The sequence below is a fragment of the Talpa occidentalis genome, unplaced genomic scaffold (genome assembly GCF_014898055.3).
Source record: "Talpa occidentalis isolate TD23 unplaced genomic scaffold, MPIMG_talOcc4v2.1 talOcc4.15, whole genome shotgun sequence".
In the NCBI taxonomy this organism is placed as follows: Eukaryota; Metazoa; Chordata; class Mammalia; order Eulipotyphla; family Talpidae; genus Talpa; species Talpa occidentalis.
The window spans coordinates 44,064,789-44,208,967 of record NW_023601543.1 but is presented as its reverse complement, the minus strand read 5'-3'; the positions used below and the strand labels follow the sequence as shown (position 1 = coordinate 44,208,967).

General features: G+C 40.3%; 1 protein-coding gene, 3 long non-coding RNA genes and 1 pseudogene across 10 annotated transcripts; 3 read left to right on the top strand and 2 right to left on the bottom strand.

The window, feature by feature from the left end:
* Window positions 1–29,954: 29,954 nt before the first annotated feature.
* LOC119246070 (uncharacterized) lies at window positions 29,955–42,815 on the bottom strand. 2 transcript variants are annotated; one of them, XR_008552004.1, is made up of 5 exons: window positions 42,669–42,815; window positions 39,227–39,281; window positions 36,417–36,529; window positions 34,202–34,241; window positions 29,955–31,646 (listed from the first exon to the last, which is right to left on the bottom strand). It is a non-coding gene; the product is annotated as an uncharacterized LOC119246070 (long non-coding RNA). The 2 variants fall into 2 exon arrangements; XR_005125458.2 differs by lacking the exon at window positions 39,227–39,281.
* A 317-nt stretch (window positions 42,816–43,132) lies between these two features.
* Window positions 43,133–86,493, top strand: LOC129145875 (uncharacterized). Of its 2 annotated transcripts, XR_008552003.1 has the most exons (5): window positions 43,133–43,223; window positions 47,135–47,271; window positions 54,177–54,268; window positions 80,516–80,794; window positions 82,933–86,493. It is a non-coding gene; the product is annotated as an uncharacterized LOC129145875 (long non-coding RNA). The 2 variants fall into 2 exon arrangements; XR_008552002.1 differs by lacking the exon at window positions 47,135–47,271.
* LOC119246874 (U4 spliceosomal RNA) lies at window positions 43,578–43,709 on the top strand (annotated as a pseudogene).
* Window positions 76,856–121,269, bottom strand: LOC119246067 (uncharacterized). Of its 5 annotated transcripts, none has more exons than XR_008552000.1 (6): window positions 121,092–121,269; window positions 109,223–109,363; window positions 107,792–107,908; window positions 99,455–100,010; window positions 82,989–83,097; window positions 76,856–82,336 (listed from the first exon to the last, which is right to left on the bottom strand). It is a non-coding gene; the product is annotated as an uncharacterized LOC119246067 (long non-coding RNA). The 5 variants fall into 5 exon arrangements; XR_008552001.1 differs by having other exon boundaries at window positions 76,856–83,097; window positions 99,455–99,486; window positions 99,875–100,010; XR_005125454.2 differs by having other exon boundaries at window positions 76,856–83,097.
* Window positions 121,270–129,954: 8,685 nt separating this feature from the next.
* Window positions 129,955–131,094, top strand: ZCCHC13 (zinc finger CCHC-type containing 13). Its single transcript, XM_037513024.2, has one exon. The coding sequence runs from the start codon at window positions 130,079–130,081 to the stop codon at window positions 130,589–130,591; it is 513 nt and encodes a 170-aa protein (XP_037368921.1). The 5' UTR covers window positions 129,955–130,078; the 3' UTR covers window positions 130,592–131,094.
* The last annotated feature ends 13,085 nt before the right edge of the window (window positions 131,095–144,179 follow it).

The following is a 144,179-nucleotide window of genomic DNA, read 5'->3' as shown; positions in this document are numbered from 1 at the left end:
GCAAAGAATGCAAATAGTGAAGCTAGTAGTGTATTAGTGAATAGTGTTAAGAGATTTATTATTTCTGGATTCTACTGAAATTGATTGGAAGTCAGTTGTACTATTTAGTACTAAAAGAATATGATTCTCATTAATAGATTGGTACATAAAAATAGTCAAACTAATCTAGGAAATGTCAGTGTAAACTTCTGCTTCAAATCCAAAGTAATGATTAGCTGTGAAATGAATTTTAATTGACATAGGAAGAACACAATAAGAAAAATAGATTCAATAATTACATGTAGTTTATGGAAACCTGTGATTATGAAGAATATTGAACCATAAACTTCATCTGAAATGGTGAATGATGTTTTGTGATATTCTTAGACTTGCAATAATATGAAGTAAATCTCTAGGGAAATTGTGATAAATGAGGCCTAAAGTATATGTTTGAGATTTGCTATTAGTTGAATAAATAGACTAATGTTTTTGATAATTACTAAGCTAGAAATAAGTAGGATGGGATGGATGTTCCTTGGGGCAGGGAGTGGACTAAATATTCTTTTATTTTAACACTGGGTTAACAACCTGGCCAGGGATGAATTCAGGTCATAGTGGTGATAGCACTGCGACTTAACCCCTACACCACCAAGGAGGCAGGCCCTCAGTAGCCTGCTTATCCATTAGCTTGATCATTCCTAGCTCCACCTCTGGCTCCTGGTCTTGTGAAATTTCCACCTTACAGTTTTTGATCTAAGCTTCCATCAGGAATACCCCCACACCCACCTCCATCCCAACATAACCAGCCTGAAATCATTTGGGGAGTTAATCTTCTGTAACTGCTTCAGGCTGGGATGGATTCGGAGCTGTCCCCTCCTAAGGGGCCTAGGATATGGTTTTTCTGACAGTTGGTTGTTCCTGTTGGTTCTGGAAGGAGGTGTAGGATCCCAGTCCAACGGGTGGGGTGTTTTGGCTGACAGTTTTCATTCTTGGAGAGGTAGTTGGCATTTAATAGTCTCCAGTTGAGAGGAGATAAATTTAACAATAAAATTGAGCATGCAATGTCCAATGAGGAGAATAAGAAATACAGCACCCGAGGGCTCCAGGAAAGGCAGCAGCCATTGCAGGGCCCCCTTGTAGCTCTCCTCCACTCCCAGGGCATGTCTCTCCAACTCTGGTGGCTCCTTCTTAAAGTTTTTTTATGTTGGACATTATCCACCCTGGTTAACATAATGACAACATTCCTCCTCTAGAAAGGCATGTTCCTTGGGTGGCAGTAAGTATATAACTATTAGGAATGGTCCTGTGGTAGAATTTTTCAGGGGATCTTTTGGAGGGGGAAAGAGTAGGTAGAAATGAAAGATAGAAGAACTGGTGTGGAAATACAGTTTAGGGTCGGGATTGCCCCTCATTTATTTTCTGGATGGCTGCCACTGGGCCACAACATTCCTGTTTGTCAGGTAAAATATGGGAAGTTTTTTTTTTCTTGTCGAGAAGTGGAGGGGAGCTTACTACACTATTGTTGGTAATGAAAGAAAAATATTCTTTCATTTTGTTGGTCAAGGAGTGCGATATTTTGATGTTTTGTTTGTTTTTATTTCTGAGTTTGAAGGCTAAATTTTGGGGAAATTTTTAATTGAAATGTAATAAATAGCACTATAATTATTGATATATTGGTGATATGTAATGCATCATGTTGCTCTATCTAGCTGGTGGCATACTTAGGGAAGGTTAAAATTCTTAGTCTTTAACTTAAAAGGGTAATGCTATTTGACTTAATGTTTTCATATTCTAGATGCAGATCATTTAAAAAATAATTTAGTTGAACTAATTTGAGAACTATAATTTGTGAGTGTTGTCTGTAGTATAAACCTGGTCATGTTGAGAATAGGGTTGTTTGATTAAGGCACCCTGGAATAGCATCTGTTTGTAGGCCTAGGGAGGGAACAACCCATGAATGTAGGATGTCTCCAGGCAAAATTAATATTTGAATTTTTTTTATAGGTAGAACTACTTGATTATTGACGTCCTAGGGCTCATAGTATGGCTGGTAGTCATTTAACATGGCTCCATGGAGGATTGCTAGTCAACTAAGTACTTTTATTCATGTTTGATGGCAATAATTGTAGTAGGTAATGTAAAATATGTTCATTGTCTGTAATTACTACTGTAATTATGTAGTGGACTCATACAATAAAGCTTAGGAAACCAAGAGATATCATGACAAGCTATTCCTATATACCTGACAAATACTTTTTTCCTAAATAATGTATAGTGATATGTGAAATTATCTTGAAGCCTGGTAGAATAAGGATATAAACTTCTGGATAACTGAAGGATCAGAATATGCGTTGATATAAAATTAGATCTCTTCCCTCAAGATCAGAGAAAGTTGTGCTTGCACATACAGAATTTTTTCTTGTCATGGATAGTCTGAATTTGAAGATTATTGTTGCAGACTTGGACCACACAGCCTAGAATCAATTGTCAGTTTCACCACTTTCTAGATGTGAGACTTTCAGTTATTTGACTCTTGTGCCTTAGTTTCCTTGTCTGTAGGATAAGCCCAGTCATAACTATATCTTAGGATTGTTTTGAGATATAAATATGTGTAATGAGCTTAGAAAAGCCTGCATATAAGAAGTGTTAGCAATCATTATTATTCTTAGTAAAGAATTGTTTGTACAGGGCCATCCTTGGAACAGGATATCAAAGTAGAAGAGTCAAGATTATGAAGAAAAAAATGTTTTCTTAAAGCTATAATTTGATTCTTGGTTTAATCAAGCAATGGTCACCTTCTTACATTTATTAATTTGTAGGAAAGAAGAGTCATGAATCAAACCATTCTCATAAAAAATGTGGTGTTTAGATTGTGGTCTGTTAATGATGCACTGACTGGCATCTGGTTGCTAAGATGGGGAGTGATTATATATGGCCATAATTAGGATGGATTAAATAAATAATGATGTTTAATATGGCTGAGGGGTTTATATTAATAACTTTAGTAATAGTAATCGCACCTCAAATTGAGGATACACCTTGCTAAATGAAGGGGGAAAATAATTAGGTCAATTAGGTCTGTGGAAGCTCCTGCAGGAGTTGGATTGTTAGGTGTACTGTTTTACAGTACCTGCTTTAACTATTGATGAGAGTAGAAGTAAGAGTGATGGTGGAAACTCACATTTATTTGTGGTGTTCCAATTATTAATGGAACTAATGATTTTCCAAATCTTACAATTATAATGGGCATAATCGTGAAGAAAATTATTACAAATACAGGGGCGGTTACAACTGCATTGTAGATTTGATTAGCAAAGCTCCAGGTTAACCTAGTTCGACCTGGATTAAAAGCCTTAAGGCAACTATTGTTCCAATTTAGGCATTGAATAGCAGATATAAAATACTGATATCTGTATAGTTTGTTGAGAGTCATCAGTGGTTTATGATCATAGTTAAGATGGCTAAGCAAGCATTAGGTGTTAAACCTAAAGGCAGAGGTTGAGCCCTCACTTTGCTAAGCTCTGGTGTGAATAACGTATTGAATTGCAAATTCAAAGTAACAGCTTCAGTTCTTTCTCTCCTAAATGCTGGAGAAAGGGACTGAAGCCAGTTAACGAGGATATTCAGATGTTAACTAAAATTTCCTGGGATGGAAGCCCACCGATTTAGTCTGTATTTAGCTCAAAAGTGTTTGATTTGCATTCAGTTATAGGATGGTCCTGGCAACGCTTAATTTCAGGAATTAAGTGAATAATATTTGTTCCGGGTTTTTTGGTCAGTGCTAACCTAAATTCCTAATTCAGTACTGATAATATTGGTGTTTAATGGAAGAAGTAATGTTGATATTATGATCAGTGATCATAAAAAGATTATTCAGGCCTAAATAAAACATCATAAGGATAGTTAGTGGTTATAGGAAAGGAAGGGGTAATGGAGGTGGGTGTAGGGTAAAGAAAATGTCAGGCTTTTCTGCCCTCCCGCCATTAGGATTAATGATGGATCTCTACAGTCCTGAATGCATGCCTGATGGCGGGCACCTGGAGTAGGGTGTGGGCATAGGTAGATGGGATTCACCTGGGCTAAGACTGTGCTTTTAAGGGCGGTGTCACGGGGACGCCAGCAGAAGCCGAGGAGAAGCAGCAGAAGCCAAGAGAAGCAGAGAAGGCCAGAGAGCCCAGATAGAGTGGAGACTTGCTGGGGGGCTGGGAGGCTGGCAAGCCTGCCAGCCTCCCAGCCCCCCAGCACCCCTGCCTGCTGTGTACCTGGTAACCCCAATAAAAGACCTGCAAAAAAACCACTGAGGACTGACTCCTCCTTTGGTTAGTAACATTGAGTGGGTTGTATGTAGAAATACAGATTAAGCAGTGCTATAATGGATATTAGGGTTGGTAAAATAATACTATGTTTTGTTATCTCCTAGATAATTATTCATTTAAGTAGAAATCCTTAGAGTAGTGGTGTAACAGGGTGGGCCCCAGGAAAAGGGGAAGAAACTGCGCTTGCTTCTTGGTCCTGGACTAGTTAAAACAGATGTGGGTGAGAGACCCATGGGGAGGTTAACAGTGGCAGCTTTTATCTTCGTTTTGATTTTGTTCTTTTCCTCCCAGATAGTCTGTTTCTGACCCTTTTCTATGTGTCCCCGCCGGAAGGTGCTTTAGACTTGTGGCAGGCTTTCGGGCCTTGCTTTGGATCAATCCTGTTTGGGTAAACTTCTACCCACGAGGGGATGGGTAACTTGATTTAAAAACTATATATATATTTTTTAACAGATTTATTACGCATACAAGAGCTGGGGTACAGGCCAGAGATGCGGGGGGTAGGGGAGGGTGGTGGTGGTGAGAGAATCCACCAGTGACAGAGTGGGGAACAGAACAGGCAGACTGAAATACACTGCTGAGGGGAGCAGCTGGTGAGACAGGAGAGGTCTGCCTCACCTGGCCGGCCAGGTATGGAACTTGTGCTGCAGAGGCTGTGGATTGCTTCATAGTGCGGTGCTTAACCCCTTGTGCCACCAGGGAGGCCCAAAACTATAACTATATTCTTTGTCATTAGTGTATATTAAACACTAATTGTATTAATGTTCCTTTCCATTAAAAGTCTATGTTTTGTCTTGATGTGGCAGATGGCAGAACCTATTTAGAGCAGGCAGGTTTGGGGGTTCTGGGGTGCCCCTTCCCTGTCCTGTAACAGTGGGAGGCTTCCCAGTGATAATATAATAGTGAGAATAAATATAATAATTACAGGTGTTTTATTTCATATAGATGAGAGTGTTGTGGTAGATGAATTATATATAAATAATATGAGTGTAGTGTTATGTGATGTAAATTAATAAATTAGAATTAATGTGGTTCGATACAGATTATAGCTGTTATTCAACCTGTGTGAGTAACTGACAAGGCAATGATTTTTCATAGTTGGGTTTGATTGAGTCCTTCTCATCACCCTTTTGTAATTGATAGAATAGTTATGATTAGTAACGTATTTAGGTTAATGGATGATGAAATTTGTAAAATTGACAGTGGTATGAGTTTCTGTCACATTAATAAAATTAGGCCTGATGTAGTGTGTAAATTTGGGTATTTACTCAAAAGTGAAATGGGGAGAGTCCAAGTGTTATGACAAGACCTATTTCAATTGATGCTGTCGTAGTCAATTTTTTTGTAATTGATCATTAGTCAGATTAATAATATGCTATTATAGGTATATTATATATTGTAAGTGTATTATAATATACTTGTTACTATATTATATTGTTATACTTGTTACTATATTATGTTACCATAGAGTGACTTATGTTAAAAAAAGGTTTGATGTTTTCTTCCATGATTCATGGGTTGAAATTTTTTAATTAAAGGGACTCCCCGGTGGCGCAGGGGTTGAGCGCTGGGTTGCGAAGCTGCCCGCAGCCTCTGCAGCACCGGTTCGATCCCCGGCTGCTCCCCGGCCACCGGAGGAGGGTCCCACATGGCGCGCAGACCTCTCCTGCCGCCCGCTGCTCCCCTCAGCAGTGTGTTTCGTCAGTCTGCCTGTTCTGCTTCCCGTTCTGGTGAATTCTCTCACCCTCCCATTCTTCTGACTGTACCTAGTGCTTGTATAAATAAATAAATAAATCTTTAAAAAAAAAAGAAATTTTTTAATTAAAACTGGAATGCTAGCTAGTATGTTTATTTTGAAGCCAATTTAGATTATTAATCATTGTGAGCTTATTATGATAACTATAGTTCCTGAAATGGTGGGATTTATAAATAAGGGTATTTGTTAGTATGGGAAGGATATAAACCAACATTTGGGGGGTATTGGTTTAATAATAAAGCAATAATTTAGTAATTATTGATTAAATAAATAATTATTTAATAATCTATTGATACTTTATTAATTATTGATGAATTATTTATTGGTTAAACCGATAATTTATTTCACTGATCTTACTATAGAATATGGTGCAATATTGTTACAGGGCCTTGACCCAAAAGAGTGGGTCCTTTGCCCTGTAGGGAAAGAATTCACCAGAGAGTTCTAGGTATAGTTGAACCAGGCAACTTTATTAGAGAGACTCATGCATGAAGGAGCCAGTTTGGGAAAGGAGAATATAGCCTGGCTCCCTGAAGAGAGTTAGGAGGAGCTATTTAAAAGGTAAGTCCAAGAAGTGGGGAGGAGGAGAGCAGCATCTAGCTTGTTCTCGCTTGGGTTATCCCAGCATGTGCAGACTGGTTACCTTCCAACCGGGCATGTGGGCTCTCAGCTTTCTCCTTCCAGGAAGTTTTGTGAAGTACTCATCAGTCAGAATCTAATGCTTTTTATCTATCATGGTGCCTTATAGTCAGTGTGGTAGGCCATATTGTTTGGACAGGACTAGCCAGTCCATGATTTACTCCATCTGTTCAAACAGGACTTAGGGCAGATCATCTTACTGGCTTGCAATTTCTTCTACCCAAGCTGCCTCATTATGGTAGCATAGAGATTTTTTAAAATTCTTGGAAATAGGTTCAGTAACTAGAATTCTAGAATGGAGGATTTAAATCTCTAATTTATTCTATCAAAGGAACTCTTGTCAGACATTTTTTTTTTTTTATTTTTTATTTTTTTTTTATAGAGGCATGTTTTTATTTATTTATTTGTTTGCTTGTTTATACATGCACTGGGTACAGTCAGAAGCGCGGGAGGGTGAGAGAATTCACCAGAGCCAGAGCGAGGAGCAGAGCAGGCAGAAGCGAAGTACACTGCTGAGGGGAGCAGCGGGCGGCAGGAGAGGTCTGCGCGCCATGTGGGACCCTCCTCTGGTGGCCGGGGAGCAGCCGGGGATTGAACCGGTGCTGCAGAGGCCGCGGGCAGCTTCGCAACCCAGCGCTCAACCGCTGCGCCACCGGGGAGGCCCAGACATTTTTTAATATATGTGATAGTATGCTTGATATGAGTATGTATCCTATACAGAGGGCTAGTGTTAGTGGTTAAAAATGTCTTATAGAAGATGTATGTATTACTTACATTGGAATTGGCAGGATGCTGAAATTCATAGGAAAAAGAATTTGGAAGGGTGTTTTGATTACAAGATTAACTGAATATATTTCTGTTATGTAGGGGTTGTAAAATGCTCCTAGGAATGGGATTGTTGTAAGAATATATATTATTATAATATTAGCATATTCTCCTAGGAAGATTAAGGTGAGTGAGCCTGCTGCATATTCAAAGTTGAAGCCAGAAACAAGTTCTGATTCTCTTCCTGTTAGGTCAAATGGAGGTTGGCTGCTTTCTGCTAGAGTTGAAATAAATTTTATTAAGGCTATTCGTTAAGAGAGGAAAATCCGTAAAATCAGTAATAGATATTCTGGGGTAATGATATTCCTGGATAATAATTAATATTGAAAATGTAAAATATCCATTTATTAATAGGACTGAATTGCTAGTGCTATTTCATATGAAATCAGCTGTGCTACTTATCACAGGGCTCCAGTTAATGCATATTTTCAGGGGCCTCCCTGGTAGCGCAAGGGGTTAAGCACAGCACTATGAGGCAATCCACAGCCTCTGCAGCATGAGTTCAATCCCCGGCTGGCCAAGGAACAACCCACATGGCGAGGCAGACCTCTCCTGTCTTGCCTGCTACTCCCCTCAGCAGTGTATTTCAGTCAGTCTGCCTGTTCTGTTCCCTGCTCTGTCTCTGATGAATCCTCTCACCGCCCCCCCCCCATCTCAGGCTTGTATCCCAGTTCTTGTATGCATAAATAAGTCTTTTAAAAAAATTTAAAAAATTAAAAAAATGCATATTTTCAGTTTGAAGCTCAGTATGGTTATAGAATAGAATATATAGCTAGGCTTGATATGGCTAATGTAAATAGTCTGCCTGTGTTTATGGTTTATGGTGATGATTGAATATGGTAGGGGTTATGGAGTTCATATTATTACAGCTAAAGAAGTGAGGGCTAGGATTGGTGCAGTGGTAAGTATAGGTACTGATGATGTTACTGGTGATAATTGTTCTTTAATGAATTAGTTTGATGTTATGGACTAAGTCTCCCCAAAAGAGTTAGATAGACTTTTCTCAGTAGGCCCAATGTAGGCCTCTCATCATCTTGATATGAGAACAAGGGATCAAGTAGGACCCTGTGAGCTCTGGGTGGGCTATTACCATTACTTAAAGAATGTAAATTGTTTTGAATAGATAGTAGTGAAGGCTAGGAGAAATTTCAGTTTTGCCTCATTCCTTAGCCTTTCCTCAATGTTAATGATCATCATGTCCTGCACTTTTCCTAAAGGAAGAAACAATCACTGCTCTCCTTTTTATGACCCAGAAGAAAGTAGTTTGGGTCTCATCCAGTTTTAGATTTGTCAGTAATCTTGTTCTCTTTACCTAAGAATCTCATCTTTACTCTTAGAATAAGTAAGATAAGGTTACCCTTTCCTTGTGTCATGTGAAGTCTCCCCTTCTTAGTCCTTGATGACCCAGGTCCTAAAACATAGGATAAATATTTGTACCCCTCCAGTATTCTTTAGAATTTGCAACCATATATTCCATACACTACATTATTTCATTGATTGTTTATCCTTTGCTAACCCATCTGATGCTATTTTGATTAGTCATCCAGCCCAAGAGGGATATGGGATGATTTATTTCTGCACCTCAGCAATGGCATGGGCAATAGGTTGGCATGTAGACCTTAAAGACCAAGTGTTTGGCCCTTTATGTAGTTATATGTAGCCTAATACTTTTTGTTCAATTAGTGTAAGGAATGTGATGGTGAGTAGATTGGGAATAATTAATAAAAGATTGTCAACATGGAGGAGGAGTCAAACCTGTTTATCAAATACTTCATTTTAGACAGTTATGGGCAGTTCTTGGGCAGGGTTTGATCCTCGGCCAGGGAGCTAACCCACATGGAGCAGCAGACATCTCCTGTCTCACCCACTGCTCCCCTCAGCAGTGTATTTCAGTACATCTGCCTGTTCTGTTCCCCACTGTGTCTCTGGTGAATCCTCTCACCCCCAAACCTCTGGTCTGTACCCCAGTCCTTGTATGCATAAATAAATCTTTAAAAAAAAACAAAGTTACTGAGGCCAATAATGTCCTTTACTTGCAGCTTTGAAGGTAAAATGAAGACATTTGTCAGATGGTGAAAAAACTAAGAATATATAGCATATTCTCTTTAAAAATTTGCTAACATAACTTTCTCATGCAGAAAGAAACTATCAGAAAGAAAACCTGAATCATTAGACTGAAGAAACAGTAACTAATATTTATTTGTGTAAATACAATAGGTTATCAATCTTGAAATCTTTATGAATCTAACATTCTTGATATCAAAAGCACACAAGGAAATGACAAAATAACAAAAATAATATAGACCAGTATCTCTGATAAATACTGGTTAGGATGCAGAGAATCTTGATTACTCGTATTTGGCTGATGGGAATGTATTATACAATGGTTCTGCCATTCTGGAAGTTTGGCCGTTTTGCAGTTTCTTAATCACACCAAGCATTCAATCACCATATGGCTCAGCACTTACACTCAAGTTAAAAAATAAATCCTATAGGAAGGAAATCTGTTTTTCAACAGAATAGGTGAATATTTTTTTTAAGATTTATTTATATGCATACAAGAGCTGGGGTACAGGCCAGAGATGCAGGAGGGTGAGAGGATTCACCAGAGACAGAGTGGGAAACAGAACAGGCAGACTGACTGAAATACTGTTGAGGGGAGCAGCGGGCAAGACAGAAGGGGTCCCCTTCGCCAGGTGGGATTCTCCCTGGCTAGCCAGGTTCGTGCTGCAGAGGCTGTGGATTGCTTCATAGTGAGGTGCTTAACCCTTTGAGCCACCAGGGAGTCCCAGAATAAGTGAATGTTTAAAAGCATCTTATTCATTATAGTAACAATGTGGAAATGCTAAAATGTCTTTTAATGGGTAAATGGCTAAACAAATAGTATCTTTGTTTGTTAAATTAACATTTAATTAGTGTCTCAGCTTGTTGAATGGTGAGTCTTGGTTCAACTGGAAACCACAAGAGAAATTGAAATAGAGTTTTATTATTCACAGGTGCTGTCAGGAAGCCCTGAGGGGTTCTCTGGGGGAGGTCCAGGCAGGGTAAATGTCCAGAGAGTAGTAGTCCCTAGGCACAAGTCTTCATTAAGGTCAGTGGGTGGAGAGTTTCTTGAATTCCGGGCTAAGGCCACTTTTTGCCTCAATTTTGATGCTCTCTTACAAGGTGCACACATGATAAAGGTTGTTATGTTTTCTTTGAGAATCGATTCCTTTATCATTATGTAGTGCCCATTGTTATCTGTTACAGTAAGTCTGTTTTGTCTGAAATTAATGTAGTTATTCCAGTTTTTTTTTTTTTAAAAGATTTATTGGGCCTCCCCGGTGGCGCAGCGGTTGAGCGCTGGGTTGCGAAGCTGCCCGCAGCCTCTGCAGCGCCAGTTCAATCCCCGGCTGCTCCCCGGCCACCGGAGGAGGGTCCTGCATGGCGCGCAGACCTCTCCTGCCGCCCGCTGCTCCCCTCAGCAGTGTACTTCGGTCCTTCTGCCTGCTCTGCTCCCTGCTCTGACTCTGGTGAATTCTCTCACCCTCCCGCACTTCTGACTGTATCCAGTGCTTGTATAAATAAATAAAGAAATCTTAAAAAAAAAATAAAAAAAATAAAAAAAGATTTATTTATGGGCCTCTCCTGGTGGCGTAGCGGTTGAGCACTGGGCTGCAAGGCTGCCCGCAGCCTCTGCAGCACCAGTTTGTTCCCCGGCCACCAGCGAGGGTCCCACCAAAAAAAAAAAAAAAGATTTATTTATGCATACAAGAGCTGGGGTACAGGCCACAGATGCAGCTGGTGAGAGGATTCACCAGAGACAGAGTGGGGAACAAAACAGGCAGATTGACCAAAGTACACTGCTGAGGGGAGCAGCAAGCGAGTCTGGAGAGGTCTGCTGCACCATGTGGGTTCGATCCCTGGCCAGCCAGGGATCAAACTCATGCTGCAGAGGCTGCAGATTGCTTCATAGTGCGGTGCTTAATTCCTTGTGCCACCAGGGAGGCCCTTCCAGCTTTCTTTTGATGATTAGTGTTAGCATGGTTTTCTTCATCCGTCTCTTTTCATACAGCTGTGTCTTTGTATTTAAAGTGGTTTTGTGCCTTGTTTTTTCCCATCCAATTTGACAATGGTTGTGCTTTGATTGCTATTTAAATCACTGACTTTTAAAGTGATTATTGATATAATTGGATCTGGCATATTTGTTACTGTTTTTCTATTTGTTGCCCTTGTTATTCCTATTTCTGTGTTTCACTCTTACTCTGCCTTTTGTGGTTTTTTAATAAAATGCTTTATGTGTATATTGCATCATTTCATTTTCTTTGTTAGCATTTCAATTATGATTTTAAAAAAAAACACTTTAGGGTTTGTAGTATGCATTTACAACTAATACGATTTCACTTTCAAATAGCACTCTCTTGCTTCATGACTATTTGAAGTACCTTATAATTTAAAATAATTCTTTATTCCTTCCTCCTGTCTCTTGTAACCTATATATATTACACTTATATCCAATAATCATTAAATACATTGTTACCATTATCAGAAGAAACATAACTAATAGATTAAAAATAAGTAAAACAGGGCCTCCCCTGGTGGCGCAGCAGTTGAGCGCTGGGCTGCGAGGCTGCGTAGTGCCGGTTCGTTCCCTGGCCGCTGGCGAGGGTCCCATAAAAAAAAAAAAAAACAAAAAAAAAACCCAATTTTCATTTTATCTTTGTTTATTCTTTAGCATTTTATGTAATTCCAGATTTCTTACCAATGTCATTTTTATTTTCTCTAATGAAATTTCTCTGAACACTTGAAGTATTTCACTTATCTTTCTTGCTTTTGTGGTTTCTGAGGGCCGAATGCAGTTGTTAACATCTTCTCCTCTGTGGGTAAGCTGTTTTTTCTTATGGCTGCTTTCCAGATTTATTGTCTTTGATTTTCTTTTGTTTGAAGATGATATGGATAGTTATAGCATGTTTTAGTGTTTATCCTGCTTGGTGGTCTCCGAGCTTCCTGGACATGTGGTTTGGTATGTTACAGTCAAGTCATTACTCCTTGAAATACTGCCTCTGCTTCTTTCTTATATTCTTGTCTTATGAACTTTTATACTATTTGTGATTTACCCACAGTTATTGAATATTCTGTTTTAAGTTTTTCATTCTTTTCTTTGGTCTTTTCAGTTTGGCACTTTCTATTCACATATTCTCTCAATACCATAGATTATTTTTACAGCTGTGTGCTGTTCCTTAATAAACCAGGGACATTCTTTGTTTCTGTCATGGTGTTTTTGATTTCTAGTGTTTCTTTTTTATTATTTTCTAGAATTTCCCCCTCTCTGCTTATATTGCTCATGTCCTTGCATGCTATCTATTATTTATTTTTTGTATAATGGCAACAATGTATTTAATGATTGTATCTTATAAATGTAATATGTATAGGTCACAAGAGATACCAGGAAGGATTAAGAATTATTTTAAATTATAAGATACTTACAATAGCCATGAAGCAAGAGAGTGTTATTTGAAAGTGAAATTGCATTAATTGTAATTACAGTTGTTTTAAATTCCTAGTCTGATAACTCCAACATCTGTGCCATATATTAGTAAGGTACTAATGCCTGCTTTATCTCTTCACACTGTTAAGCTGCCTGTCTTTGTCATGGTTACACATAACTAGCAGTGTGCAGTAACTGCATGCCTATTAGGCTATTGTTGTTTACCATACCCTGGAGCATAGTGTGCTCCACAGTGTGATTTATATAAATTTGGGTGCTCTTGCAGAAGTATTATTTAAATATTGTCTTTCAGGTTTGTTCAGACCCTGGGATTCTTACCTGTCTCTTTCCTTGGTTCTCTGGTAAACTTTTTTTTTTTTTTTTAATTAATTTTTTTTTTTTTTTTTTAATAGAGGCATGTTTTCTTTCTTTCTTTCTTTCTTTCTTTCTTTGTTTATACATGCACTGGGTACAGTCAGAAGCGCGGGAGGGCGAGAGAATTCACCAGAGCCAGAGTGGGGAGCAGAGCAGGCAGAAGGACCGAAGTACACTGCTGAGGGGAGCAGCGGGCGGCAGGAGAGGTCTGCGCACCATGCGGGACCCTCCTCCGGTGGCCGGGAAGCAGCCGGGGATCGAACCGGCGCCGCAGAGGCCGCGGGCAGCTTCGCAACCCAGCGCTCAACCGCTGCGCCACCGGGGAGGCCCTCTCTGGTAAACTTTTAATCTGTATTTTTTTAGCTTGTTGCTCCCTTGTTGTTTTACCATTCTTTTAATACTAACTGTGAAAATTTCTACTGTTTTGGTGAGTGCTTTTAGGATTGGAACCCTCCACCCCCTTGTATTCCAAATAAGTTGATTTCATTGGAGATACCCTTTGAGTTGCCTCTGCCACTTGGCACAACCTCTGCAATGCTACCCTGGAGCAGAGGGTAAGGGAAGTAACTTGCTTTTCTCAGAGTGACACCTTATGTAACAAGCAGACTTGTTTGGTTAGGAAATTAGCCTCTGGTTTTCCTAAATGACTATGTTACTCTCCAGTTAAGTCTTCCCTTTGTGCTGTGTCTCAGAGAAAGTCTCTTTCCGTATCATCGTCCCTCTTATCTACAAAAATTTCTTTCAAAAATCTTGAAAAAGTGGTTGCTAAAGTTTTGATTGGGATGAATTTGAATCTGTATATGAAATTTGGGATATTTGCTATGTTGCTGAGTCTTCTGATTCCTGGGCATGGTATTTCTTCCTATTTATCTAGTTCTTTTTCAATTTGTTTAATATTTTGATGTTTTTAGCATGTAAGTCCTGCACATATTTTGTTATTTTATACATAAGCACTTTTTTGGGGGGTGCTGTCATAAATTAGGAATATGATTAGCTTTTGTTTATTAATCTTACGTAGTGCAATAATGTTTTCTGTAAATAAAGGATTTTTAAATTTCTTCCTTTCCAAGAGGAGCCTAATCGTTTTTCTTGCTTAGTTGAACTGAATGCCTTCCAATATAATGTTGACTAGTGTAGAGAGGGAGGCCCATAGTTTTTGCCAAACTTCATTGGCTATATGTCTTTCACAAATATCCTTTATTAGGTTTAGTGCTTTCCATTCTATTTTCAGAATAAAATAAAAATAAAACCAAGTTTCTGAGTTTTAATGAAAAGTATGTTGAATTTTCCACATGCATCTTAATCTATTGGAGTAAAGTTTTTGAGAATTTTTGCATCAATGTTCAGAGATACCTGTTTGTAGTTTTATTGTTTTGTGCTATCTTTGTTTGATCTTGATATTAGGGTAACATTGGCATTGTGAATGTGTTAGGAAGTATTCTCTCTTTTTGGATTTTTGGAATAATTTGAGTGAAGTGGGCTTCAGTTATTTAAAGGTTTGATTAAAATTCACTTGTAAAGCCATCTTGTTCTGGGCTTTTGCTTTTGGGGAAATTTTTAATTAGTTTCAATTTCCATAATTGTGATTGGTCTATTAATTTCTATTTCTTCCTGGTATAGTCTTGGTAAACTTTATTGTTCTAGACATTTGTCCATTTCCTCAAGGTTATTGAATTTGTTATATAGTTAATTGTAAACTCTTATTTCACTTTGATTCTAATTCTATTAAAGTTTTCTCTGTGTTTATTTTTGAAGTCATGTTGATTTGCGTTGCTTGTATTGTGAAAGTATAAGGTCTCCCCTCCTCCCCTTTCCAGTGATGTTACTATAGAGCTCCCATCTACAAAGCACCCATATCTTCCTTATTAGTGAAGCTAAAGGTTTATTGATTTATCTTTTTGAAGAACCAACTCTTACTTTCATTGATATTTTTACAGTCTTTTTTTGCTTTCTGTTTTATTTATTTTTACTCTTATTTTCCTTCTACTAACTTGTGGTTTGTTTTTAAAATTGCTTTTGATATAATATTAAGTTGTTAAATTGGATTTTGGGGGCTTATTTTGGGCCTGTATTGTAATTATATTCCTTCTTAAAGTCCTTTTGCCACATCCCATGATTTCTGATAGTGTGTGTACTATTTTTAATTAAATTACAGGTTTTTTTTTAAAGATTTATTTATTTATACAAGCACTGGGTACAGTCAGAAGCGCAGGAGGGTGAGAGAATTCACCAGAGCCAGAGTGGGGAACAGAACAGGCAGACTGACGAAGTACACTGCTGAGGGGAGCAGCGGGCGGCAGGAGAAGTTTGTGCGCCATGTGGGACCCTTGCCTGGTGGCCGGAGATCCCCGGCGCTGCAGAGGCTGCGAGCAGCTTCGCAACCCAGTGCTCAACCGCTGCGCCATCAGGGAGGCCCCTACAGTTTTCTTTTTTTAAATTTCTTCATTAATTTCTTCCTTGGCTGTTACTGGGTGACCAAGGGATACCTAAGAACTGCAAACCATTGAGGGGTACATGCTCAAAACGGGATGCCATCTGTATTCATAAAGACAAAGGAAACAGACTTTTAGTGCAACAATAGAATTTTAGTAGAATTGGTGTATATAAAGGGAGAGTAGAAAGGATTTAATGTAACAGATTCCCATTAAAACTCAGAAAATTGGACCTCCTTGGTGACGCAGGGGTTAAAGTCTCAGCAATCTCATGCTATCACCAGCTAGTGGGACATGAGTTCAATCCCCAGCCAGGGAGCTGACCTACATGGCACAGGCCCCCTGCTCCCCTCAGCAGGGTATTTCAGTAGACCTGCCTGTTCTACTCCCCACTCTGTCTCTGGTGAATACTCTCAACCCCCCTCCCCCAGCTCTGCCCTACCTAATTCTTTTGTATGCATAAATAAAAATAAATCTTAAAGAAAAAAAAAACCCTCCCCAAATTACCTGCTTCCTTGTCTGCAAATGCCCAGCCAAACAGGCTTGCCCTGAAGTGGGACTCCTGAAGCCTGAAAATTTGCCACAGGTTTTAAGGTATCTTCTGGAGGGGAACCATCAGAAAGGGGATAGGCAGGTCCCAGAGAACTGGGATGGAAGGAGAGACTCAAAATATACCACAACAAGATAATGGCTGCCATTGTCTCTGCCAAGAACCAAGGAGGAGACACTCTTATTTCTTCCAAGTGTCTCTACATGTCTCTCTTCTACATATCTCCTCTTAGCAGTATGAGGGTGTAAGTCCAAGCCAGAAAAGCAAGAGAGCAAGAGCATTAATGTGTTCAATTATAAGTCAAGAATTACTGCTTAGCTCTGTCCCTAGTTCCCAGTGGTCCCCCTCTTCAGGTAGCCAGGTTCATGGTGTGCAGGGAGTTGTAATCCTTGGCTCCTGATATCTCTTTGGCATGGAGACATGGGGGTGGGGAGGGTGGTGTTGAGGTCTGTAACATCAGCAGGGGATAGAGTTCATTTAGGATGTCATTTGCTGTCTTAGTTGACTCTGAACTATTCCTCCAATAGAGCCAGTGGTTATTAAGTAGCATGTTATTTTATTTCCATGTATTTAAGTTTTTTTCTGGTTTTTCTTTAATAGTTGATTTCTAGCTTTATGGCATCAGAAGAGTGCTTTTTCTGATTTCAGTCTTCATTAATTATTGACTTGTGACCCAACATATGATCTAATCTTCCAACTATTCCATGTGTACTTGAGAAAATGTTTATGCTGCTATTTTTTTTTTTTTGGTGAGGGGGTGTGTGAAGTGTTCTATCAGATAAGACCATCTGATCTAGCTCATCATTTAAGGCTGTTGTTTCCTTATTTATTCTCAGTGTTGCTGACCTGTCCATTGTTATAAGTGGAACAATAATATTCTCTAATGTTATGGTGGTTTTGCCGAGATATTTCATTAGTTCTGTTTGTACAGGCTTCATCTATCTTGGTGCTCCATAGTTTGTTGATTTTTTAAAGATTATATTTATTTATGCATACAAGAGCTGAGGTATAGGCCATAGGTGTTTGTGTGGGGCATGGGGCTGAGAGGATTCACCAGAGACAGAGTGGGGAGCAGAACAGGTGGGTCTACTGAAATACACTGCTGAGGGGAGCAGCGCGCAAGACAGGAGAGGTCTGCTGCGCCATGTAGGCTAGCTCCCAGGCTGGGGATCAAACTTGTTCTGCAGTGGCTGCTGATGGCTTCATAGTGCCACCAGGCAGGCCACAAATATGTATATTTTTAAGTGTTACCTTTTGTTGTTTTACTAAGCACTTAATCACAATACTTTGTCCATCTCTATTTCATATTACACTTTATAAAATTTTAGGGCCTTCCTGGTGGCGTAAGGGGTTAAGTCTCAGCACTATGAAGTTATCTATAGCCACTGCAGTATGATTTCCATCCCCGGCCAGGGAACTACCCACATGGTACAGCAGACCTCTCCCCTCAGCAGAGACACCTGTTCTGCTCCCCCACTCTGTCTATGGTAGATCTTCTCTCTCACACACACACACACACAAACACACACACACCCCACACCTCTTGGCCTATACCCCAGCTCTTGTATGCATAAATGAATAAAATAAATCTTTAAAAAAAGAAATGCACATTTAAAAAATTCTATTATTTTTTAAAATTATTAATGTACTGCTGTTTTACATCCTATCACTACACTTTTTAACTGGAAATCTATTTCATTGGGTATAAGTATGGCTGTTCTTGATTTTTTTTTTACCATTTGATTGTTGATTGTTTTCCAGTTTTTTTGACTTTAAGCCAATGCTTGTCTTTATGAGTAAAATGAGTTCTTGTAAGCAGCTCAAGGTTGGATTTTGATTTGCAATCACATTAGCCACTCTGTTTATTTTATTTATTTTTTGTTTTTTATTTAAATTTTATTTTTTATATTCCCCATACAATTACACCTCCCTTATTTTGACCCCAAGCCCTCCTTTCCCCGACCCCCACCCCCCCATAGAGTGTCTCTGGTTCATAGTTGTTTGTTGATTTTGATATTTTCTTTCTTATAGTTATTCTTTTTCCTGTTCCCTTATTTAAGTTTTCTAGATTCCTGCTATGAGTGAGACCATCCGGTATTTTTCTTTTTCTTTCTGGCTTATTTCACTGAGCATGTTCCAGCGCCATCCATGTTGCTGCAAATTGCATGTGTTTATCTTTTTTGAATGCTGAGTAATATTCCATGGTGTATATGTACCACATCTTGATCCAGTCATCTATTTTTGGGCATTTGGGCTGTTTCCAAAGCTTAGCTCTTGTAAATAGTGCTGCTATAAACATAGGGGTTGCAGGTGCTCTTTGGAATTGATGTTTCCGTGTCCTTTGGGTAAATAACTAGGAGTGGAATTGCTGGATCATATGGAAGCTCTATGTTTAGTAGGTCCAGAAATCTCCACACAGCTCTCCATAGTGGTTGGACCAGTTTGCACTCCCACCAACAGTGCAGGAGAGTTCCTTTATCTCCACACCCTCGCCAACATTTGTTGTTGCTAGTTTTTTTTAATATGTGCCATTCTCACTGGTGTAAGATGGTATCTCATGGTAGTTTTGACTTGCATTTCCCTGATTACAAGTGGTGTTGAACATTTTTTCATATGTCTGTTGGCCATTTGCATTTCCTCTTCAGAGAAGTGTCTTTTTAGCTCTTCTGCCCATTTTTTGACTGGATTATTTTGTTTTTGTTGAGTCTCATCAGCTCTTTGTAGATTTTTGTGATCAGCCTTTATCATTAGTGTTGTGTGCAAAAATGTTCTCCCAAAACCCCACCCACTCTGTTTATTTTAACTGGTGAATTCAAGCCATTTACAATAACATGATTATTGAAGGTTGTATTTACTGCCAATTTGTATTATAGTTTCCATCTCTGTTCTGATATTACCTATGTGATATTGCCTGTTGTCTATGTTTTTAACATATACTAGTTACTTAAAATTCTCTGTTGCACAACTCCTATGTCTGCATCAAGTTTTGAAGAATGTAATTTTTACCCCCCTAGACATTTTGCCCTTTATTTTTGCAGATATCATAGTTTTTGTTGAAGGACAGACATGTTATATAAGGCAGTAGGTACTAAAGTAAATATTTTTTATTCTTTTTTTTTTTTTTTTTTTTTTTAAGAGGCATGTTTATTTATTTATTTATTTGTTTGTTCTGTTTACACATGCACTGGGTACAGTCAGAAGCGCGGGAGGGGGAGAGAATTCACCAGAGCCAGAGCGGGGAGCAGAGCAGGCAGAAGGACCGAAGTACACTGCTGAGGGGAGCAGCGGGCCGCAGGAGAGGTCTGCGCACCATGTGGGACCCTCCTCTGGTGGCCGGGGAGCAGCCGGGGATCGAACCGGCGCTGCAGAGGCCGCGGGCAGCTTCGCAACCCAGCGCTCAACCGCTGCGCCACCGGGGAGGCCCAATATTTTTTATTCTTTAAGAAAAATACACCTTTATATTTTGTCTAGGTTCTTAATATAGAATTTTGTGTTGAACTAGTCGGGATGGGATAGTTTCTAATCTCGTTCCTATGGTTTCCCTCAGTTAACATACTTCAAACCTAATGATACTTTGCTTTTGGACCCTGCTTAGCATTGGAATTCCGCCTTTGTGTTGCTCCCTAGAGAGGGTCTGTCTCCTTCAGCTTTCCCTGTGTGTTTTAATTTTACACAGTATCTGTTAATATGTCCTTTTCACCTTCAGATGTAATGCTATACCTAACATTTATTAGTGTTTCCTCCAGGGCTAAAGCATTATTTGTTCTCACTCCCCTGACCTACATGTGGTTTCTGCCTGTGGGTGACCCCAGGTTATATGTATGTAAGCTTTTATCTCTTGGGGCTATAGGCCTGGTATTAATTTTGGAATTATGAGCCATGCCTACATTTCTGTCATAAATTCTATTTTGTTGCTCTACATTACCTACTTATAGATTATGAGAACAGATTGACTAAAATTTAGTTAAGAATTTTTGCATTTACGTTTATGAGGGAAATTGATTTATAGTTTTTTTTAAATTGTAATTGTTCTGTTTTGTTCTTTTCATACTAACAATGTAGCCTTTTTAATAGAACAATAGTTAACTGGTCAAATGTGTGCTTAATTCATATTTGTCAAGAAAGGTTTCATAGGCTGCTATGCTAGTCAGCTATTAAAATTCTTTTATATTAAAACTATGTTCTTTTATATTAATATTCTTAAAAGTGTATTCTTTCATGTCATAAAAGTATGTACTTTTATATTAAAAGTTTGTTCTCAATACTACTCTTTAGTTACATCTCACTTATTTTCTTTCTTCTGACCTGTATAGACTTGTTTTAAATAGTTTAAACACTTGTAATAAACCATAAAGTTGGCTAAGGTTAGAGGCACTGTGGTTAATGTCAAAATAGTGTGGCCAGAGGAATGCAAGCCCTACATTAAATATGAATGTAAAACTTAACACAAATAGCCACCCAAAACAGTCTTATTTTATAAAGAGTTATTTCTAAATCACAGTGAAAGGAACATGAGCAATTTACTTAATTTTGTCTTTTACTATGTGCTTTGAGATACCTTACTTAAAAACTGGTATCTACCACAACAGAATGACTTTTGTAGAATGTAATATTGTAGCAACAGTACTGAGGTCTATTGTTACATATTAATTCTTTTAGTATTGAATTGTTATACTCTATTCATATAGGACATTGGTCTAATAACAAAAATAGAGAACAGTAGTTGGAACTTTATATCATTCACTGTTCAGAGGTAAAAAGATAAACCATATTTTCCATTTTTTTACATATAGTTTAAGTCCCCTTTTAGTATTAAAATCTGACGGCAATTACATTCTAGCATTTTGTCAAGCTAATGTATGAAGATGATGTTAACGGATATCACTATACAACTTACTGCTTCATCAGGACTTTTCTGTCACCAGTTCTGACACACTTTCAGAATATACCCAGCTAACCAGTTTTATTTCTATCCAGGAGGCTGGGTGCCAAAAAAACAGATGAAAGCACAGGTACATATAAATAGCAGGATTACACTCAACACATACTGGAAATTGAAAATGTCAAACGTAGTGTGAGGCCTGTGAAGTCCTGTTAGGGGGAAAAGGATGTCCCAGACTGCATCCCAACCTCCATATATTCGATCTTCATCACCATGGAAATGGTGGCAACAAGTGAAAGGGGGGAATTGTTAGGGGGAAAAGGATGTCCCAAAGCAAATTCCATATAGGCTTTGTGGACTCCACCCCCACCCCAGGTCAAAGCCAAAGACACTGGGAACTCCAAATCCCATCACCACCAAAGGGAAGGTGGCTGGGACCTGAGGGTGGGGTTAAGCAGCCAGGTGGATACAAAAGGCAGACACGTGGGCTTTGGGGCTCTCTCCATTTTTGGGCTCTTGGCCAGCAGCAGCGTCCGGTCAGCTCTGAGAGTGACTTTGGGGTTTCCAGGTCGTCGGATCGGGTAGGACGCATTAAAGACTTTATTTCCCTATTTTCTCCCTGAGTTGTACATTTTCCTTATTTCCTTTTCTCTTGTAAATAAACCTTTTATTAACCCTTTTGCATGTGTCTGTAGTAGAGTATTCATAAGTCCCTTTAAAGCGCGCGGGTGAGGACCCACAGCCAGGAACCCGTTTAATATCGGGGTTGCTCTATAACAGCTCCAGCCACATCCTAATTTGCAATTTTCTGTTATGTTTTTGTGACTTTTTAGAGTCAGGGTGATTGTGGACTATATAATTTAATAAAATGAGTTGGAAAGTTAACCCCTCTTGTTTTCTAGAATAATGTTTGTAGAATCCATTTTATTTCATCCTTATGTGTTTGTTAGAATTTACCAGTGACTCGATCCTGGCTTAATGTTTTCCTTTTGGAAAATTTATACCTTTAGTTTAATATCTTTAGTTGATCTAGAGGTATGCAGTTACTGTACATATATATGTATATCAGTGCACATTGACAGTTTGCATCTTTTAAGAAATTTGTCTTATTTAATTTTATTTTTTATTTTTTTTTGTGGGACCCTCGCCGGTGGCCGGGGAATGAACCTGTGCTGCAGAGGCCGCGGGCAGCCTCGCAGCCCAGCGCTCAACCACTGTGCCGCCAGGGGAGGCCCTCATTTTAGTTTATTGACAATAAAGGTCACAAAATACACTGATATGTTTTATATCTGTATAATCTCTGGTGACATCAACTTTCTCATTTGTGATGATGCTGTCTTGGTTTCTCTGTTTCTACCTCAGCTTAACTAGAGATTTATCAGTTTTTTACTGCCTTTCTCAAAGATCCATATTTTCGTTTCATTGATTTTGTTACATTTCATATTATCAATTTTATTGATTTTGGTGTGATGTTTATTTTCTTTTTCCTGTTTACTTTTTTTTTTTTTAAAGATTTATTTATTTGTTCAAGATTGATTGATTTATACAAGCACTGGGTACAGTCAGAAGCGCGGGAGGGTGAGAGAATTCACCAGAGCCAGAGCGGGGAGCAGAGCAGGCAGAAGGACCGAAGTACACTGCTGAGGGGAGCAGCGGGCGGCAGGAGAGGTCTGCGCGCCATGTGGGGCCCTCCTCTGGTGGCCGGGGAGCAGCCGGGGATCGAACCGGCACTACAGAGGCTTCGGGCAGCTTCGCAACCCAGCGCTCAACCGCTGCGCCACCGGGGAGGCCCTTTCCTGTTTACTTTTAATTTGCTTTTATTTTTAGTTTCTTAAGGCTATTCATTACATAGTGTCAATACTTTAAAGTTAACATGTGGTACAAAAATATCTAATGTTTTGCACTCTCGTTTATTTTTCATTAAAAACTGATTATAGTGTCCTTTTGGAGGTCAGATTTCTTATGTGCTAGCACCTAACTTCACTTTCTTTACCGTCATTTTTTTTAACCTTTAAATCAAGTAAAATAAAATAGAGCAATTAAAAATGAAAGCTAATATAAGCCTACCTTAGAATACATCTCCAGGGCCTCCCCGGTGGCGCAGCGGTTGAGCGCTGGGTTGCAAAGCTGCCCGCGGCCTCTGCGGCACCGGTTCGATCCCCGGCTGCTCCCCGGCCACCGAAGGAGGGTCCCACATGGTGCGCAGACCTCTCCTGCCGCCCGCTGCTCCCCTCAGCAGTGTACTTCGGTCCTTCTGCCTGCTCTGCTCCCCGCTCTGGCTCTGGTGAGTTCTCTCACCCTCCCGCGCTTCTGACTATACCCAGTGCTTGTATAAAAAAACAAACAAACAAACAAATAAATAAATAAAACATGCCTTAATAAAAAAAAATTAAAAAAAAAAGCTTAAAAAAAAAAAAAGAATACATCTCCATTACTTCCAAAGTTTCCTTTGTGCTCCTTTAGTCAGTTCCTTCTCCATAAAAGCAATTTATGATATAATCCTATTATTTGTTATTTTTAAATGTCTATATTTTTAAAAAGCATGTGCAGAGAAGTTTCCAAAAAATGTTCATTAGATGTTAAACCTGTTACTAAAAACATAATTTCTTGCTTTTCTAACAGCACTTTTCAGCATGATTTGATTTCAAAAAGTTAGCTTTCTTATGTTTTAAAAAATTCTTTCTTAAAAAAGGAATAAACAGGAAAATCTTATTAGCAAAATAGCTTTCATTTTAGAAAAGGTGTGAATTAAAAATAGAACAAGCTCATTTGGAATTGTTAAGATTTGTTATCATTTTGAGAAATGATGGTGTCAGTCACAAAAATTGAGTGGGGAAAATAGCAAATAAATTAAGGTTCTTTGCTGTTTTCACAGAATAAGTACTTTTCTGTTTTGTTTTATAATATATAAAATACTCTAAGTTTCTGGGCCTATAAGATGATCATAATATTTAAGTATCCTCCAAAACTGAATATAAATTATTCTATTTTTTCATGTTAATATGTATATTATTTTCTGTGTGTGTATGTTGAGTGATTTTGCCTTTTGATAAGTTTTTATTTACATTTTAGAATTATGTAGTTTTATTCATTTATTTCTTCTATATTTTTACTGAGTGCTACCTCAATATGAGTCTTAATACCGTGCAGGTACTGAAATTGTAATTTGAACAGAGTCCCTGCTTACATTGTTAGTGAGGAGGAAATCAAACATTAAGTATCTGAGTGGGCAAATAGACAACAATTAAACAGAAGATCTAAGCAATCATATCAATAATCCATAAAATGTTAGTGTACTAAACTTTAATGAAAAGGTGGAGATTATTAGAATGGATACATTCCAAATGGAAGCCAGAGAACTACAGAATACAATAGGTTAACTAAAAAATACATTAGAGGGGATTTAGTTCAGACTTCATGAAACTATGATACAGACAGACAAGCTAGATAATAAAAATACAGCATTCACATAAACAGAGCAGCAAATGGAAACCCAAATTTGAAAACCAAAATTGTCTCAAGGGGAAATATGGGATAACATCAAAAATGCAACTGAATTATGGCAATACCAGAATTAATAGAGAGAAAGGGGGCAGAAAATCTCTTTACAAATTTAGTATTGAGCCTCCCCAGTGGCACAAGGGGTTAAGATGCAGCAGTATGAAGTATTCGGCAGCCACTAGAGCATGAGTTTGATCCCCGTCCAGGGAGGTGACCCACATGGCGCAGTAGACCTCTCCTGCCTCGACCGCTGCTCCCCTCAGCAGTGTTTTTGGTCTGTGTGCCTGTTCTTCTCCCCGCTCTGCCTCTGGTGAATTCTCTCACCCTCCTGTGCCTCTGACTGTACCCCAGTTCTTGTATAAATAAATAAAATCTTAAAAAAAAAAAGAAAAGAAATCAATCCACATATATAGCAATACTTAATTTATGACAGAGAAGCCAGAACCATGTAATGGGTCAAAGAAGCCTCTCTTTAACAAGTGGTGCAAGGAAAACTGGATGACCACATGTACAAGAATAAAGTTGGATTGCTCTAACTCCTTGCACAAAAAGGAATCAAATGGTTTAAAGACTTAGATATAAGACCTGAAACAAAGTATATAAAGGAAACATTGTTGACGTGTTCCACAAGTGATGTCTTTGAAGATTTGATTCCTATGGAAAGGAAAATAAAAAGTAAATAGTTTGAACTTCCTCAATTTCAGAAGCTTTTACATAGTGAAAGAAAATATGTGTATATTGAAAAGGCATCCCATTGATTGCCAGAAAATATTTACACATTATACAACCACCTAAGGGTTAGTATTCAAATAAAATAAAAAATGTATACAATTTTAATAATGTAACAACCCAATTAATGAATGGGTAGTAAATTTGAAGAGACAGTTCACCAAAGAGGATATACAGAAGGCCAGTAGACAAAAGGAAGAATGTTCCTCGTTGCTTTTCACAAGGGAGCTGCAGGTCAAAACTACAGTGTCATATCTCACACTCAAGAGAATGGCACACATTAAAACAAACCCCAACAACAAGTCCTGGCGATAATGTAGAGAAAGAGGAACCCTGTCACACCATTGGTGGAACCTTAAGCTGGTATAGACCTTTCAGAAAGAAATCAAGATTTACCTTCAAAAACTAAAAAATGGAAATACTGTATGACCCAGTAATCCCACTCTTAGGTATCTCTCCAAAGAAAAACATCAACTCAAAAAATTATATGCTCTACAATGTTTACCACAGTATTATTACAATAGCCAGGGCCCATAGTTAATTGTGTCAGGATGAACTACATCCACACATATTCAGCCATTAGGCACCAAGTAATGTTTACATTTACAAGAGAATGGAAGGTGTTTAAAGGAACTCTGTAGTAAAACAAGTTAGAGTTACAAGGTAAATACATATTGGATAATTCAAGCAAAATACTGATAAAATTTATCAGACACTAATAAGCAAAGTGAGGCTCCTGAGGTTAAAAGGAAGGGGCTGGGAGAGAGGGTCAAAGTAGATGGTGGTGCAAAAAAAATCAATGTGTTAATGTAATTGAAAACATGATTGAGTTTTCTTAAGAAATGAACTATAGAATTACCAAATGGTTCAGCTATTATTTATCCAGAGAATACAAAAGCACTTATTTTTAGGAGGTATATGCCCCACTGTGCTTATTGCAGCATTATTTGTAATATACCACATTTGAAAAAATCCTCAGTACACATAGAAAAACATTATGGTATTTATATTCACAAAATAGCTATGAGAAATTTAGCTATGAGAAAGAATGGGATTTTGCCTTTTCCAGTAGCATCTTAAGGACCTTTAGTGCATCATGCTTAGTAAAATAAGGCAGACTCAGAAGGATAAATAACATTTGATACCACACATAAGTGGAAAAAAATAATCAAAGCCAACTTAAAAAATAAGATAAATCTCTAAGAATCAGAGAACAGTTTTAAGTTTACCAGAGGGGAAAGGTGTGGGTAAGGTTTTTTCATGAAATGGTTATATGGTTTCAGTTGTATGTTGATGGATGGACAATAGAATTTTGGCGGTGATCATGACATATATAAAAGTTAAGATTTAATGATCACACTCAAACTTAGATGAACTGTAAATCAGTATTATCTTAATAATTAATTTTAACAAAAATGTTGACTATGGATGAACAAATACAGATGTTGAGGAACAAGCCATAACAGCAAAATTCATGACTTTCAGTATGTCTGTGCAATCTTCTCCAGGCTTTAAAGCAAATGTCAAAATAGTTATTAAAACTTTGAATCATACACAGTATCTTCTGTAAAATCAAGCTCAAATCAATTACAGGATAAAAATTGAAAAATTAATATTTATGTGGAAATTTGAGTTAATGTCTTGATCTTAGAAACTGGTGGTGAGTGGAAATTAAATAAAAAGCCTATTTTTTTGGAATACAGTGCAAGAAATATCAGAGGACATATTGTCATGAAAATTTATATTAGTAACAACAAAATATTCCAAATCAATGACCTAATTTTATACCTATAAAATTTGAAATATAAGAGAATATTGAACCTAATGCTAAGAAAATAATGTAGATTGGGTCAATGAAATAGACAGTAGAATCAGCTAAACTGACATTATATATTGATAATAGGGCCTCCCTGGAGGTGCAAGGGGTTAACTCTCAGCACAATGATGGTATTTGCATCCACTGAAGCATGAGTTTGATGCCCCACCAGGGAGCTAACCCACATGGCAGGGCAGACCTCTCCTGTCTCACCGGCGGCTCCCCTCAGCAGTGTTTCAGTGGATCTGCCTGTTCTGCTCCCCACTCTGTCTCTGGTGAATCCTCTTACCCCATGCACCTCTGGCCTGCACCCCAGTCTACACAAAAATCACTAAATAAAATTAAAAAAAGAAGATAACCTACTGAATGAGAACTATATTTACAAATCATGCATAATACATAAACATTTGTAAAGCTTTAAGAAAACTTAATCCAGTGTAGTTTATAATTCAGAAAGATTCCTCCCTCTAATTCCTGGAAGGATGCCATGTCAGCCTCATGTCATTGGCCAGCTTTGTTTTGGATAATAAAATTACCGAAGTTACATTTTACAGGCAAAGGCAGAGCCTCTGCAGTCACTAGTGAATGTTCTAATACATGGATTAATGCCTTGGGCCTATTGTAAACATGATTGTTCATATATACTGAGAAAACCAGATATTCATATTTAAAGTAGGGATTCCTCAGCTGCAATGCCAATATAATACAGTGTGCAGAATCTACCTAGAGCACACTTCATTGCCCTCTTGGAATGAGGTGGGAACTTAATGATTAATGTGAATTCCTCATGAAATCATCAAGGAGATGCTCTTGCTGCCTACTGTGTCTTGATTAGTAAAAATCTTTTGTCACTGATGCATAATTCTCATTTCTTGCCAGAATTCATAAAACTGTTAAGCTTCTTATCCTGCATGTATGAGAAAATTACATATATTTCATGATTTGTGACTAAATCATGTTTCTAAAATGTGACCGTTAATGTGACCAAATGTTTCTAAAACTCATGTTTTATTTGAAGTAATAAGCTTTTTGTTAGGCAAAAAATTTCGATGCATGAATATTGTAATCCTTGTGGGAACTCAAAATTTTGATATATTTAAATTAAAATGGAATTCTGTAACATTCAAATGTTCTAAAATAAAACAAAAAAGTAAGAAATAAAGGAGAAACAAATAAGAGAATTGATATGTCACCAAATGTATGTTTTACATGATCTGATTCTTTTGCATTATTATTACTGAAGTAGGTGCAATTTGATTTTTGATTTAAACCCTGGACATTTGGACCTTCCTGGTGGCCTAGGGGGTAAAGTCTCAGTGCTGTCACTGCTGTAGCCTGAGTTCAATCCCCTGGTCAAGAAGCTAACCCACATACGGCACAGCAGACCTCTGCTGTCTCACCCGCTGCTCCTCATTGTGTGTCTGGTGAATCCTCTCACCCCTGTACCTCTGGTCTACACCCCAGTTCTTCTATGAAAAAAAAAATCTCAAAAAAATGAAAAATAGGGCCTCCCTGGTGGCGCAAGGGGTTAAGTCTCAGCACTATGAAGCTATCAGCAGCCACTGCAGCACCAGTTGGATTCCCAGACGGCCATCCCTGGGTGGCCTGGGAGCTGACCCACATGACGCAGCAGACCTCTCCTGTCTAACCCACTGCTCTCCTCAGCAGTGTATTTCAGTCAATCTTGTTCTGCTCCCCACTCTGTGGAGAATCCTCTCACACCCCCTACCCTGCACCTCTGGCCTGCACCCCAGCTCTTGTATGCATAAATAAATAAAATCTTTAAAAAAATAAAAAAGTATTCAAAAACAAATAAACAAACCCTGGACATTATATATAAAGAAAATATAAATTGAGAAACAGTGTTGAATGGAAATCACCAAAAGACTATGTTAAACAAAATCATTGAGTTGTCTGTGTCTTTGTGTGCATGTGTGTGTGTTCTTTAATATATCTCAGGCTATGTGCTAGAAATATAGAGAAAGTCCTATAGGCCAGCTTTAAAAACAAAACCAAGGAAAACTATAGGAAAAGGGTTCTCTACCCAATGCAACCCATCAAATAAGACAACTTTCAGACAATATTGCCCTCATCACACCAAATAGCTTGATAAAATCCAAACTTTATTCACTATCCCATCAGCAAATGTGGAGTGGAGATCATATATTTCTACCCTTCCCTCAAAACTAATATTAGGATGGAATCAGAGGAAGTTTTTAACAGCCAAGTCTTTATGGCACAGTGACATCACTAATCTACATCATGGCATAAGCAGAGACTTTGTATGCATCTTGGATTTATATCCACATCCAGCAGTAATGGATAGTTCTTCTCTCCCCATGGATAACTGCTGGTCTCCATGATGTTATTTTCAACCAATCATCCTGTTTAGTAAAAATATTTAAGACTCAGAAGATGGAGAAGGTCTCTACACAGCTCTTTAATTCATAAACACTATTAAATTGTGATATGTTATGCCTCTATACTATGTTGCCAGAGGTCTTAAATATCGTTAATGTGATATGCTCAAAAGCAAACACACACAAAAAAAGAAATGGTTATGTTGGAATACATTGAAATAAAAGTATCAAACCTTAGGATAGAGAAACGAATGAGTAATACATAAAACTAAAAGAATTTAAATTACAGATTTAATCTTACAAAATATAAAATGTATATAAATGGTCTATGTATAGTATTTTAATCATACAAAAATGTATACAAATGTTCTATATATACCAACATAAATAATGGCAGAGATAACATGATCATATGCTGTATATCAGCAGGTTACTTCAAATATGATGATGCATGTAGTATGGAAGTAGAAAAATGAAAATAACCATGTGGACATTAACAGAAACCAATGATTCCCACAAAGTGGATTTCACAGCAAAGAAAGTTACCCAGAGCAGATACAAAGCATAATACAATAATCAACTAAGAATATATAACCAACATAAATTTTATTGATCTATCAGCAAACCTTCAAAATACATAATGCAATAGAAATCATGAAATCAAATAGATTTGCTAAGTAACAATACTCTCGGGGCCTCCCTGGTGGTGCAAGGGGTTAAGACACAGCACTATGAAGCTATCCGCAGCCACTGCAGCACAAGTTTGATCCCCGGCCAGGGAGGTGACCCACATGGCGCAGCAGACCTCTCCTGCCTCGCCTGCTGCCTCCTCAGCAGTGTATTTCAATACATCTGCCTGTTCTGCTCTCCCCTCTGTCTCTGGTGAATCCTCTCACCCACAGCATCTCTGGCCTGCACCCCAGCTCTTGTATGCATAAATAAAGAAATCTTAAAAAAAAAAAAAAGTAACAATACTCTCAGTAGTTGATGGAATTAAATGAAAAAAAGTAGGATACAAACCTCATCAAAACTTCAAACTAAAAAAAACCCAAATCATAAAAACAACACTACGAATTACCCATACTTAGTTGGTATATATGCAAGTGTCCACCCAAGAACAATACAGTAGATGCTCTTTTTAATTACTTATAAGCCATGTAGAATATATACTTCAATCTACACAGCTAATGTCAACATGTCTTTTGGAGTTTTGATCATAAGTGACCAGAATGGTATCAAAGTAAAAACAGATAACTGAAAGTTAATGGGGAAATTTCCAAACAATTGGAGACAAAAGAGCACCTCTGGCCTATACCCCAGTTCTTGTATGCATAAATAAATCTTTAAAAAAAAAAGGTAAGTGTACTTGCATACCTCTATCAATATGGACAAAAAATGAAGCCAAAGATCAATAATACTAATGAAGCAAGATAAAATGATAAACCATGAAGACTTTAAAGGGACTATGATGGGAAACTAATTTGACATGCTGAATTTATACACTTATTAAAATGAGTCAGTTTCCCAAAAACCACAAATTACCATAAATCACTAAACACGGAAGCTAAAATGAGTATCCCAACACCAATGCAGTAAATTGCATTCATAACTTAAAATCTGAAAAAGAAATCTTCGAACACATATTTAATGGAAAGTTAAACCAAATATGTAAAGAATCTTTTTGCAAGATTTATGTGATCACTAGGAAATAAAAAGGAAATGTTATCCAACTCATTCTATAAAACCAGTATTACCATTTTTACAAGGACAGGAAAAAAGAACAGCTACAGGGCCTCCCCGGTGGCGCAGCGGTTGAGCGCTGGGTTGTGAAGCTGCCCGCGGCCTCTGCAGCGCCGGTTCGATCCCCGGCTGCTCCCCGGCCACGGGAGGAGGGTCCCGCATGGCACGCAGACCTCTCCTGCCGCCCGCTGCTCCCCTCAGCAGTGTACTTCGGTTCTTCTGCCTGCTCTGCTCCCCGCTCTGGCTCTGGTGAATTCACTCACCCTCTCGTGCTTCTGACTGTACCCAGTGCATGTATAAACAAAACAAACAAACAAATAAATAAGTAAAACATGCCTCTATTAAAAAAAAAAAAAAAAAAAAGAACAGCTACAGACTAATGTCACTTTAACATACAGATGTGAAAATCCTGAACAATGAGACAATATAAAAGTTACTATGGATTAATCAACTGTTTTATCATGAAAGAGCATATGCAATACAAGGTAAGTAAGACTGTGTCTTCACTAAGTGTTAATATAATTGGAATCACACATGTACGAAATGAACGCAGAATATACCCTCATGAAAATGAACACAAAATAGATACTGGATACCTAAATCTGAAACTGAGATTTCCTAAGTCGTAATATAGGAGAGAACCTATGTAATCTTGTTTTGGCAATTGCTTTTTCTTCTTTCTTTTTCTTTTTTTTTTTTTTTTGCAATTGCTTTTATAATATAAAACGAAAGACATTATCCATGACAGATCATTAAAAAGCTTATCCCATTACAGTTCAGAAATTATCGTCAAAGGAATGCGAGGGCAGTGGGAAGACAAGGTGCAGACTGGAAGGAAATGTTTGCAAAATAAACATTTGAAATATCCAAAATTCCTAAAATCTCTAAAACTCAATATCTGGTTTAAAAGTAAGCCAGATAATTTACATGTCACCAGACTATATGTAGAGGTTGGAAATATGAATATGAAAGATGCTCCAAATGTTTCATGAAGGAATTGCAAATTAAAAGGAGATACTACTGTATACATCAGAATAAAAATCCACAACACTTAAAAAATTAAATTCTTTTGAGAATCTGGAAGAACTAATTCTTACCCATTGCTGGTGGAACATGAACAGTATAACCAATCTGAGGTATATTTTAATAGATTTAAAACTCGACATACTATTATCTGATATAAGCCAATAATCCAGCAGAATAGCTACAGTGTGAAGATGCTGGACTCACCTACTTCATATATGTACAAATTACAGTAGAACAAATAATCCCAGGAAAATGAACTATAATATGTAACATGAGGTTCCGTGGAAGCAGTAAACATACCTTTCATTGAACTGCTTGCAGTGATACTGAGACAATATAACCCACAAGTGGTAGATGTGGATGCCATACAGAGCCATGTGCCTACATTGGGGTCTTTGGGGACCTGTTGCTGTGCATGAGAAGAACAGAGTTGGTGTTCAAGGAAGAGGGTGTGTTCTTGGGGAACCAAATGAGCAGTGTTGTAGAGTGATAATTGGCTTGACCTTAGGCTCGAAATATACAACAGCTATAGGTCAAACTGTCTTGAAGTACCAGGTTTGACTACCTATGTCTTCTTGAAGAGGTTATTACTCACATCTTCAGTCTGTGATATTTAAAAACTGCCTCCCGGGCCTCCCCGGTGGTGTGGCGGTTGAGCGCTGGGTTGCGAAGGTGCCCGCAGCCTCTGCAGCACCGGTTCGATCCCCGGCCACTGGGTGAGGATCCCACATGGCGCGCAGACCTCTCCTGCCGCCCGCTGCTCCCCTCAGCAGTGTACTTCGGTCCTTCTGCCTGCTCTGCTCCCCGCTCTGGCTCTGGTGAATTCTCTCACCCTCCCGTGCTTCTGACTGTACCCAGTGCTTGTATAAACAAATAAATCTTAAAAAAAAAAGATTTAGGGCCTCCCCGGTGGCGCAGCGGTTGAGCGCTGGGTTGCGAAGCTGCGCGCGGCCTCTGCGGCGCCGGTTCGATCCCCGGCTGCTCCCCGGCCACCGGAGGAGGGTCCCACATGGCGCGCAGACCTCTCCTGCCGCCCGCTGCTCCCCTCAGCAGTGTACCTCGGTCCTTCTGCCTGCTCTGCTCCCCGCTCTGGCTCTGGTGAATTCTCTCGCCCTCCCGCGCTTCTGACTGTACCCAGTGCATGTATAAACAAAACAAACAAAGAAACCAGCAAACAAATAAATAAAGCATGCCTCTATTAAAAAAAAAAAAAAAAAAAAAAAAAAAAAAGATTTACCATGACTTGGTAAAGTAAAATAAATAAATAAATAAATAAATAAATAAGTAAATAAATAAATAAATAAAATAAAAACTGCCTCCCTCCCGATGCAGGGCCAAAACTGACAAAATGCTTTTAGTAACCACAGTTTAAGCACCTAGATCTTAACAACAGGAACAAGCACGCTAGGATAATACTTTGCATTGTAAAAGCTAAGAAGAATGCCCAGTTTTTGTCCTTGTGATATATTTCCAACGATCCATCTAGTGCTCACACATAAACTAAAGGCTGAGCCTAGCATGAATTTATGTGAGATACACATGCTCAGGATTTAGCAACAGGAGGAGACCACTGTTCTGCACCACACAACTGTGGTTTGAGAGCATGGTATGAATTTGAATTCCTGATACTGTAAGCGACCTTCTGTTGCCCTACTGCCGCACTCCCTCTCTACCTATTACCCCCTTGTTGCTAACAGTTCTTTGGCTACCTGAGCAGGTACAACAGCAGTGATCTGAAAGTTTACTGCAAAATATAAGAACTAATAATGAAATGACAGAACATATCAGTAATGCTGGAGCAACGATACCTGGAGATAAGTCTCAATCCAATGAAACTGCAGAAGATACCTGCAGAGGAGTTCAAGAAAGTAGTTATAAGTCTTTTTTTTAACCAAAACAATGAATGGAATAAGAAAGGAACAGAATAAGTAGAAAATGAGAGACTTAAAATTAGAACTAGTGGATATAACAATATGCATCTAAAACAATATGAATCTAAAAATGCATTGCAGGGTCTGAACAGCAGATAAACACAAGCAATAGATTTTGTGGGCTTGAAAGCAAATGTCAGAACACAAATACATCAACAACAAAATAAAAATTAAAACATTCTTAAAGTGTTAACATTCTTTGTGTTAAGATAATACAAAGTGACAAAACACCTATATTGTAGAGATGCCAGAAGAGGAGGAAGTCACAGGCATAGAAAGTTTATTTAAATAAATGTTGAGCACTATCTCAACCTGGGAAATCGGATATCCTGATCCAAGAGGCAAAGAGTTCAAAAATAACACCAGACAAGACATACACCAAGATATTTTATAATAAAACTGAAAACAAATGACAAGTGCTGAATTTAAAAACATAAAAAAGGATAACCTATAAATGAACAATTACTAGATTGTCCAGTGTTTCACTGGAAACACTACAATCAAGAAGGGAATAGCAGGGCCTCCCCGGTGGCGCAGCGCTTGAGCGCTGGGTTGCGAAGCTGCCCGCGGCCTCTACGGCGCCGTTTCGATCCCCGGCTGCTCCCAGGCCACTGGAGGAGGGTCCCACATGGCGCGCAGACCTCTCCTGCAGCCCGCTGCTCCCCTCAGCAGTGTACTTCGGTCCTTCTGCCTGCTCTGCTCCCCGCTCTGGCTCTGGTGAATTCTCTCACCCTCCCGCGCTTCTGACTGTACCCAGTGCTTGTATAAACAAAACAAACAAACAAACAAACAAACAAATAACATGCCTCTATTAAAAAAAAAAAAAAAGGGAATGGCAGGTGATTTTTTTTTTTTTTAAAGTTTATTTATTTATTTTTGGGAGGCATGTTGGTTTTTTTTTAATTTATTTGTTTGTTTGTTTATACAAGCACTGGGTACAGTCAGAAGCGCGGGAGGGTGAGAGAATTCACCAGAGCCAGAGCGGGGAGCAGAGCAGGCAGAAGGACCGAAGTACACTGCTGAGGGGAGCAGCGGGCGGCAGGAGAGGTCTGCGCGCCACGTGGGACCCTCCTCCGGTGGCCAGGGAGCAGCCAGGGATCAAACCAGCGCCGTTAGAGGCTGCGGGCAGCTTCGCAACCCAGCGCTCAACCGCTGCGCCACCGGGGAGGCCCACAGGTGATTTTTTAATATACTCAACAGAAAAGATTTCCAGTCTAGAATCTTTTCACTTGTAAGATCAACATTTAAGAAATAAGAAATGGTAAGTAGATCCTCTGAAAAGTAAAAGAATTTCATCAATACCTAACCACAAATAAAAGAATGCTAAAGGATTATTGTACTGTAACAGAACAACAAATAGTGATGTAACTGTCACCAAAGTTAAACAGGATGGATATGGAGAGGAACAATATGGCCAATCAGAGTCAATTTTGGATTAGAATTCTAACAGTCTGCATAAGAAGCCTTCACACACTAACCTCAAAAGAAACTTCAAATAAAAATAAGTGGAACATTCAAGACAATGGGAATGGAACCTAAACAAATATAAACCAAATAAAACATTAAAATACAAACAAAATACAAAAATGGCAGTGGGCAATTATGTCTGAATAATCACCTTAAGTGGCCTGAATTCACCAGCAAAAATGCATAGAGTTACTGAATGTGCTATTTAACAATGTCCAACCTTAATGCTATTCTCACAAAATCTGTCATACTAACAAAGAGAAGCAAGAGACTTCAGGTTTAACGGCAGGAAGTCAATCCTATATGCAAATGGTTATCGAAATAAGGGACAGCCATGTATATATCAGATTATACAGATAACCAGTTTAAAGCCCAGTAAGAGATAGAGAAAATCCATTATTATTAAGGACATATACAATACAACTAAAGAAAAAAATAGCAATGCAATAATACCAGGGATTTCTGATACTCTACTTAAAAGAATAGATATATCAGGGATAGAAAATAAATAGGGAAATAGCTCCTTTAAATGAGATAGACCACAGACTTAATATTTACAGAATACTACTCTAAAACTGTTAAAATACACATTTTTATTTTACAAGTCCACTTGGAACATACTTACGGAGAGACTGTATGTTGGGACAGAAGTCAATGTTGAAAACTAAAGATTTAAATCATTCCATGTTCTCTTTCTGGCAGCAATCCCATAAAACTACAAATCACATGTAATAGAACCTGGAAATATTAAAAATACAAAGAAATAAAGCAATATCCTTCACAATAGCTATTGAATCAAAGAGGAAATTAAAGTAGAATTCAAAATACAGTTTGAGACCAATGAAAATGAGGTTACAAGCATTCAGAATTCATGGCATGCAGGAAAAGAATTCTTACAAAGGAAGATAATTGTAATGCAGGCCTACATTAACATGACAAATCCCAAAGAAGTAATTTAATACTACACCTAAAGCAGTTTGACAAGGAGGAACAAACATGATCCAAAGCTAATATATGGGAGGAAATTTTAAAAAGGCGAATTAGTGGGCCTCCCCGATGGCGCAGCGGTAGAGCGCTGGGTTGCGAAGCTGCCCGCGGCCTCTGCGGTGCCGGTTCAATCCCCGGCTGCTCCGTGGCCACCGGAGGAGGGTCCCACATGGCGCGCAGACCTCTCCTGCCGCCCGCTGCTCCCCTCAGCAGTGTACTTTGGTCCTTCTGCCTGCTCTGCCTCTCGCTCTGGCTCTGGTGAATTCTCTCACCCTCCCGTGCTTCTGACTGTACCCAGTGCATGTATAAACAAAACAAACAAGCAAACAAATAAAGAAAAACATGCCTCTATTAAAAAAAAAAAAAATCTTTAAAAAAGGCGAATTAGTGAAATGGAGATCAAAAGGACTTCAAAAGAGCAATGAAAGTAACAGGTGATTTTCAGGAAAGTAAACCAATATATCTCTAGCCAGAGTGCAAAAGAAAGATCTCTTTAATAAACCCAATCAGAAATGAAAAAGGAGAAATTACCACTTATGGCATCAAAATACAGAGAATCATAAAAGACTACTATGAACAAATACATGCCAATAAATTTGGTATTATTTCTTGATGAGTATAGTATTCTAAGCCTAATCCAGGAATTAACACAAGCATTGTTTCAACCCATCACAGGCACGGAAATTGAACAGTATAATTTACCCCAAAAGAAATGTCCATGGCCAAAGGGCTCTCTAGTGAATTACATCAATGCTTTAAAGAACTTGTTCCTATCTTTCTCAAGTTGTTTCTAAATATATAAGAACAAGTAACTTTCCCAAATACATTTTATGATAATATTTAGTACTAAATCTCAAAGACACACAAAATGAAAAATTACAGACCAGTGCCCCTAATGAATACTGTTACAAGTACTTGTAACAAAATATACACAAGTCAAATTCAACAATCCATCATACAGATTATACACCATGATCTAGGATTTATTGCTGGAATGCAAGGATTTTTTTATATACACATTTCAAGCAGTTTAATACATTATGTCAACAATTGTGCATGGAAACAATTTGATGAGATTCAGCATCCACTTATGATACAAAGTCAAAACAATATTGAAATGGAAGGAATCTAACCTAATATAATAAAAGCTATATTTCACAAGCCAACAGCCCATTTAAAATTTGAGAGTGAAACTCATTTAAATCTCCATAACAATGAGGATGCCCCTTTTCACAACTACTATTGAATTTTTTATATAGGAGATAGTTTGAATCCAAAGTTGAAAACAAGTAAATCTATTACTATTCACACTATCATTTACAGAAAACCCTTAAAACTATCATGTTATTTGAAACCGTAGATGAATTCAACAACATGGCATGTTTCAATATCAAGACAGAAAAATCTAGCATTTTAATTCACAAACAACAGATGTGAGTAAGAAGTTAAAGTACTTCTATTCACAATCAAATAATAGTTAAATACCTTGGAATTAACCAAGTAGGTTAAGGGCCTATTTCAAGATAGCTGCAAGATGTTACAAAAGTAGTTACTGAAGTGATGGAAAGACATCCTATGCCCATGGACTGGGTGAAATCAATGTAATCAAAATGACTGTGCTACCCAAAGTGATACATACAAATTCCCAACAAAACACCAACATTATTCTTTGACATTGAACAAAGAAGAATGAAATCATGAAAGTCCTACTATGACTAATGCAATTCTTGGACAAGAGAAATGAAGGCATCACTTTTCCTGACTTTGTACTATATTGTAAAACAAGTGTAAAAATAATACGTTGGCCTAAAAGTATACTCATGGGTCAATAGAAAAGAATCAAAAGCCCTGGGGGCCTCCTTGGTACAGAGGGGTTAAAGACTCAGCACTATCAAACTATTGCCAGCCACTGTGGCATGAGTTCAATCCCTGGCCAGGGAGTTGACCTACACAGTGCAAGCAGACCTCTCCTGTCTCACTGGCTGCTCCCCTCAGCAGTGTATTTTAGTAGATCTGCCTGTTCTGCTCCCTGTTTTGTCTCTTGTGGATCCTCTCACCTCCTGCACCTCTGGCCTACACCTCAGCACTTGTATGCAAAAATAAATAAATCTTAAAAAAATTTAAATTTGAGGCTTGCAACAATAAAATGTAAAGAAAATACTAGCTATATAGTGCATGATGTCAGTGATAAAAATTTCTTTGGAAAATTGACATGGTGAGTTAAATAAAGCGAAATCAAGCAATTGGAATTAGTTCAGATTAAATAGCTTTTACACAGTGAAAGTAAATATTAGGTTTAAAAGATCTTTCTGAAAGGGAGAAAGCATATATTAGTTTGTATTACATAATTGAGAGGTTAATATTCAAGGTATTTTTAAAAATACAATATTTAACAGTAGAAAACAACCCTTTTAATAAAGTATTAGCAGATTTGAATAGATAACTCACCAAGGAGGATATCCAGAAGTCTAATAGATACATGTAAAATTATTTATCATTAGTCCTGTAAAGATAGATTTATGTGAAAACCATAATGAGATAGTTATTCATACCAATGAGAATAGTATACAGTGAAAAGACTGCTAAGTATATCTGCTGGAGATGATGCAGGAAAAGGAATCCTATTACAATGTTGGTGGGAATGTAAAGTGGTTTCACCATTTGGGACACAAATCTGGATTTATACTATGAAACAAAATATTAATACCATATGACACTGGAGTTCTACTATTGGCCATCTATTCGTAAGTGAAACCAATCTAAATAACTATGCTCTACTATGTTTATTGCATTATTTATGTTAGCTAAGACATGGAAACAACCTAAGTGTCCACTGAGTGATTTGGATCAAGAAGATGGCATAGCCACGTTTTGGAATACTGGTCTGCCATAAGGAAAGATGAAGTGTTGCCTATTACAGTAAAAATGGAAGGAGTTAAAGTGAATTATGTAGTAACACAAGTCAGAATGACAGATATTTGTGAAGCAGAAAATTTGATGATGTAAAATGCAAACACTAGCGGACATTCATGAAGTTTCTCAGGTCACGGAGGGAGAGGGATTATAAGGGGTTATGGTGGGAGGACAATATCCTCACTTCAGGACTGGTTATCTTGCAAACTCATGAAATAGAAAACATATGTCTTTACCAAGTACAAAGAGTCAGACAAAGGATTGGCTACAAAGGGTCAATGGAGACAAATTTGGGATGATGAAACTCTTCTATATCTTGATTGTGGTGGTAGCTATTACATCATTATGCATCTGTCCAAACTCATGGAACTGTGCACCCAAAATGGTACATTTTATTATTGCATGTCAATTGTACCTCTGTGCGGTTCTCTTCAGAAAAATAATATGATCCAATAGTTGTGTTTCTTGATACTTATCCATAGGAATTGAAATTTTATATACACATGTATAATTGTATCAGTTTTATTCATCAAAATAAGGGACCAGGAAAAAGACTAATTATAATAAGGTAAAAATCAAAATCAACAAGCAACTATAAACCAGAGTACACACTACATGGGGGGAGGAGGGAGTAGGATCAAAACAAGGCGTGGGGGGGGGGGAGTGGAAATTGTATGGAGACCATAAGCCAAGATGAAAATACATACATTGTGCAAAAATGAAAAATGATGTAAAAAAATATATAAAATTAAAAAAAATAATAGTTAAAAAACTCATTTCTGGATGCAAGTTGAAATACAATTTAAATAGAATGGCTTAAAAATATTAAAATATTTATATAGTGAGTATTCCGCTCACTCGATTTTAAGGTATTAACCTGATACCATTATTAAGTCTGCATGGTTTTGATGGAACAAGAGAGTAATTAATCAAACTCAGAAAATGACCCACAGAGATTCATTCAATCTCACTTTAATAAGTTGCTATAATGGATTGGAAGTGCATCTTTAACAATAGGTTCTGTGTCTATTAAATATGCCTACATTTCAAAATAAACCTCATCCTAAGGGGAACATTACCTGCCTTAAGTTAATTTCCGAAAGAATCACAGGCAAATACAAAATGCGAAACTATAAAATGTTTGGTCCAAAAAAAAAAAAAATTTAGTGGCAAATATAGGTGAAAATGTGTTGCATGTAGGCTTTAGCAAAGTGTTATGACAAGTAAAGCAGAACTAATAAAAGAAAATGAACTAATAAATTGTCATTAAGCTTTATTGTTTTGCTCTGCCTAACTCCTTATGGAGAAAATGGAAATTCACCCTGTGTTCTCAAAACATTCACAAATCACATGCCATTGGACTGATTCCTAGAATATGTGAGAACTGTCAAACTCAACAAAAATTGCAAACTATATAATTAAAAATTGGACAAGAGGCATGTATGAATATTTGGCTGATGAGGCTACAGAAATGTCACTGAGGATGTGTAAATATGTTGAAAGTTACTAATTCAGAAATGCAAATTGCACCATAAGATAGCATTATACACTTTTTAATTGCTAAAATTTATAATTGACCATACAAAATTCAGAAGTGCAGAAACTGAAATTCTCATACATTCCTGTTTAGTTCTTTAATTTCTGTGGACAATCTTGAAAACTTAATAGTATTTTTTAAACTTAACACAATAAACTCAGTAATGACAGCCATATCTTAGAAAAAATGAAAACATTTGCACAAAAACTTGTATTTGAATATTATATTCGCCAACAGTATTATTTGGACTAACCACTGAAAGCAACCCATATGGCCTTCACAATTGAATGGTTCATACAGGGGCACGTCCACAGTATGGAATAGTACTGAGCAGTAAAAAGGAATCAACTGGAGATAGCCATTAATTTAAATCGCTCTCAAAGGTATTAGTTTTAACATTTTGCTTTTACTTCCAGAAAGCTTCTCTTTGAACTGTGCTATGATCGGCAGCAATGGCAAATCACATCTTTTTAAAATAAATATATATATATATATATTTAAGATTTATTTATTTATAGAAGAACTGGGGTACAGGCCAGAGGCACAGGAGGGTGGAGAATTCACCAGAGCCAGAGCAGGGAGCAGATCAGGCAGAGTGACGAAGTACACTGCTGAGGGGAGCAGCGGGCGGCAGGAGAGGTCTGCGCGCCATGTGGGACCCTCCTCCGGTGGCCGGGGAGCAGCCAGGGATCGAACTGGCGCCGCAGAGGCCGCGGGCAGCTTCGCAACCCAGCGCTCAACCGCTGCGCCACCGGGGAGGCCCCCAGGCTGTAATTTTTTAAGCTCATCTTTTGCATATTGCATTTCTGTACCAGTCTTCTCAAGAGTCCAGTGATTTTGGAAAAAAGTGTTTACTATTTTACTGAAATTTAAGTTTGAGCTTACCGAAATCTAGTTTTAAATGTACGGCCCTCGGGCCTCCCTGGTGGCGCAGGGGGTTGAGCGCAGCCCTGTGAAGCTGTCCGCGGCCTTTGCGGTGCGAGTTCCATCTGCGGCCGGGAGCAACCCACATGGCGCTGCAGACCTCTCGCCTGCTGCTCCCCTCAGCAGTGTGTTTCTGTACATCTGCCTGTTCTGTTCCCCACTCTCTCTGGTGAATCGTCTCACCCTCCGCGACTCTGGCTTGTACCCCATTTCTAAAAAAATAAATAAATGCTGCCATCAACTACCTATTTTGGTTGGAATTTTTAACAGTGCTCCCACGCAGTGACTAGGCGGCTTTGAAAGAACACCAGAAGGTGGATCGCTGAACTTTGCCCCTGCCTAATTTTCCTTTAGGCTCACTTCAGTTACAAATGCAGATTTTTTCAAATGCACTTTTTTAACATTCTCAGTTAAAACAGAATCAGTTGAAACAGAATCTGGCCAAAAGTTATTTTTGTTTCTTTTTGTAGAGGTTATCTTAGTTAATGGTTAAGTTATATTTGTTTTTCCGTTTACCTTTGGATGTTCAGACAAGTGTACACCACGAACAAGCTGGCCGTGGAGAGTGACAGTTTTCTGTTCACTGATTTTCAAACCGCTCTAGCGAGCGCAGGCGCCCCAGGAGCACGGGCCGGCTCGCTCGCTTGGCGCTGTGGCCGCCGATCCTGGGGCCCAGACTGGCTGCGCTCGGCTCCAGGGCTTGGCGTGTCCCCATCCCGGCCGGTGCTGCAGGTACTGGCCGCGGCGGCTCGGCGGCTCGGCGGCTCGGCAGCTCGGCAGCTGCCCCGGGGGCCGGCCCGCTCCTCTCGCCGCTGCTTGGCGCGCCCGAGGGGTGACCTCAACGCGGGCGAAGTTGCGGTGGAGGGGCTGGCACGCGCGTTTTGCGGGCTTAAGTAGGGACCGGCTCCCTCAAGGAAGTGACTCAGCAAGAATGCGGAGGGCGTGCCCGGGGGCGGGCGCTAATGGCGGCGGCGGGGCCGCGGGCGCTCTTGGGGGGTCCCGACGTAGCCGCGGGCGGAGAAGCGCTGCAGGACGGAGCTTAATCTTGCATTAAACATTTGCATTGAAACAGTAAGTGCGGAAATGGTTTCCTAACTTTGGCTCAGCAGGAACAGATGGAGAAAGCTAAGCCAGAGAGCCTGGCGCGTCGACGGCTGCTAGGAGAGCCCGGGAGTTGCGTAGACCCGGCTGGGGGCTGGGGGTTGGGGCGGTGGTGGCGCAGCGGGTTTTCACCTTGAACTATTTTCTTTCTATTCCTCAGACTGGAAATTACAGTTGAAATTAAACTGTTCTATTACATGTTGCTGAGCCTACTGCCTATCAAAGCTGTTGTTGATACCCTTTAGTTATTTTTTTTTCCTTTCGGTTATTAGGCTTCCCATCCGTAGAATTCACATTTTCTTCTCTTTCATAATTATATAAATAAGCTTTGCGCAGTGGCAGTATCGTAGCCAATGAGGTTTATCCGAGGCGCGATTATTGCTAATTGAAAACTTTTCCCATAATTATATAAATATACATTGTTTTAGTTATATAAATTTAAAATCTGTTGGTTGATAATCTCATTTTATTTAGACATTATTTTCCTGGTTTCCTTACTTGGTGGTTTCTTTTAACTATTTTAGCACATTTAAAATTTTTGATTTGGCTTTTGTTAAGTATCTGTGCTCTTTCAGGGACACTATTAACATAGTTTTCCTCTGAATGGACCAGCCATACTTTTCCTGCTGCTTTGTTACAAAGGAGACATTTGAATATCTAGTGAAAAATCTGTAAATCAGTGCTTTCCTTGATCATTGGGAATTTTGCAATTCTTGATTGTGGGGAGTCCTTAGTCATCTAATTATTTTGTGACTTTCCCAAGTTATTTTTCCAAAGGCTAACTTTCTTGTCACAGGTGGTTACTCTTTCTTTACCCTGTTGTTCAGTTAATTTTCACAGACATTTCCTTGAATACTAATAGTATAAGAAAAATAATACATCTCTCTCAAGTTTCTAAATAAAAATTGAATCTTCATCATTTCATTTAACTTTAAAAATATTGTTTATTGTGTGTAAGTAACCAAATGAGATTTGGGAAACTAATTAAATATACGAACACCATACATATTTATTATTAAAAACATCACCTAAATTCATTGAATGTCTAGATCATATCCAAGTAAAATGAAATATTGCCAGAGTAATGGTTAATTGAGTCTGTTTACCTACTTTTGAACTCTCATTAGGAAGATCAAATATATTTTCATCTCTTAGTAAACATCTTGTGACACATTAAAAATATACTAATATTAGAATGCCTGTTTCTAGAAATTATAAAATGTATTCATAAATTATGCTGATGTAACAATGTACAATCACTTTGTGGCTCTCACTAAAAATTAAGGTTTTTAATAAAAATTAATGGTAATTTTTATAGTTACCTATGTAGTTACTTTTACCCATGTTTTTAATTTTTTCATATATGTTTTTTCAAATAACTTATATTTAATGGAACAAAACATAGTGGCCAAAAAAGGAAACTTTCTAATAGTTGTATTAAGTATTATATTTCTCCATATACTTTTGACTTTTTGTCTATTGTCCTTCCATCTTAGTCTAAACAACTCCCTTTGGTAATTCTTATAGGGCAGTTTTTTTAGAAATGAAATCAGCTTTTGAAAAATCTGTGAATTTCTTAATTTTTCCTTTCTTTTCTCTTGGCATCTTGATGGAAATATAACGCATATACTACATAATTCACCCATTTCAAATTAAAGTATTTCAAGGTTAAGATATCTAACATATATAATTATATATTAGAACTACTAAAATAATGGAAATATTCTTTATATGAAGAAAGTAAGATGTAGCTTTCAATAGGATAACATGCAAATGGAGGCTTATTTTTGTTGAGGGAAAAGAAAGTTATTTTGTCCTAAAGTGAGCCTAATTATTTAAAGACATAAGATGTATTCTCAATGTAAAAATGAAGTTACAAAACATTGATGGGAAAGTAATCTTTTTAAAAAATTTTTTATACCATTGTTCATTTTTAAACGGGAAAGTAATCTTTAATCTTTTTCTTATGATTGATTTATTTATGCATACAGGAGCTGGGGTGCAGGCCAGAGATGTGGGGGGATGGGGGTGGGTGACAGGATCCACCAGAGACAGTGGGGAACAGAACAGGCAGATTGACTGAAATACACTGCTGAGGTGAGCAGCGGGCGAGACAGGAGAGGTCTGTCGTGTCACGTGGGTCTCTCCCTGGCCGGCCGGGGATCGAACTCGTGCTGCAGATGCTTCGATTGCTTCATAGTGCCGTGCTTAACCCCTTGCGCCACCAGGGAGGAGTAATCTCTAAAAAGTGACTTTACAAGGCCTCCCAGGTGGCACCAGGGATTAAGTATCAGCACTATGCAGCTATCCGCAGCCACCACAGCACGAGTTTGATCGTGGGGCGAGGGAGGTGACCCACCAGGCGCAGCAGACCTCTCCTGTCTTGCCCACTGCTGCACTCAGCAGTGTATTTGGTCAGTCCTCCTGTTCTGCTTCCCACTCTCTCTGGTGAAACCTCTTACCCCCTGCATCTCTGGCCTACGCCCCAGCTCTTATATGCATAAATAAATAAAATAAATCTTTTTTTAAAATTTTTTTTAATAGAGGCATGTTATTTATTTGTTTGTTTGGTTGGTTGGTTTTGTTTATACATGCACTGGGTACAGTCAGAAGCGCGGGAGGGTGAGAGAATTCACCAGAGCCAGAATAGGGAGCAGAGCAGGCAGAAGGACCGAAGTACACTGCTGAGGGGAGCAGCGGGCGGCAGGAGAGGTCTGCGTGCCATGTGGGACCCTCCTCCAGTGTCCGGGGAGCAGCCGGGGATCGAACCCGGGCCGCAGAGGCCGCGGGCAGCTTCGCAACCCAGCGCTCAACCGCTGCGCCATCGGGGAGGCCCTAAAATAAATCTTTTTTAAAAACAGTGATTTTACATACAGTCAAGCTGGCTATAAAAAACAAATTTTAATATTAAACATATGCTGGTGCAACATAAAAATGTGATTTTCTTCTGGTAAAAGATCAAACTTTCCTTGGATTATTGGTCTGCTCTTAATAAGTGATCATAAACTTTTTTTTCTTTTCAGTAATCTTCCAAAAATGCAAATCTTTATTTAAATGAACTTTTCTGTATGATGTAAAGTAGTGCTCAATTTTTCTTCTTTTGCACGTGGCTGTTGAATTTTCCCACTATTATTTATTGAAAAGAATTTTTTTTCGTTGCACTTGCTTTTTTGTTATCTACAAATTAGTTGGCCATATTTTGCCATATATGTGAGGTTTATTTCTTCTCTAAACTCTGTTGCATTAATCTGTGTCTGTTTTTAATCCAGTACATCAGGGAGTTTGATCCTTCCAGCTTTATCTTTTTTTCTCAGTATGTCCTTGGCTAGTCACAATCTTTTGTGGTTCCAACATATTTCACGATTTCTTTAAAATTTATTTTATGTGAAGAATGCTTTGGGATTCTAAATAGGTATTTCATTTAATCTGTTTATTGCTTTAGGAATAATGGCCACCGTAACAATGTTAATTCTTCCAATACATGAACACAGAATATCTTTGTATTTGTTCCTATATTCTTCATAGTCCAACAATAGGGACTTTAGGGTTCAGCATACAGGTTTTCACCTCCTTGGTTATTATTACTACTTATTACATTCTTTTTGGTGTTAATCTAAATCCTGTTTCTTTTAAATTTTTGTTTATTGAAGTAATATTGGCTTACAAATTATACGTTTTAGTAGTATAGGTTTACATCTTTGCACATGTATTTTAGCACACCATGCCTGCTACCACAGCCCCAGTCATCCACTCTGGTCCACTAAGTCCCTCCCCTTCTGGTTGCTTCAGTTCTTCAGTCAGACTTCAAGGTTTTTCTTTGGTTTGTTTCTTTATATTACATGTATGAATGAAGTCATCCAGTACTTGTCTTTCTCTTTCAGACTCTTTTTGCTTCCATTTCCTTCCACGTTGTCAAAAATGGCAAATTTTTTGGGCCTCCCTGGTGGTGAAGGTGTGAAAATCTCAGCGCTATCAAGCTATCGCCAGTCACTGCAGCACGAGTTTGATCCCCGGCCAGGTAGCCAACCCCCATGGCAGACCAGACCTCTCCTGTCTTGCTCCCTGCTCTCCTCAGCAGTGTATTTCAGCAGAACTGTCTGTTCTGCTCCCACTCTGTCTCTGGTGAATCCTCTTACCCTATCCCCCACACCTCTGGCCTACATCCCAGTTCTTGCATGCATAAATAAAAATCTTTTAAAAAATGGCAAAATTTCATCTTATAGGTGAGTAGTATTGGAAGGAATGTAGACTATTCCTACCTATGCAAAACAATATGGAGGGTTTTCTTTTTTTTTTTTTTTTAAAAAGTAGCCTTAGTTTTTTTTTTTTTTATAGAGGCATGCTTTATTTATTTATTTGTTTGTTTGTTTTGTTTATACATGCACTGGGTACAGTCAGAAGCGCGGGAGGGTGAGAGAATTCACCAGAGCCAGAGCGGGGAGCAGAGCAGGCAGAAGGACCGAAGTACACTGCTGAGGGGAGCAGCGGGCGGCAGGAGAGGTCTGCGCGCCATGTGGGACCCTCCTCCAGTGGCCGGGGAGCAGCCGGGGATCGAACCGGCGCCACAGAGGCTGCGGGCAGCTTCGCAACCCAGTGCTCAACCGCTGCGCCACCGGGGAGGCCCCAATATGGAGGGTTTTCAAACTATTAAAGATAGACCTATCACATGATCCACCAATTCCACACTAGGTATCTACCCAAAGAATGAATAAACACTAATATGAAGGGACATATGCACCCCTCTGTTCGTGGCAGCACTGTTTACAACTGCAAATGTATGGAAACAATCTAAGTCCACAATGACAGATGGAGGGGTAAAAATATGTGGTATACATACAAAATGAAATAATATTCAGCTATAAAAAAAACACGAAATCTCACCCTTCATGACAACATGGTTAGAACTGAAATAGATTCTGCTACATGTAATAATTTGTCAAAGGTGGGATACAAACACCTCATGATTTCACTCATGTGGTATATAAACAAGCAAAACCACAGATCAGATCAAAGTTAACCAAAGAAAATACTAGAAATTTGACTACAGAATTGAGGCTACTAGAGGGGAGGGTATATCTCTAAATCTTAGACATTGATGTAAACATTACCTAAATCCGAAATGATAAAATTTAAAAAATTAGAGTTAGTTAAATTCCTTCAAATGAGGGTCAGGCCCCTTTCAGAAGAGTATGGCTGTGCTGGGGCCCAGGGCAGGTGAATCTGAGTGCAGGCCCTTTAAAGGCAGATTTCCTACAGTTCTTTGATTCTCTTGCACTTCATTCCCTCAGGGCGCCAAGGTCATCTCTTTTCTTTGCAGCATTTAAGGGCCAAGAAGCCTGGTATAGGATACAAAGTTCATCCCAGTCCCCTTCCCTCCCCTCAAAAAAGTTCCTGATCAATTTTCTTTCCACTGCTCATCACCACACTCAGGGTGGGGTTTCTTTGGGAGAGAGCAAGCACAGCTCTGTCTCTTCTACCCATCTTAGTGCTACCCTTTGATTCTTTGTTGTATAAGCTCTGTTTGCCCTGTTCAGGCCTTTTACCAAGTAAATTATTCTGTATGTAGCTATATATTTTTTGTGTCCATGAGAGCAGCTAATTTCAGTTTCTTCTTGCCCTGCCTTCTTGAACCTGAACCCCAAGTATGTATTGTTTACTTTCCACAATTTGTAAATTTACTAGTTTTCTCTCTGTTGTTGATTTTTCGTTTTATTCCATTGTGGTTAGAGAAGAGACTTGTCTAATATTTACTCTATCCTGGAAAACGTTCCATACACACTTCAAAATAGTGTATATTCTGCTGTTGTGGTACAGTCTGCTGTGTGGGGTGGATTGTTCTGTGCATGCCTGCTGTGTCTAGTTGGTTCCCATGCTATTCAAGGATGGTGTTAATGCATTGTTCTGTCAGGTTGTTCTAGCCATTTGTGAAAGTAAGTTTGCAACAATTATTTAACTGTCTGTTTCTCCTTTGATCTGTTAGCTTTTTCTTTACTTATTTTGGCGCTCTTTTGTTATGTATGTATATGCTTAGGGATTTTGTATCCTCTTTAAAGATTTACTCTTATTAATATGTAAGAGTACATATACATCATATATAATATATGATATAATATACATTTTTTTTTACAGTTTTAAAATTTCAGTCATTATTCTCTCATATTCCTATAGCTACTCTGGGTCTTTTGGTGGTTATTTGCATGAAACATTTTTTTTCCTTATTTCACTTCCAACTTATTTATTTTTTTGTATATAAAGTATGTTTCTTATATGCAGCACATAGTATGATCATGCTTTTTTTTTTTTTTTTTTTTTTTTTTTTTTTTTTTTATAGAGGCATGCTTTATTTATTTGTTTGCTGGTTTGTTTGTTTGTTTTGTTTATACATGCACTGGGTACAGTCAGAAGCGCGGGAGGGTGAGAGAATTCACCAGAGCCAGAGCGGGGAGCAGAGCAGGCAGAAGGACCGAAGGACACTGCTGAGGGGAGCAGCGGGCGGCAGGAGAGGTCTGCGCGCCATGTGGGACCCTCCTCCGGTGGCCGGGGAGCAGCCGGGGATCGAACCGGCACCGCACCGCAGAGGCCGCGCGCAGCTTCACAACCCAGCGCTCAACCGCTGCGCCACCGGGGAGGCCCTGATCATGCTTTTTAATGCACTAATGTTCAATCTCTACCTTTTAAATGGGTTAGTTAAAATTTTACATTTAAAATAAGATCTATAAAAGAGTTCATACAATGCAACAAAAAGAGAACAACCCAATAAAAACTAGGCAGAATATGCATTATGGTGTCTTGTTTTAATTTGCATTTCCCTGGTAACACTTATTTTGGAATGTCTTTTCATATACTTTCATGTCTTTATGTTCTTTGGTGAGGTGTCTGTGTCCTCTCTCAAAATAAGTCTTTGGCCTGTTTTTATTTTTTATTATTATTATTTTTTTTTAAATAATAAATTTTATTTTTATATTCCCCATACAATTGCAAACCCCTCATTCTGACCCCAATCCCTCCCCTCCCGCCACCCACCCCCCATAGAGTGTCTCTGGTTCATAGTTTTTTGTTGATTTTGATTTTCACTTTCTTATAGTTATTCATTTTCCTGGTCCCTTATTTAAGTTTTCTAGATTCCTGCTATGAGTGAGACCATCCGGTATTTTCTTTTTCTTTTGGCCTGTTTTTAAATTGGGTTGTTTTCTTTTTGAGTTTTAAGAGTTCTTTATATATTTTAGATAGCACTTCTTTTGCCGTTGTGTCTTTTGTAAATATTTTCTTCTAGAGTGTGGCTTATCTTCTCATTATCTTGATTTAATAGGCTTTTAAAAGTCCAATGTGAAGTTCTTTATTACAACTTCCAAGAAAGTAAATTTAAGAAAACCTAAACTGTAAGTTATAATTATATCTATACCTATACAAATAATCTGGCCAAATAGAAGGAGAGTCTTATTTTGTGAATGAGAATAACCTTTCTTTGACATTTTTTAACTAGAGGGTGACTCAAGAAAAAAACTGTGTTTCAGTGGAAAAGTAGGCATCCTCTATAAACTTCAGATTTATTAGATTCTGACCTTGATAATTGTCTCTGATCAAATTTTACCTTTCAATTGATGTATTTGCGAACTCTCTCTCATGTGATAGTTTTAGTTGACTTCTCTGCATGCAGTAAAGCTACATTTAGTAACTACATGCATGTGGAATGCATTTTGCTACCATTCCAAATGATCTATTTTTTTTTATTTAAAAGTAAATTTAGGGCCTCCCTGGTGGCGCAGCGGTTGAGCGCTGGGTTGCGAAGCTGCCCGCAGCCTCTGCAGCGCCGGTTCGATCCCTGGCTGCTCCCCGGCCACCAGGGGAGGGTCCCACATGGCGCGCAGACCTCTCCTGCCGCCCGCTGCTCCCCTCAGCGGTGTACTTCGGTCCTTCTGCCTGCTCTGCTCCCCGCTCTGGCTCTGGTGAATTCTGTCACCCTCCCGCGCTTCTGACTGTACCCAGTGCATGTATAAACAAAACAAACAAACAAATAAATAAATAAATAAACATGCCTCTATAAAATTAAAAAAAAAAAAGTAAATTTAATTGAGTAAATATATACCATTTTGTTTTTAATTTTATTTTTCTTTTTTCCTAGTGGTTTTTATATTTACTTTTGAAGAAAAACCTTTATTGAAGTATGACTTGCAATAAATATGCTTAGATTTTTCTCCCCAAATGATCTATTCTTTACTCAAAATTTAATTTCTCCAATTTCCTTAAATATCTGGGTAATTTGACCTCTAAATTAATTGTCTAATGTATTTTTGTCTTTGAAATGTCCTAATAAAAAGGCCAAGGAGAATATCAGCCCTCTCTGGATATAGATATTTTTATTTTTTAATTAATTGATTTGTATATATTTTACATCATTGTTCATTTTGTACAGTGCATGTTTTCTCCTCTCAGGTGCAGTTCCCATAAAATTCCCGCCACCAATTCAGCCGTGTTCCATCACCATAGTCCCCTGTGCTCTCCCCACCCGTTTTAAGACATGTCAGTTTTTTTTTTTTTTAATAGAGGCATGTTTTATTTATTTATTTGTTTGTTTGTTCTGTTTATACATGCACTGGGTACAGTCAGAAGCGCGGGAGGGTGAGAGAATTCACCAGAGCCAGAGCGGGAGCAGAGCAGGCAGAAGGACCGAAGTACACTGCTGAGGGGAGCAGCGGGCGGCAGGAGAGGTCTGCGCGCCATGTGGGACCCTCCTCCGGTGGCCGGGGAGCAGCCGGGGATCGAACCGGCGCCGCAGAGGCCGCAGGCAGCTTCGCAACCCAGCGCTCAACCGCTGCGCCACCGGGGAGGCCCTCCCCACCCGTTTTAATCCCTCTTCCTCCCCTGCAGAATGTCCCTGATTTATAGTTGCCGTTTTGTTATTGTTATTTTTTCCTGCTCCCTTATGGGTATAGTTTTTTTTTTTTTTTTTTTTTTTTTTTTGTTTTTGTTTTTCCTCTTCCATTTTATTTTTTTTTTCCTTTTTTTTTTTTTTTAAATATTAAATTTTATTTTTATATTCCCCCATACAATTGCAAAAGCCCCATTCTGACCCCAATCCTTCCCCTCCCGCCCCCCCCCACCCCCCAAAAAGTGTCTCTGGTTCATAGTTTTTGTTGATTTTGATTTTCACTTTCTTATATTCATTTTCCTGGTCCCTTATTTAAGTTTTCTAAATTCCTGCTATGAGTGAGACCATCCGGTATTTTTCTTTTTCTTTTTGGCTTATTTCGCTGAGCATGATCCCTTCCAGTGCCATGTTGCTGCAAATTGCATGTGTTTATCTTTTTTGAATGCTGAGTAATATTCCATGGTGTATATGTACCACATCTTCTTGATCCAGTCATCTATTTTTGGGCATTTGGGTTGTTTCCAAAGCTTAGCTATTGTAAACAGTGCTGCTATAAACATAGGAGTGCAGGTGCTCTTTGGAATTGATGTTTCTGTGTCCTTTGGGTAAATACCTAGGAGTGGAATTGCTGGATCATATGGAAGCTCTATGTTTAGTAGGTCCAGAAATCTCCACACAGCTCTCCATAGTGGTTGGACCAGTTTGCACTCCCACCAACAGTGCACAAGAGTTCCTTTTTCTCCACATCCTCGCCAACATTTGTTGTTGCTAGTTTTTTTAATATGTGCCATTCTCACTGGTGTGAGATGGTATCTCATGGTAGTTTTGATTTGCATTTCCCTGATTACAAGTGATGTTGAACATTTTTTCATATGTCTGTTGGCCATTTGCATTTCCTCTTCAGAGAAGTTTCTTTTTAGCTCTTCTGCCCATTTTTTGACTGGATTATTTTCTTTGTTGTTGCTGAGTCTCATCAGCTCTTTGCAGATTTTTGTGATCATCAGACTGCTGTAGGTGTACCAGGAAAAATGTGAGAAGACTCTAGAAAGTTCAGAAGGCTAAACACAATGACAGTTGGAGTGAGAAATGCAAGGGAGGGGATTAAAAGTCTGATTTGGTTCTGTCCAGAGCCAAGGAAGTCTACGCCTCTGGTCATTTGGTCCTCTTCCAACTTACAGATTTAGGCAGGAATAGCAAGCCAGGAATGTGTCTGGCTTCTGCAAAGAAAAATACAGAATCTGGCTCAGTCAACAGAATTTTCAACAGAGAACAGCCCTTTTGGTGGGCATTTGTGACCAGGCAGGTCGTTCCGCTTCTCCAGTGTTCTCAAGGCACTACAGAAGGGTGTTTTTTTTTTTTTTTTTTTTTTTTTTTTTTTTTTTTTTTTTTGTGGGACCCTCGCCTGTGGCCAGGGAACTAACCAGCGCAGCAGAGGCTGCGGGCAGCCTCGTAGCCCAGCGCTCAACCGCTGTGCCACCAGGGGAGGCCCAGAAGGGTGTTTTTAAAACAGATTCAGAGTCTGTTTTGCTCACTAAACAGGGTGATTGTGCCTGTCTTCAGCTTTCCAAAGCTGAAAATCATGGCCACCAGCCTTGCATGCGCCAGGATGGTGCAATTAAGGGACACCTTTGGCATATCTAGGATCCAGAATAGGCCAGTGGATTTTCCTTATTTCAGGTATCGCAGGGCAGAGCCGCCTCTTTCTCGTATGGGCAAGCAGAACCTTTATTATAAGAGTTGTTTTGTTTTGTTTTTTAAAGATTTTATTTATTTTTGTGTAGGAGAACTGGGGTGTAGGCCAGAGGTGGGGGTGGTGGTGGTGAGAGGATTCACCAGAGACAGAGTGGGGAACAGAACAGGCAGACTGAAATACACTGCTGAGGGGAGCAGCGGGGGAGACAGGAGAGGTCTGCTGAGCCTTGTGGGTCAGCTCCCTGGCTGGAGATCAAACTCAGGCCTGGCCATTGCAGTGATAGTGCTGAGACTTAACCCCTAGGACACAAGGGAGGTCTTATTACAAGGGTTTTAAAAAAGTCTCTTTTACTTTTTCATAGAGTTGACCCACCCAAGAAAATGGACACAACTGATTTCCACAAAAACACCCTCACATCTGTTGGAATGGATCTTATCTAAAAGACAAGAAATAGTAAGTGTTGGTGAGCATATGGAGAAAGTTTACTGTTGGTGAACATGTAAGTTGGAAACTAGTAGGGAGGTTCCTCCAAAAATTAAAAAAAAACTGCCATATGATCCAGCAATTCCACTTGTGGTTATTTATTTAGTAGAAACAGAAACACTAACTTGAAAAGATCTGTACCATCGTATTCATCGTAGCATCATTTACCATAGCTGAGATATAGAAACACTCTCCCTTGACAGTACTCTAGGCCTGCCATACTTTGGGCAGAATCTCCATCCCATCAGCAACTAAGTGAAGTAATGACTTAGACTCTTGGCTGCACTCACCAGGAATTTAGTCTTTTTGTTATAGGACAGGGAAAGGGGCAGCCCAAAACCCCGCAAACCTGCCTATTCTAAATGGGTTCTGCCATCCGCCGCATCAACACAAAACATATGAGACTTTAATGGGAAGGAGCTTTAATTAGGAAACAATACAGGAAAGGCAAAGAATCTAGTTTCTAAATGAAGCACCCAAAGTTACCCATCCCCTCGTGGGTAAAAGTCCATCCAAATGGGATTGGCCCAGAGCAAGGCCCCAAAGCCTGCCACAAGTCTAAAGCATCTTCCAGTGGGGACCCACAGCAAAGGGTCAGAAACAACCAGGCAAGCCCGGAAGGAAAAGAGCAAAATCAACATCAAGATAAAAGCTGCCATGGTCACCTCCCCACGGGTCTCACCCACATCTGTGTCACCCAGTCCACGACCAAAAGACAAGCTCAGTTTCTTCACGTGTCTCTAGGCTCCATGCGCCTCCTCCAGGTCTCCTGGCTCCATCCTGCTTCCTTCCTCAGTCCCTTCTGCAGCTTCTCCTCTTCCTGCTCAGCTCCACCCTCGCTTGGGTGGGGCAGGGAACCTCCCCCTTTCCTGGGGACCACCCTGTTACAATCCCCCCTTTTAATTTTTATTCCACCATATCTATGGTGGCACAGATCTCATGGTGTAATCTTAGAGACAGTCTTTTTTCAGGGTTACAATGTGTGCAAGAGAAGCAACAATTAGTCAGCAGCATTGTCCGTGAATGTCCAGTATGACAGTTTCATTACTTAAAAATAGTCCATTATCCAAGCCAAAAGAAAAAAATTTGGAGCATTGGCTAAAACAAGATAGCAAATATATCAAAATCACAGGGGAAAAATGTTAAAATGGTTCAACTTATGCAAAAACGAATTCTCTCAACCTTGATCCCAAACTTTAACAGCATAGCAAAAGTTTGCAAATTAAATCCACTTTTAAACCATTTTTCCTATTTTTGCATAAAATCACAGGGCAGAAATAACTAACAGCAATTTTTAGCTGGCTTTGTTGAAATACTCCATATAGGATCAGAGCGAACCATTGGCATCCGGTCGATGTAGGCTTCAGGTACAAAGTTGGTCTCATCAGACTCTATCTGGGCTTCCTCTTCTCGAGGGTTCCAGAGACCTCCAAGGAAGGTGAGGAAGCTTGCCTCCATTGGCAGGACTGGACAGCCCAGCCAACGAAAAGTCCCTAGTACCCTCGAGAAGAGGAAAGCCCAGGTGGAGTCTGATGAGACCAACTTGTTCCAGAAGCCTACACGGACCGGATGTCAACAGTTTGCTCTGAATCCTATATGGAGTATTCCAACGAAGCCAGCTAAAAATTGCTGCTTAGTTATTCTGCCCTGTGATTTTATGCAAAAATAGGCAATATGGTTTAAAAGTAGATTTAGTTTGCAAACTTTTGCTATGCTGTTAAAAAATTTGGGATCAAGGTTGAGAGAATTTGTTTTTACATAAGTTGAACCATTTTAAGATTTTTTTTCCTGTGATTTTGACATATCTGCTGTCTTGTTCTGGCTAATGCCTCCAGATGTTTTCTTTCGACTGGGACTGATGAACTGTTTTTCCAGGAATGGAGGACTTTTGCTTTCCACAATGGACACTACCTGGAGGGATTCGTTTTCTTTCACACTGGAACCCTGGAAAATTTTCATCTGAGACTGTATCCCAGCATCCATATGTTTGATCTTCATCACCATGGAAATGGTAGCAAAAAGTGAAAGGGGGGGAATTGTTAGGGGGAAATGATGTCCTGAGATAATCCCATGCAGGCTTTGTGGACCCCACCCCCACTCCAGACTAAAGCCATCAAGACATTGGGAAAGACAAATCCCATCACCACCTAAGGGAGGGTGGCTGGGACCTGAGGGTGGAGTTGGGCAGCCAGGTTGGATATAAAAACCAAACACGTGGGCCTTGGGGTCTCTGGCTCGCGATCGCTGGCCTCCTGGCTTCACGGCTCCTGGCTGGCGGCCAGCTCTCAGAGCGCCATTTTGGGATTCCTGATCTGCGGATCGGGTAGGACTCATTTAAAACTTTGTCTCCCACTTTTCTCCCAGAGCTGTACATTTCCTCATTTCCCCTTCCCTTTGTAAATAAACCTTTTATTAACCTTTCGCGTGTGCCTGCAGTAGAGCATTGATAAGTCCTTTTAAGCGCGCGGGTGAGGACCCATAGTCGGGCACCCTGTTTTGTATCACGGTTGCTCTACAACATTTTCAACTTGGAATTGAAAGGGACAAAAAAAACGTCAGCAGCCTTCTACTCTAAGGGAGATATTGTAAGCCTTGATTGGAAGCTAAACAGAGACCTACATGCTTCACAGAAACTTACTTAAAATGAATCCTAGACCTAAATGTAAAATGCAACAAGATAAAACATCTAGGACATAACAGAAAAAATATAGGTGACCTTGGGGACATGGCCTTCTGGATACAGCATCAAAGCCATGATCCATGAAATAAAGAAGTGGTAACATGGACTGCATTAAAATTCAAAACTTCTGCTCTGCATAAGATAGAGAATGAGAAGACACACCACAAACTGGGAGAAAAATACTAGATATACCCCATAAAGGACCATTACCCAAAACATACAAAGAACTTTTAAAACTAACCATAAGGAAAAGCCTGGTTTGTTTTCTTTCCTCTTTTTTTTTTTTTTAATCTTACGGCCTGTGTTTTTTTTTTTTTTTTTTTTTTAAAGAGAGTGACTAGTAGCTTCTATTTATTTATTTGTTTGTTTGTTTATTTATTTATTTATTTATACAAGCACTGGGTATAGTCAGAAGCGCGGGAGGGTGAGAGAATTCACCAGAGCCAGAGCGGGGAGCAGAGCAGGCAGAAGGACCGAAGTACACTGCTGAGGGGAGCAGCGGGCGGCAGGAGAGGTCTGCGCGCCATGTGGGACCCTCCTCCGGTGGCCGGGGAGCAGCTGGGGATCGAACCGGCACTGCAGACGCTGCAGGCAGCTTCACAACCCAGCGCTCAACCACTGCACCACCCGGGGAGGCCCATGGCCTGTTTTTCAATTGGGCAAACATTTGAACAGACATTTCACCATGAGATATACATGTGGAAAATAAGCATATGAAAGAGATTGCTCAATAACACAGCATAAGGGAATTGCAACTTAAAAACAATGTTAGAATGGCTAAAATCCTAAATACTGATAATCCCAGACGCTGTCAAGAATTTGGAGCAGGGCCTCAGGCACAGCCACTTTGGAATATAGCTTGGTAGTTTTATGCAAAACTAAACATACACCATCCAGCAATTGCACTCCTAGGTATTTATCCTAATGAGTGAAAATTTATTACACAAAAACACCTACACAGGAAATTTATAGCAGCTTTGAAATAATGGTCGAAAACATTGGAAGCAGCCAATATTCTTTAACAAGTGAATGGATAAACTGTCATTCATCCATAAAATGCAATATTATTTAGGGATAAAAAACATGAAAGGACTGGGAAGAAATTTAGTTCATATTGCTAATGAAAGAATCAAATATAGTTGGGTCTTGTGGAAAATTCTGATAACAATTGAATGTTTTATGACTATTACAAGCTATTTACTTCTTCTTGTCAGCTTTGATATTACATTTTCCCTCTAATTTTCAACCCTACCGGCATATATTAATATTGTTCTTTAATCTGTCTTTAATCTATTTTTTTTCAGTTAATGAATTAGGATGTAATTTATCTTGGAGAGCATTTCATGTACAATTGCAAGGCATATAAATTCTGCTTTGGGTATAGTGCTCTACAAACCTCAGACGTGCATCTTGGTGTTATAATTTATATCTATACTTATTAATTTACTAGTTAATTTTTCTAATATATTTTCAAGTCTCCAAATGTAGTTGTGGATTTATCTATGTTTCTTTGCAGTTCTATCGATTTTTACTTTGGGGATTATAATGTGTTTTTGGTAAATTGCCCTCTTTATCATTATGTAATGTCCCTTTTTATCTGGAGAATATTCTTTCTTCTGAAGTCTTTTTTTTTATATTAATAGAGCTAGTCCAACTTTGTTTTGATTGGTGCTTGTATAATATACAGGTTTTTTTTTAATTAAAGTGAGTTTCTGATAGAAAGCATATATAGTTGGGTCTTGTGGAAAATTTTGATAACAGTTTAATCTTTTATGACTATTACAAGCTTTTTACTTTTTCTTGTCAGCTTTGATGTTACATTTCCCTCTAATTTTCAACCCTATTGGCATATATTAATATTGTTCTTTAATGTCTTTTTCTTTTGTTATTTTGCCGCCTTATTTCTATATACCTTTTCTTTTCATCTCAATAGTATGCCAAATGTTTGTCGATTTTTTTAGTCTACATTTTGTCTGATTCCATCCTATATATTGCATATGCTGTATTTTGTTTTCACTCCTGTTGTTCTTCCTATATTCTTAGCTTGGATACTTAGCTCATTTTCACCCCCTCTCCTTAAATATAACTATTGAAGGCTATAACTTACTTCAAAGCACATTTCTACCATGTGTCACAAGTTCTTTTAAGTAGTATTTTCATTATTTTAAAAATTTCAATTATTTTAGGATGCCCCTCATAATTTCTTTGATCTTTAAAATATTTAGAAATATGGTTTAAGCTATAAAATACATGTGTTTCATTTACCTTTATTAATGTGTAACTTAGTTGTAGTATGGTAAAAAAACATAGATTTTATCACACCACTTCTTTAAGTTTGTTATATTTCCATTTCAATTTGGCGAAGTAGTTAAGTTGTATTGTGTAAATATTTCGTGTGGAATTGATATGTGTATGTGATCTCAGCAATTGAAAAGAGCTGTTTAACTCTCTCTTGCTTGGTGGATTTCTCAGTTTTTCGCGGACTTCTATTAATTAATGCTTTGGATCTTTTTTTTTTTTAAAAGATTTATTTTTATTTATTTATACAAGCACTGGGTACAGTCAGAAGCGTGGGAGGGTGAGAGAATTCACCAGAGCCAGAGCAGGGAGCAGAGCAGGCAGAGGGACCGAAGTACACTGATGAGGGGAGCAGCGGGCGGCAGGAGAGGTCTGCGAGCCATGTGGGACCCTCCTCCAGTGGCCGGGGAGCAGCCGGGAATCGAACCGGCACTGCAGAGGCTGCGGGCAGCTTCACAACCCAGTGCTCAACCGCTGCGCCACCGGGGAGGCCCAATGCTTTGGATATTTTGAGGCTATTTCAAGTGTATGTATGACATGTAACATTTTCATTGAAGTGACATCTTGGTCCCTTTGCCATATCCCATGGTTAGATGCAAGACACAGATACTTGCCCACATTTAAGGGGAGACCGCACATTGCGAGGATTATGACATCCCAACCTGTGTTGTCATGTAGTTGATTAAATGAACTTCATCAGAATTAAAATCATGTTTTGAAAAAGGTTCTGCTAATGGAAAGGCTAGTCACAAACTGAGAGAGCCCATGTTCAAAAAACATCTGACAGAGGATTTGTATCAAGAATATATAAAGAAATCCAAAAACTCAGCAGTTAGCAAAAGAACAATCTAATAAAAAGGTGGACCAAAAACTGGAGACAGTTAACCAAACAATATATTCAGAAATGTTCAAACTCATGTCATTAGGGAATTACAAATTAAAACAACAATGAACTATCACTACATACCTGTGGGTCTGCTAGACTTAAGCGGCCTGTTTGGCCACCTTTTTTTTTTCCCCTTTTGCTGCAAGTTACTCAGAAACAAGAAATCCTTAAATCATAGCTTTTAAAACAAAAAAAGGTGACCTAACAGGCCGCTTAAGTCTAGCAGACCCACACACACCTATAATGGCTAAAATTTAAAAATATATATGACATAATACCAAGTGCTGGTGAAACTGTGGAACTCATACTTTTGTGATGGGAATATAAAATGATACAGAACCTTTGGAAAAGGCTGGCATTCACTCCCACTCCTAAGCCTCTGCCCTATAGAAATGAACATTTATGTTCACACAAAACTGGTAACAAAGTTTATAGCAACTTTATTCATAAATTGCCCAAACTGGAAATATATCACATGTCCATCAATCAATGAATGGATTAAAAAAAGTGTGGTTCATCCAGACAGTGAAATACAACAATAAAAGAAAATGAACTATTGATTCACATAACACTATGAGTGAATCTTAAATGTACTTGACTATGGAAAAGAAGCTAGACCAAAAGGTCTGCATTTTGCATGATTCCATTCTATATATTGCATATGATATATTGTATGTGATTACATATACTGCATATATGATTCCACTCATATGACCTGGAAAAAGCAAACAAAGGGATGGAGAACAAATCAGTGGTTTCCAGGGATTGTTAATGGGGAAAGGGTTTTACAACAAAAGAGCAATCAAGATAAATTAGTGATAACACTTCTGTATGGTACTGGATTGGTGCGTAAAACTATATACACCATGAATGCCATTTTACTGTGTGTAAATTAGAAACAAATTTCTCAAACAACTAATGTATACTTTTGCCTGTCAAATGAGCAGAGATTTATAAGAAGACCATGTTTTGATGAATGCTTGGAGAAATATTCACATTTATATACCACTGACAACTATATTGGGGGCAATTCAGCAAACAACTTTCAGGTGACCTAATAATGCTCTCATCAGTGAAACAACGTAACTACAATTGTTGAAATTTATTCTAAAGAAATTGAGATGTACAATGATGTTCATTTTAATTTTATAGGCAAAATTAATAATTTCTGAAATAACCATCAGCATGGGATCTAAATTATTCAATCCATCTGAAATATTACGTAACTTGATATTCTATTTTTCATTAAAATATTTTAATTTTTAGGATGTTTGATTTATAGAATAGTTGATCAGATACAGTGGAGGGCATCCACATATCCCCACTCCTACACTGAGTTTACCCTGTTATTAAGCTCTTGTATTAGTATGATGCATCTGTTACTATTAATGAACCAGTATCAATAAGTTATTGTTACTAAATTGCATAGTTTACATTTAATACTGTATTTTCAAGGAATGCTAATGACATGGAAATAAGCTTTTGTATTTTCAAACAAATTTGGAAAGAACATATACAATGCCAGTTTTTGTTTTTAAATTGTTATATACATTCTTTTTAAAAAATAGGAAAAGGAAATACACTCAAACATTATACTGTTTTCTAGGTTATAAGAATACCTATAGATCTTCTTTACTTTTAAATTTATACCTATTTTTTAACATTATCACCTGTGATTTTTGTCAAGAAATTTTTTTTTTTTTTGCAAAAATAAGCCCAGATCAATCCAATCATCTTTTCAGCTGCTATCTTTAGTCAGAAGGCCACACTGTTGTCCATTGGATGCTTGTCCTTTCTTTCCTTCAAGTACTGTGCTCTTTGCAGATGAACACCTGACAACGCAAGAAACAGTGGTAGCATCTCTCTCAAGAGTGTGATCCCTAGCTTACTTTGCCAGCCACAGGTGGACACTGGTATCAATTTCCATGACCCATCTAGGAAACAGATGTCTTTAAAACCTATAATGCCCATCTTAAATAACTGGAAGTTTCTCCTATTCTAAAATCTCTTCTATAAAAGAATCTTTTATAACCTTTCTCCAAAGCAGCTCTTCATGTTCCATCGTAGTCTGAAGAATAGAGCCAGCGGCTGACCTTTCATAGTACTATTTCCTTATGCCATAAGTGGTGTTTGAGGTTACCTAGAACTATTCTACCCACTGCCTCTGGCCTGTGGAGCCTATTTTTAAAAAAATAACTTGTTTGGCACTATTTGTGCTATCTCCTCTGTCCTCAACCCTTTAACAACCTGTTACTCAAGAGTTGTTAGTTGCAGACCTTGTTCTGAGCTGTTGCTTGATAGAGGTCAACAGAAACTGCTACCAAGGCAGCCCTACCTGAGAAGAGTGACTGACAGTTACTTTCACAAGTAGCAACAGCACTGCAGTACAAGAAATGATCTTCAATCCACCTTAAAGATTGTGGGCTTATGAAGTGGGCCTCAGCAACTCCTCCACTGAGTAAAGGTACTGAGTAAAGGGTGTTATGACTTCCCTCACTTTTCTCCCCTCCCTCCATTCCTAAGGGCAATAAGGAGATTGCTCTTATCTTCAAACATCAGCGATCTCAATTAGCTTCCTCCATTCATGTAGATTTCTAGGTCTAATATCCATTAAAGACAACAATCATTCATTCCTTCCTTATGAGACGTTGTAATTTCCCTCTCCTTTACCTCTATTCTCCACTTTTCCCTTGTATCCTGAGAAAATCACAGTGTCACTCCAGTACTCACTGAGGCTTTATTTTCTCATTCACAATAATGCCCCCCCACCCCCATGGGGGCAGTAACATGGCCTGGAAGAAGAAAAGGAAAAAAACTGCGGAAATCAATCAGGGTGGAGTAGGAAGTGAAAGGTGGTTTGCACTCCTAAGAAAGGAAAGGTACTAGGAATGACAAAGGATGTATTTGAAAGGCAAAAGTCTTTCCACACCCCTCCCATATTAGACTTTGCCCATCTCCCCCAAGTGAGAAAAAAAGTAATCAGGATTCCTGATATTTATAATTAACCTATAAAATTTCTGTCCTTATATTCCACATGTCCTAAGACAATATCTAAGCTCTGATGACCAAGTCAGAAGGGAAGACTGGTTTGGGGCAAGCCCTCTAACTGTACTTCATAAGCAAGTGAGACATTCGGCTTAGATCCAAAGGGTTGCAGCCTTGGCTAGTTCCTCTGGTGGCTGTCATGAAATCCGGTGGCAGTGGACAGCAGGACCATGCTGATGAGTATTTCCCAACTGCACAATGAACTATGACAAATTCATCTCCAACCTTAGCATGCACAGGCCAGAAAAGGACCCATGGAAGGAGTCATGCCTTTTGTTTGCTTTCATCAGTGCTTAGTCAGGAGGCTGAATATAAGTGCAGGTATGGGGGTTATTTTCAAATCACTTAACTGTCTTCCTTGCATGAAGGAAGTCTTTGTTGCTGAAATCCAGAGTCATCTCTGGTGGCCTTTATATACAGCATTAGGGACCCAGATGACTACTGGAGGCCTAGCTGGACAAGTATTATGCCATATTTTAGGGATTTCTTTTTTTTGCCATGAACATGGGGTGCTCTTTGTGGGATATATAAGTCAGGCATATGCATTCAACTTCGGGAAAGACAAAGGGGATGAGAGGACTAAGAGTACAACTAAAAACAGCAACCTGTGTTCTGGAGAGCGTGATCCCGTTGCTGAGTGATGCTTTGTTAAGCTGAGATGATGAAAGGCTGTAGTCGTCCTCTGCTTGCCTTTTCTTCTCCCTCACATGAAGTCTTCCACCAGTTCCTCCTGAGGAAGAAATATAAAACAGCCTCCACAGGATGGGGTAGGCTGTCTCAGGGCCTTGTCACTCTTAACACAGTAGCTCTAAACCTTTATTGGAATATTGACTCATTTGAAGAGTATCACAAAAGCCATAGATCTTCTCCCCAATAAAGTTGTGCAGAAAAGAAAAATGACTGCATGCAGTGTCAGAGGGGTCACAGAAACTCTCTTCTCTTAAATAACTTTCTGAGTCTTAAGAACCATCTTTCCTGAAACCGTTTCTGGCCCTCCTGCCCAGTATCAGAGAACATTTACAACAGCACCTCTAAATTAGATGTATCCTGATCCTGGGACAGCTTTCACAAAGTGATTTTGTTATTCATCCATTGATGTGAACTTTGTTTTATCTAATTAAAAAGCTAATTAGATAATAGGACTATGTCTTGTTCTACTTAATATATGTTTTTTAAAAAAAGTCATCTGCCTGTTTTTTTTCAAAGCAGCACAAACTCTTTCCTTATTTCATAGGCTTAGAAGCCAGAGTACATTATGGGATACAGACAAGAAAAACTTGTACCATGTAATGAAGGTAGGTCTAGGGTATGGAAAATATTTGATCCTAAAAAAATCTTTTTATGCTACTTTAAGCTGACCAACCTGCTGCCCTTTCGAAGAATTAGAAAGTGGCAACAGGATTCCACTACTGCTAAGGGCAAGCAGCTCCCTTGGCTGCTGTCCCCTGGGATTGCTGCTCATTCTCTTATACCTAAAACATGACAGACCCACCCAAAAAGGATAAATAATGGCACATAGCAAGGTACTCGGCAGAGAAAAAATATTCAATAAAGGAAAGAAAGGTCATTATAACTGCACATTCTGCCAGCCAGTACCTCAGTGCAATATGCAAACCATAGCTTTGGTATTATCTGATAATCCCCCATGGCTCCCATGATAGTCACTCTTCTCTTACATCTACACAGTTGCATGTGCAACCTCTTGCTCATTCCCCAGTTTCTGAAGCCTACGGTATCTGGTCCACAGTGTTCATTCCTAGCCTAGCTTTTGCTATAATCCTAGGTGATTTCAATAGCCATGTAAATGGCCATTTGACATTCTAGCTTCAGAGATGTCATGTCCTGTCCAGTTTGAAATCTTAACATTTCAAAATCCACTCTCTAATGACAGGTCCTATCATTGCAATTTACCAAAACTACTCAACACCCATCTTGCTCACACTACAGCTCTGTGCTGATGTCTGATCTAACTCCTTCCGTATTGTCTGGATACTCACGTCCATTTCTGTGTGATTCCTCTCTGTCTAGCCACCCACCCATCAATCAGTTTATAATCAAGTTTCTAACTAGTTTCTCACTCTGAGATACCTGAAGAATTCTTGTTATTGACCCCCCCTCACTCTAACCTTTTGACCTGACAATTCTGTAAAGACTCTGGTTCACATCCATAATCTTCCCCCTGGTCAGCTTCCTTTGCATCAAGGACAATTACAACCCTTTAACATCCTCATCAAGCATTCTTCCTAACTTGTCCTTCTCTCTGGGCTCCAGTGGAAAGGTAAATTATCTATGGCTAATCTCCACTCACATTCTAAATCCATAGGTTTCACCACCCCATTCCTGCTGGCATCGGCATCGTCTTCCAGGGTCTTATTCCATCTGTTATCACCACTCTCTCCCACATCTACAATGATTCCCTTATCATTTCCTCCTGCCCCATGGTCTGCAGACACACTCGATATTTTCTCATATTAAAACAGAGCCTCTGACTCACTGTTGGGCCCTGAAAGAATGGTTTAACATGTATTCTACTTGTCACATCTGTAAACAGGAAGATTTTTCATGAAGCAATAATCATTAATCACGGTAAATAAGAAAAAGGAAATATGAGTATGGTGAGTTGTGAACAGTAAAGTGGAGGCCTACCTGGCTGTAGGTAAGGGGATAGCGGAGGTAACGTTGCAAGGGGAAAACCGTAAATACCAGCCACAGGAGCAAACCCCTGATTGTGAAGATGAAGTTTCTGATCAGACAATCATCACTCTGGTCCCACCCAAGGAGCAACCGGCAGCCAACTGTAGCAGCAGCTATTCAACATCTGCAAGTAGTCAAGACTAAAATACAGGCATAGAAACAAGACTACTTCATGGAAAACATATTATCAAATATAACACACATATGGTGCTTGTGATGGTACCCTTCCCCCAGCAAACATCACTAATTGGTTATAACCCTCTTTCACACCTGGCTTCAAAATCCATTTTATAAAATATAATCAAGCAGGCACTATCAATCAATTGGAGATGGTACTTGAGATGAAGTCTATTTGCTGTCCTTGCACTACACAAAAAAACCTCAGCCAAAGTATTAGAAGATAGGAAGTAAGCTTCAGGAGCAAGCATACTGAAGACAGCTTGGTCGTTGTAGACAACTGGCCGGGACAAGCTGGGCCCATGGAGATCACAGAGCAGGCGCCCAATTAATGTCTGTTGATGATTCATTTTTTCATTCAACAAACATTTAATGAGGCCTACAATGTGCACCGGATTAGGCACTGTGAATACAAAGATGAATAAGGCACTGTCCTTGTCCTTAAGGAATTTAGTCTGGTAGACGAGAGCCATAGACACGGACAATGATAATACAACCTGATAAGTGCTAGGACACTTAGCAGGTTGTATTATATCCATCCGAGTAGGATTTCTTCAGAAGAGCATCACTCCACGTTGCTGTTGGATCCATGATGTCCTCCCAGTCACCAGCGCCTGCTGTTGTTTCTGTCACGCAGTGAGTGTCCCAAGAACTAACAGTGATCGCTGTAATTTATAGATTCCTTATGATATATACTTTACAGACATCTTCCTGGCAACCCTGAAAATTAATTGTTAGATGAAGAAACTGAGGTTCAATGAGTTTAAGCAACATGCCTTAGATCACAGAGCTAGTAAGCAGTTAAGTGAGGCTTCAAATTCAGTTTTGACCAAACTACAAAGCATTTTTGTTTTTAGGATAATCTTTATTTGGATATAACACAACTTTTTGACAGCTTTCTATTTGGAAATAAGAGCAAAGGCGATAGATTAGTGATCAGGGCATGGACAAGACTATTCATGTTTTCTCAATCTATTTGGCAGAGAAGAGGCTTCACACTAGCATACCATTGAACTCTTTGAGGTGAGGTAGTTTTTTGTTATTTTTCAAATGCCAACATCTTCATTACCACATAAAACATAAGCACCTCTCGTTAACTATCTTCTTTTAATCCTTGTCATAGCCAACATCATTACCAGCAACAACTGTTGTTGATAAGGCATTCAGCGTAATCCAAATCTGTCTAAGACGTTTACATTAATGGCTCTACTTACCCCCCACCTATCCACCCATCACTACAAACAGGTATTACCACCCCTATTTCACAGAAGAAACAAACCCCCCCAGATGTGAACAACAGCACTCAAGATCACATTGGTAAATGTGAAAGCAGATTCCAGCCCAGACTATCTATCCCCAAGGCCCAAACTGTCACCGGACTGCCTGACTGTCCTACTCAGGGCTTCCTCTCCCAACCCTTCCTCTCCGACATCCTCCGGGAGGTCTAGTTACATAAGGTCCACTGAAATATGCTGTTCTACTGACATGCTATCTCATTCATCATTCTAGTCACAGAAAGCTATTCTCTGAATCTTCAGGGTCATTATTGAGTCTTAAATGGAGAATTTCCCAAAGAACATTGGATTCAGAACACTGGATTCAGAAAAGTAAAACACAGGATATATTTAGATTTGTAAATTATTGAATATTTTTTACTTGGAGGTGTAACTACAAACATTGACACAATAACAACTAGGGCTTTTTCTACCCTAAGTGGGTTTTAGTTACAAAAGCCACCACTTCTCATTAAAAAATATACTTTGAGAGTAGTCCTCTAACTAATGAGAACCAGAAACTTAGTAGTACTATGAGGTCTGCAGTGGTTCTGATGTTTTCCTGAAAATCAACATTTCATACAAGGCTGCCCCTTAAAATGAAGCATGCAAAAACCGTGTAGCTAAGCCCTAATCCAGAAGGTACTAGTGTAACAGGGTGGTCCCAGGAAAGGGGGAGGTTCCACTAGAACAACATCCACCTAAGGAAAACGAAAGGATCTTTCATCAAGGCTATGGTTGGGAGTAGGTGTATACATGTTTTTTTTCAAAGTCTTGCTTTTCAATACCTTAATTTTCCCATGTTTTTCTGTATCCATTTTTATAACCTCTTAGGAGGGCACCCCTTCTCTATTTCTCTTTTCTAGGCTCAGATCAGTTATCATTTTAACTACTACAGCATCCTGATCTCCCTGTCCAGATTTAAAAGTCTTCCAGATAAGGGCCTCCCCTGGTGGCGCAGCAGTGGAGCACTGGGCTGCAAGGCTGCCTGCAGCCTCTACAGCACTGGTTTGTTCCCCGGCCGCCAGCAAGTGTCCCACAAAAAAAAAAAAAAATTAAAAAAAAATTAAAAAAAAAATAAAATGAAAATCTTCCAGATAATACTTCACACTACTGCCAAAGTGATCATCAAAAACATCCTCCTCAACTCAAAATGAAATCCTAATTTCATGGCATATAAGAATCAACTCCAAGCCTACATTTCTACCCTAATTTCATGAACTACTTGTAGTTTCCCCCAACTCATCATTCTATGTCCGACATCCTTTGCTAAGGTCCTTTGCTAAGGTCTTTCCTTGTCATTTCTGCCTGGTCAACCTCTCTTTAAGAATCAACTTATGCATCAGTTCCTCCAACCTCTGGCATCTGCAGACTCACTTAAATGATTTATCTTCTGAACCCCATAGTACCTTGTACATACCTCCATTGTAGAGCATACCATAGTGTTGTTAATTATCTGTGTACATGCTGCACTCTCACTAGATAGAACTCCTTGAGGGCAAGGGCTGTGTCTAATTCGTCTCCATAGCCCCATCACCCAGCAGTGCCTGGCAGTTCAAAAGGCAGCAGAGAAGCTGAAGATGTGGGAGAGAGAGTAAAGCAATATTCTTGAGTTGGGGCACAATACAAATATTCTGAATGAGTTAAAGTTGTAGGAAAATGTGTTTCAGTTCAATATTGCAAAAAGGTCTCAAAAGAGAGACAAGTTAGTTCAAGGAGTTCCCCATCACTAAGTACAGTTACTAAGAGGCTAAATCTGTTTGGTATGTTATAGAAGGACTTGAATTAGGGTCAAAATCTGCTTTATCTTCGAGGCTAGACCTATATAACCTGTGCCAAAACTAAGGGCCATCACTAGGACCTTATATCACAGACCTGTAAATGAACAGCAGCTCCCAGAGTTGTTGGCAAGGGCTGAGGCCTCATTTGCATACATACTAGACTGACTGCAAACTTAGAACATAACCCATTCTCTATGACTTGCTTCCCAGGTGGCTTTTGAACTTGGAGCAGGAAAAACTAAATGCTTTCAGGGACCCAAAGACCCAAGATATCTTCTACAACCTGCTACTTAAAGCCTTCAATTTTCCCTCAAAACCTGTAGTGCTTTTTATTTAAATCAATGTTTTGTCAAAATGCTTCTTAATATAATGTGGTAAGATGGCATCAATCAAGTATATACTAAAGGACTGAAAAAGGCAATGCAACTATCTTATATCCCGTGGAATAATTTTGTCCACTTTTCCCCTTCCCCCAATACAAATCAAAGAATGCCTACAAAACACCCTGATTTTTACTGGTACTCTTTTCCCAATTGTAAAATATGGGGATTGAATTGATCTCCCAAACCCTATCTATCCCAGAGAAACCAAGTTTCTGAACCTATGTTTTTTCAAAAGATAAATGGTATCTGTTCTTCCAATTTTATCACATTGTTATAAGGGTCAACTATAATCATGTTTTTGAAAAGCTACTAAATGATAATGTGCTGTACAAATTTAAAGAATTACCATTGTAGATTGTAATATATGGAGGAGAGGTATGCTCTGAGAAAAGTATGCACTGTCATTAATCAGCAAAATTATTAGCAAACATATTCTACCTCTCTGGGATGCATCGAGTATTATGGTAATGATTAGATAGGAACATGTTAAATAAGCACATAATAAAAATCAGTTTCATCTGCCCTGAGACCACCTCAGGAAATCTGACCTTCAAGTGCATGCAATTCAACCCCTCACTCCATGTAAGAAGATTGTTAAATCCCATCCTAATGGCTCATACAAGCCTCTAGGTATCAATTCCAAGAATATTTTCATGTTTAGACAGTTCAATTGGTTCTTCATTAATTAGAACTCTGCATTCAAAAGCAGCAAAGCCCAACTATCCTTGACTCCAGGAGAGATCTGAAAACAAACTATCACACCCTCTATTTTAGAGCAGTGTCTCTCACAATGTAAATAACTCTAATTTCTATGATGCATCTCATAGGGCAAAAGTTCAAATCCCTCCCTGTATCCTGAACCTTTTCCTATAGCTCCTTTTCAGAGTCACTTTTAAAACTGAAACAATATATTAAGACAGTCTGAAGGTCTTCAAAGGGTAGATACTCTGTAAACAATGAGCATTGAATTCCTAGAAACTTGTAAGATGGTGGAAGCACTTTTAAATGGGAAAAGGAAGGTTCAAAGGGATGCTGCCGGTACTAAAAACAAATGGCTTACCACATTATTTTTCTAATATAAGCAATCACTTCTGAATGTATGGAACATTATAAATAACGTAGACTACAGGGTCATGTGGAAGAAATGGCATCATATTAAGAAATTACATTTTGTATGACCTATACTGGATTCTAGTCTATGCACGATATCTGTACTTTTCCTACCAGAATCCTAGTTCCTAAGATATCAGCCTATCTCTTTCAGAAACTGGAAAAGAAATATTAAAGGTAGTAAGTGGAATCACACACAGAGGCGCGCGCGCACACACACACACACACACACACAACTGAAGACCTGAAAAAAAGGAGAAACATACCACAATCGTGTGAGATTGTAAAGATGATAGCTCTCCAATAATTAAGCTATACATTCAATGTTATTCCAATTGCAATTCCAATGGTATTTGTGGCAAGAACTTGGCAAGCTGTTTCTAAAGGTCTCTTGGAAGGATAAGTATTAAAATTAAGAATTAAAAAATATATAACACTTCGAGACTTGACTTAGTAAAGTTATTGAAAAACAGGGGTACAGGAAAGGATCGCAACCACTGGTTTTTTTTGACAATATGTAGTTCAAATGTGAAATCTTCAACATGAATGCATCACAGTAAATAATTGGATCAAGAAATGCAAATTATAAATCAAGTATGTTTAACAAACAAAATAAGAACACTGACTTACAGTATTCAACCAACACTGTATATATATATAGCCTTAAATTCTTATAATGAAAAATAATTACTTTCATTAAAGATAACATACATTGTGAAAATCAAAGAAGGAAGCAGAAAGAATGTGAATAATGTCCCAAAACTTGATAAATCTGATGAAGAAAACTATATATAGATGTAATAAGGTCAATGAATGCCAAATAGGGTAGATTCAAAAATATTCAAATATAAATGTATGTCAGTCAAATTATCAGAATGACTTCACAATCCTGAATGCAGTAAAAGAAAAATCTTGTACAATGTATCTTCAGTAAATTCATAAGCTGACCTCTTATAAGTCAGAGACTGGAAAACAGTAGGATGATAAATTTAAGCTACTATAGTAAAAATAATGCTAAGCAAAGCTATCCTTCATACACAGAGAAATTGTGATAGTCCCAAATAAACAAAAATTAAAAGAACTTAATATTAGCAGACATGGCCTATAAGACTCTATACAAAATAGTCCTTAATGCAGAAATTAATTCATATGTACATGAAAAGTCAAGAGCCCACTAAAAGTAAATACATAAATGTAAAAGAAGAAAATCTATTTTGTAACACTTATCAAAGACAACTATATAAAGGAAGAACTAGAAGAAAATTGATGTGCTTATATTGTTTGCAGATATAATTTATAGAATAGCACAAAAGAGGGAACAAATACTGTATACAATTGACGTTAAGGTGATACTGTGAAATTAATTATTGAAATGCCAGATCAACCATGAAACATTAGCTGAACAAGGGAATTAAAATGGTACAAGATGATTAACCAAAAAAGTGGCAGTAGGAAAGGAAGAGGCAACAGACACTTAGAAAACAAATACCAAAATAGACATCAATTCTACCTTACCAGTAATTATTAAAAATGGAAAAATAGGCCTCCCCAGTGGCGCAGAGGGATGGGCGCAGCACTGTGGGGCTGTCCACAGCCTCTGCAGCGAGGGTTCTATTTCCGGCCAGCCAAGGCGCAACCCACATGGCGCAGCAAACCTCTCCTGTCTCGCCCACTGCACCCCTCTGCAGTGTTTTCGGCCCGTCTGCCTGTTCTGTTCCCTGCTTTGTCTCTGGTGAATTCTCTCACCCTACCGTGCCTCTGGCCTATACCCCAGTTCTTGTATAAATAAATAAATCAAAAAAAAAAAAAATGGAAAAAAAACCCCACTACAACCAAAGGTAAAGTTTGACCAAAAAAATTAAAAAAATACAATTCTATTTATATGATACACCTTTTTGATTCAAAGAAACAAAAAGTTTCAAAGGAAAGGGACAGAAAAAGATGTAACAGGCAAACAGAAACCAAGAGAGCTGGAATAACCATACTAAATAAAATAGATAAGATTGTTACTAGAGATGAAAAAGAATATTTTATTATAATCAAAGCATTATTCTATCAAGAAAATATAGAAATTATAATCATGTACCTTACAGAGCACCAATACCAAGAAAAAATAGCAGATACAGGAGAAAAAATAGATAATTCAGCAGTAAATGTATGAAATAGAATGTTTAATTGGAGAAAAATCAAGAAATGAAACAGGCAATAGTTAAAATCCTCAAATGCTTTTGGCTCACTGGCAACATTCATCTAACTACTCTTAATATTCCACCTATCAAATTTGTGATGCAGAGGCATCATTACAAAAGGGCGACATGTTGTGGACTAATGTGGTACTACAGAATATCAAAATAGCTCTGCATTATTAATGACTATAAACCCCATTAAAAAAATAATCCCCATTGGTCCACTTTATTTATTTTTTTAAAATTTTATTTATTTATTATTCATGCAAGCACTGGGTACAGTCAGAAGCACTGGAAGGTGAACGAATTCACCAGAGCCAGAGCGGGGAGCAGAGCAGACAGAGGGACCGAAGTACACTGCTGGGGGGAGCAGCGGGCGGCAGGAGAGGTCTGCGCAGCACTGCTGGGGGGAGCAGCGGGCGGCAGGAGAGGTCTGCGCACCATGTGGGACCTTCCTCCTGTGGCCGGGGATTGAACTGGCGCTGCAGAGACCGCGGGCAGCTTCGCAACCCAGCGCTCAACCGCTGCGCCACCGGGGAGGCCCCCCATTGGTCCACTTTAACAAAGACCTACATTAGTACCCGGTTTCACGAATCAAAATTCAAAGAGGATTTCTACTCTTGTAGCAAAAATACTTCCCCCCCCCCCCCGCTTTATCCCATTTTAGCTCATGAAAGTTTTCATATAAATGCTGTATTTTTCAACTTTTAAAAACTATTTTCCATTAACCTTACTTCCATTTTCTGTATGGCAGGGAAAACACTTACTTGCTGACAATTAAGGACACAAAACCTCCAGAAATTTGGAGGCAGATCCATAAAACTACAGGAAAATAGCCACTGTAATATGTAATAATACCAACCTACTTTGAAAGTGTCACATCAGTGAAGGTGGAGATAAAATTAATACTAGAAATGAAGTTCTTATCAAGACTAAAACATATTTTTGGCTCTTTAGTATTCTCAGATTGCAAAGCTAACCTAAGTTTATTATAACCAAGCTTGATGGGAGTGGTGAACCTAACATTTCCAAAAGGCGTATTTTGAGTAAATTGAGTATGCAGGCCTTCCTTTATAATCCACAAAATCTGCATTTGGGGAGTTTAAAGCATGAAAAAAAAGTTACCATAAAAGACCTGCAGTAACTGAAAAGACAAATACCACCAATAAACAGCTAAACCTACAATAGCGGGGCTGCGAAGCTGCCCTCAGGCTCTGCAGTGCTGGTTTCATCCCCAGCCGCCTGTGAGGGTCTCACATGGCGCAGCAGACCCTGCCATGCCCGCTGCTCCCCTCAGCAGTGTATTTTGTCAGTCTGCCTGTTCTGTTCTTCGCTCTGGCTCTGGTGAATTCTCTCACCCTCCCACGCTTCTGACTGTACCCAGTGCTTGTATGTATAAATAAATAAATCTTCAAAAAAAAAAAATTAAACCTACAATAGCTAAAAATCACAATGACCTCAAGAACCTGACAATACTGTCTATCACTGGAGCATTAAATTGGATGTAATAATGCCTGCAGGGAAATATGCAATCAACACTAACATATTCGGTGGAAAATTACGTACCAGTGAACTTGATCATTGCTTATTGTCCACAGGAATGCCCAAAATTTAGAGATACTGTAAATGGGTAAGATATTAAAGGTACTATAAATGGGTAAGATTAAAGGTAACATATTAAAGGCAGCCAGCATTATTACCTTAAACCAAAATAAGGTGGGACTAGACATCCTACTACTCATTTAAATTATGTGTTTAATAATAAGACACCCAACAATCCTGCAATATGTTAGTGTCTCAAAATCAGGAATCAGTAATGATATTGGGAAATTGGGGAGCAACTTGTGACTTTTGCAAAGGACACCCCTATGTGGACAAATGAGGTAGTATATGATGTTTATCCACAAGACAGCACCCAAACCCTTCCATTTTCACTATATTTCTGATTCTGTAGCTCAACGTAGTCCTGTCAAAGTTTCTTCTGAACCAAATTTAGAAGTCAACTGGTAAAGGGAGACAAATTTAGCAAACTTCCAAATAACTACTTTACTTCCCAACACAATGACAACTCTCTAATTTAGAAATATGCCAGGACAAATACTTGCTACCAATATGGGAAAGAGAAAGATGTTCTAAAATTACTTGCAAATAAAAATGGCAATACGTCAGAGGCAGTCATGAAACATTCAGCATATATAGTTTGGTCCTTTTTGCTGAATATTTTATGCTGTTATTCTTCACACTGAATATATCATCCTTAAATTTAAAAGGCACCCCATTAAATGTCTTTACCACTGATTCAGTGATTTTCAATACTGCTGCTAATACTATTAGAAGCAATTACTTCACTCACATAACTTATAATGGACTTAACTAGTGAGGACAAATGATGCACTACGGATATTCACAGTAGTGGATCTTTGCCCAAAAGCACACCACCCAATTTGAATTAAGACATATGAAAGAGAGGATGGCTGATGGAATCTTAATGTTGCCAGAAATGAACACAAAAGCAGTCCTTCTCAAAAAGTATATAGGTCTTTTAAGGCTATGGAAATACACTGCAGTGAACTGTTTAGAAGGCCTTGGTGGTGGCATATGTATGTATAGTTGCTAAGAACTGCACACCTGGAACCCATAGAAAAACTTGTAATTACCTCAATAAATTTAAAAAAATTTAATCTTATGTTGGTACAGAACCAAGAGGTCCTAATGAAATACAAGTGCAAAAATCCCCCCCGCCAACTAGTACCTGAAAAGCCATCCCTAATGGGGGTAACAGAGGAAAATTTGGAAACTCAACAAATTCAATTATTTGCAAGCCTCTAGTATCAACAAATAACAGGTTAAGTGATTTGATGTTACAGGTGTATACACTGATAACATGACTTAACAGGAGGGCAAATAGTTTGCTATTATTGACTTATTAGTGTCTGATTTCCCACAGAAAATTGATACCCAAAGCAAATAGCTGCACTATTGGACAACAAATTTCCAGATTAGTGGTCATTTAAAAAAGGGATACTGAATTTGTAATTTAATTGGGTAAACTGTACTGGGTACCTATTCATAAAGAATGATATAGCTGTACTAGGTAATAGATGGATTTGAAGTGATTAAACATTGCACCTAAAAGCACAACCGGCATAGCACCGTGTGCAAGTATACACACATTAATACAAAGGTCCTAGAATTAAAGACCCTTAAGATGCACTGCTTCTAAAAAGTGTATTTTTACTAAAACTCTAGACCCAAACATGGGAATGGTAGATTCCCAAAGGACAAGGTCATACAAAAACATAGAAAAAATATCCTTGTTTCTTATTTCCCCAGAGAAACCAAAATTAGACAAGTTATTATAATCACATGTATGGGAAGATACTTCATAATGCTGCATTTAGCTGCGAACTAAGTATTAAATCCCGTTCTGAAGAATCAAACTAGAAATAGAGAGTAGCACCATGTTTAAGATGTTTATCCTCCCTACTTTGGGACACCGATTCTCCAGCAGTTACTGTCAACAAAGCCCATACAGCAAGAAAGCACTCTCAATAGTAGTAGTACTTAGGAGGGGCAGATGGTCAATTAGAAAAGGAGTATGGCTTTAACATCCTTTCAAGAAACCAAAATAAAGCATTAATTGAAATCCTGTAAGACACCTTAGCTATAGTACAAATGTAGGAATTGTCAACAGAAACTTCACAAGACTAAGAAGTCTTGGGTATATTAAGAATAGGAAGTGGGGCCTCCCCGGTGGCGCAGCGGTTGAGCGCTGGGTTGCGAAGCTGCCCGCGGCCTCTGCGGCGCCGGTTCGATCCCCGGCTGCTCCCCGGCCACCGGAGGAAGATCCCACATGGTGCGCAGACCTCTCCTGCCACCCGCTGCTCCCCTCAGCAGTGTACTTCAGCCCCTCTGCCTGCTCTGCTCCCCGCTCTGGCTCTGGTGAATTCTCTCACCCTCCCGTGCTTCTGACTGTACCCAGTGCATGTATAAACAAAACAAACAAATATAATAAATAAATAAATAAATAAACATGCCTCTATTAAAAAAAAAAAAAAAAAGAATAGGAAGTGGCTACTAATAATATCAAGTCATATAACACAATAGAGACTAACTCGTAAAATACAAGCCAGTCCAACCGGGGATAGTTGAGAACCACAATGTTCAGAATGATTCCAGTTTGCTAAGTCAAGACAAAAAGTGCTAGTGCTGATACTAAAGCAGTTTCTCATCCACTGGCAGGAAAATTGCCCTCACAGTGAATGGGTGTTAATTCTATTGCAAACATATGGTTTCCAAAGAGCAAGGGCATTATGGGCAACAAAATATTAGAACCTTTTTACATATCAATGCTTTAAAATAGGAACTGATAGCTTTAAAGAATTTCATCACCTAAAAGATTGTTGCGTATGTTTGATATGTTTAGAACGTATTTGCTGACCTTCAGTTCAGAATGCCCACTTAAAGTTTTGCTGCCAAGCTTACTTTAGGGGACATGTTTACCAAATATTATCATTAGGCAATTCTAATTTCTTCTTCTTCGTCTTGGCTATGAGATGGGAAGCACACTGAAGTCCCACAAAGAGTCATGCAGAGACTAAGCTAGACCAGGATACTTACGTGTTTCTAGTCGACATGCTGCAGTCCAAGAGAGAGAAGTAATAAAGGTGAACTAACCTTGGCTTCCAATGATGAGATATCTGTGCTGCGGCATGGGGATCCTTAGAGTCAGTGAAACAGCCATGCTGGGAAATGTATTCATGAATCCCACCCATATACTCCAAGGACACAATAAAAAGAATTTATTCCCTCCCTTTCATGGTAAGCTTGCCCAGTTTGTAGTTCCCCATGCACCAAATGAAATGTTTTTCACTTAAAAATGCGATTTTGTGTACTAGAGTCTATAAATGACCATTTAGAAGGCGGTTTTATTCCTACCTCCACCAGCATGCTGCTTTTACAGCTTGAAATAAACCAATCTTTCCTTTCTTCCACTCTTAGCATGTGGTTGATGGCTGAGATGTGAACCAGTAAGTGCAAAACTTTCAGGGCCCTTTTAAAGACTAAGCACAGCACCTTAATCAAGGGACAGACAACTCAAAACAGGGTACTGAATACAACTAGAGGCACTATTATGGCTGGCAGTGATCAAAAATTACCCTCTATCAATGTTCATGGGCATTGCAAGGCTCTTCTGGCTAAGTGTACAGCAAACAAAAGGTATCAGGCTCATTCCTCCTCCCGATGAAAGCAGGGAATGTCTTTGTTTTCTTTATTGTCATTTTTTTCTGAATTATTCTTGAGGTCAATGTCTACAATCATCCTTCTTGCTCAAGACCATCTCACTGAAACCTTTACCCCATGTGGTCATAACATATAGTGTGGGATTTCTTAAATCTTTTATTTTGGAATCTCATCCAAACCCACCTAATTCTAGAGTATACACTGCATATTACACTTAGTTAAAAGGCAGTGAATCCTGGGCCTCACTGGTGGCATAAAAGGCTAAGCACAGCACTATGAAGCTATCTGCAGCCTCTGCAGCATGAGTTCGAGCCCCGGCCAGCCAGGGAGCTAACCACATGGTGCAGCAGACCTCTACTATCTTGCCCACCGCTCCCCTCAGCAGTGCATTTCAGTCAGTCTGCCTATTCTGTTCCCCACTCTGTCTCTGGTGAATCCTCTCACCCCCCACACTGCTGGCCTGTACCCCAGTTCTTGTATGCATAAATAAATAAATCTTAAAAAAAAAAAAAAGGCAGTGAGTACCCAAGATGAACACCAAGAGTTCAGCATAGCAGTATCTGCCTGGACAACCTTCTGGTCCCGATGAGCAGGAGCCAGTGAGAAGTATAGTTAATCCAAAAACATCCTACCTAGGGCTCCCTGGTGGTGCAGGCAGTTGAGCGCAGCGCTGTGAAGCTGTCCGCAGCCTCTGCAGTGCCGGTTCAATCCCTGCCAGCCTCGGAGCAACCCACATGGCGAGCAGACCTCTCCTGTCTCGCCCACTGCTCCCTTCAGCAGTGTATTTCATCAGTCTGCCTGTTCTGTTCCCCACTCTGTCTCTGGTGAATCCTTTCACCCTCCCGTGCATCTGGCCTGTACCCCGGCTCTTGTATAACTAAAATAAAATCTTTTAAAAAAAAATCCTATCTAAAAGGACAGCTGGAATGTCACCAATACATATGACAGGAGGCACTTAGGGGGACCCAGGACCTTGCCTACATAGTATATTGTTCCAATGGGAATCAAATTTTGGCTGTTGGTTCCTATTGTCTTATAGAGGCATTCTCATCTTTTGAAGGGCTGGCTTCCTGTATTAAGTGGACATAGTTCCAGTATCAATTAAAACTTCTCAGTAAGTTAAGTTCTTTTAACCTTATCCTCAAATGTAAAACATGGGAAATAAGGAGTGCTTACACTTACTGATGCAGATGATCTACAAACCTGTCTATAGGCTTATTTGCTGCTTAAATGTCCTCTACTTACCAGACAGCAAGATTCTTTGAGGCATGTGAAATCCACAAAAAATCTTAAAAGATTAAAAAAAAAACCACTTAACATACCAATCCCCCATTTTACTCTCCTGCTCTGCTCTCATCAACCCCCAAACTGAATGCAGTAGTAGGTACTCAGACAACAATGGTAGGATGCAGGCCGGACTGTCAATCCCAAGAAGCCAGGCAAAGGTAGAGAGGGCACTTGGATAGAATAATAAAAGCGCCTGAAGTTGGCACTTCTACCTAAATGAAGAAAATGAGATTTATGAACTGCATTTTCAACATAAGGAGCAGTCTGGAAATCAAACACGGAAGTGGCAAAGGACTAATTTCTTTCACAGTCACTGCTAATAACCATAGTGCCTGCTAAATAGGGCTTGGTAATAGAGCTACAGCCATCCCCAACTTTGAGGGCACTCAATAGGTTACAAAACCCTGTGTCCTTAAATACCTACAGGAAATATACCCTTACCTCCATGCTGCCCTGACACCTCCTCTGTTGCTCCCCATCAGCCTGACACCGCAGCCCCATTCCAAAGGAAACCACCCCTTCCCTACTTCTATGGTGGCTTTAACGACAGCCACAAGTTGTCACTCTCCCAGTGTCTGAACTCACACAGAGCATACACAATTGCTAACTCCTAAAATACACAGAACCAGAACTGGCGTAATGGGGCAGAGGTGGAGCTGGGTCTTGTCAAGATGGGGAGATGTGAATTTGGCTGCTGAGATCATATTTCTTCGTAAACTGATGCTCCATTTCTTGAAAGCACTATGCAGTCTTTTCTTCTTTGTAAGATTCCAGATGGATCCTCCATCCCTTGCCCTTTCCCAAACCCTTACATCCCCATTCCTAGCATCTCCTCTACTCAATAACTCTCAAACAGAATTCCAGCAGCCTCAACCTATGTGACAAGAGATGTTGACCAGCCTGCACTAATCTACACCTACTCCCCATTTTCAATTGTTTTTTAGTAAATAGGAGGTCATGACTCTAAAACCCCTGAAACATCTAAAGCAAATGTACTGGACAGGCTTATGTGATTTGCTAGAGGTTTTAATCGGGTTTGGGGAAGCCACTCCATACCAACCCCAGATCGTAATGCTCACACATAAACACTGATTGGGCCTAAACAGGCAATCTTCTATTCAGCTTTAATACTCCATAAAATATGCACTTGTATTCTTTCTGTCAAACCACAGACTCCTTACTTTAAGGCTCAAGAGGGGCACTGCCTAACCCAGAACAGCCTCTGGTGATAGCAGAGGGCCCAACAGGACTTGAATCCACTTCAACCATCATCTGAGTCACCAGCTCTTCTGAAGCAGCAGTGAGGTTGTTGACTATGGAAAAAAGTCTTATATCAAGTTGAGACCTTTCTCCTACCCTGCTCCTTGGACATGAAGGCACCATCCAAATTCTTCCTAGAGCTACCTTAAGGCTTGGTGTGAGGGGACACGAGGCATCCAGCAGAGACCAATGTAAGTAATTAATAGTGCCCGACATTTGACATTCCTCAGGAGTCAGCAGGCAACAAAGCGACATCCTGGACAGACTAACCTAATCCCACAGGACTGAAAATGCGAGAGTGGTGTGTAAAGTTAAAGATAAATGGGAGAAAGCTACTAAGGGCTCCCTAAATCATCCTGCTCACACCTTCTGGGTAGGTCAGCTCAAAATACCTGCTATCTAAAGCAAACATTCTTTTATGGAAAAGCTAAGTTGTTACCAAACTAGAGCTGAGTACCTGAGGTTAAAGCGTCATAGGCAGAAGCAGGGAGGCAAGGAACAGAACATAAATCAGAGTGAAAACAGGCCCAACACACACAACCACTATTTAAGAGATAAAAGAAGCCTTAAAATGATACAGGTGAAAAGACAGATATAGACACCACAGGGCACAAAACTCATTCTTAAAAAACTGTAAAGCCCTTCAGTTTTCTGGTTCTAGACACTGGCCTCAAAAAAATTAGAACACAGAAGCACCTTGTATCATACCACAAACTACAGTTGAGTTACTGGTGCTCCTGCGATCCCAGAAGACCATGGTCCCCACTCCGAACATTAATATTTCAAAAGAAGGATAAATGACCCCAACACTCACCCCATCTGTTTTGCTGAGAGTTCTTTATTGTATAAGCCTGCCGGTTTTTCTAGGCAGGTGGTTAAACTCTGAATATGAAGGAATGGAGACAGAGGAGGTGAGAAGAAAGATTATAGAAAAAAGGAAAAAATGTGAAATCTTTCAGATTAGAAAAAGAGAAGGGGAAAGAAGGGACACTAACTGCACGTCAGGGGAGGGAGAGGGACACATGAGGGCCCTGTGTACAGGGGCTAAGTGTATAGACCCTACGGAGTGATCACCTTGGTACAAATTCCTGTTCTGCAAATGACTTGCTATTTGACCCTTGACAAGTCAACTAGATTGTAAGCTTGCCTCGAGTTTCCTATCTGTAAAGTATGGATTAATAATATTCGTAAGCATGTAAAGAAAAGAGTTACTTTCAGGATGAAAAGCTTAATATATGAGCAGTGTTTGACAGAGTAACTATCCAATGAATGTTAGTTACTTTATCTAGAGTGCAGCAGTCTAGACCTATCAGTTACTGTGCTTTCTGTTTCAGTCCTGATATGAGGATATTACTCTCACTAGGGCCATGTTGCTACGTAAGAAACTGGATTCAGTTTTGTGCCTGGTATAAGGATTTATACACACTACAACCAATGTGACTTGCGCATGACTTGAACCTGAAAAAAAGCTAAGAGCTAGAAATTCAGAAACTTCAAGGACAAATCAAATTGGGATGCTTTTCAGTCCCAAAGAAGTTGCTAGAAAAGGAGCAAAAATACTACAGTCAAGCCTGAAGAAACAAGTCTGACACCCACAGCCCGCCCTCCTCCTACCCTGTTGAAGCAGGTCTCTGTCAGGGCAGTGAGCACTAACAGTCCCAACCACTGACACAGGAGAATCTTTGACGAAGTGACCATGCTCAATTCTCCCAATGTGCATAGAATTTTCTTTCCTATTAAAAAAAGCAAAAAAACAACACTTAGAAAAAACTGACTGGGTGGGAAAGCTAACTTCATTTCAGTTGTCTCAACAACTGCTTATCTGCCAAGGAACCAACCATGTGTATCCCTTAGACAAGTAGAAAAGTACATTCAGGTCATGTGATGCAGGCAAGCGCTGGGAAATTTTCATAGGTGTGAATGCAGACATATATATCCTGGATATATATGAGTTAATTATAACCTGAACAACTCGGGGCTTTTCTTGGAGTGTAAAGTGACCTGAATTCAGTCTTCAAATTCAAACGATAACTTAAAAGGATTCTGATCTCATTAAAATTATTTTCTCTCCAAATCACTTCTTATTACCTGTACAACATACCTATTGATACAAATGATAATTAACTCATTAAAGGATGCCAGGAAGAGAGTATCGGCAAGGCCCTTAGTAGATGATAATAAATGGGACCACATACATGAGATACTCAGTTTGGGCACAGTGAAGCTTTATTATCAATGGGTTTTCTTTAATATCAACCAATAGGACAATGCTGTATAAATTATAACTTATTCTGCACTTTAAATGAATAAAAATTCTCCCTTTTTACAGAAAGACAGCCCTCTTCCCAGCAACATCTCAGACTATGGGACAGAATGATTTCTCACCTGATAGGACTCCACATTCTTCAGTGGACAAGATGGGAAGTCAAATGGAGGTTGATAACCTCAAGGCAGAGAGGCCTGAATTTCCAAAGCTGAACCTGGAAAGAAACATCTAGGGCAAAACAGTTGACTTGATGGCTCACTGGCTCCCAGATATCAATCTATCCTGGAACCGAAAGGCAGTTCTCCACTTGGGAAGACAATGGAGTACTTTGGAACAAGTCTCGTTATATAGGGTTTCTTCCATGGAATGTGGTTAAGTTTCAAAAATATGTGCATAATAAAGTTGTTATGAAGGAGACATCACAAGAAGAAATACCAGAGAGGTCAAGGATAATTAGGAAAGTCCAAAAGAGGACTCTACAGTATTCTGGAGTATAGGCTTTTGCATCATAAGACATAGGTTCAAAAAGGGAATCTACCAGTTGGCCATTCTTAGCCAACTTCTTTTTTTAAAAGATTTATTTATTTATTTGTTTGTTTATGCATACAAGAGCTGAGGTATAGGCCCGAGGTGTGGGGGGTGAGAGAATCCATCAGAGACAGAATGGGGAGCAAAACAGGCAGATGTACTGAAATGCACTGCTGAGGGGAGCAGTGGGCGAGACAGGAGAGGTCTGCTGAGCCATATGGGTTAACTCCCTGGCCAGGGATCAAACTCATGCTGACAGCTTGGTAGTGCTGAGACTTAACCCTTTGTGCCACCAAGGAGGCCCTCTTAGCCAACTTCTAAAGTTGGTTTGATAACCTATCTTTGAAATGTAATAAAAGCAATACTAACACTAGTGATGGTGTGATTAGTACATCAATTGAAAGCAATTAGAACAGTTCTAGTTTTGGCTATTTCTAAAATGAGCTGACTTTAGAAGAATATGGTGATTTTCAAAGGTCATTTCTATATGGTTGATTGCATCGGCCTTGTTTGAAAATCAGATGTGTAGACATGGTCACATCCAAGTGATGTGACTAGAGAGGCACCTTAGTTGACCCTGACATAGGCATTCTGTAAACTCTTCTGCCTCCCTCACAACTGTGCTGATCCAGCATTTAAACATAAAAAATTCTTAATAAGAGTTCTTGATGTGGCCTCCCTGGTGGCGCAAGGGGTTAAGCACAGCACTGTGAAGCTATCCGCAGCTTCTGCAGCACTTAGATCCACGACCAACCAGGGGGGTGACCCACATGGCGTGGCAGACCTCTCCTGTCTCACCCTCTGCTCCCCTCAGCAGTGTACTTCAGTCAATCAGCCTGGTCTGCTCCCCACTCTGTCTCTGGTGAATCCTCTCACCCCCCCACACCTCTGGCGTAGACCCCAGTTCTTGTATGTAAAAGAGGTTTTTTTTTTTTAAGATTTATTTTATTTATTCATACAAGCACTGAGTACAGTCAGAAGCACGGGAGGGTGAGTGAATTCACCAGAGCCATAGTGGGGAACAGAACAGGCAGAATGACGAAGTACACTGCTGAGGGGAGCAGCGGGTGGCATGAGAGGTCTGCGCACCATGTGGAATCCTTGCCTGGCAGCCAGGGATTGAACCAGCACTGCAGAGGCTGCGGGCAGCTTCGCAACCCAGTGCTCAACCACTGCGCCACAGGGGAGGCCCTGTAAAAGAGTTCTTGATCTTCATAGGAGTAGTCACCATGGGGCACTGAAAAAAATCTCATTTTTGTATCTCACTGAAATATCATTGATACAGATCATGAGATAGACTCTACAGAGCAGGGCCTCCCTGGTGGTATAGGGGTTAAGTCTCAGCACTATCATGCAGTCACCGCTGTAGCCTGAGTTCGATTCCCCGCCAGGGAGCTAACCTAAATATGGTAGCGCAAAAGACCTCGCCTGTCTAGCCAGCTGCTCCCCTCAGTAGTGTATCTCAGTAAACCTGCCTGTTCTGCTCCCCACTCTTTCTCAAGTGAACCCTCTCACCCACCCCCCCATACCTCTGGCCTACATCCCAGTTGTTCTATGCATAAATAAAAAAATTCTACAGAGCAGAGATTCTGGGGCCCAAGGGATATGAAAAAAGAAGGGATATTAGAATTTGTTTCCTAAGCATTAAAAGTGAGTTAATACACACCTGGAAGAGTGTCTATAACTTACTAAATGCAGGGTTGATGTTCACTATTGTTATCAAAAACCATTATAAAAAAGGTTATTGCATAAAATGGACTGCTGTATGGAATAGAGCAAATAAGAGATGACCAACAGGCATTTAAATAAGGAATAGCTGTACTTGGTAGAACAGTACTGGAAAAAATAGTTTTAAAAGGGTAAAATCACCTTGTAACAATTAAAAGTGTATCATTTAGTGAAAGCACTAAACAGAGCCATCTTACCATCAGGCTAAAAAAGGAAAGCAACAAGTGGTGAGTGACAGCAGAGCACAGGATGAATGCTTGTCAAAGGGGAGTGTGAATTAGTGTGGAGATCTGTGAGGCTATATTATGAACAATATCTGTTTCTTAAATGTGGGTCTAATTACTTTATTCTTGTCTTTGGCCATAAGAAGTTGCTAATTATGAGATACAAAACAAGAAAAAAAAAAACAAGTTCAGAAATATCCAGGGAGATACACTGATACATTGTATTGCTCATATTTAAGTTTTGTTGAAAAACAAAAAACTAAAAATAATCCTAATGTTTGAAAAAAGAGGTAAATATTGCAAAAAGAAAAGCATGGTCCAAATGAGAGATTTATATGCATCCATATTTGTTGCATTGGCAACACCAAACTGATAAAAAAAAAACCAGGAGTCATGGAGCAGGCTACACAATGCAGGATGCTGCTGAACAAGCAAGATTCTGACTTTTTTATTGATAGAATATCATACAGCATCAAGTATGTAGGGTAGGAGAAAAGAGAGAAAAAGAGTGGTGAAACTGAACATGTGCTTCTCTCTTCTAGGGCTTTAAGAGGACATGAGTCTGCTGACCAGGTATTTTATCTGCTTGATGACCCGGTGTTATAATTGAAACCATACCCCAGGCCCCAAGCCATGGTTCTAAACTTATCAACAAGGCATTCCACTGATCAGTCTCTGGGGCACATGGTTACACATCAGTCAACACGCCCTCCACCCTCGAGTTCCTGGTGATACTTACTGATATATGCCCATTACCCCAGGGTGATCAAGCATCCTGCTCTCACTTACTTTGAAAGGAGCCTTGTGGGGTCTGGTATATTACATTCTTTTAGGTCATATAACTGACTAAGCTGTTCTGATCTTGTATTGGAGGGCAGACTGCACTTAAACAAAATGGTGGCCAAGCAGGCTGTTTAAGTCTAGACTCCCACATATTTAAAGGTAGGAAAATGTTTCTGTTAAGAGCCATCTAAAAATGTTATTAATGTAATCATACTAGAGAGAAATGTACCAAAAATCTGAGTGATTCTGCATATTTTTAAAATTTTGCTGTTTTTATTTCAAAAATTGTTTAGAATGAATACCTATGCTTGTATAATTTTTTTAATACACTGTATTATGGGGGCAAGAAAACAATTCTTTGATTAATATAGATTTGAACTTATTTCTCCCTAAGAAACTGACTAAAGGCGCTTAGAAAATATGAAGGGAAATAAGACGGAAAAAAGAAAGAAAAGAGCAAATGTTCAGGAAGTGGACAATTTTACACAACATACTGACCTACATTAAAAACAATACTTAAAGAAAAATATTTTTGAAATCAGAAAAAATGTTTACCTTATTAGTGTTAGTGTTTAATTTTAATCCAGGAAAATAGACAAATAGATGCCAAAGGTATCATAGGTAGATAGGAAAACATTTTGTTAATTTTTGGATAGCCTGTGCTAATTTTAATAAGGATGCCTCATATAATTCCAGTGGACAACCAAAGTTGTATCTTAACACTCCAGAGACGATTTCCAGATTTGTATCCCAAGAGTTAAATAATTCTCTGCTGTACAGTTTTTGCTATCACCAAGGGAATTAGCTAGATAAAACATGGCAACAATCAACCAGACCATTCTATGCATGTTCTAGACCTGCACTATTCATTTGCGATACACAAGCATACTATATACTTCGACAAGAGTGTAAGGAGAGACCAAAACAATCAGAGGCAAGGTGATGATAGAGCAGAGATGCAGAGCAAACACCATCAGTAAAAGAAACATGGAGTGTACTCCAGATGCCACCACTTCCTGATAGCTTTCTAGTTTCCCATCCCAAAGAGGCAGCCATTCACTAGTCCCTTGGGTGGTTTCTAGTAAAGTCCCTATCTATCTTACTGCTCACTAGCCCTTGAAACCTTGTAAATTATGATCTCATTGGCTTTATCATTTGTGTTTTTCTTAACAAAACCCTACTCAAGTTAGAGGAAAAATATAAAAATGTATAATAATCTAGTCTTTCTCCCCTGTTGGTAACACAGAGTTCCAAAATAAGAGAGAAGGAGGTGTCTTTTGTTATTCATAAGAAACCCCTTTTGACTACCCCTGTTCATGGGGCTCACGGTGGGCCCTCAGATAGTTCTGAGAAGGAATAGCCTTGAGAGGGACCAAACATATGATTAGAAAGTAGGAACTTTTAGGGCCTCCCAGGTGGCGCAGCGGTAGAGCGCTGGGTTGCGAAGCTGCCTGCGGCCTCTGCAACGCTGGTTCGATCCCCGGCTGCTCCCCGGCCACCGGAGGAGGGTCCCACATGGCGCGCAGACCTCTCCTGCCGCCCACTGCTCCCCTCAGCAGTGTAATTCAGTCCTTCTGCCTGCTCTGCTCCCTACTCTGGCTCTGGTGAATTCTTTCACCCTCCCATGCTTCTGACTGTACCCAGTGCATGCATAAACAAAACAAACAAACAAATAAATAAATAAAAACATGCCTCTAAAAAAAAGAAAGTAGGAACTTTTAGTCCCACCTCGCAGACCTCCATGTCTGGAGAGGGGCTTGAGACTGAATTTAACCAAGTGGCCAATGACACAATAAGACACCAATAACACCCTGGACACCCAGAGCTGGAGGAGCTTTCTGGTTGGTGAACACTGATACACTGTAAGTCCCAGGGGGGAGAACATGGAAGCTTCTTACCCCGGATCCCCCTAGACCTTAACCCATGCATCTCTGATTTGGCTGTTTCTGAGTGTATCCTGTATAATAAAACTGTAACTTTAAGTACATCACTTTTTCAGGGAGTTCTATGAATTGTTCCATAAAATGAACAAATCTGAGATAGTCATGCGAACCCCTGAACTTTTAGCCAGTTTGTCAAAAGTAGAAGTGGTCCCAGAATTGGCTGAAGGGAAGGCAGCCTTAAGGAGGACTTGTGGGGTTTGGCACTGAGTTAGCATCAGAATAGTATTTGCAGGAGAGCCAGGTAGTGTCAGAATATTATCAATTTCCCATTGTTAATCTTTCACACCTAACTAATTAATAACTTTTCCCCAACATAATGTTTTCATAAAACAAAAAACAAAAAAACGCAGGGTCTCCCTGGTGGCACACGGGGTTGTCTCAGCACTATCAAACTGTCAGCAACCACTGCAGCATGAGTTTGATCCCTGGCTAGGGAGCTGCCCACATGGCACAGCAGACCTCTCCTGTCTCACCCAGTGCTCCCCTCAGCAGTGTATTTCAGTCAATCCATCTGTTCTGCTCCTCACTCTGTCTCTGGTGAATCCTCTCAACCCCCACACCTCTGGCCTGTACTCCAGTTCTTCTACGCAAAAATAAATAAATACAATCTTAAAAAAAAAAAAAACAAACCAAAATGAACACTGTGGTGTATAGACATCAACATTTTAACTTAACCTGAAAAACACAGCAGAGATTACAGCAATGCCTCCCATTTCTGCTAGAAAGTCTAGGTAAAAGAAATTATGAGCCAGTAAAATGAGTTGTCCCAAGTCCTGTTTAAAGAGGTGGAGTAAATCATGGACTGGCTAGTCCTGTCCAAACAATTCGGCCCACCAGGATGGCCATCTGGCGCCATGATAGATAAAAAGTGTTAGATCCTGACTAATGATTATCTTACAAATTCCTGGAGGGAGAAAGCCCAGAGCCCACTTCTGCAGCTGGAATGTAACTGGCCTGTGCTTGCCCAGGCAAGCCCAGCCCCAACAAGCTATGCTGCTGCTCCCCTCCTGCCCTTTAGACATGTCTTTTTTTCCTTGTGCAAACTTTAGAAAAACTGTGTATCCTTATTATGCCACTGCACTAAATTGTAGCTATGAGTGCAATTTTATGCTGAGCTCTGTGATTTAGTGACCTTCAACACACCATCTGTTTTTTGAATTTGTTGCCAAATCATATAGGCAACCTTTATTTTCTTCTGGCTTTCAAACAAAGTGCAAATAGTTTTTACTACCACAATTAAATTTAACACATTATAATGCATCATTTACATTTATAGCAATTAGATGTTTTTGCTTGTAACTCATCTGTCACATTTTTCAATCACTGAATTTAGAACTGTCAATACAGGAAATTACATCTACAAAACATACTCCCAGCTCAGTAAGTACTTCTGACTTGAAACAAAATGTCAAGTTGGTTTTTAAGTAAAACAATACACTGTCCTAAGCAGGCACGTTTTTTTCTTTTTTGGAGAGGGTAATTTTCTTCAACAACAACAACAAAGTACATTTGTTTCCCAAACTTGTTCCCAGTGAGGTATTTTTCTTCTTTAGTGATGCAGAAGTTCTTTTAGCTCTTAGGCCGTTATTCTCAGCTAAAATATTCCTTATATCCTACTTTCTGTTAATGCTATTACTATCAAGTTCCAGGCTACTAAAAGCAGGCACTCATATTTTTCAATTACAAATACTTAATGCTGTTTTCTCTACTTGAATGTCTTGAGTATGAAAATCCCTTGGTGGTCCAATTGTGCCTCAGGACCAAGAAAAAGCACTTATAAGCTGCTCTGTCAATTGACCAAAGTAACTCCCTAAGTACAATTAGAAATCGATGGAATTTCTTCTAACAAACTATAACCACTGATTTTTATTCTATGGTTATTCGCATTCTCTTTTCTAATACCTCCAAATGTATACTCAAGCTTGCACCTACTGCCAGGAGCATGTCCCCACTATCAATCATTTTGTTAGGCTCTTTACCATGAGAGCGAACCACACATACTTCAGGGCTCTCAGAGAAGTCACTGAAGCGTCTGTGACTAAAAATTATGATTGATAAGAAGATGATGAGTCAACTGTGCAAAGAGAAATTACAAGGGAATTCATCATAGCCGACAAAACGAGAGGTAAAAATAATCTTAACATGCCAATTTCTTAATTCACTACAGAAAACATACCCATCAATGTAATCAGTATACTTTTTTCCACAGGAAGAGTATATTCTTTTCCTATAGCCAAATTATAATCATAAAATTTGCTTAGTCAGCACAAAATCTAAACAAGTGGCATAATTAGATAAAATAAATGCTCAATAACAAAGACAGCTCAACATTCAAGTTTATACAAGTTTAACAGTACTTTTAGCTAAATGTGGGGTTATACTTTTCTTGACTATATTCTTTATCCCTTCTAAGTTATGCAAATTGTTTACAGTACCCCTTTATAACCAGAAAAAAATAACCATTTTGAAATAAGCTAGGAAAAATAACCAGTTATTAAAATAGAAATATTTAATTGTGGCTACATATAATTCTGGCATAAAATACCTAAGGAATAACACAAATACTGGTGGTCTACATGATGAAAATTAGGATTATTAGAAGGACAAAAAAGAACTGAATGAACAAACATGTTCATTCTTTTTTTTTTTTTAATTTTTATTTTATTTATTTATTTATTTATTTATTTATACAAGCACTGGGTATAGTCAGAAGCGCGGGTGGGTGAGAGAATTCACCAGAGCCAGAGCGGGGAGCAGAGCAGGCAGAAGGACCGAAGCACACTGCTGAGGGCAGCAGCGGGCGGCAGGAGAGGTCTGCGCGCCATGTGGGACCCTCCCTCAGGTGGCGGGGGAGCAGCCGGGGATCAAACCGGCGCTGCAGAGGCTGCAGGCAGCTTCACAGCCCAGCGCTCAACCGCTGCGCCAGCAGGGGAGGCCCCAAACATGTTCATTCTAAACAAGTGAATTTATAAATCAAATGCTATTACACTATCCCCAAGACAAAGTAGATTTTTACAAAGTAATTCTGAATTTCAAGTTAAGAATGAATTGTAGGGCCTCCCCTGTGGCGCAGTGGTTGAGCGCTGGGTTGTGAAGCTACTTGTGGCCTCTGCGGCGCTGGTTCGATCCCCAACTGCTCCCCTGCCACTGGAGGAGGGTCCCGCATGGTGCGCAGACCTCTCCTGCCGCCCGCTGCTCCCCTCAGCAGTGTACTTCGGTCCTTCTGCCTGCTCTGCTCCCCGCTCTGGCTCTGGTGAATTCTCTCACCCTCCCGTACTTCTGACTGTACCCAGTGCATGTATAAACAAACAAATAAATAAAAAACATGCCTCTATTAAAAAAAAACTAAAAAACTGTTTAAAAAAAAAAGAATGAATTGTAAAACAGTAGCTAAGGAAATATTGAGAAAGAATAAGTACAAATGTTTATTATGAAAAAGGAAGGAACAGACTAAGGATCAGCCAACTACAAGCTAACGGGTCAAATCTGGAGATTTGGGGTTTTTTTTTTTTTGTTTGTTTAGAGATTTTCATTTATTTATTTATTTATGCATACAAGAACTGGGGTATAGGCCAGAGGTACAGTGGGTAAGAGGATTCACCAGAGACACACAGTGGGGAGCAGAACAGGGGGATCTACTGAAATAGACTGCTGAGGGGAGCAGCGGGCGAGACAGGAGAGGTCTTCTGTGCCATGTGGGTCAGCTCCCTGGCTGGGGATTGAACTTAGGAACTCATGCTGCGGTGGTTGGCGATAGCTTGATAGTGCTGAGACTCTAATCCCTGTGCCACCAGGGAGGCCCTACAGTCAGATTTTGATGAACATAGCCTGCTCAGAGTTTATGGGTTGATTCTCCTAATGAATAGTTGCAACAGATTCTATGTGGCCCCAAGCCTAAAAGTGTTTACTGTCTGAACTTCTACAGGAAAATTTTCCAGCTCCTGCAACAGTCACTTAATTATGCTCTCACACTTTGGTGGCTCTTCCGAAGGGAGTTCATGAAGACCAAAAGAAGACAAATTTACAAGGTACTCCAATCCATGAGTAACATAAGTAAGCAGAAGCTAGAAGGTAAAGAATAAAGGTTGGAGAAGCCAGTTAACAGGAAAAGAAGCACAAATGGTATGGTGTAAGGAGCTTTAAAAACACTGATGTCCGGAATCAGTCCAGACCATGCTCAAGCATGAAAAAGTGCTGCACAAATAAAAAATAAACTAGGCCAATTATATTCTTTTCATTTGAGAGGAAAAAAGCACAGTGAGAACTAGGTGATTAGCAATGAAAGCCAAAGACAGGATAATAGTAGAGCCAGTCATGAGGAAGCATGTGCTGTGAAGATGATGATGAATAAGAAAAACCATAGGCGATAAGGCAGGAGAACATAAGAGCTGACTCGAGTCAATGGCAGAGTTGAAGGCTCACAAACTCCATGTGCTTAAAGTCCCCACAGAGCCATAGGTGTAGTTTCATGCCATAGTGTTGGCTGACAACACTGCACTGACAATCGGGAGTCATGGAGCAGGCTGTAGGATGCAGGATGCCGCTGAAGAGCAAGAGCCTGGCCTTTTTATTGATAGAATAATTATACAGCCATCAGTTGTGAGGGGAAGGAGGACAGAAAGAAAAGGGTGAAACTAGAAAATGTGCTGTCATCTATAGTATCAGGGGTTGTGGGACTGCCCTCCAGGCACTTCTCATCTGCTTTATGACAGTATTGTAATTGAGAACAAGTTCTAGATTCCTAGCCAAGAAATCAATCTTATCAACAAGGTGGTCCACTGATCAGCTTCTGGGGTCCCTTGTCATACATCAGTCCTGGGCATCAGTCCAGCATTCCTGGTCATTCTTCATGATGTATAAGTAGGGAGTAAGGTCATGCATAGATCCTCAGCCCCCAGTGCCCCCCACTTGCATACCTCACCATGCATACCCTTCCCAAGTCATACCTCACTATGCATACCCTTCCCAAAGTGATCAAGCTTTCTGCTCTTGATTGACTTGAAAGGTGCCTGTGACTGATTGACCAGGCAGTTCTAACCTGGTAGAGGAATATGCACAACTGCAAGCCACCGAGGAACAGCAGGCTCACACCAGTGTTCTTGAGCTTCCTATGAGACTCCTGTCTTCCTCACTGTGTATCTTACTGGTACATGCATGTGGTAAGTACTCTTGAGCTAAGCCATTTAGAAAATGGTACGCTCAGGGGTTAAAGGCAGCACTATCAAGCTATCGCCAGTCACTGCGGCACAAGTTCAATCCCCAGCCAGCCAGGGAGCTACCCACATGGCTCAGCATACCTCTCCTGTGTTGCCCATTGCTCCCCTCAGCAGTGTATTTCACTAGATCTGCCTATTCTGCTCCCCACTCTGTCTCTGGTGAATCCGCTCACCTCTGCCCCCTGCACCTCTGGCCTACACCCCAGTTCTTATATGCATAAATAAATAAACCTTAAAAAAAAAAAAGAGTTGAAGCAGTAAAGACAGAAGCATCTTTCAAAGTAAATATATTGAGATTAGGAACACTATGTGCTTAGTGGTCAAAATGTAGAAAACACCTAAATTAAATGGTGGTCACACTCAAAATCCTACCTAAAATAAACTCACCCACCCACAGTTCTTGAGAAGAGGTGGTCCTAGATAGCAATGAGTTGTAGAATATGACCTGCCCTGTCACAACTACCTGCCCTGTATATTCTACCTAAGTGCTAGGTCACTGCATGACTCAAAAGGTAATTGCCCAAGCAGGGGCGAGTTAAGCCACTGGCATTCTTCCACTGAGGAACAAAGTTGTGAAATGCATGAGGGAGAGAGGCCCCATTGCAGAGGGAGTGGAATCTTAAAGGACAGCATTGGGAAACAAGAGACAAGAGCAAAGTTTAGTGATGAGTCACTGAAAACTTATGAGGAAGCAGACTGTAATCAAAGCTAGGAGATAAAGTTTGAGTGGACAATGAGGAAGGCAACAAAGCAGAGACAAAGAGGAATTAAGACGTTATGTTCAGCATGACTACAGTTAACAATAGTGTACTGAGTATAGACAATTTGCCAAGAGTAGCTATCAGGTGCTCTCATTAAAAAATGCAAACTACATAAGTTAGCTTGACATTTGCTGGTAGTAATCATTTCACTAGCTTTATCAAATCATCATATGGTAAACCTTAAATGCATACAATTCTTGCTATAAAAAAAAAAGACGTGAGGGCCTCCCTGGCACAGGGGTTAGAGTCTCAGCGATATCAAGCTATTGCCAGACACTATGCATGAGTTTGATCCTTGGCCAGGGAGGTGACCCACATGGCATGGCAGACCTCTCCTATCTCGCCCTCTGTTCCCCTCAGCAGTGTATTTCAGTAGAGCTGCCTGTTCTGTGCCCCGCTCTGTCTCTGGTGAATCCTCGTACCTCCCCCACCCCCCAACACCTCTGGCCTACATCCCAGTTGTATACAAAAATAAATAAAAATAAATCTTTAAAAAAAAAAGTGAAAGATGGCATACTTTTACATGCTCTTGTTGCTGACATTCCCAGATAGGTCTTAGAACCATTTCCAATCTCAGAGAGGAAGCTGAATGTTAGGTTCTTTATTTATTATTATTTTTTTTATAGAGGCATGTTTATTTATTTATTTGTTTGTTTGTTTGTTTGTTTTGTTTATACACGCACTGGGTACAGTCAGAAGCGCGGGAGGGTGAGAGAATTCACCAGAGCCAGAGCAGGGAGCAGAACAGGCAGAAGGACCGAAGTACACTGCTGAGGGGAGCAGCGGGCGGCAGGAGAGGACTGCGCACCATATGGGACCCTCCTCCGGTGGCCGGGGAGCCGGGGAGGCCCAGGTTCTTTATTTTTTTAACTGTTCTTATTCAAATAAGGAATTTGTTTATTACATCCTTGTCTGCCTTAGAGGCTGGCCACACATGAATTGCCTAGCTGGCCCAAAGGAAGTCTATTTCTTGAAAATAATGCAGCCTACAATACCAGAAATTGTTAAAAGTATTTCAGCAGCAACAAAACCTTACCAAGAATATGAGTTTTCTGGAATTTGTTAAGGTGTCACAGTAGGGGATAACAGAATTTAAAATAGAATGAAAAATGCCACTAGTATTCCATGACAAAACTGCTAATTAGGCATTTAAAGCCATCAAAAGATGAAGCTGGGAGGATCTGGCAACTGTAGCTATAGAACAACTACAAAGTTTTTCTGTTAATGGTCAGGTAGTAAATATCTTAGGCGTTGCAGGCCATAAGCTCTGGGTCACAACAGTGTTACTTTGCCACTGTAGTATAAAAGCAGTCACGGACAATACATAATTGGCTGTTTTTAAATAAAACTGTACTTATGGACACTTAAATATGAATATCATATAAATTTCACTTTTTAAAAAGTTTTTCCGATGACAAGAAAATATGAACACTATTCTTTGCTCACAGGTTGTTAAAAAAAAAAAAGGGGGCCGGCTTTTGGCCCATGGCCCAGTTTGCTGACCCTTCATATACAGAAATAGAAGATTACATCAAAGATGATCAATGCACTTTTTTTCTTTGAAGATGCTATATTTATATATATATATGTTATATATATAATATGTTATATTTATATAAGTATGTTATATTTAACAGAATATCCCAAGGATATTCTGGTGACTGTATAAACCACTTAATGGACTGTTCTTGTTTTATTTATTTTTTTTATCATCTTAACCATATTCAAGTATACAGTTCTTTGGTGTTAAGTATATAAACATTGTTGAGCAACCAATCTACAGAATTTTTTCATCTTGTAAAACTGAAACTCAAAACTTTATTAAACAACAATTTCCTGCTTCCCCCTCACATCACTCCCAGCAAGTTCCTTCCAGCCCTTGGCAGCCACCAGATTTTAAACACTGTGGATCACAGGAAACCTGTCTACAGAAGGGATCTAGTCCAGAGGATGCTAGTTTGCACACACGGCTTCACTCAGGGTCTTATAAGGTTGTTTAATTCAAGTAGGAATTACAATTACAATGGACCGAAGATAAACACGTGTACAAACACAACTGGAACAAAAATTTCCTAAAACAATACTTACCTTTGTCAGATGGAGGTTAATATTTTCTTTAAAAAAAAAAACTATTCTATTGTAAGCTGTTCTTCTTTTTTTTTTTTTTTATTTTATTTATTTATTTGTTTGTTTGTTTGTTTATACATGCACTGGGTACAGTTAGAAGCGCGGGAGGGTGAGAGAATTCACCAGAGCCAGAGCGGGGAGCAGAGCAGGCAGAAGGACCGAAGTACACTGCTGAGGGGAGCAGCGGGCAGCAGGAGAGGTCTGCGTGCCATGTGGGACCCTCCTCCAGTGGCCGGGGAGCAACCGGGGATCGAACCGGCACCATAGAGGCCGCGGGTAGCTTTGCAACCCAGCGCTCAACCGCTGTGCCACCGGGGAGGCCCTGTAAGCTGTTCTTCTAATCTCTACAATTGCATTCAAAACTGACCAAATTTTTTTTATTTTAAAATTTTTATTATTGAGGTAATAACATTAGTTTACTGTACTGTGATTCAGGGATATAGGTCTATATCTTCTCAAACGCACATTACCACACCACATCCACCACCAAAGTACCTCTTACCATACACCACTGTGGCCTCTCCCCCCTTGTCCCTACCCCAACAAGCACTCTCAGTGTTGCAGTCATATTTCTAAGTTTTGTTTTGAAAATTGACATAGTTTTAAGTACTACTCAAGAGAATCTGCCAATCTCAGGCCAGCTGAAGGGTAATGCTATGCACCAATGTTTCATATTACATGGAAAAAAAAGGTAAGCTACAATTAAGCCAAAATGGTGAAGAGACAGAAGCTACAAGGATATGAAATTATTTATAAACATACAATGTTGACCTGTAGCATTTGAAAAAAAAAAAAAAAACTTAATAGTTCCAAACCAGGCTCCCTGTAGAGAGCTAGAAATTTTATCAATATTGGGCCTTCATTTCCACTAGGCAACAATCAGCAGGTGCCAAGTGGTAACAGTCTTTTCCTTTATTTTATTTATTTTTTAAAAAGATTTATTTATTTATGCTTATAAGAACTGGGGTATAGGCCAAAGGTGTGGGATTCACCAGAGACAGAGTGGGGAGGAGATTCACCAGAGAGACAGAGTGGGGAGCAAAACAGGCAGACTGACTGAAATACACTGCTGAGGGGAGCAACGGGTGAGTCAGGAGAGGTCTGCTGTGCCATGTGGGTCGCTCCCTGGCCGGGGATTGAACTTGTGCTTCAGTGGCTGGCAATAGCTTGAGAGCGCTCTGTCTTTAACACCTGTGCCACCAGCGAGGCCCCAGCCTTCTCCTTTTAATGAAAGGTGTGTGTTCCATGTGACCATGATCCCAAACACTCCTCTTAGAAGTATCAGCTGCTCTTTCTGTCACAGTTGCTCTACTGTTTTTAAAAATAGGGAAATCTCTTTTCTGGTGTCTTTGTCAAATGTAGATAAACAAAAGGAAAGCGAAAAGAAACCCAAAACTGCATTTCAAAGAAAAGAGAGAGAATGAATATCAGAACCATCTTATACACCAAACCCATCATGAACCATGCTGGCATTTGTAACTGCAACCCTTGAAGTAAACGATGGAGTAGCTAGTTGTTGATGGATGACTAGAACCTAGAAGAAACAAGCAAAGTAAAAGAAGCAGAGACTAGGGCCTCCCTGGTGGCACAAGGGGTTAAGTCTCAGCACTATGAAGCTACCAGCAACCACTGCAGTATGAGTTTAATCCAGGCCACATGGCTCAGCAGACCTCCCTTGTCTTGCCCACTGCTCCCTTCAGCAGTGTATTTTAGTAGATTTGCCTGTTCTGCTTCCTACTCTGTCTCTGGTGAATCCTCCCCTCTCCCCACCACACCTCTGGCCTGTACCCCAGCTCTTGTATGCAAAAATAAATAAAATAAATCTTAGGGAAAAAAAGCAGAGGTTGAGTGTAATCATTTTATACTCTGCAATATTAATTGCAGAACACAAAAGTGAAGACCTATAAATTGCTCCCCTCAGCAGTGTATTTCAGTCAATCTGCCTGTTCTGCTCCCCACTCTGTCTCTGGTGAATCTCACACCTCTGGCCTACACCCCAGTTCTTGTAAGCATAAATAAATAAATATTTAATCTTTAGAATAAATAAATATCTAATCTGGGATAAGATAGGCCTTGTAAATCTGTGTTTTGAGGAATTAGAATTGGGCTTTCAAAAGTAATCACAATTAGCAAAAGAAACAAACATAAGCAAGCTAACAACCACAATACACAGGTGAGGTTTAGAGGCTTACAAGCAAGTAAGCAGAACCCGATGAATAAGCTAAAAATATGAGGAGGAGAAAAAGAGAGAAAACAGAGTGAGTGGGTAAACCAACAGCTAATGAGAGAAATAAGACACGAAAGAGAAGCAGAAAGACAGAGAAGCTCAGTTATATAAATGGCACAATTCTATTACAAAGACCCACAAACTCCAGCTTCTGAGTTTCCTAGAACTTCTATCTCTAAGGGACATAACCCATTAAGGCCCCTTCCACTTTGAATTTTATGTGACCTTAGTCACCATAATCTCCCCACAAATAGCCAATTAATGGCTTGTCATTAGCTAACTGGAAATTTGCTTCTAGCCATCATAAGTGCCTAACTAAAGCAGAACTTGTGGAGCATCTTCTTTGTTTTAAAGATGTTGTGAAAACCAAAAAAAAAAAAAAAAAAAAAAAAAAAGATGTTGTGAAAACCAGTATGTGGTATCATGTAATTTAGATTTTCTACTACTAGTAAATAAATGAGACTTCGGGAGGCATGGTGAATGCTACAATCAATTTTAGAAAGCTAAACCTGATAGTATAAAGTGGACAAGTCATAGTGTCACCCATGCCCAAAATCTTTCTAAAGGAAACTGTACTGCAAAAAAGTTAGGTGAAAAAAGCATTCTTGTGACCAACTATCCCTTCTTTCAAATCTAAGTCTGGTCAGATCAAGGGTTAGTAAAATTCAGACTTGAGGACAGACATCTATAGGCTGGTCAGGAGCCTGTGACATGAAAGCTGTTTCCAAAACAAAGTTGAGGTGAGGACCTCCCTGGTGGCGCAAGGGGTAAAAGCACAACACTATGAAGCTATCCACAGCCTCTGCAGCACGAGTTCAATCCCCAGCCAGAGTGCTACCCACATGACGCAGCAGACTTCTGTCTCACCCGCTGTTCCCCTCAGCAGTGTATTTTGGTCAATCTGCCTGTCTGCTCCCAACTCTGTCTCTGGTGAATCCTCTCACCCTCCCACACCTATGGCCTGTACCCCAGCTCTTGTATGCATAAATAAATAAATCTTTAAAAAGAAAAAAACAAAGTTAAGGTGAGAAAATCAGATTCAACTTACAGTTGGGAGAAACAGGAACAGAAATTCAGCAACTGAAATGAATGGATACATAATGAAAGAACATCCCACAGCCTGTATGAGAATCATGAAAGATTTAAGTTAAGATCAACTAGTCAGTAAACACAGGAATCAGAAGCCTTGAATAAACTATCCATCAACTACAGAATAAAGAACAGAGGATAAGGAGCCCATTAGCAGGAGGAAGCGAATTCAGTATATAAAGAAAATAGGGGTGTATAGTTATTTGTGAGACTGTCACTTCCAAAGATAGTCAGGTATAATACCTCTGGATGCCTCATGACTGGGTTTGCCAGATAGTTTAAGAGTAATTAAAGATTCTGGATATACTTATGATAGCTGAGTTGTTAGTCTAAAGCACTTTGGGATTGTACGTAAGGAAAGAAAGACATTTGCACATACCAGTCAATAGGCGAATAGGTCCATGCCCCAACAAACAGCAGCTGCTATCTCTACAGTCTCAGGAAACTTAACAACCCATAGGCAATCAGATTCTCAATTTAATGACAGCGTGGAGGGCAGAGCTGAAGCAGATGGTCTGCAGAGAAAAAGATGAGGTAAATGAAAGCCATATCTATAAAGGAAGCAAAAGGTCTAATCATGAGTAAGGACAAAAGGTAAATATTCAGTAGCTAGGAAACAGAGGAAGAAAGAATATGAGGAAACCAGCTAGTAGCTGAAGCAAGATGACATATACAAAAAATCAAAGAAGTTCAATCCATTAATAACATCACACTGGAGTTGAATTCTGTATACTTTTCCAACAGATGGAAGTGAATCCATTCTTTGCAATAGAATTTGGATTGGAAGGAACAGACCCTCAAAAGAAATTTTGTTATCTGGAATTGGTTATACTGAAGCAACAAGGTAGACAGTCAAGCAAATCATCTTCACATCCCAGTACATAATGCTAACAATAAGCAAAACATCCAGTAACTACGAACAATGCTTTTGGAAACCTAAAACTGTGAAATATGGACGAAAGTAGGTAACTAGCAGCAGAGACTGGAGATGAAAAGGTGCTTTAAGAGGCTGCAAGGGGAAAAGAAAGGTGCAAACATGAGGAACCCACTATGACTAAGCAAAAACTACTAGAGAAGTTATAAGAATAGAATAAAATGTCAGGTATCAGCAAACTACAGAGCAGGTATCAGCCAACACCAGCCTATATAGGCCAAATCCAGTTGACTGTTTTATAAATAGTTTTGATGGAACACAGCCACATTCATTCATTAATGTACTGCTTATGACTGGCTTAATGCTACAAAGGTAGAAACCATATAGTCCACAAAACCTAAAATATTTATTATTAGGCTCTTTACAGAAAAAGTTTGCAGACTCCTGCCATCAGAGAGCATTAACAAAACTGAGAGGACATAGAGAAACAGGGGCAGAGAAAATACTTAAGTTATGTTTGAAAACATAACTGGAGAAAAGGTTCTGAAACTCCTGCTGAGACAGCTATGACTAAGTACCTTTACTATAAAAAGGGGCCTCATTAGTAGCCTAGGGGTTAAGTCTCAGCACTATCACCTCTAAGGCCTGGATTCCATCACGGCCAGGGAGCTACTCACATGGCACAGCAGACCTCTCCTGTCTCATCTACTTCTTCCCTCAGCAGTGCATTTCAGTCAGTCTTCCTGTTCTGTTCCCCACTCTGTCTCTGGTGAATCCTCTCACCCCCCACACCCCTGGCCTGTTCCCCAGTTCTTGTTTGCATAAACAAATAAATCTTTAAAAATAATAATAGGGCCTCCCCGGTGGCGCAGCGGTTGAGCGCTGGGTTGCGAAGCTGCCCGCGGCCTCAGCAGCGCCAGTTCGATCCCCGGCTGCTCCGGCCACTGGAGGAGGGTCCCACATGGCGTGCGGACCTCTCCTGCCGCCCGCTGCTCCCCTCAGCAGTGTACTTCGGTCCTTCTGCCTGCTCTGCTCCCTGCTCTGGCTCTAGTGAATTCTCTCATCCTCCCGCGCTTCTGACTGTACCCAGTGCATGTATAAACAAAACGAACAAACAAATAAATAAATAAATAAATAAAAAATAAAATAAAAATAGGGCCTCCCCGGTGGCGCAGCGGTTGAGCGCTGGGTTGCGAAGCTGCCCGCGGCCTCTGCGGCGCCGGTTCGATCCCCGGCTGCTTCCCGGCCACTGGAGGAGGGTCCCGCATGGCGCGCAGACCTCTCCTGCCGCCCGCTGCTCCCCTCAGCAGTGTACTTCGGTCCTTCTGCCTGCTCTGCTCCCTGCTCTGGCTCTGGTGAATTCTCTCACCCTCCCGCGCTTCTGACTGTACCCAGTGCATGTATAAACAAACAAACAAACAAATAAAGAAAGAAAGAAAACATGCCTCTATAAAAAAAAAAAAAGAGTGAAATAAAATAAAAAAAAATAAAAATAAAATAAAAATAATAATAATAGTGAACTACAAGAAAAATTATTTATCCTCATTGTGAAGTGCAAGTGGAGAAAAAACTATAAATAAGAAACTTGAGCTACATAAAACAATTCCTATGACAAATTGGGGAAAATATCTGCAATACATGGTAGATTAAAAATCTCAATGACTAAGAAACTCCAAAATAAAATCCAAAAAAGATTTTAACTGTTCTATTTCACTAGGAATCAAAGAAACAAAAATCAAAACACCAAGGGAGACCTCTTATCACCTTCACAATTCTCAATTAAAAAAAACAAAACTATGGGCCTCCCTGGTAGCACAAGGGGTTAAGATACAACCTATGAAGATGTCTGCAGCCACTGAAGCATAAGTTCGATCCCTGGCAAAGGAACTACCCGCATGGCACAGCAGACCTCTCCTGACTTGCTCGCTGCTCCCCTCAGCAGTGTTTTTCAGTCGATCTACCTGTTCTGCTCCCCACTCTGTCTCTGGTGAATCCTCTCACCCTCACACCTCTGGCTTGTACCCCAATTCTTGTATGCATAAATAAATAAATCTTTAAAAAAAGGAACTAAAAGGTCAGTTCATTTTTAGGCAAACTATTAACTATACTGTACCAAACACAACAAAAAAGTCAAAGAAAAATATTCATTTCCATGTTCAACAATCATTTACTTGATTCAAAGACCTACCCCTCTGTCCAGATAATCCTGAAAGCCAATTTTTAAAAAAAGATTTATTTAATTTATGCATACAAGAAGCTGGACTCTAGGTGTGGGGGCAGGGAGGGGCATGGTGAGAGGATTCACCAGAGGCAGAGCTGGGAGCAGAATAGGCAGATCTACTGAAATACACTGCTGAGGGGAGCAGTGGGCGAGACAGGGGAGGTCTGCTGCACCATGTGGATCAGCTCCCTGGCTGGGAATCAAATTCATGCCACAGTGGCTGGAGATAGCTTGACAGTACTGAGCTTTAACCCCTGCACCACCAGGGAGGCTCCTGAAAGCCAAATTTAGGATTTGACATAGAAAATTAGCAAAACCACAGTCCTCTACCTTGGCTATTTGAATAGTGATTATAGCCAAATTAACTTCTGTATTAGACTCAACTGTGTGCCTAATTAGGTAGACAATATATGCTAGTGAAGAAGGTAAACACTAGAGCTGATAATGTTAAGGATAAGCAATTCTGATCTACTATTGGTGGGAATGCAAGTTGGTGCTATCTATAAGGAAAATGGTATGAAAATCCAGGAATACAGCTATCATAGCAGCACTGTCCACAATTTTTAAGTCATGGAACCAACCTAAGTGCCCTCCAGCAGATGAATGGATAAAGAAACTGTGGAATATATACTCAATGGAATACTACACACCTGTGGAAAAAAGATTAAATTATGGCTTTGGGGAGAAAAATGAATGGACCTCCAGGTGATTATGATAAGTGAAATTAAGTCAGAAAATGAAAGAGCTACTGCATGGTTTCACTCATCTATGGAATATAAATAACCAATAAACATACACAGGCATAATACAGAAGGAATAAATCTTGGACTTAGTGAAAGAAATTAATGGTTAACAGAGGGAACAGAGAAAAGAGAGAAGGGTTCTGGGAAGGAGGCAGAGAGGGTATTGGCACAGACAGTTTGGTGGAGAGTGAGTGGATCATGAGGACATATGGAGGAGCAAAAAATATTATGTCCAAAATTAAAAAAAAGAAGAACATGAATATAGACAACTGTCACTTTTAAGCCATGCAAAGAAAAACCTACGGCAAGAAACAGGATTCTCTAAAGAATGGTAATAACGTGGTCCATGAAGATTATATTACTCTACCAAGAACTCAAGTCAATATCTAGATGACTATCAAGTCATATGCATAAAGCATAGCTCACATAAGAGACATTGCAGTGCTAATTCAAGTATGGCTGTGTTATTCTATGAGGAAAATTACAAAGAATGCTTGCTTTGACATACAAGTTTTTCTGTTCTCAAGTCTTCCTCTGTACACTATAGAGTAGGGAAGGTATGCTACAGCTCCTGAGATGAAACTAGACAAATAACTTTTTGTAAATAAAGTTTTATTGGAATACAGCCTTGCCCATTTGTTTCCATATTGTCAATAGCTGTTTTCATGCTACAGAGGGGGGAGATGTACACCTGCAGAGAGAAATCATATACTGTCCACGATCTCCCTGGTGGCTCAAGGGATTAAATCTCAGGACTATGACGCTATCTAGCAGGCAGCCACTATAGCATAGATCGATCCCCAGCCAGGGAGGTATCCACAGAGGTAACCACATGGCGAAGCAGACCTCTCCTGTCTCGCACACTGCCCCCCCACAGCAGTGCATTTCAGTCAATCTGCCTGTTCTCCCCACTCTGTCTCTGGTGAATACTCTCATACCACTCCCCCTTCTGCACCTCTGGTGGGCACCCCAGCTCTTGTGTGCATAAAAAAATAAATCTTAAAAAAAATCACATACTGGGCCTCCCGGGTGGCGCAGCAGTTGAGCGCTGGGTTGCGAAGCTGCCCGCAGCCTCTGCACGCGGATTCAATCCCCGGCTGCTGCCCGGCCACCAGAGGAGGGTCCCACATGGCATGCAGACCTCTCCTGCTGCCCGCTGCTCCCCTCAGCAGTGTACTTCGGTCCTTCTGCCTGCTCTGCTCCCCGCTCTGGCTCTGGTGAATTCTCTCACCCTCCTGCGCTTCTGACTGTACCCAGTGCTTGTATAAATAAATAAATAAATAAATAAATAAATAAATAAATCTTTAAAAAAAAATCATATACTGTCCAAAAATTAACAATATAAGAAAAAGGTACTTAATTTTAAAATAAATTTATTTTTTTAAAAAAAGCCAAAAACCTAGGGTAAAGTCATAATTACAAAACATACATTACAATTTTTTGGATACTTGAGAATGGCTACATTTTAAAATGATGTCCCTGAAAAGAAATAGGATAAATGAGTAACTACAATGTGGCATTCCAAACACTAGTTTTTTCCTGCATGTATAGCCCAATTTGTGAAATGTGCTTTTGGAGAGAGTTTAATTTGATGGGAAGAAACTCAGAGGTAAACTATGAGATTCTATACTTTCTAAGATCAGCTGTAAATCTAAGTCCCACAGAAAAGAAAATGTGAAAGGGGGAATTTGGAGACATCCAGAAGTTGGCATATCTCTGTGAAGGGCCAGATGGTAATGCTTCAGGCTCTATGGACCATACAGTCCCTGTTGCAACTACTCGTCTACTGTAGTGCAAAGGCAACAACGGACAATAATGAATGAGTGTGACTATGTTTCAAAACAACTTTATTTATGAAAACAGTTGGCACGTGGGCCATAGCTTACCAACTCCTAGTCTATGCTAACTATGTGGACACTATTACCTTACCAGCAATCACATTTACAGAAGTATTAACTGAATGATAGGTACTTGTTTTCCATTTGCTATGAACAGAAAGTAATTTTGAATATTATCTAACAGCATAGATGTTCATGCAGAATTCTAGCTAGAACATGTTGATCTGCACAGCAGGCTGTTCTAGTCCCAATGCACCTGCACTTGAGTTAACATTCTGCAAGTGAAAGGATTTTCAGTTGGTACTCTGAGTCTTGTGAACCTTTTTTTTTTTTTTTTTGGTTTGGTATAAAAGTCTAAACTCACAGAAATTGTCCAATATAAACATCATGCAGGAGAGTACAAGTGAAAATGAAGAAGACAAAGGTAAATAAACAAATGGTGAATGGCTGTGTGGAAGAGAAATAAATGCTAGTCCACCTATAGGGTCATGATGAAAAGTTAGAGGACCCACCCATGCCTTTCTTATGCATCTGTATCTCCCTTCCAGAATGAACCTTTCATGCATGGCCCTTTGTCCTGGAAGACAGTGACAAGAGGAACCCATGAGAGGCAGCTTCGATTATAGTGAGGTGAGTTAGGGTCTTTGGACTGTGACACATAGTTTCACTCCTGATTCCCTGTGTTCCACTGGTGACATCATGTCTCTGATCCTCAGTTTTGTTATCTGTAAAGTAGGAAAAAATCCTACTCAGAGTTATTGTTAAGTTAAAGTGAGATGACAAATACATGTAAAGCATTTGTCTATAAAAGGTATTTTTAAAAGATAAATGTTATAATTATTAGATGACTAAAAAGGAAAGTTTCAAAAGCTGTGCTAGATGACTTGCCTAAAGAGAAAGAAAGAAAAAAACAATAGGGCTGTTGTCACAAAAGGAGAGGAGGGGGGTTAATGGAGATACGGAAGTCCTAGGCAAAGAGCTGCGTTTAGGCTGTGAAGCCAGGTTTATACAACCCACTTTGACCCATGCAGAAAAAGAGGTAGGAACACTTTTTAAAGCAGGATGCTAACATTCATATTTTTACATGGGAGGCAATATCATTTTTTTTAAAGTTTTTTTTTTTTTATAGAGGCATGTTTTATTTATTTATTTGTTTGTTTTGTTTATACATGCACTGGGTACAGTCAGAAGCGTAGGAGGGTGAGAGAATTCACCAGAGCCAGAGCGGGGAGCAGAGCCGGCAGAAGGACCGAAGTACACTGATGAGGGGAGCAGCGGGCGGCAGGAGAGGTCTGCATGCCATGTGGGACCCTCCTCTGGTGGCCGGGGAGCAGCCGGGGATCGAACCGGCGCCGCAGAGGCCGCGGGCAGCTTCGCAACCCAACGCTCAACAGCTGCGCCACCGGGGAGGTCCAGGAGGCAATATCATTTTAAAAAAAGTTCTGGTGGGGGACACAGAATGCAGGGATTCCCTTTATATTAATGACTATTCCAAGCTTCCCCCCAGGAAAAGTCAACTTTTCTATTATTCAGGTTGTTTATGAATGCTAATCTAATTATCTCAGTAGGAATTACTTAAATTAAACACTCCAGAGCTTGCTCCAGGAACATTATTCTAATGAAGGTACCATCTCAAGACCATCTTCATGGGAAAAGATGACCTTTCTCACTTGCATGAAAAACGGAAGATACCAAGTAATGAATGCTCTAGTCCTTAAGCATTAACTCCAGACTGGATGCTACTAGCTTAAGACAGGGATGGCAGAGATAGCCCAAGAATGGCCATTTAGTAGATGCTGTCTCATTTGAGCATGAATCATTTCGGTGCTTCCTAAAGTCCATTGGGGGGGTTTGACGTTTGAGGAGTCAAAAATGAACACTTGTCCAGTTGATTCATGAGGAATGCGACCCAGAAGACACTGCTTCTCTGACATTATCAATACAAAGTGCCACATGTTCGGTGGCTGAAAAAGCAAACCTCTGTTATGAGCATACTTTTGCCAGGATTTATGCAGCTCCACAGCCTGATAAAGAAAAACCTTCAACAAATCTTTTGAAGGAAGACTCTACGTTTAAGGGGAGTTCAAGCAGTGTCATGTTGACAACTATTTGTGACACGCACCTTATGCCATCTTGTTTACTTGGGAACCACTTCAGTTCTCATTCTTCAGAGGTGCTCATGGACTGGGTAAGTGCATAATCTACCCCAACTGCTTTGAGAAGGATGAATTATAGTACAAAAGCAGCACTGGCTCCAGGGGCCTCCCTGGTGGCACAAGGGGTTAAGACTTAAGCAGCTGTGAAGCTGTCTGCAGCCACTGCTGCATGAGTTTGATCCCGGCCCACCAGGGAGCTACCCACATGGCGCAGCAGACCTTTCCTGACTTGCCCCGCTGCTCCCCTTAGCAGTGTATTTCAGTCAATCTGCCTGTTCTGCTCCCCACCCTGTCTCTAGTGAATCCTCTCACCCCCCCACCCCACCCCTGCACCTCTGGCCTGTACCCCAGTTCTTATATGCATAAATAAATAAATCTTTTTTTTAAAAAAGCATTGGCTCCTGAAAAAGGCACTTTTTTTTAAGAGCCTCCCAGAGGAAGTCAGTCTTTGTTCCCCTACTTACCTTATTCACTGTTACCTTAATCACTGAGAGGGCACCCCCCTCTTCTGCTGCATGTTCACTCACATGATCTGGTGGACTTTCTAAAACACTTGCCAAAGATAACCTTCACAATTCAGCCTAGAGAGGGGTTACAAAAAGGAAAAAAAATTGTTTTTATCACCTATGATCTTCCCATACTCAGTCTGCCCAGGTTCTACCACAATGAGGAGCAGTGGTAGGTATTAAAAGGGGAAATGGGAAGTGGAGAGAAAAATCCATGACTGGATTACTTAGGCTAACTCAATCATTATTTTGAAAGATTTATTTATGTATATACAAGCTGGGGTACAGGCCAGAAGTACCGGGGTGGTATGGGGTGAGAGGATTCACCAGAGATAAGGGTGGGGAGCAGAACAGGAAGACTTACTGAAACACACTGCTGAGGGGAGCAGCAGGCGAGACAAGAGAAGTCTGCTGCTCCATGTAAGTTAGTTCCCTGGTTGGGGATCAAACTCATGCTGCAGTGGCTTCCTATAGTTTCACAGTGCTGAGACTTAACTCCTTGCGCCACCAGGGAGGCCCTAACCCAACCATTTTTAATGTGATTTTTCATATCACATATGATGTGGTATGATATTTCATATCACAATGGAAAAACTTACAATGTAACATTTACGATACATTGCACATTTACTAGTTATTCCTTTGTCTACTCTCACAAGAACAAAAGATTCAAATGACGAAAACTCTGTTAATTGATATCTAGAAGACTCTTGACACTTGGTAAGCATTTAACAACTGTCTATTGGAAGAAGATGGGCTGAATCACGATCTGTTTTCTGCCACCAACAGGGAGCACACCCAAAACCAGAGAGAACTTACCAACCGTCCACTAAGACAGCCACAGTGACAGTATCCATCCTGACTGGGCAGGAAGCCTCAGTATAAGTGACAAGTGTTGCTCTTGACCAATAACAAGCTTTCTGGTTGCCCAGGAATTGGCATTTTTAATAAGCATCCCAGGTGATTTTAGGCATGATAACATTTTACACCATAGAAATTTCCTTTATCAAGGGAGCACAATCTCAGAGACTATTATAAAAAATAATTCAGTGTGGAATAAAAGTGTTTCTGTCTCATATGGTCTCCTTCTCTCAGAAGGAATCTTGAGGAAGCCATAGGTAGAAGACACAATACTAGCCTGGATTCAATCCATTTTCTACACCAACTAGTTATAATCTTTGGCACGATATCTAATTATCCCATGTGCAAAAATAGGCAAATGGGAAAAGGAGAAAGTTAGGTTCATTATTCTGTAGTGTAGCCTCAACATTTTAAAACTTTTTTTTCATTATCACAATGGGAAAAGATCAAATAATTGTCTAGTGCCTATTAAAACTACTTTCCCTTCCCAGGAACTGGGCAAGCCCACCAAAGCCACTGAGCACTTACCAAGACTTCACAACGGTTTGATAACCACATTCAGGATGCTGATTTGAGCCTCTGGCAATTTTCTAGTAAACTCACTGAGCAGGGCAGGACTCAGTATACCTCTTCAACAGAAGCATGGATTCTGATCCTGTTTGGTTGGACCTGTGTAAGATGAAAGAGTTGGACCTGTATAAGATGTAAGAGTCAAGGTTTCAGATCTAGCTTTAATTTTACTTTTACCACCTTGGTGAAGTGAACCAACTCTACCTAGGACCTCAGATTTCACTCTTACTAAGCATTATTACCAATACAAGTATGCTCTTTATCTGGCAAAGACTGTTGAAAGACCTACAGTTATTCTATAATAAGGATTCTTGTCTCCATTTTAAATGAGAAAACGTGGTAACAGAGGTACCAACTCACTACACCACAGTGTCAGGCTCAGAAGTGAAGTCCAATGCTAACTGATCTTCATAGTTGCCTGCAAGTCCTTCAAGTCCGTCTCCTCCTTTATATTTATACCTCAATATCCCTATCTTTGAATGGGGGTAAACTTGATCTCTTAGGGCCCCTTCTATGTCTGGCAGTTAATGACCCTCTGTTCCAAACTCCTATCTAAAAACATCCCCTAAAAGTGACCGAAATCTCCATCTAGTCATCAGATGGCATTTGGTTCACATTAATGAGGAAAAGGTAACAAGGTTTGTCATTTACAGTTTCAATTTTCTCAGTACTCACCTTACACATATGTGAAAAGGAACCAAACATATCTGCACCTTTCCTTTATCAGCTACCTGGTTTACCAAAAGGATTATAAGGAGGCAGGCGGACTTACAGCTAGTCCTCTAGACTTCCCGAACTCAGCTACTAAAAGGAATGGGGCTCTGATACCTGAGACCACAAAAGACAAGCCAAAGACCTGTCCATCCAGTCTCCCCCAGCCCCCAAGGGTCCTTCCTTTGTAAGGAAGCAGCCTATTACCTCTAGTTTACTGCTCCCTAACAACTTAGCATGAAAAGCAACCCAGAAATCTGGCAATTAATTCAGAAATGGCCCAAAGCCCAGGCTATTATAACTATGTTTCTTGTTACTTGGTGAGGTGTAGCAGGCAACCCTCAAACTCCAGGAGGACCCAAGGAGCAATTTCCCAGTGCTCATCTTTCACCACCAGCATAAACCTGTCTAATAATCTACTAGTGACTATGAGGTCCAAGCGGGGGTGGGGGGGTGTGTGTGGGGTGTGTGTGTGTGTGTGTGTGTGTTTAGAAGGAACCTTGATAGGTTCAAGCCATCTCTTTATTGAATAAAGCAAAGCAGCCATTACTAGAGCAAGAGCTGCATACCCACAAGCAGCTGCTGCCACTAGCAATTAAAAGCCCTGAAGGGCAAGGATAGGAAAGGAATGTGTACAAGGCCTAATTGGGAAATGAATGGTGGGCATAAACCCTAATGCCAAAATGCCTATACTAAAGAGACAAGAATAGGAATTTGATAGACACTTTCTCTGAAGACAGATCTTTTTTCTACTGCTCCATTCTCCCACCCTACCCAGTTCTTTTTCAAACTAAATGGCTTCAGTTTGCAGTACCTACACTGCCCCCATTTATTCCACAGCTGTTCAGGTCAACAAATTTCAAAATGAAAATGGTTTCAATATTTATCTAACTTTGAAAGTCATAAATGCACACTGAAAAACAATACCAAAAACACATTTTGAAAGTAAAACAAAACAAAACAAAAACTCACAGAATCCCTGAAAGTTTTAACACTTGGAGTATGTTGTTCCAACTATTAGAATGTCGGAAAAGTCATTGAGCATCTTTGCTTGAAAAACATAGAAAAAATATGTCACGGGCGCGGGGTGTTGGGGAGGGTCTCCCTGATGGCCTAGGGGTTAAGTTTCAGTGCTATCACCACTTCGGCCTGAGTTCCATCCCCAGCCAGGGAGCTAACCCACGTATTGCGCAGCAGACCTCTCCTGTCTTGCCCGCTGCTCCCCTCAGCAGTGTATTTCAGTCAATCCGCCTCTGCTGTTCCCCACTCTGTCTCTGGTGAATCCTCTCACCCCCTGTACTTCTGGCCTACACCCCAGTTCTTCTACACACACAAAAAGAAAAAAAGTCATTATGTTTCCAAGAACCCAATACATGTACAAGCATGAATTTTTATTTTGCAAAAATTAGATGAAATCATACCACTCTTCTGTAGCATTTTTGCCAATTAATATGCTGGCTACATCTTCCCACATCAAATATTCAGCTGCAAGACTTTTTTAATTTTTAAATTAGTATATGAATACACCAAAATATCTAAATTAGGTAAGTATTTCCATTTTTTACTGCTATGAACATTGTGAACATTTCCATACCTAAATCTTTTAGACTATCCTCAGATTCTTTCTTTAGAATTTCTTTACAGTATTTGGGGAGGACCTCCCTGGCAGTGCAAGGGGTTAAGACGCAACCTATGAAGCTATCCGCAGCCACAGCACGAGTTCCATCCCCAGCTGGCCAGGGAGCTACCCACATGGCATAGCAGACCTCTCCTGTGTCGCCCGCTGCTCCCCTCAGCAGTGTATTTCGTCAGTCTGCCTGTTCTGTTCCTCACTCTGTCTCTGGTGAATCCTCTCACCCCCCACACCTCTGGCCTGTATCCCAGCTCTTGTATGCATAAATAAATAAATCTTTAAAAAAATATTTGGGGATATATCCCTAGAAATGAAATTGCAATGTCAAAGGATATGCAATTTTTTTTTTTTATTTTTTTATTTATTTATTTTTTTTTTAAATATTAAATTTTATTTTTATATTCCCCATACAATTGCAACCCCCCCATTCTGACCCCAATCCCTTCCCTCCCGCCCCCCACCCCCAAAAAGTGTCTCTGGTTCATAGTTTTTTGTTGATTTTGATTTTCACTTTCTTATAGTTATTCATTTTCCTGGTCCCTTATTTAAGTTTTCTAGATTCCTGCTATGAGTGAGATCATCCGGTATTTTTCTTTTTCTTTTTGGCTTATTTCACTGAGCATGATCCCTTCCAGTGCCATCCATGTTGCTGCAAATTGCATGTGTTTATCTTTTTTGAATGCTGAGTAATATTCCATGGTATATATGTACCACATCTTCTTGATCCAGTCATCTATTTTTGGGCATTTGGGCTGTTTCCAAAGCTTAGCTATTGTAAACAGTGCTGCTATAAACATAGGGGTGCAGGTGCTCTTTAGAATTGATGTTTCTGTGTCCTTTGGGTAAATACCTAGGAGTAGAATTGCTGGATCATATGGAAGCTCTATGTTTAGTAGGTCCAGAAATCTCCACACAGCTCTCCATAGTGGTTGGACCAGTTTGCACTCCCACCAACAGTGCAGGAGAGTTCCTTTTTCTCCACACCCTCGCCAACATTTGTTGTTGCTAGTTTTTTTAATATGTGCCATTCTCACTGGTGTAAGATGGTATCTCGTGGTAGTTTTGATTTGCATTAAAGGATATGCAATTCTTATGCTGCCCACGAATATATATTGTCAAACTGCTCCCCAAAGGATTATACTAAAGTTGGATATATCCTACCAACACTAGTGAAACATTTTATTTTATTTTTTTGATTTATTTTCAATTTATTTATGAATACAAGAACTGGGGTATAGGCCAGAGGTGTAGGGGTGGGGGGAGTGAGAGGATTCACCAAACACAGAGTGGGGAGCAGAACAGGCGGATCTACTGAAATACACTGCTGAGGGGAGCAGTGGGCGTGGCAGGAGAGGTTTGCTGCGCCATGTGGGTTAGCTCCCTGGCCAGGGATTGAACTCATACCTCAGTGGCTGGTGACAGCTTGATTGCGCTGAGACTTTAACTCCTGTGCCACCAGGGAGGCCCACTATTATAACATTTTGAAGCTTTGCCAATGTGATAGGAGTTAAGTGTAATAATGCATCTTTTATGAGTACAAACATTTATTTGTAAGAGAATTGCAAAGATAGAGCTTAAATCAAGGGAGACAGACACAAACAGGTAACATTTATCATTATCATGATAAAGATAAGATTTCAATTTGTGGTGCTTCCTTATCGACACTAGTACTATCCATTTGCTAAAATTCTAAGGAGTTGTGCTAATGCCGAGTATCATCTAAGTGCTGCTTTGCTGTTTCTCCCTTGGCAAGTCTTGAAAGTAAGAACCAAGTGGAAACCACTTAGAAAACCATCTGTAACCCAGGCTGATAAAGTGAGGGAAGTGCAAGGCAATGTATTATTGGAAGGATTCACTGATATTGAACCCGGACTATTTCCAGTGAACGTTGCGCTGCAGCCATTTTCTTTCAGAAACAAAATGGCTTCTCTCCCTGAGATGCTTTTTCACAGGCAAATTTGCTTATACATGGTTAGGTTGCAGTGGTATCCATGGCAAATTAGATAAGAATCAAAATAAATTATTTTTCAGGCCCATGATGGGACAGACACAGATTAGATCAAAATGGATAGTGACAGATATATTTAAAACCTTTCCAACAAAGATGGATAAACAAATAAAGCAAATACAGCAAAATGCCAGTTGTACTATCTAAGTGGTGGGTATATGGGTTTTCACTATATAATTCTTTCAACTTTTCTGTATGTTTGAAAGTTTTCATAATAAAATACTGGGGAAAATCCACCAAGCAGTTTGAAAAATAAAGCTCTAAATTCTTTCCCTCCATTTTACTCCTCCTAGATTAAGACTATCCAAAATTCTCTTTTTATTTTAGATCTGGTTTTCTCGCATTGGAGTTGGAGCCCTCCAACTTTTTAATGAATTGAAATAAATCACAATATACTCTCAGGATAGTAAGTTGAAAGTTGGGGAGGGAGGGTAGAGAAAAGGACCCTAAAGTCTTAGAAATCTAGGCCCACCATCTGAATTAGTGAACAGTTCAGAAACCCTATTTCTGTCTTTAATAATTAGCATTTGAACACTTAATTCCTTATTTCTCTATTTCTCATTTCAAAGATCTGTGTAGGATGGAGAGGGACAGGGATACGGCACCAAGACATGTGTTCATGTGCTTCAAATTAGGACATAACAAAAGTAATCTCTAGAATGGACACGAGAAACTTGATGATGAAGACACAGTATAACTGACTGCAGGATCCTGGGGGAGGCCTTATAATCAACCTCCTCGATTGAGTGTGTCCTAGCTGTCCCATCTGTAAAACAGAAAAAGACTTCTCATAAGCAAAAATGAATGTGGTTAAAAAAAAAAAAAAGTTTCTGAGATGCTAGATGGAAAGAGAAACAAAAGCATCAGTATTCAGGGATAATCCAAAACAGGGTAGGCAATCGTTTTCTGTAAAGGGCCAGGCTTTGTGGGCCATACGTAATGTGATGCAGCTACTTGACTCTGCCATTGTAGGCTTAAGAGGCCACATGCCAAACATCAAAACATGAAGATGGCTGAGTCCCAACAGAAATTTATTTGCAAAAAACAGGTAGCCCATGGGCTTTGTGTGCCCATTTCTGATGTAGAAATTAGAATTCTACCTAGGAATACTACTGGATGGCCTGACGAATGGTGAAAAGGGAGTACGTCTACAAATAGGAACCATTTAGCAAACACTGGGCGGTGAGTGTAAGGTTCCTGATCTGGCACATCCTACCAAGGAAGAGGATTGTCAGCAACAGCAATATCTCTCAGTACCCAGGACTGAAATCCAAACACAAAGATAGCTTTACCTTAGGAGAAACTCTTGAGAAGATATAAACATAACTAAAAAGAAATAGCAAGTTTCTGACCATATACATTTTGAAGTTGATAGTCCAAAGCCTGTGGAGATCACGTTAGCAGGCACACAATAAATGTTTGTTGATGAGTCACTCATTTATTCATCCAATAAACATTTACTGAGGCCTACTAATGTGTCAGGCTGAGCTCTGGAGATGAAGACACTGTTCCTGCCCTCAAGGAGCTTACAGTCTAACTGAAAACATAGGAAGGGAGACAGGCATATACACAGACAATTACAATACAACCTGATAAGTGCTGTAACACTTATCAGGTTGTATTATAATGGCCGATGCAAAATTTCTTTCCAGGGGGTGCTGCTCCAGGCTGCTGCTGGCTGTAATGTGACCAGGGAGGAACAAGTTGTAGAAATCAAAGGTTAATGCTTTCAGACTATTTCAAATATCCAGGCAGTCCCTAACTCTTGGTCATAGATAGATTTGGAAACTAGACGCTGGCATGATATAAATGGTACTCCCATGCTTAACACAGGCACAGACCTCCAATAAAGGAATTTCTCAACCACCTCCTCTACAACACAAGCCTACACTGTTGTTGTACTGTTTCATTTTGTTTTACTTATACATCTGTCAAAAGCCCAGTTTAACATCTACAAGTAGCAAAATACTGACAAATGGGTGCTTACAGCTAACTGTTATCCAGTGTAAATGGGTAGCAAAAATTACTAAGTACCTACTCACTGCGTATCTCTAAATCCATTAATTCCCACTGTTCACTGAAAAAGTAAAAATGAGAATGCCATTAAATATAAAATATAGTATACAGATGATGAAGTGGTGGTAATTTAGAAAGGCTTACTTAATAAATATTATTAAATATAGTCTCTGAAACCAAAATAAGACACACACCCCCAACCCCAAGACCAGTCTAAATCACCTACACAGGCCTCCCTGGTGGCACAAGGGGTTAAGATGCAACCTATGAAACTATCTATAGCCACTGTAGCATGAGTTCGATCCCTGGCCAGGCAGATATACACATGGCGCAGCAGACCTCTCCTGACTCGCCTGCTGCTCCCCTCTGCAGTGTATTTCAGTCAATCTGCCTGTTCTGTTCCCCCCCTCTGCCTCTGGTGAATCCTCTCAGCCCACACATCGCTGGCCTGTGCCCCAGTTCTTGTATGCATAAATAAACAAACAAACAAACAAATAAATAAATAAATAAATCACCTACATTGTATAAATAAGAAAAATGAAACAGAGTTAAAATAATCTGCCCACCCTCTTAACACAAATTGGATGACTGATAGTAAGAGACTCTTTGAGGAGAGATTACCACCATTTACTAAGCATTTGGATCAGATGGGTTTACACAAAGCCAAAGAATGGAATATTTCAGTGTTTCAGATCATTCTTAATAAGGCCTAGGGTTTTTGTAGGTGCTATTTGTGTGTGTGTGTGGGGGGGGGATATTTTTAAATAAGGTCTAGGTTTTTTTTTTTAAGATTTATTTTATTTATTTATGCATACAAGAACTGGGGTATAGGTTGGGGGGGGGGGCGGTGAGAGGATTCACCAGAGACAGAGTGGGGAGCAGAACAGGCAAACTAACTAAAATATACTGTTGAGGGGAGCAGAGGGCGAGACAGGAGAGGTCTGCTGCCTCATGTGGGTGGCTCCCTGGCCAGGGATGGAACTCATGCTGCAGTGGCAAAGGACAGGCTGATAATGCTGAAACTTTAACCCCTACACCACCAGGGAGGCCCAGTCTAGGGTTTTTAATGGCTCTTTTTTTCCTGCACCAGCAAATTGGGTTGATGATATCAATAAGTTGTTGCCATTTACACTAAGATACCTGTTGTGGGACACAATGTCTGTGAGCACACTATTTTATAAGTTGAGCATACTCCTTCTCTTAAAGTCATTATATTACTCTTGCCTATACAGTTCTGTTATGCCTGTCAGCCTAAATTTATAATGCCTTCTCAGGTATTGCAGTTTGTTCCTATTGGCATTTTACATCCCCAAAGGGCTTAGTGTTATCTATATGTGTGAACTTAATGTTATTTACATGTACATGTGAACATTACACTATGTCTATTATCCTCTCCCAGATCATTCATAAATACCCAAAATACAATGAGCCTCTGAATGGATGGGAAAAGGATCTGTATCTTGTCTAAGCTGGCTTCTTATTTAGGGACAAAATGTTGCCATGTCTTCAGCCCACACCTAGCCAGGGAGCACCACTGCTGTGCAACACACAAGAGAGCATTCTTTTTACAGAAAAGAAAAGGCTATTTACTTAAAGGACAGAAAAATGTTATTTCAAAATGGCCACCAAGGATCTGATATGCAACCCATGCATGCAGCATTTGTCTTTGGAGTCACAAATATTCATACACAAGCATATACCAGGAGCATATAATATTTCTTCATACACAAGCGTCCAGGAGTATATGTGCAATAATTGACAAAAGGTCCTTATAGCACATAACACCAAGCTCTTACAAACAGATAACATTCAGAACCAAAATGATAACATTCAGACCCAAATGGTTCACAAAAGGAAATAAGGGCTAATATTTAACATGAAAGTTCAGCCTCACCAACAGAGAAGTGAATCATAAAACAAAGATACCATTCTTTTACATATAAAGTTAGCAAATAAAATTAATTTTAAATATCTAAAAGACTGGGTTCAAAAATTGACATTTTTTAAAGCTGTTATGACAAATCTTTAAAATGTTCAAAACTTTAGATGAATAATTCTAATTTTGAACTCTATTCTAGAAAGAAATAACTCAAAATAATAAAAATGAAATGAAGAGACATTCATTACATAATTTAAAATATTAAAAAAAGTGTTAAAATACTTCCTTACAAAAAATACCATGAAGCCATTACATGACCATTACAAAGAACGTTTAACAGGGAAAGTACATCCTATAATGTAAAAAAAAAAAAAAAGCAGTATAAAATAGCACAAACATATAATTGACGAGAAAAATGCAGAGAAATGAAAACCTAACAAATTTGTTTTTTTTTTTTTAAAGATTTATTTTATTTTATTTATACAAGCACTGGGTACAGTCAGAAGCGCGGGAGGGTGAGAGAACTCACCAGAGACATCTCTGGGTGGAGAAATTATAGCTCTTCACACCCCCTCCCATACTTGACGGTTATCTTCAAAGCAACAAGGGATATTTGCCAAATTTCTAGATTGAGGGAACTATTAAAATTTAAACAGTGGAAGAAAAATCACAAACAAAAAATGAAAAACAAATTAAAGGGCAAACAATAACCTGCAGTATATATTTATAACATTACAGAAATCTGAGTAATAGCCTTCTTTACAAACAGACTCAAATAGAAAATAATAAAAAATGGTAAGCCAAAACTCCAACAGATAAATCAGTATAACACATGAATTAACACCACGTGAAAAGCAAATAAAACGAAGTAGCATGGAGGAAAACAAGGAACTCAAATAACCAAAGACACACAAAATTACTGTTTTTTATCCATAAAATAATTTTTAAGCAACACCACTAAATGCCTGAATGAGTTAAAATCGGTACAATGTTTTCAGGAGGAAAATTGGCTATACATATTGAGTGTTTAAAATGTTCATACCCTTTGACGTAGTAATTACACTTCAATGAATCTATCCTAACCAAATAGTAAAATATATGTATTTTCAGCTTTTTATTTTAAGGAGAAAAAAGACAATAAAACTTTCTTTATTATTGGACATTCGTACTAATAATGGATTTTAAAAAAAAATCTCTACTGCAGGCAAATGAGTGGTTGTCTCAAAGCAGTAAGACCAGATCTCAAAATCAGGCAAAACAAGAAGGGTGTGTCCAGCCTGCCGCAGTCGGCCATTTTAAACCCTCCGCAGAACAAAAAGCACAGAAGGGTAGACACGGGTGGCCACCACTGGACTTCAAATCAACCATTTTTACTTTTTGCCTTCTACACATGTAACCCAGTACTATGCAATGAATAAAAGGCAGCAAACAAGTTTCCTTTCTTTACAAGCAAAATTTGAAACCATAAAAGAAGGGTCCTTTAAATTTGCCACCTCTTTTTAGGAGGTAAAAATGTAAGAGCACAGGATTTTGGAGCGATGCTACCCGGATAAAAGTCCAGTCTCAGTCATTCAACTGGATATAAAGCCTTGGACAAATTAATCTGTGTCCGTCTAATTTCTCATTTGTAAAAGATGAACAATGGTACTGCTATTCCCTAAGATTCTCGAGAGTACTAAATAAACTAAGGCATGTGTAAAAGCCCGTAGACGAGTTCCTGACACACAGTTTAAGTACCAGAGACGTTTAAGTACAATTATTACTATAAATAGGGTACTAGACCCTGAGAAGTTTAAGGACCAGCATGAGATCACAGCTAGGGATATTGAAAAAGACCCGTAATCTCAATTTTGAATTCTGTCTTTTTTACTACACATCAAAGGGTTCAGTTATTAGTTTTCGCGATTAACAATACATCCTCATTAGCAGCCCCCTAAAAGCCAAGACAGTACAGCAGACGAAAACAAAAACAAAAAAGAACCTGTTCCCTGCACAAAACCGGTGTGAGCCGAAATCACCTTCATTAATTATCATTTGCGCAAACCGTATGGTTAAAGCAAAATACAATAAGTATTTGGAAAAGCAGCCAAATTCTTGTCCCATGGGGAGAAAAAGCAAAGGCTTCTCTGACCAACATTAGCAGTAGAGTCTCACAATACTGCAACCACTGTGCTCTGCTATTCTGATGGGATGAGAATGTGTCCAGAGCCAAGTACAGCGGGTCAAGATCTTCTAGTACAACATAACGTCCTCCAAATGTGTACTGCCCCAAAATGAACCGTCTCTTAAGTGTTCCCGTTAGGCACATTTCCTATAGACAGCTGCAGCAATCTTTTATAGAGTCATCATCGCCTCCGCATCTTTAAACCACATTATCGATAGGCCGGTGAGAGGCTAAGATTCTGAATTAATTTCTTGGTGGATTTGGCCAGAGTCTAGGAAAACCCCACCTCAGGCTGATCCCTTCACCCAATTAAAAGGTAGATCTTCTCTGCAGGCTCTCCTAGTCCCAAATGGCTAAGCAAATAAAACTTACCTCCCCCCTCGCCATTTTGTAATCATAATTACACGTATGCCGCGCGCCTCCCCGCGCACCCCAACCCGCCCGTGGGGTTCGTATGAAATACGCATGCGCGCCTCCGTTCACAAGCCCCCCCGCCCCTCCACACACACACACCCGTTAAAGCCAACCGTCACAAAGTCGCCCCAAACGCGCAGGCGCATCTTCACTCGCAACCGCCGAGGCCAGCTACTAGAATTTTGCCTTATTAAATACGCATTCGACCACAGCCACCGCCCCCCGCCCGAACGCCCGTCCGCCCGCCACCCCCCCATGCCTGGAGCACGCGTCTCTCCCGCCCTCCACTGCTGGATGCCCACCCGCCCCACCCCCAGCCCCCGGCGCCCTCACATCTGGGTTTCTCGAATGTACCTGCGCGGGCCACGCCACTTCCATCCTCTCAAATACATAAGCGCGCCGCGCCAGTCCTCCCACCTCCGTTTAAAATATATACGTGCCTGATATATCTGGTCTTGTTCCTAGCCACAGCTGTGCCCCGTGCTCAAGTAGAGCCTTTCCCACTTTTCGTAGAGGGGGTAGGGGTGTTAAACTAGGCAAGTGGGATACAGAACGAGGCCGTACCAAGTGACCGGAGCAGATGCCAAATCTAGCTGGAAGCCGCTGGGAACCCCCAGGAGGGGATAGGGTACCTTCGGGCTCAGTGGTGAGACACACCACCCTGAACAAAAGCAAAGAAAGCTCCATAATCGGATGCATCTAGTCCTAAAGCTCTGTCCTTTAAATATACGTTTTCTACAAATGAGGAACTCCAAAATTTTTAAACATGAAATGTTTGGGAAAATACCGACGCTCAGGGGCCTCAGCCCTGGCTAGAGGAAAGGAATCTGTATCCCTTTTACAATGGAAAGTAAATGTTCGACATCCTTTGGTAGGTGTGAGGTCCCTACCGCCCCCCATTTCTTCCTCTCGTGAACCGGGAGAACACACAAATTAAGGATCTCTCTGCCCTGAGTTTCTTCCGCCGCCCTCCATGTTCTTCCCCCTACATCGTTCCTTTACCTCCTGGTTGAATGGAGCGTCGTAGCAAGAATTCTTGGCGCCAGCGGTCCCAAGATAGGGGAGGGAGCGGCGGTACGGAACTCGGGGCGCCAGCGTAGTAGCTGCAGGTCAAGGTGGCAGTGGCTCGCAGGCTGAGGACTAGCGGTGCCTCCAGGCGCAGCTGTGATGCCAGCGAAGGACTGCCTCTCCCAGATCGCCGCAGTGCTTCCAGCGCATGCGCCCAGCACGTCCCTCTCCCCTCCCCACCCCCTCCTCCAGAAGGCGCACAGGTCCCTAACTCATTCTGCTTCCTCCACTTTTCCTCCCTTTGGTCGCATGGGCCTCCGCCACCACACTCCCTCAGCCCGTCCTTCCCTAGTCAATCCCTTTCCCATTCTTCTGCCCACCGTTTATTTCATTAACAAGGCTCCCCAGGGCTGCATCTATTCCCTCTGTTATCCTTACTGGTTTACCCTCCCATTCTTCATCTTTCCTGCCAATCTGCAGCCCTCCTGGGCCTCTGACTCCTCTCCTCCCATGTCAGATGTTGCAGATTGTAAGAAGTACTGCAAAAATGTTGTTTAAAAAGTATATCCATACAGTATTCTCCAAAGTAGCTCTCAAGTAGTTAGCGCTGGGCAAATCAAACATCTGATTGATAACACACCTATTGCAAAAACACAGAGACAGGGACCCAAAAGCTGCCGTGCACAGAGTAGAAAGTGTTTGATTATTTTTGAATGTTCTATTACTTTGGGAACATGAATCAGCACACAACCTTTTTCTTTCTCTTCACAAACCCGGTATTGTCCAGAAGTTAAAAACAACGTTCAGTATCCTTTGCTGCTAAATACAAGGCTTGTTCCTGTCTTCTCTGAGAAACTTAAATATCAATTCTAAGAGAAGTGGCACCTTTGATTCAACAGACTCTGAAATAGATTTCTTTCTGGATGTAAGCAGGAGAGAATACAAAATAACATTTTGTATCTCTTTATGTTTTACGGTGGGGTTCTTACTGCTTTCTGCGCAGCCAGTTTGAAATACTGGAAACCGAGATTCACAAATACCTAAGCCTGGAGTCCCATAAAATGTGTACATCATCATCCCCTTCAACTTGTTAAGAACGTCATACTAGGGCCTCCCCGGTGGCGAAGCGGTTGAGCGCTGGGTTGCGAAGCTGCCTGCAGCCTCTGCGGCCTGGTTCGATCCCCGGCTGTTCCCCTGTCACCGGAGGCGGGTCCCACATGGCGCGCAGACCTCTCCTGCTGCCCGCTGCTCCCCTCAGCAGTGTACCTCGGTCCTTCTGCCTGCTCTGCTCCCCGCTCTGGCTCTGGTGAATTCTCTCACCCTCCCGCGCTTCTGACTGTACCCAGTGCATGTATAAACAAACAAACAAGTAAATAAATAAATAAATAAAACATGCCTCTATTAAAAAAAAAAACATTTAAAAAAGAATGTCATACTAACATTCTTTGAGAAATAATGGATGTTTGTATTTTACATAATATACACAAAAGTTTATACAAAGATGTGCAATATACAGAAGATAAAAAGAGGTAACTAGAAATGTAAGCGGTTATAGTGGTGTTCAAAAAATCTCCAGCAACAGAAGAGGACTGCTATGCTATGTGGGTTAGCTCCCTGGCCAGGGATCGAACTCTGGTGCTGCAGTGGCTGGCGATAGCTTGATAGCGCTGAGACTTTAATCCCTGTGCCACCAGGGAGGCCCTCTGCAACATTATTATAGCAAATGTTTTTATGTCTTTATTTCTTTGTGTTCTCCTTTTTGTTATAACAGTTTTGGTTTATTTTATTTAGTTATGCATACAAGAACTGGGTGTAGTCTAGAAGTGAGAGAGCGAGGGGGGATGAGAGGATTCACCAGAGACAGAGTGGGGAGCAGAACAGGCAGATTGACTGAAATAGATTGCTGCAGGGAGCAGTGGGCAAGTCAGGAGAGGTCTGCTGCGCCATGTGGGTCAGCTCCCTGGCCAGGGATCAAATTTGAGCTGCAGTGGCTGCAGATAGCTTCATAATGCTAAGACTTAACTCCTTGTGCCACCAGCGAGGCCCTTTTGTAATAACAGTTTTATTGAGATACAATTGATATAGTATACCATTCACCAGCTAAAAACATACAATAAAATAGATTATAGTATATTCACAGAGCTGTATAACCATCACCAGAATCAATTATAGAGTATTTTCATTAGCATAAAAAGAAACCTAATGCCTATTAAATCTTTGTGTTCTTTTGATTTTGTTGAATTATGTAATGTTTTAACATCAGCGTTTTTATAGATATGATAATATGTTATATTAATTATAACTATTCTATGGTCCCAATTATCATTTTACATAAATGGACAGCATTCCATTCTTTTAAATATTGTAAAATTGAGGTCAGCACATAATTCTTGCAGAAGAGTTACTTGCTCTTTCCACTACTCTTCCTTTCAACAGAACTTCCCTAGTCTCCTATGGTCCCATCTGAAGAGAAATTCAAGAAAGAGGCACAGCTTATAAATCCTAAACCCCATAAAATGCTTAGGGCCCTAAGCCTACCTATTTGTCTGTACTTTCCACTTCACAAACAATTCCTCAGGATTGGTAAAGGAGAAATTTGAGAAACTCTATTACCCATCTTAGACTAGCATTCTTAGACTCTATTTTCCTCTTTTTTCCCACCCTATACATTTCATAGAAGAATGACCCTCTTTTAGAAAATGTGATAGTTAATTTTATGTGTCAACTTGCCTGGCCCATGTCCTTAGATAGGTGGACCACCCTGCAGATTTTGGGCTTGCCAGCCTCTATAGTCATGTGAACTAATTCCTTAAATGATAGATATAAGTAGATAGATAGATATAAGTAGATATAAGTAGATATAAGTAGATATAAGTAGATAGATATAAGTAGATTCATAGATTGAATACAGATATTGATTTTATGTGAATGTGTAAATTTTATGTGAATGTGAATATAGATATTGATTTTATGTGAATGTTGGTTCTGTTTCTTGGATATTCCTGACTAACAGAGGATTTCCTGACACCTGAAATGAGGTTGGTGTTTAGGAAAGAGAAGAAATGAAGAAATTGGGTCTCTCTGGTGGCGCAAGGGGTTAAGACACAAAGTATAAAGCTGTCCGCAGCCTCTGCAGCACCGGTTCGATTTCTGTCCGGCCGGGGAGAAACCCACATGGCGTGGCAGACCTTTCCTGACTCAACCGTTGCTCCCCTCAGCAGTGTATTTCAGTAGATCTGCCTGTTCTGTTCCCCGCTCTGTCTCTGGTGAATCCTCTCACCCTCCCACACATCTGGCCTGTCACCCAGTTCTTGTATAAGTAAATACATCTTTAAAAAAAAAAAAGAAATTAAGAATTCAGTACATTGAATATAGCTTTGCCAAATTATACATTGACTAAATCTGACATGGGACTGGACTTAACTTTGTAAAAGTTACCATTGCAATAATATAAAACAACCAAGGAGTACCCTTTATCTTCTCAGAGTCCAATCATTTTTTTTTTTTTTATAGAGGCATGTTTTATTTATTTGTTTGTTTGTTTGTTTATACATGCACTGGGTACAGTCAGAAGCGCGGGAGGGTGAGAGAATTCACCAGAGCCAGAGCGGGGAGCAGAGCAGGCAGAAGGACCGAAGTACACTGCTGAGGGGAGCAGCGGGCGGCAGGAGAGGTCTGCGCGCCATGTGGGACCCTCCTCTGGTGGCCGGGGAGCAGCCGGGGATCGAACCGGCGTCGCAGAGGCCGCGGGCAGCTTCGCAACCCAGCGCTCAACCACTGCGCCACCGGGGAGGCCCCGAGTCCAATCATTTTTCCTTGATATTACCAATCTACTTTGGCACAAGAACTGGCTGATTTTTGTGACTTTGGGAAATGAGGCAATGGGAAAAGCAGAGGATGGCAAAATAGTACAGAAACAAGCTCATGTTACTAAAGGTCTTGATTTCATTGCTAAAGATTAATTAGTTTGAATATGTGAAAAAATGATTAAGAGACCAAGAAACAGGATTGATCTGATCATTGACTCTCTGATAAATTACATGGAGAATGACCTCTTGAAACAAAAATTTGGGCGGGAGATATATTAGGGCCTAGAACAAAGTTGCTCTTGTGTATAGAGAGGATGAGATATCTTAGAGCCTAGAACAAAATTACTTTTGTGTATAAAGATACCTGGTTATAAGACAGTTTGAGAGCCATGATCCAGAAAATTGGAAGCCACCAATTGGAAGCCAAAATAAAAAACCACCACTGCTGCTCTTACAATCACAGCTGATTACTGGCATATAAAGGTGGTGGCGAGCCTGTGCAACTCACTTGCTAGGAAGTACAGGCAAAACGTGGCTGGAAGATGTTACATTTGCCCTCTACATTTTGAGGAGTTGACTCTAATTGACGGAGCCTATTTCGTCTCCAGAACCATGATTGTCAGAGAGCCTAGAATGTGAATTTTTTGACTTTCCAACTTTTCAAACAAGAAAGAGAATTAAGGGTCTCCCTGGTGGCGCAAGGGGTTAAGCGTCAGCACTATGAAGCTATCCTCAGCTACTGCAGCGAGTTCCATCCCAACCAGGGAGGTGACCCACATGGCACAGCAGACCTCCTGGCTCACCTGCTGCTCCCCTCAGCAGTGTATTTCAGTCAATCCACCTATTCTGTTCCCTACTCTGTCTCTGGTAAATCCTCCCAAGCTCCACACCTCTGGCCTGTACCTCAGTTCTTGCATGCATAAATAAATACATCTTTAAAAAAATAAACAAAGAGAATTAAATGAATATTGAATGGGCCAGGCCCAAATGCCCAGCTCAGTGGTATATACACTTAAGGGAATAACCAGATGATGGAATGTAGTCCAAACATTTAGAGAAGAAGTAACAATTTTTCACAAATGTCCAAAAAATAGGTGTGAGAACACTTCCAAAATCATTCTTTGGGGTCATTACCTTGAAATGACAAACAAAGTTAACACAAGGAAAAAAACTCCTACATATTAATATTCCTTATCAACATAGATACAAAAATTCCCAACAATATACTAGCAAACCAAACCCAGCAGCACATAAAAAAGATTGTACAGTTTGATGAAGTGGTATTTTTCTCAGGAATGTAGGATTAGATGATCACATAAAAACCGCTGTGATATATACCACATGATTATCACAATAGTCACAGAAGATTATGACAAAATTTCATGCCCTTTCATGATTCAAAAAATGTTTAATAAACCGAATAAGGGCAACTTCCTTAACCTGATGAAGGGCATCTACCAAAAGCCCACAGCTAATAGCATATTTGATGGTGAGACTGAAACTTTTCCCCTAAGATAAAGAACAAGACAAGGATGCCCACTTTCACAACTTCTTTTTTTTTTTAAAGATTTATTTATTTATACAAGCACTGGGTACAGTCAGAAGCATGGGAGGCTGAGAGAATTCACCAGAGCCAGAGCTGGGAGCAGAGCAGGCAGAAGGACTGAAGTACACTGCTGAGGGGAGCAGCGGGGGAGGCAGGAGAGGTCTGCGTGCCATGTGGACCCTCGCTGGCAGGCCGGGGATCGAATCGGCGGTGCAGAGGCTGCGGGCAGCTTTGCAACCCAGCGCTCAACCGCTGCACCACCGGGGAGGCTCCCACTTTCACAACTTCTATTCAATAAGGTACTGGTTGTTCTACAGAATATGAAAAGTCAAGGCAACTGAAAAGATGCAATAAAAGCATTTGACAAAATTCAGCACCTCTTCATGATAAGAACATCCAGCAAACTGGATGTTCCTTACCTGATAAAGAGAATGTATAAAATACCCAGAACTAACATCATATTGAATGGTCAAAGACTGACCACTTTCCCTCTGGCAGGTTAGTCTCTCCAAAAGGATCAGATAGGCTTTTCTCAATATGCCCAGAGGAGGCTTCTTGTTATCTTAGTAGGTGAACTAGAGTCAATCAAGGCCCTGTGAGTCTTAGGATGTCTATTCCCAATATTCACAGCATGCCAATTATTTGGGGTTGAGCGCAGCGAGCGTCCTGAAGCCTAGGAGAATCTACAGTCACTGCTTATATCCTTTGCCCTTTCCTAAACAAAAAAGAAATTGTCACTTCCTAAGCTTTTATCCCTTTTCCTATCAATTAGCAATCATTGCTCCCCCTTTTATGACCTGGAAGAATGTAGTTTGGGAGTCTCATCCAGCTCTAGGTTTGTCAGTAATCATGTTCTCCCTAAGAATCTCATCTTGACTCAGTAAGGATGAGGTCACCCCCCTCCACATCTGTCATGTGAAGTCTCCCCTTCTCTGTTCTTGATGCCCCAGGTCCCAAAACACAGGAGAATATTCTTGGTCCACTCCATTATACTCTAGAATTTATAACCATGCACATTCTCCATAAGTGTGCTATTAAATTGATTGGTTTTCCTTTGTTAACCCATCTGATGCTTTTTTTTTTTTTAAAAAAAAAAAGATGTATTTATTTATGCATACAAGAGCTGGGGTACAGGCCAGAGATGTGGGGGGGGGTGAGAGGATTCACCAGAGACAGAGTGGGGAACAGAACAGACAGACTGACTGCTGAGGGGAGCAGCGGGCGAGTCACGAGGGGTCTGCTGCACCATGTGGGTTTCTCCCTGGCCAGCCGGGGATCAAACTCTTGCTGCAGAGGCTGCGGATTGCTTCATAGTGAGGTGCTCAACCCCTTGCGCAAACAGGGAGACCCTGGTGCTGTTTTGATTATTTGGCCAATTCGAAAGTACCCAGAAGGGTACATGATGGTTTCCTTTGCACCCGAACAGCCCTAAGATCAAGAATAAAACAAGAATATCAGCTCTCATCACTTCAAGATTATTTGAGTTACAACACACACATATCCTCTATTGTGCTGTAAAATGCATTTCTTTTTTTTTTTTTTTTTTTTTTTTTTTTTTTTTTTTAAAGATTTATTTTTATTTATTTATACAAGCACTGGGTACAGTCAGAATCGCGGGAGGGTGAGAGAATTCACCAGAGCCAGAGCAGGGAGCAGAGCAGGCAGAAGGACCGAAGCACACTGCTGAGGGGAGCAGCAGGCAGCAGGAGAGGTCTGCGCACCATGTGGGACCCTCCTCCGGTGGCCGGGGAGCAGCCGGGGATTGAACCGGCGCTGCAGAGGCTGCGGGCAGCTTCTCAACCCAGCGCTCAACCGCTGCGCCACCGGGGAAGCCCTGTGCTGTAAAATGCATTTCTTCATGCCTCAATTAAAGCTATTTGAAAATCAATGCTTTAAACTCTGGCTATGGGCACAGCAGATCTCTCCTGTTTCACCTGCTGCTTCTCTTAGCAGTATGTTTCATTAAATCTGCCTTTTCTCTTCTAAAATTAATAAATAAACTCTGGGTATGTATTATTTGAATAAAAATATAAAATTAAGGGACAATTTAAACATAATAGCATTAACTATTAAAGGTTAACTTAATAAGCATATATCAAATTTTGAGTCACAGACGTAGCTTTTTGCCTTTTGATAACATTTATACAGTGCCGTTTAATTGTTTGGGAATAAAACTCATTTCTTTACACTAAATGTGGCAACTGCTCATGCTATTTGGCTCCAAACTTTTATAAGTTTTGGGAAATATTTTTGTATTTGTATTTATGGGCTCAGTTGCACATTCCAATCAAGTGACATTAAGAACAAAAAACAACGGTTACATTCACAGTTCTCTCCTGCCCTTACTTCCCCCTCTTCCACCCCCCACCCCCAACTCAGGGACTTTCCTTCTCCCAGAAGAAGAAAAGAATGATCATCAATGGCAAAAGCCACACCTGGAGCTGGCTTCCTGCTGGGCATAACCCTGCACCTCCTCCTCTGCATTCCCCACTATTAAGTCTCTGTTTTACTAAATACATTTGTACTGGTTGCCTGAAAAAATTCACTTGTAAAACATAAAGCTAATTAATAACTAAAAAAAAGCTAATTAATAACTTAAAGGGAAATATCTGTTTGAACCTGCAACTCCCAGAGCAGATCCAATGATGTAAACCAAATTTACCTCAATAAACATAATTGGGAAAAAGGGGGAAAATATTTATTTTGGAATTTTTTAATTACACATCCTAAACTTATCTCAAAAACTATAAAACCAGAGAAGGAAAATGAGAAAAAGAAGTCATATTCAATCATGTAACTCCAAAATAGCTACATTGGATATTTCAGTGTCTAGTTTTTTATACTTATTTCTAAATCTACATAAAAGCACATGTCCATAAATCCTTATGAGGCTTAAATAAAAAACAATTTGGAGGAGAAAACCTGCCCAATATTTAAAATCTATTTTCCAACTAATAACAAGTTCCTTATACTGAATGCTTCAATCATGTTATGTTTTATAACTTAAATCATCTTGAAAAACCAGTTATCTTATGTGGAAAACTAAAATAGAATAAATTATGTGTAAATCTCACTGTGGGCTTTCACAATTTTTTTTCTGCTTCATATGTCTCATAGCTCTATGGATATTTATATTTTATTTTTTCAAACAAAAAATGGTTTACTCTAATTTGTTATAATGTTTGTTTTGTTTACTGGATCAGATACATCTCGGACATATTTTTCTTAGGTCCGTAGTGTGTATATAAAGAAAGTCTAAGTCTTGATTATAAGAAATCCTACAGGGTACATTTTCCAAACAGAAAGGCATTCAAACTCAAATTTAATGACCCAAGTGGTTATTTAAAAACAAAACAAAAAATGGGGGGGGGGTAACCCTCCTTTTAGTTAATCGGCCTTTTTTTTTTTACTTCAACGGTTGGAGTTTGTCAGAGGAAAGTCAAGGCGTGAGGACGGTTGGACGCTTGTGACGCAAGCCTGGGGCTGTGCGCAACCCTACTGTGACGTCTCTGAGGCCTGTGGAGAAAAAAGGTCGTTTCTTTCTAAGCCGCCCAAAGGCGAGTAGAGTAGCGTCAGGACCTCCTGGGCAGAGGTGAGCCTGCTCACCTGAAGATCTCACCCCAGCCATGAGCAGTAAGGAATGCTTTAAGTGTGGACGCTCTGGCCACTGGGCTCGGGGTTGCCCCAGAGGAGGAGGTCGAGGGCGCGGAGCTAGAGGCCGTAGCAGAGGGTTTCCGAGTGGTTCCACCACCCTACCTAACATCTGTTACCGCTGCGGTGAGTCTGGTCATCATGTTAAGAACTGTGACCTCCTCGAGGCCATCTGTTACAACTGTGGGAGAAGTGGCCACATCGCCAAAGACTGTGTGGAGCCCAGGCGAGAGAGAGAGCAGTGCTGTTACGCTTGCGGCAGACCAGGTCATCTGGCTCGTGACTGTGATCGTGTGGAAGAGCAGAAGTGCTACTCCTGTGGAGAATATGGCCACATTCAGAAAGATTGCACCCAAGTCAAGTGCTACAGATGTGGTGAGACCGGTCATGTGGCTGTCAACTGCAGGAAGACGAGCGAGGTCAATTGCTACCGCTGTGGGGAGTCCGGACATCTAGCCCGAGAATGCCCCATTGAGGCTACTGCTTAATTTTTCCCTTTGGTCCCCTCCTCCTTGTGTTGATTCTTTGATTGTTTTCTCAGAAACCTCTTCACTGACACAAAAGCGATAGATGGACACAGTGCCTAGGCCAGAAATCTTTAATTACCAAGTGGAAGGAAGAACGGACTAGGAAAAACCCCAAAAAAGTTACTCATTCGCAGATATCTTACAACAAAGGTGTTTCTCCATCACTGTTGAATCCCATTATTGGACAGTCTAGGACATTAACCAACTTCTGGGTTCTTTGGATATACTTCGATTGAACTTTTCATTAAGAACTACTATTTGCCATCCACTATCGGAGAAGTAAAGCAAGATCAGTGAACAAACCAGACCAAGTATGGGATTACAGGCCTAGAACCTATTAACAAGTAAAATACATAGTGTCATGTGAAGTTTAACTGTGGGGGGACATGCGGTTCTGTCTTACATATACAAGGCTACCCTGAGGTAACATTTCCTCAGAGATCCATAGACCAAGTAAAGCTGATTCAAAAAATATCTAACCTTGCGAAAGTATCTTTATTGTTTGCTTTGAATTAATCGTTATTTTTAATTTTTTTTAAGGTTTATTTATGCATTCAAGAGCTGGGTGAAGTCCAGAGATGCGGGGGGTGAAAGGATTCACCAGAAACAGAGTGGGGAACAGAGCAGGCAGACGGACTGAAATACACTGCTGAGGGGAGCAGCGGGCAAGACAGGAGAGGTCTGCTGTGCCATGTGGGTCACCTCCCTGCCCGGGGAGCAAACGTGCTGCAGTGGCTGCGGATATCTTCACAGTGCTGTGTCTTATACCCTTCCTTGTGCCACCAGGGGAACAATGGAAGGGCGTGGTCCCCTTTGGCTACAGCTCTTGGGGTGGTGAGCCAGAGGAACACTGTTAAGAGAGAGAGTCCCAAGGGTAAGAGTGTGATTGATTATCCCTTGGATAGTGCAGACCAGCGCAGACTTCAGCAGGGCTGACATTGAGAATATTCACATTACATGGAATAGGAGGTGGATGGAGAATCCTGGAAGTTGTGGTCTGGTGTAGGGGGCATTAGTAAGCAGTAGGGCAGTCAGTTAAACCAGAGCCCTGGGGAGGTGGGGATGGTGGTTGTATAGCAGCACACTACCTTGAAACGGGCAGACCGTGTGGAAGAGCTGGGGTGCTCCACATGGGCTGGAACCCCAATAAACATAATAGTAGAGCAGGCATTCTGATCTTCAGTCCCCCTCCTATTCCCTGGAACTAGTGCTTACCTTGCGAAGTGCACTGAGAACACAGGGGTCTTTGAGTTTCTCATCACAAATATTGCGGGTGCCACAAACACAAAGCAACCCCACCCTAACTCATTCATGCTAACATCTAGATCGCCCCAAGTCCCTCCCCCACCCTGGTGATTCAGCAATTACAAAACAGATGTGAATACATACAAAAGCTAGCAAGTACAAATAAATAAAATTAAACCACAGCATCACCTGTGGGAAAAGTAAAATAGTTTAATCCCCTGAGTTACTGCTAAAGGTTTTAAAAACTACAATAAAATGGGAAAACCTCATGTAACAAAATGGACATACAAAAAATGTAACACATGGAAATGAGACCTCAAGAGAGTATGATACCGCAAGGTGAGAACAACTTTCTAGAATGAAAACACAAAAAGGTGGAAAATTATATCTCCTTATTGGATATAGAGTTCATAAATGCTAAAATAAAGATTCTCGGAGAGATGGAAGAAAACTCAGAAAGGCAAGTCAAAGAAATAAAACAGAACTCAGAACAGCAAATCAAAGAGATACAACAAAATTCAGGAATACAAAGTAATGAGCTCAGAAATAAAATCAATGCCAGGAAAGTAGAAACTGAAGATTTAAGTAAGAAAGTAGCAAAAAATGCAGGAGGTAAAGAACTCAATAAATGAGAACAAGTTGCAGAGAAAGCTATAAAAGTGGAATAGAATAAATGGAAGATCAAATCGGTGATCTAAGATAGTAATGCACTAAGGACCCAGAAGAAAGGAGAGAAATGAGATGTAAAAAAGTGAGGAAGCAATTTGAGGATTATAATGATATCACTTAGAAAGTCATCCTTATTTAAAGACTTTATAAACCAACTTCAACAGACAAATGGATTAAAAAAAATATGGAATATAGACTCAATAGAATACCATACCCACAGCACAGCTGTGAAATAATGAAATAGAGGCTTTGGGGATAAAAATAGATGGACCTGGAGGTGATTTTGTTAAGTGAAATAAGTCAGAAAGTGAAAGATAGATATTAGATTTCCCACTCATCTATGTAATAGAAATACACAGGCAAACTACAGCAGGGGTAAATCTTGGACTCTGTGAAAAAACTTGATGGTTAGCCGAGGGGACAGGGGAGAGGGAGAACAGAATTTGGGAGAGAGGTAGATGGGGTTATTGGCATGGATGGTTTGGTGGAGGGTGAGTGGAACATGCGCACATATGGAGGAGCAAAAACATAACTGCAGTTGTTTTTGGAGATGTTGGGTTCAGAAGATTGGTTCCTTTGGTTAACTCTGGTTTAAGTTTCACCAGAGCTCCCCTTTCAGTGGCACTGGTGAGTTTCCCAGGTGAGTTTGTCCACGAGACACAGATGTTAGCTGTATCCAGGAGGACGGGTTTATTATAAAGGAGAGAGGAGTATAAAGGAAACTTGCATAGATACAAGGGGCAGAAAGGGCTGCCCAGGAGAGGTTTGCTAAAAGAAAGGCCCGCATAGTGACAGGCAGCCAGCCTCCGGAGGAGAGCTGCCTCTGCTAAGGAAGGTCAGTGAAATGAAGCACCCGCGTGGTTACAGGTCACGGGTGGGCAAGAGGGTTGATGCCCTGCAAAGCGAGAGAGTTGGCAACAAGGACCTCCTGCATAATAAGCACAGGTGGGCAGAAGGACCCCTGCTCCAGCTCTACAAAAGGAAAAGATTGGTGAAAAGAAGCACCTGCATAGTCACAGGTGGGCAAAAGGGCTGCTGTACTTTGCCAGTGCAGAAATTGCACTGACAGAGTCTTCTCTTTGGGAGGGGCTCATTCCTTTGTGGAGTGGTTTGCTTTTGTTGATTTTGAATACTATGTAGAATTCGAAAAGTGCCAGAGTTTCTACAATGGCCCTCAATCTCCATATCCTCACATCCAGTCTGCCAGTGCACTGTGACATGCTCTAACAGCAGTCTGACTCCTGCTTGGGTCTGGGCCTGGGCCCCTGAGGGTTTTTCATTTCTATAGTTGCTTTAATGACTATGTTAATTACGTCTATCCCCATCTCCAGCTCCTGGCATTGTGTCAACCAGATTTCTGGTCTTGTGGTAACTCCTCTCCAAGTTTTCTGCTCTTACACATAACCACAAAATTAAAATTAAAAAAAAATTTAAAGGAAAATCTTCATATTCTAGAGGTAGCCTCACTGGCACTCATATGTGCCCCAACTGGGACCCAGGGATTTTCTAGTAAGCTGCTACCAATAATTCCCTTAAACAACTGAGGGGAAGCTAGAATTAAAATTAATAGGAAACCTTGCCAAATTTGGTCTACAAAGGATTCACACTCGCTACTGTAAACCTCACTTTGAGCCTGGAAATGGAGTCTTGGGAAAATTGGCAGAATTAGTTATTGGGAGCTTCTCTACCACAATCTACCAGAGTCAGTGCAGAGTAGGCAAGGCACAGAGCAGGTTCTCTATGATCTGAGTAGACAGGTAAAGGAGAGTCCTGGAGCCCTAGGTGGGTTTCTCAGGCTTTTATTGAGCTTTTTACATCATTTGTAGTGCAGCAACAAGGTACAAGGCAGGTAGGGGGGCCAGGGGGCCAGGAAGCTGGCAGGCCCCCAGTGTCCGGTGAGTCTTCACTCTTTCTGGGCTCTCTGGCCTTCTCCCGCAGGCTCTTTACTTCTTGGCTTCTGCTGCCCTTGCTGCTCTTCCACTACTGCTCTGCTGGCTTCCCTGTGACTCTGGTGTCCCATGATGCCAACCTTATAAGCTCAGTGTCTCAGTGTAAGTGTGCCCACCTATGCATGTCCACACCCTACTCCAGGTGTCTGCCATTACGCATGCATGTAGGACCAAAGGGATCTATCATTAATGCTAATGGCGGGAGGGCGGGAAATCCTGACAATTTCATTACAGTCAGCATTCTCAGATCTCTGCCTGTAATACTCAGGGGAAAATAAAATTTTATGTCGTCCCTTCCTTGTCAAATCCCAACTCATTACTTTTTCAAGGTAATTACTGTTGTCTTCTGTTTTTCTTGTTTTATGTCCTGACAGCTTGGCTTGGTGATTGTAGGGCTGAGAGCTCCAGAATATGACTGTACAGAAATATAGGTAGAATTCCATGTGCAGTTAGGGTCATAGGAATTATGCATTTTTTTTGGCTACCCTAGGGAGTACCTCTAGATGTTGAGAGAATATCTTTTGTACCCTATTTGTTTTCAAGCAACCATTTAATGCCATCAGAAACACTTAATCTGTTATAGAGCAGGGAGAGGGGTAGCCCAAACCCCGCAAACCTGCCTATTCTAAGTAGGTTCTGCCATCAGCCGCATCAACACAAAACATATGAGACTTTAATGGGAAGGAACTTTAATAAAACTAGGAAACAATACAGGAAAGGCAAAGAGTCTAGTTTCTAGATGAAGCACCCAAAGTTACCCATCCCCTCGTGGGTAAAAGTCCATCCATATGGGATTGGTCCAGAGCAAGGCCCCAAAGCCTGCCACAAGTCTAAAGCATCTCCCAGTGGGGACCCACAGAAAAGGGTCACAAACAACCAGACAAGCCCAGAAGGAAAAGAGCAAAATCAACATCAAGATAAAAGCTGCCATGGTCACCTCCCCACGGGTCTCACCCACATCTGTGTCACCCAGTCCACGACCAAAAGACAAGCGCAGTTTCTTCACGTGTCTCTAGGCTCCATGTGCCTCCTCCAGGTCTCCTGGCTCCATCCTGCTTCCTTCCTCAGTCTCTTCTGCTGCTTCTCCTCTCCCTGCTCAGCTCCACCCTCCCTTGGGTGGGGCAGGGAACCTGGAACTTCCCCCTTTCCTGGGGACCACCCTGTTACAGTTCCAGGGCCTTCCTAGTGGCCTAGAGGTTAAGTCTCAGCGCTATCACCACTATGGCCTGAGTTAGCTCCCTGGCCAGGGAGCTAACCCACCTATGGCGCTCCCCTCAGCAGTGTATATCAGTAGATCTGCCTGTTCTGCTACCCATTCTGTCTCTGGTGAATCCCCCTCACCTGCTGCACCTCTGGCCCACACCCCAATTCTTTTACGCAAATAATAAAAATAAAAAATCATTTTAAAAAAGGAGATGGGCCTCCTTGGTGGTGCAGTGGTTAAGTCACAGCGCTATGAAGCTATCCCCAGCCACTGCAGCAACAGTTCCATCACCAGCCGGCCAGGGAGCTGACCCACAGGACACAGCAGACCTCTCCTATCTCTCCCTCTATTCCCCACTCTGCCTCTGGTGAACCCTCTCACCCTCCCCCTGGCAACTCTGGCCTGTACCCCAGTTCTTGTATGCATAATTAAATCTTTAATGGAAAACGAACTAAAATTTAAAAAGGAGAGTCTAGTTAAAGGAAGAAAAAAAGAAAAAAATACTTGTTCCAGCTAAAACCAGATAAGATATTTAAAAAGAGCATTTCTTTTTTTTCTTTATTTAAATATTTATTTTATATAATTCTTACATCTTTTTTCATCTTTGCACAATGTATGCATTTTCATTTTTGTTATATTCCCCATACAATTGCACCCCCCCTTATTTTGACTCTAGTTCTTCCTTTCCCTGCCCCTCCCTCCCCCCACCAAAAGGAGCATTTCTTAGGCCTCCTCTCCTAAGCTAAATGTGCCTAGAGGTAAAGAAAAACATTCCCACACAAGTAGATGAGTGTGTGTGTCTTCTGGCATCATCTAGGTGGCAAATACTATTTAAGAAATGCAAACACCTATCATTATTTCACAAAGGAGTCTTCCCAGGACCAGAGGTATGACTCCAGAAACAATTCAAAAGACACCCATCTTTACCATCCCAGAGCTTCCCCTATTCATCTCAAACCCTTCTATGTTTTGTAGACAATTCACAAAGTTCTTCATGGAGAAATTTAAGTACTGTGTCTTTGTCTTTCTTGACTTAGATTTTTGCCCTCACCTTCCTTAGGAACTAAGCCAATTTTTGAAATGCCTAAATGTAGGGATTTTTTTTTAATCTGGAAAAACAAAAGGGAATTATTTGAAACTTGGGCTAATGAAAATTCTTAAATGTCTTCTCCAACTGATATTCTTAAGAGATCTTTCTATTGGTATGTTGTATATCCCCCCCCCCAACCATGTGTGTTTTGATACATATGATCTTTTTCATTCCTGCATGGAATTATCAGAAATTCATTTTTGATTGGCCTAAGATTTAAGCACTTAATATAAATTAAGATTCTCTAAAACTTTAAACTTTTTATAAAAATTAAGCCAAACATTTTTGGCTAGAGTAAGTACTGGTAAATTCCATTGGTTTGATAAAATAGGTATGTTTTCAGAATTGACAAAGATGCAACTTTATTTTATTTGGGTTTATTAGCCAAATGGGTTCATACTTTTCTTAATAAATTATCAGTTGTTCCATGCAACTTTTATTAATGTTCACAATTATTTCTGTAAAACAGTCTACCTCCTTTCAATTCTATGGATTTTTTTGCTTCATGTTTTTGGGAGTTTATTATTTGGTGTATAAAAATCTGCTGCTAAAACAGTAACTGTCCAACGAAAATCCCTAGACATTCTGGTCAAAGTTGGGGTGTAAGCTAGAGGTGCGAGGGGGTGAGAGGATTCACCAGAGACAGGGTGGGGAGCAGAATAGGTGAACCTACTGAAATATTCTGCTGAGAGGAGCAGCAGGCGATACAGGAGGGGTCTGCTGAACCATGTGGGTGGCTCCCTGGCCTGGGATGGAACTCAGGCCATAGAGGTTATAATGCTGACACTTAACATCTAAGCCACCGGGGAAGCCCCCTTATTTATATTTTTAATAATTCTCTTGGCACATTAAATTCTCTCCAAAGTTGTAAATGCATGTTTGTAAATGCTGGCTACCAAGCAAAAAATAGATCTCCCTATAACTGGAGCCCCAGAGATGGAGTAAGAAGGACCAAGTTAAAAAGAATTTGAACCTGGGCCTCCCCGGTGGCGCACCGGTTGAGCGCTGGGTTGCCAGGCTGCCTGCAGCCTCTGCAGCAGCCGTCTGATCCCCAGCTGCTCCCCGGCCACCGGAGGAGGGTCCCACATGGCACGCAGACCTCTCCTGCCGCCCGCTGCTCCCCTCAGCAGTGTACTTCGGTCCTTCTGCCTGCTCTGCTCTCTGCTCTTGCTCTGGTGAATTCTCTCACCCTCCCGCGCTTCTGACTGTACCCAGTGCTTGTATAAATGAATAAATAAATCTTTAAAAAAACAAAAAAAGAATGTGAACCTAAAGTCATGATCTAAATAACCTGTGAACACTACACAGGAGTTTAGTAAAAACTGAGAAGTGGAATCTGGAAGTAGCTCTGATATCTCAAATTTTGATCAAAACTCTCAGGCTGAGAGTCTGATCAAGAGGGGGGATTGTTAAAAATAGAAAAAAGAGGCGGCCTCTCCTGGTGGCACAGCAGTTGAGTGCTGGGTTGCGAGGCTGCCCACAGCCTCTGCAGCGCCAGTTTGATCCCCGGCCACCGGCGAGTGTCCCACAAAAAAAAAAAAAAAAAAAAAAAGGATATAGGGCCACCCTGGTGGCACAAGGGGTTAAGTCTCAGCACAATGAAGCTATTGGTAGCCCCTGCAAGCACAGATTCACTAGCTCGCCCACCAGGGAGCTAACCCACATGGCACAGCAGACCTCTCTTGTCTCACCTGCTGCTCCCCTCAGCAGTGTATTTCAGTAGATCTGTCTGTTCTGCTACCCATTCTTTTTTTTTTTAGAGATTTATTTATTTATGCATATAAGAACTGGGGTACAGGCCAGAGATGTGGGGGGTGAGAGGATTCACCAGAGTCAGAGCGGGGAACAGAACAGGCAGACTGACTGAAATACACTGCTGAGGGGAGCAGCGGGTGAGACAGGAGAGGTCTGCTGCGCCATGTGGGTAGCTCCCTGGACGGGGATCTAACTCATGCTGAGGTGGCTGTGGATAGCTTCACAGTGCTGTGCTTAACCCTTCTGCCATCAGGGAGGCCCTCTGTTCCCCATTATGGTCTCTGGCGAATCCTCTCACCTTTCCAGAGCTCTGGCCTATATCCCAGTTCTTGGATGCATAAATAAAATAAATCTTAAAAAAAAAAAAAGAAAAGAGAAGACATAAACTCTACCCACATCATGGCAAAAGAGGTTGGGATCAACTTCTCCCCTCAAAATAACTGCAAAAAAAAGTATTTGCTCAAAGAAATATTTGGAAGTTTCCTGACAGAGTCCCAGGACTTTTCAACAGAGGAATTGTAGTAAGGTTGGTGGTTTGTTTTAGGAAAAGAGAGAGGAGTCGAAGTGGAGTGTGGCCAGATAAGTAGATACTCTGACTGGCAGAGCAGACTGAGGTTGACCCTTCATGGCCCTACAGGGTGTGAATTTCGCTGGAGGGATGGTTCAGAAGGGAGTGCAGTCATGCATGGGCACAGGTACACGCTAGGTCACCAGCAGTTCCACAACTGGCATGGGCAAGGACAGCTCCCTCAATCCACCTCTGGGAGGTAAGAGAACAGAATCTTTAGGTTGAATCATGCTGGACTCATTGGAGAGCCCAGTAGCACAGGGAAGAACTGGTGATAGATCTTGCCACTTCCTTTGAAAGAATCAAACTGGCACATAGCGCTTGCAGCCTGGGCCCTCTCACATGGTATCCATGGTGGCAGTGGTGGTGACTACTGCTTAGAGCCATTGTTAAGTGATGGGATACACAGCCCGCCCTCTCAGGCACCCCTGCCTGCCAGGACCAAGCGTATTCCAGTGCCTGTGGAGCATACCTAGCCCCTCACCAGGAGACTCAAGCTTGGTGGAATGCCACAGAACAGAATGGAGCAGCAAGGCACGGTGGGAGCTTAGTTTAACGAAGCACTGAGCTAAGCACTCTCTGGAGAAAGAGGAGGGGAGTAGGAGGTGACAACCCTCAATCCTAAGTAGGTCTGGACCTACTAAACATAGAGCTTCCATATGATCCAGCAATTCCACTCCTAGGTATTTACCCAAAGGACACAGAAACATCCATTCCAAAGAGCACCTGCACCCCTATGTTTATAGCAGCACTGTTTACAATAGCTAAGCTTTGGAAACAGCCCAAATGCCCAAAAATAGATGACTGGATCAAGAAGATGTGGTCCATATACACCATGGAATATTACTCAGCATTCAAAAAAGGTAAACACGTGCAATTTGCAGCAACATGGATGGCGCTGGAAGGGATCATGCTCAGCGAAATAAGCCAGAAAGAAAAAGAAAAATACCGGATGGTCTCACTCATAGCAGGAATCTAGAAAACTTAAATAAGGGACCAGGAAAATGAATAACTATAAGAAAGTGAAAATCAAAATTAACAAAAAACTATGAACCAGAGACACTCTATGGGGGGTAGGGGGTGGGGAGGGGAGGGATTGGGGTCAAAATAAGGGGATTGCAATTGTATGGGGAATATAAAAATAAAATTTATTAAAAAAAAAAGTTAATGAAACATGTAAAAAAAAAATCCTAAGTAGGACTGAGACTGAGAGTTTATGTACCAGCCTCCCCACCTGCCCCCACCTCATGCCAAGGTTAACAAAGAAGAGAGAAACCAATAAACTAAGCCTGCATCACCTCACCACGACAGTGAATCAGTCAACAACATCCCAAGGAAGCAAGGGCCATCTGAGCACAAGAAGGAAAAGCAAAGAGAGAAGAACAGAAGTTCTGGGACATACATAAAAATAGATAGAAATAGAGGACCTAGCACAGAAAGTCATCATTCATTCTTTTTTTTTTTTTTTAATTGAGGTGAAGTTGGTTTACATCATTGTATTTATTTTAGGGGTTAAAGGCTCAAAACTCTACAAATGTATGTTTCCATAACCTACCCATGACCAAAGCCAACATATTACTCAATGGTAAAAAATGAAAAGCATTTCTGCTAAGATCAGGAACAAGACAGGGAAGTCCACTGTCTCCACTACTGCCCAAAAGTATACTGGAAATCCTAACTTGAGAAATTAGGCATAAAAAAGACATAAACGGAATCGAAATTGAAAAAGAAGAAATGAAACTATCACTTTTCACAGAAGACATGACAGTATACATAAATAACCCAAAAGACTCTACAAAAGAATACAAGAAAGTGGGCCTCCCTGGTGGCGCAAGGGGTTAAGTCTCAGCACTGTGAAGTTATCCCCAGCCTCTGCAGCACGAGTTTGATCCCCAGCCTGGGAGCTACCCACATGGTGCAGCAGACCTCTCCTCTCTCACCTGCTGCTCCCTTCAGCAGTGTATTTCAGTCAGTCTGCCTGCTCTGCTCCCACTCTGTCTAATCCTCTCACCCCCCACACCTCTGGCCTGTACCTCAACTCTTGTATGCATAAATAAAGAAATCTTAAAAAAATACAAGAAAGAATAATGAGTACAGTAAAGTAGCAGGTTGAAATAATCAATACACAAAAATGAATTCCATTTCTGTATGCAAACAATGTATCAGAAAAAAGGGAAATTTAAAAAAAAACTTCCATTTACAATCACACTGAGAAGGATGAAATACTTGGGAGTAAGTGTAATGAAGGAAGTGAAGGGTCTCTACATTGAAATCTATGAGGAAATTACAAAAGACACAAAAAGGGCCTTCCCTGGTGGCGCAGGGATTAAAAACTCAGCGCTATCAAGCTATCGCCAGCCACTTGGCATGAGTTCGATCCCTGACAGGGTTGCTAACCCACATGGCACAGCAGATCTTTCCTGTCTCTCCTGCTGGTCCCCTCAGCAATGTATTTCAGTAGATTCGCCTGTTCTGCTTCACTCCTCTGTCTCTGGTGAATCATCTCACCACACCCGTACTCCCACGCCTCTGGCCTAAACCCCAGTTCTTGTATGCATAAATAATTTTTTTAAGACTTATTTCTACAAGAACTGGGGTACAGGTCAGAAGCGCGGGAGGGTGAGAGGATTCACCAGAGCCAGAGTGGGGAGCAGAACAGGCAGACAGATGGAAGACACTGCTGAGGGGAGCAGCGGGCGAGGCAGGAGAGTTCTGCTGCACCATGTGGGGTTCTTCCTGGCTGGTGGGGAATCGAACCCGTGCTGCAGAGGCTGCGGACAGCTTCACAGCTCGGCATTCAACCGCTGCACCACCAGGGAGGCCCTGCATAAATAAATTTTTAAAAATCTTTAAAAAATGACACAAATAAATGGGAAGACATCCACTGCACATGGAGTAGAAGAATAAATAGTATTAAAATATCCATATTGCCTTAGGCAATTTAATGATTTAGCACAATACCTATCAATATCGCAATGACTTTTTTCAAAAGAGATAGAACAAGCAATTGTAAAATTTGCATGGAACCAGAAAAGATCCAAGTGGTTAAAGCAATCCTGAGAGAAAAGAAGAAAAATAGAGATATAATACTCCCTAACTCGAACCTATACTACAAGGCAATGACACTGAAAATAATACGGTACTGGAACAAAAAAAGAAGCCGACTAATGGAATCGAATCGAAAGCCCAGTGATAAACTCACACAATCATGAACAGTTAACCTTTAACAAAGGAATCATGACCATCCAATGGAGACAGGATTTAAGCCTCTTGGACAAATGGTCTTCGAAAGCAGATATCTTTTTTTTTTTTTTTTTAAACAATAGAAATTTATTATCTCACAGTTCTGAAGACCAGAAGCCCAAAATCAAGTTATTCACCCAACAGGGTTTCCTCTGAAAGAGCAAGAGAACAAACTGTTCCCTAAATTCTCTCTTAGTTTTCTAGAGCTTCATGCATTCTTTCCTTGCCTTGTATAGATCTATCACTCCAGTCTTCTTTTTCCATTTTTTTTTCTTTTTGAAACATCTTTGATTATTCAATCTTCCTTTTTCACTTGGTGCTCTCCCTGTTCTTCACATCATCTTTCCTCTGTGTATGTCTATCTCTGCGTCCAAAGCAGATATCTTTATGCAAAAAAAGGAGACCAGATCCAAACACAAAAGTTACTTCAAAATAGATCAAAGATTTGGCTATAAGGGACTCCCTGGTGGCGCAGGGGTTAAAGACAGCGCTATCAATATATCGGCAGCCACTGCAGCCAGAGTTCCATCCTTGGCAGGCCACAGAGCTACCCACATGGTGCAGCAGACCTCTCCTGTCTCGCCTGCTGCTCCCTTCAGCAGTGTATTTCGGTCAATCTGCCTGTTCTATTCCCCACTCTGTCTATGGTGAATCCTCTCAGTACACCCCCCACCCTCCGCACCTCTGTCCTGTACCCCAGTTCTTGTATGCATAAATAAATAAATCTTAAAAAAAAAAAAGAGGTCCTCCCTGGTGGCGCAAGGGATTAAGGCACAACCTATGAAGCTGTCCGCAGCCTCTGCAGCACAAGTTTGATCCCTGGCCAGCCAGGGAACAACTCACATGGCGCAGCAAACTTCTCCTGACTCGCCCTCTGCTCCCCTCAGCAGTGTACTTCGGTCAGTCTGCCTGCTCTGTTCCCCACTCTGTCTCTGGTGAATCCTCTCACCTCACCCCCCAAACCCCCCCTTTCTCTGGCCTGTACCCTAGCTCTTGTATGCATAAATAAATAAATCTTAAAAAAAAAATTTGGATATAAGAAGTGAAACCATGAAATACTTGAAAGAAAACAGTAAAAAGCTTTTGTTTCTCAAAAGGAACCATCACAAAAATAAAAAGGCAACATACAGATTGGAAGAAGATATTTGCATATCACACTTCTGGCAAAGGGTTGATTTCCAAAATATACAAGTACTTATATAAACCAACAAAAAAAAAAGACAACCCCATCAAAAAGTGGGGAAAGGACCTTAACAGACATTTCCCTAGGGAACACATTCAGATGGCCTGCAGGCACATGAATAATTGTGCGACATCACTTATTATAAGGAATTACAAATCAAAATTGTAACCTGTGGCTGAAGCCAAACAGGAGACAACTCCCTGGAGGGGGTTGTTGTTGAGAATAAATAGCCCCAGGAAAAATGCTAAAAAGTATTGCATTTGGGGTGGGATGACTGATAAGTAATATAAGGGACTACATAAGGGGGAGGATTTATTTGGAATTTAAGGTTTTTTGACCTTTACCATTTGGGGTCAGCGGATTGTGGCCCCCCACTGCGCCACTTTTTAAGAAGGCTGTTGCGGACCTCTAAAGGTGGAGGCCTCCAGGAGCCAACCTTGGAGAGGAGAAGTTTGGAGACTTTGTAATTAGCCGAGGGACTAAGACTCCGGTTTTGTTGCTGTTGCGGCCTGGCAGAGAAGGCGAAGACCCTGAGCCAGGCGCTTCGCTGAGCTGTGTGAGTGTGGCCAGTTTGGTCACTGTAGCGGTTGTTTTGAATGTCGCTTATCTGGTGCTGTGCTGGGGCGTTCCTGTAGTTCTGGAG

What these genes read in the sequence shown, in the direction of transcription:
- ZCCHC13 (XM_037513024.2), top strand. Translation starts at nt 130,079, where the DNA reads ATGAGCAGTAAGGAATGCTTTAAGTGTGGACGCTCTGGCCACTGGGCT.